Source organism: Grampus griseus, assembly GCF_964374135.1.
Source record: "Grampus griseus genome assembly, chromosome: Y".
Taxonomy (NCBI): domain Eukaryota; kingdom Metazoa; phylum Chordata; class Mammalia; order Artiodactyla; family Delphinidae; genus Grampus; species Grampus griseus.
The window spans coordinates 57,270-200,087 of record NC_139016.1 but is presented as its reverse complement, the minus strand read 5'-3'; the positions used below and the strand labels follow the sequence as shown (position 1 = coordinate 200,087).

Genomic DNA, 142,818 nt, shown 5'->3' with positions numbered 1-142,818 from the left:
GACGCACACACATATATGCACAAACATACACAGATCACACTGATACACAGAGAGACGTGCACGCACACTCATACACACACAGGCACAGAGAAATGCATGTACATTGAGACACGTACACACTCACACACACACATACACACACTCGCATCAGTGGGAGGAACGTGATGTCCTTTCAGCGAACACCTGACATGAAGTTTGTAGGCAAAAGAATGTCAGTGGCATGTGGCGGGGGGTTGGGGGTGGTGGCGGCCGAGCAGAACTGGAGGCTTCACTCCATCCCACGGTTTTCTCAGCCCGCCTGCAGTCACTGCCGTGGAAGGGGCTCCCCACCCAATTTCCACCTCCGGGAAATGAGGGTCACAGTGGGGGGATGCGGCACGGGGATCGGAGCCAGGAGGCAAGGATGCGCTCCGGGGCAGGGGCCTCTCGGGGCAAGTCCCCGAGCACCCACACACCCCGGCCCCGCGCCCCGCCCAAGCCTGTCCGTGCGCGTCCATCGCCAGCATAATGTGTCATAATTTGGCCGCGGATCCTGACAGCCCGGCTGACTCGGGCATTAAATCATCGCCCTGAGGGATTCTCACTGTGCCAATTTCTGCTGGTGGGGCTGTCATCTCCTCCCACACAGTACCTATCATTTTTGACATGATTGGATCAAAATTAGTCAGTACATTTAGATGTAAATTAGAGACATCCAAGAATAATGATGAGCGGAGAGATTCAGCCCCGTGTAATAGACACAGCGACAGCTTCCTTCTGCGCGCGCCTAGCCCGGCCTTATTAACACCCTGATAACAAAAGTAGAGTATCAAAAAGTCAGGAAACTTTTTTGAGGGGCATATTTAACTAAGCCTTAAATCCCAAATAAGTCTATAATGTTAGCTCATCCCGCAGTTAGAACTACCAAACGGCTCCCCGAACACACGGAGATGTGACCGGCCTCTCGCGGAGCCGGCATCAGCCCCGAGCCTGGTACCTTCGTGCACGGCGGGTCTGTCTCTCCCATTTTCCCCAGATGCCAGCATCACATGGAATTCTCCTCCCAGGAAGAGCATGGAAACCCGGGTGCTGTGTCCCCGCCCAGGTGCCAGTGAGGACAGAGCTGAGCGGGTGGCCACCGCTGGGCTCCGGCCCCCTGAGCTGGACGGACACCTCTGTCTGGCCCCAGCCCCTTCTGGAATTACCACACGGCCCCGCCCGGAATGCCACACATCCCTGTGGGTGCTTTCCTCAAACACCCCTTCCCAGGGCTGTGTGCAGCATTCCCTAAAGGTGTCTGCAGAGCATCTCCAGGAGTGGAAGGGGCTTCCCCCGCCCAGGCTAGCCGCCAGACTCCAGATCCTGGTCCCTAGTCTTGGGGCACAAAGGGACCCCAAAGCAGTGCACCCCCATCAAGCCGTACAAGCCTTTGGGGGCCAGGAGCTGGTTAATAATAACTGCATATAAGAATTAAGTGATACTACTTTGCCTGTAACTGGAGATGATACATAGATAGATAGATAGATAGATGTTAGATAAATAGATAATAGACAGATAAATGATAGATAGATAAATAGATAATAGATAAATAGATAGAAGATAATAGATAAACAGATAGATAATAGACAGATGATAGATAGATAAATAGATGATAGAGAGAGATGATAGATAGAGACAGAGGATAGATGCATGTAGATAGATATAGACATACATGAGGGAATTAAGGGGATCCAAACACAGTGGCTTTACATACTTCATCAGAAGCCCTCGATAAAACTGACGTGCACGTCCAGTGGGGAAAGGAGACCCGATTTTCTGCAGACAGTGGGAACCAAGGAATGCTCAGACAGCTCATCTGGGGGGAGCCAGCCCTCCCCAGTGGACACAGCAGGGTAACAAAGGACACACTCATTTGTCCACATTTCAGCTTTACCGTGGGGTCAGCCGGGCTGGAATCAAATGGGGTGATTAGTGCTTATTTAGCCTGTCACCTGTGTTTGGAGCAGCGCCCTGACGTGTGGAATTGTAATCAAACACCGCACGTCTGGGTGGGTGCCCAGGAGTGAGCACCAGGCAAGCCACTCGGGGAAGAGGAAACCGCCCTGAGTGACAGGCTGGACAGGTCTCCATGCTGGGGTCCCCGGGACCAGGTGCAAGCCGGCCCCCGGCGCCCAGGGTGGCGGGGAAAGCGCGTGTGTGTCCTCGCAACCCCTCCCCGGGGGCAAGAACACAAGCAAATAATCAGTGTTTTCGGTGGAGCGATTCCAAGCCTCCTGTACACTAGCAGACAGCCCACGACGCCTGGGTTGTCAAGCACCCAAACGAAGGATTCCTGAAATAAAGCAAACACTGGCGGGGGCGTTTCTAACCTCTGGACCCCGAAGCAACAGCCCCTTTCTTGCTTCTTGCCCCCCCTACTCAAAGCCCCATCGTACTTGGAACGGGGGCGCTTGGCTGTCACCATCTGCCTCAGAAACTGGAGAGCTCGCAGTCCCAGGGGGCATCCAGAAGCATGTTCCCGTGGGCACCACACAGAGACCGCACAGGTTTCCAAAACACAGAGCTACAAATGCGATGGAGTTTACACCCCCCGTGCTGCAATGATGCAGAGTCTTTATAACCTTATAAGTTAAAATCGCCTTTGATATTTTTTCAAAATCCAATGAAATGTCACGGCAACTCTGAGCTTCCCTGTAAGAACGTCAGCGACTAGTTCTAAGCCTCCACCCAGTACAGCATTCATCTCCTTTGCGGATTTTGCTGTAAAGCCAGAAAGAGAGGGAAGGAAGATACCTGGTGTGTCAAAGACCAGGGACATCCATGCGACAAGAAAACTTCTGGCTCTGTGTTTGCAAATCAACCTCACACCATTTTGTCTTCTTAGATTAAAAACATCGAAATCCTCCCAATGCAAGGCTACCTTGGACGGGACACCTGGCAGGTAAAGGAGTCACACTACTCCCTAAGAAACCTCATTTCTTTCTCAAATGCGACGTGACTTTTTCCCCTCCACGCCGTAGGGCCACGTCTGCTGACAAAACAGAGTGGAAACCAAACGCACTTTTCCTTTCCAGGAGGCACTCTGCGTTTCCTGCTACCAGCATCTACCGGTGCAAACACAAACATCAGGATGGGCGTAAGAGAACACGTTGGGGGGGGGGGCGAAGGGTGACGCTGGCCGTCCTGTGTCAGCTCATGACATCACGGGCTATTGACAGGACCCAAAATCCAACGCGATAATTGAGCTCGCTGGGCGGCTGTCACTTGCCCAGCTCTGTCACCGGCACGGAGATGTGACGCCTTCTGGAAAGGGTCCCATAGCACCAAGTCTTCAAGTGCTTTCCGCAGCGGGGTGACAGAGCCCCAGCCCCATCCTGTTCTTCTGATGAAAGGCGCCATGTACGACCAGGACCAATGGGTGTTGACCAGGGGATGACGCCCTCAGATGTTTCAGGAAGACAGACTCAGAAACACCGGGCTTCGGGCTTATTAAGGAAGCTTGTCGCCCAGCCTGGATTCACAGCTCCGTAACTTCTCTAATTACTGTCACGTAATGATTACACATAATTGGGGAGGGGTGCAGAGGGTCCCTCCACATCCGTACCCACCCAAACTCTCAGAATGGGACCTTATTTGGAAATAGGGTCTTTGCAGATGGGATTAGTTGAGACGCGGGCACAGTGGACTGAGGTGGACCCTTAATCCAGTAACTGGTATCCTGGGAGGAAGAGGGAAATTTGGACACTAACATAGAGGATGTTGGGGTGAAAGTTCAGTGTGTACAAGTCAAAGACACCGAGGACCACCGCAGCCCCTGAAGCCAGAAGAGAGACCTGGGACAGAGTCTCCCCTGGCTCCCCCAGAGGGAACCAGCTGTCCCCAGCCCTCCAGCCTGGACCTCTGGGTTCCAAACAGAGAGAGAGAATGAATTGCTGCGGCTCAGCCCGGGGTGGGACTTTGGTGTAGCAGCCGTAGGAAACTAACAATATAATAGATTACTGCATTATATAACGTATTAATTATATTAATACAAAGTATTGATGTTATCTATGTTGATCATTAATTGACTGATACTCATACAAAACTACAACAATGATTTCTCAACGCTGGTTTCCCCAAAGTGTATTTTTTCTCTCTTTTCCTTCGCAATCTCCCTCCTTCGAGTTATCCTCAAGCACAGGATGGGGCTTGCGTCTTTGCCACGTCTGAGCCGTTTTCAGCTCCGAATTCTGGTTCAAGGGAGAACCGCTGGCCTCAGCCATTCCCGTGATGAACAGCGCCATCGGGCACAGATGGGGACATCTAGGTAACCGTGGGGCAGGCGTGACCAAGGAAATAATCTTCGGATGCCTCTCAGTCAAGGAGAACAAAAGGCTGAAGCCAGACTTGGAGACACCCACGCACAGCCTCGTTCCCTCCCACAGTCCTTTCATCCCAAACGCCAGGGCATGGTGAGACCCCCTCAGGACGGCTGAGCCAGACTTGGAGACACCCACGCACAGCCTCGTTCCCTCCCACAGTCCTCTCATCCCAAACGCCAGCGCATGGTGAGACCCCCTCAGGACGGCTGAGCTGAGGGGAGGGTGGCCGGCTGCTTTGGCCAGACCAGACGCCTCATGTTCTGGATCCCTGGTTTCAAATCTGTAAAATGATCCAGGGTGTCTCAGCCTCAACACTACTGGCATCTGGGGCTGGATGACTCTCTGATGCGGGGCGTCCTGGGCCCTGCGGGCTGTGGGGCAGCTTCCCTGGTCTCCACCCACCACATGCCAGGAGCTCCCCTCACCACCGTGGTCACAACCAAACCTGCCCCCAGACATTGTCAGATGTGCCCTGGGGGACAGAGAGGACTTCCCGTTTCCAGTGTTCCGAGAATCTGGAAGGGCTGGTTCTTCACTCCAAGAACATTTGGCTCCCACTCTGTTAATGCATTTGGATTTCTTTTAAATTTATATCTATACCCACAGAGTCCTCTGCTGGCTGAACCCCTGGACTAAATTCTTCAACACAAAAAGAGAACTTTTTTTTTTCCCTCATAGGTCTTTGCACCAAAACCGAGCATGTCTGACGTAGGTTGCAGGATGCCAGGTGCAAATTCTGCTGCCCGCCACATCCCCGCTTGGGACCTGCAGCGGGCACCCCAGAGAACTGCCCTCTTGGGCTCCTGGGGTCAGAAGCAGCAGGAGGCTGGCAGAAAGCGCAGGGAGGAAGAATCATGGGTAAACGCAGAGGCCGACAGGTGGCCTTCCAGCCCAAAGAACAAACCAGAGCAGGATAAAAAAATATTGGCTCAAGCCTTCAAAGCATGAGGGACTCAGGTCAGCTACCCAGAGGAACTTCCCTGTTACCAAACACTGGATAAGAAAGGACTGTCAGGGAAGAGGCAACATCCGTGTGTGCTCAGTTCCGACGGGATTGGATGACACACCCGGCGTGGATACTGTTTCCCCATCTTGCACTCACCAGCTCCATTTCCTCATCTGGAAAATGGAGCTGAAAATAGCATCTCCTTCTGAGTGTCCCACTGAGTTTGAATGTGATGATTTATGGAAGGGACCAAAGGGACTCAATGGACCAGAGGAAGCTTTGCATTATCGCCAAGATGTTCTTGGGTTCATGGGAGTGATTCGAGCTCTGGGCACCTGCACCTGAAAGCACAGGGTTAGTGCTGGTTGCACAGCACATCATGTGCAGCTCCTCGGAGGGCAGATGCCAAGGAGAACACACTCTTGGTTACCGTGCACCTACCCTACTTAGGGTGGCACTCCCAGCGTCGAAATCAGGGCTGTTACCCCAGTCGTTCTGCCAACACATTTGCAGAAGTGATGGGTGGAGTGGATACAGGAGTGCAGGTGTGTTGTTACCTATCGTGCTGGAGACACATTTAAGATAATCTCCCGAGGTCCCGAGGACCCGCGTTCTATGACAGACTTCAAAGGAGCGCGTGGGTGGAGCCAGTTTCCTTCTCACCTTAAGCCCCATCGGAAGCATCCCCCGTTTGAGAAGCTTCCCCCAACCACCCAGAACAAAGATGGCGCCCTCTTCTCTTCCATTGCCTCTTTGTTGTATGTATCAGAATGATCTATTTTCTATTTCTCTCAGGATGCTACCTAAATATCGTGTTAAAATGGAAGGGAAGCTGCCAGGAGGAGCCAGACGACCCAGCAGGACCTCAAAGGAGGTGAGCAAGAATCCATTTGGGAGCCTGAGCCATTAAGGCAGTTTCTCGGAGATCTAGGTGGGGACGGGTCTACTTTGTGCAAACATGAGGCCCAGCTCCTACCACGTGGTCTGGTAGGGAGAGCCCTGTGGCAAATTTCACTGAATTTTAAGGAACGCCCTGCACCTGGTAAGTATTTGGTAGCTTTTCCTTTATGGATAAAGTGACTGACCACCAGTAGAACAGCTCTTGAACTGGGTGCTTTTTAAACATTTTGAGGTGGAGGAACTCTTTGATCAAGTGACATTTACTTGGAAGCAGGAAAACAGAGGAGATTAACGCAGAACTAAGGAGAGGGGCCAGAACGCTACCTGCTGGAACTTCATGGTTCTGAAGGACATCTAGGCTACTTCGGAAAGAGTTTGAAAACCCCCAATACCCATGTGAGGACTTGTTGACTTTAGTAATTTCGTAGAATGATTTCACCCTTCCAAAACAAAAAGTATCAAAATTTAAAAATCATATTCTTTGAGAGCAACCAGCACTGTTGGGGTAGAAAGGATTTTCTCATCAGTCAGAGACATAGTCGCCCTAACGTTTTTAGCCAACGCAAAGTATCCGAGTTGCATAAAATCGGCGCGGTTCTGTCCGCACAATTCAAAGAAAAAAGTGGAATCCCGAGGCTGGCTTTGTTAATCCGTCTAACCAAGCTGGATAGCTCTGAGCCCAGCGTGGCCTCTGTCTGCCATCTTCCTGTGCCTGCAGCCACGCCATGTGGACAAACGCGGCGGATGTCACGAAGGACCAGCTGTACTTGGGGCTTCGTTGACTGGCCATGGGCTCACGTTTTAATTCCCACTAGAGTCCATGGCGATTGAATGAAGCAGACGGTCCATACCGTAACCCCATGGTCTTCAAAGAGCAACAAGAAGACGATGGTCAACCCACTGGAATGAACCGTACGCTCTCCAAACACATTCCCTTCATGTGCACTTTTAATTGACTAATTGGCTTCTCCCTCTGACCCCAGGTGTGCACAAGAGTTCTCCCACCTCACCTCACCCACCCCCTCAATCTCTCGTCACCCTCAAGCGGAGAGGGGTCCCAGCGGTTCCTGCAGCCTGGAAGTTCTTGGACCTGAGCTGAAAGTCTGTGAGAAGGGGCTCAGCCACGCAAGTGTCGTCTGACCTGTCCAGGGGGTCGGCAGGGGTGGGGTCATCGGGCCAGAGACTCACAGTCGTGAAGGACAACAAACCTGAACTTCTGACAGTGTCTGCAAAAGACGCCACACAAAACATGCCAGGGACTCATTGGCAAGACAAACGACGTTCGATTACCACTGTGGGAACAGACCCCCAACTGCACCACAAATGAAGCATCCTGTGAACCCGGAAAACGCTGTGAGAACAGCACACGTGTGCTGCGTTGCACTTTCACGTGAACGGGGCTGATTTTTGTTAACAGTCACCATGCAAGTGTAAACACTTAAAACATGTCACAGTCCTTACAGACTTGGAGTCTGGTACGTTCTGTTCCCTTGACTGTAAAGTGTGACAGTGACGGGCTTAGTGTGAGAGTCGATATGTCAAAACCATGGCAGGCGTGAGGTAAGCACTCGCTGGGTGTTTATTACCAATACCCGTTCATTTAAAATGTCTGCTGTAAACGAGATGAGCTACCGTCACGTTCATGTCTTGTCTACACGTGGTCTTTGACAGTCCTTCAAAGCACATCCACGAACATCATTTATTGTCGCTTGAGTATCAGTCATGGGAGTGATGCTTCATCTTACAGCCTCTGACCGAACGGATTTTGAGTCACCCTCGCTGGTCCAAAGGCAGGCTGAGGTCCACCTGAGCCTCCAGCAGACCGAGAGTCCCTCAGACCTCGGTCTCAGAGCCCTGTGACTCGGCACTGCTTACTCCCCACTAAATGGTCCCATGCCTTTACCCCCAGACTGCCATCGGGTTGGGAGACACATGGTGCTTGGAGGTTTTCTAGACCCCACCACTGGGACATATGACAGGTGCTCACGAAACAAGTGTCAATGAACTGAACGGCTGACACATTGCACCAAGTAGCCACTTATTTCAAAATTGTGTCTTCTGTTATTTTCTCTGTTTCGTTTTCTGACTTTACACCATGCAGAAGCCCCTGAGAGGAGCCTGGCCAAGATTTGACTTTACAGTGCGTCCTATTTGTTTTCTCAGACTCCTAACAAAACGTTGGCAGTGCCCTTGGGGACAATTTGGGTTGAAGGAAGGTGAGTCTAACGAAAATGTCGAAGACAGCAAGGACCTGATTAGTACTGGGCTGGGGTAGACACAACAATGTCCCCAAAGAGGTCCACACCCTGATCCCCATGTGGTGGACAGAATGATGTCCTCATAGACATCCACGCCCTGACCCCCAGAACCTATGACTGTGTTACCTTATAAGGCAAAAGAGACCTTGCGCACGTGATTAAGGAGCCTGGATTGTCCAGATGGGCCCTAGACACCATCCGTCTCCGGTCCTCCTAAGGGGGAAGTAGTGGGGATTTTGAATTGAGAAGGGCCCTGAGGATGGACGCAGAGGTCGGCATCATGGGCTTTGAAGATGGACAAAGGGGCGCCCAACCGAAGAACCTGGGCACCAGGAGACACTGGGAACAGTCGTAGAAAACTTTGTCTCCCTTGGACCCTCCAGAAGTGTCCAGCACTGCGGACAGCTTGATTCTAGTTTCATGGGACGCATGTCAGATTTCTGGCCTCCAGAACCGTCAATGAGTCACTGTGTATTGGTTTAAGCTACCCGGTTTTGATACCGACCCGGGTTCTTGGCTTCCTTAATCGATAGAAATTGACTAGGAGGTCAGACAAGAAATTCAGGCCAGGCTTTATTGGGGCCCCTGCTGCAGCGCGGGGCGGGGGCGGGGGTGGGGGGAGTGAGAACAAATAACAAGTTCCCTTGTTTGCTCGCTCCCTGGCGGGGGCAAGCTTGTTCCTTAAGTCGGCTGAGGGTACGGGTAGGTCCAGGGGTCGGGCTGGAGGGGAGGCTTAGGTGGGCTGCCCACCCCTTAGGTGGTGTTGTGTGCAGGGGGCATGCGCAGGACCCTGCTTTCGCTCCGGGCTCTCCAGAAGTGGCAGGTGCGCTTTTTGGTCTCTTTGTATCTTATTGTTCATCATTTGCCCAACTGCGCATGCACGCGGTTATTTTTAGCCCCTTACAGTTTCTTTGTGTGTTGCTGGTCAAGGAGAGGTGTGTCCATGTGCAAGCCCTGCAGCAAAGGGCCCGGGGTCCCAGCCTGTCTCCGTTTGAGGGGCTTTGTGACAGCAGCCATGAGAATCTTACACGTACAAGCATGTGCAATGGGCAGGTACAAGGCAGGAGCGGGACCTCGATCAAACCTGGGGGTAACCCCCCAACTAGGCTCCCGCGGCATCACGCCTGTGTGTGCTTCAGGAAACGGAGCCACGGGGAAGGTAGACGTCCTGCCTGGGTCCAGCTGTCTGCAACGGGAACCCGGGTCGTTAACCCTGTCTTCCCACCCACTCACCGCTGGTTACCTCTCTGAACGGGAATCCCACTCCAAGTCTCTGCTGAACTAAAAAGATTTAATTTCCCGAATGCAAAAATACTTCCGTCTGGAATTTCCAGGGGCCCTCAGCCAGTCACAGGCCCCCGCGAGAACTGGGGTGCGCCACCTACCTGCACAACAGAGCAAGAAGAGGGGCACTCACAGCCCACCTGCCTGGGCCAAGTCACCTGTGACCACAATTAACTTCACAGCCCACGGGGCTCAGCGCCGCGTTAGTGGGAAACCACGGACGGGAGAAGGCTTCGATCTCTCATGTTCTCCTGTCTTGGGTGAGTCAATACAACACACTCTAAATCTCATCACTTTTGTTATGCTCTATTTCTACTTTGAAGTCACATTCTCTGAAAGTGACTAACTGCCTACGTTTTCCAGGCAAATCATGGGTGTTTCTCGTGAACTGTACTCATGGCAACCAACTTAATGTTCCCCAGATGAAATGAGGACATTGTCGTCTTTGTATTTTCATTATTTTTTATTGAAGGAAAGTTGATTTATAATATTATATAAGTTACAGGTGTGCAACATAGGGATTCACAATTCTTATGGGTTATACTCCCTTTAAACTGATTATGAAAGATTGGCTCTATTCCCTGTGCTGTACAAGGTATCCTTGTAGCTTATTTATTTTATACATAATAGTTTGTACCTCTTAATCCCCTTCCCTTATATTCCCCCTCCCCTTATCTTGCACCTCTCCCTTCCCTCTCCCCACTAGTAACCACGAGTTTCTTCTCTGTATCTGTGAGTCTGCTTCTTGTTTTGTTATATACACTAGTTTCTTGCACTTTTTAGATTGCACATATAAGTGATAACATACAGTATTTGTCTTTCTCTGTCTGACTTATTTCACTAAGTATCACGCCCTCCAAGCCCATTCGTGTTGCTGCAAATGGCATTATTTCCTTCTTTTTTATGGCTGGGTAGTATTCCGCTGTGTATAAATGTACCACATCTTCTTTATCCATCCCTCTGTCCATGGACATTTAGGTTGTTTCCATGTCTTGGCTATTGTGACTAGCGCTGCTATGAACACTGGGGTGCATGTATCTTTTCTAATTAGAGTTTTTTCTGGATATATGCCCAGGAGTGGGATTGCCGGACCATAGGGTTGTACTTTGATTCTTAAAGAGTGTCTTTTCTTCTCCACCACCTCTCCCACCACTTCTAACCCAGACTTTTGTTTCTTCTTTCCTCCTCCTTTCCAAATACAACCTGTGCTTCAAGAAGCAATTCTGTCACGTTGTCACCATTTTAGTGCCAATTCCTTTCCACCTGAGCAGCTTATATTTAGCAAGACACACACATCTGCCCGATGCAACACTGGTATCACTTTTGCCACCGTCTACGATGCGTAATGCACTTCACCCTGACTTCTGGTGGGTCGGAGGTATCATGGGCTGAATGGTGTCCCCTCACCAAAAAATTCATATGTCAAAGTCCTGACCCCTGACCCCCGGTACCTCAGAATGTGGACTTGTTGGGACCTAGTGTCATCACAGGTGTAATCAGTTACGATGAGGTCTTACTGGACCCGGATGGCCCCTAATCCAAGGTGACTGGTGTTCTTACAGAGGCAAGATTTGGAAAAGGACATGGACACACACACAGGGAGACACTACCAGCTCACTATTCCTTCTCCTGAACTCTGGTCTTGATTGGTGACATTGTCAGTGTCACCGTCCCTTCAGCTGCCCTGGCCAGGATTCCAGGATAGGTGAATGGATAGATGGATATAAGGATGGATAATGGATGGGCAGATGAGGGATGCGTGGATGGATGGATGGATGGATGGTTGGATGGATGGAGAGATGAATTAGATGGGTGAGCAGATAGATGATAAATAGATGGGTAGATGGGTGGCTGGGTACGTGGGTGGAGAGGGACCGCCATGACGCTCCCTGGAACTTCGCATGGTGCAGGGTCACCACCTGGTGAGTGTGATACTCCTCACTCCTGCAGGAGATCAGGGGCCATGCTCTCCCCATGAGCTAGTGAGTCCCAGCACGCTGTAAATAACCAACATTTTTTTTTTCGGTACGCGGGCCTCTCACTGTTGTGGCCTCTCCCGTTGCGGAGCACAGGCTCCGGACGCGCAGGTTCGGCGGCCATGGCTCACGGGCCCAGCCGCTCCGCGGCATGTGGGATCCTCCCGGACCGCGGCACAAATCCGTGTCCCCTGCATCGGCAGGTGGACTCTCAACCACTGCGCCACCAGGGAAGCCCAATAATCAACATTTTTGAATGAGCAACTGAATCAATGATTTAATGTTCTCCTCTGATTTAACTGGTTTGAGTCTCAGAAGGATTGTAGGAAGAAGCACAGTTAACTGGTTTCCTATGCATTCTGCAAACCACGAAGAGAAAGTTCTCCTCCACACTGTTACCTCAGGGCAGGGAGCCCAGAGTTCTCACCTGGATTCCAAGGAGAACTTGTGCCCTTAAATCAAATTTGACCCAGGGTGGTCAAGTTATCTAGTCACTCCAGGTGGCAGGTGTGCAGGAAAGGAGTCAGGTGTGCAGGAGAGGGGGGCAGATCCTCACTCCCAGGCCCTGGGACAAATGGGCACCTGCTTTCCGAACCCACTTCTCAAGTGGCTCCACGCACTTGGAGACTTGGAGCCCAGATGAGCTCAAGGTGAGCTCAGGTCAGCAATTGATGGACTTGGGGTGCAGGGGAGGTGGGTGCAGGAGTCAAACATGGCCATGACCAGAGTCACCCAGAGGCCACGCCAAAAACACAGATTCTGGAGTCCTGGGCTAGGGGAGGGGACCCAGAGGTGGCAGGCGTAACAAGCTGGCCAGGTGGGTTTGATGTCACCACCCGTGTGCAGACTGGCCTGTGGGACCCACGGGTCTGGGCATGCTGTCCCCCTTCCCGGGAGGAGAGAAGGTGACCTCAGGGTGGGCACCCCAAACTGATGGGACCCCTCGCCCCAGGCACATATGCCGTCCACTCCAGAAGGAGCTGTGGGCTCCGTAGCAACGGGTAAGGAAACCCAGTGGGTAGGAACCCTTTGCTTGAACATAGAGGGGTAGCCAGAGCCTGGGGAAGCAGGAAGGTTCTGTAATAGAGGGAACGTCACTCAGCCTTAATAAAAAAGGAAAAACTCCTGCCATTTGCTCAACGTGGATGGACCCAGGGGGCACTGAGCTCGGTGAGACAAGTCAGCCAGAGAAGACAGATTCTGCACCATCTCACTTCTGTGTGGAATCTAAAAACAACCAGACTTGATTGGCTGATTAAACAGATGATGGTACCTGGAAAGGTTAAGTGGCAGATTTTCTCTGTTGTCATTTTCTTCCATCACATAGCTAGAAATAAGGTGTCTGTCGCTGACAAGTCGTTTTTATCGCAACGGCGTGCGTTCACGCATCTGACTTGTAAACTTCCATCTGTAAACTGTGTTTAATCGTTTTCAGAAAGTCATGACACATGGCTAGTGGAAGATATAAAGATATTCACAAATTATACTTACTGTTAGTTACTGGGGATATAACTAAATTTAAAATAAACTTGCCAAGTTTTATTATTGTCAAAAATAAAATAAATAAAAAATTTTAAAAAACAATTTTTAATTAAAAAAACAAACTCAAAGAAGCAGAGAATAGAACAGGGATTACCAGGGGCTGAGTAGGGGCACATAGGGAGGTGTTGGTCAGAAGGCAGAAACTTCCATTTATACGATGGTTAAGTTCTGAAGAGAGAACCGTGCAGGACAGTGAATATAGTTAACAGGACGTATTATCTACCTGAAAGTTGCTAAGAGAGTGGATCTGAAATGTTCTCACCACAAAAAAGAAGGCAAGAGAAAGGTAACTCCGTGAGGTGACGGGTGTTAACACCTTGATGGTGGTGATTATTTCACAGCGTATGCGTGTATCACAGCCTCACGTTTACACCTTAAATATATAGTTTCAGGAAAACTGTATAAAGCTCAGGAAAGCTGAAGAAAAGAAAGAGCCAAAACCAACAGAAAGAGGATGAAAGCTGGGCGAGGGAGGTGGCTGCTGATGGAAAGAAAGGAGGGAGGGAGGGAAGAGGGAGAGAAGCACAGCGAAAACAACAAGCCTGCCTTTCCTACCACACTCTGCCCTTAAGACTCCGAAGACACGTTTGCAGTTTTCTAATCGTCCTGATTTCTGCTTTGTCACCGTCACAGGAGACCGTCTGTTACCCGAAATACTTCCGGGAGACGCGCCCTTCGCAGCCGTTTCGCAAAAAGAATTCAGGGTACTCGCAGGGGAGCGACCCTCCGGAGCTGAAAATAGTCCCAGCGACACCAGGGACAGCTCCTACCGGCAGCCCTTCCCACACAGGAGCGAGGGGTCCTTACGAGGACGGGTGCTCGCCGCGGGCCCACGGCTGGGCCAGGCGGGGACCACATCAGCAGCATCTCCATCCCCATCCGCCCCCGGCCAGGACAGCACAGATGTGGCACTGTGTCCAGAGAGGTGGGGAAGGTCACCCCAAGAGCAGCCCCCAGGCCCTGCTTCCCCTGGTGGATGGAGCTCAGAGCCTCACCTGTGATATCACAGCCATGACATGCAATTCTCCCCAACCCCTGCCCCCCAGTAGCTAAAAACAGCCCCCTCTGCTCCCCAGCCCGGCACTGGGCCAGCCCCAGAGTTCCAGCCTCGCCAGAATCCGGCGCGGTCGGCCCTTCCGGGCTCAATCCCGACCCGTTTCATCCAAAGGCTGGTTAGTCCGTTTCTCGTCTGTTTACAGGGAGCCCATCCAAATGTTTCCCGGGAACAATGACATCCTGGAAGCCACGCAGCCTCTTCAAAAGCAATCCCTGCAAACCCAGGAATTTGAATATTCCATCATTAAACGCATGTGGGTTTGCAAAATACAATGTGATTCAGAATCTGAGAACGGGACCTTATTTGGAAATAGAGTCTTTGCAGATGTGATGAAGTGAAGGGTCTGAGATGAGGTCCTCCTGGAGGAGGGTGGCCCTACATCCAGTGACAGGGTCCTTCTAAGACACAGAAGAGGAGAGACACAGACACAGAGGAGAAGCCCCAGGAAGACAGAGGCAGAGACGGGAGGGAGGCGGCCATGAGCCCAGGGACGCCTGGAACCCCCAGAAACTGGAAGAGGAGGGAAGGACCCTCCCCTGGAGCCTCCGGAGGGACCGCAGCCCTGGGACACCTTGACCTCAGATGTCTGGTCTCCAGGATGTGGGAGGATGGATTCCTATTGTTTTCACTCCCCCAGTGTGTGGCCATTTGCTGAAGCCACCCCAGGAAACAAAAACAGGGGCCTAGAGTTAAATATTAAGCCTGTAAGAATAAATGCAGAGGAGAGGCGTCGCTCTGTCCTAGTTGAACAGTGAGCAGACCGCCACCCTGTCTTGGCGGGAGCAGCTCTCCTGTCTAACGGGGCTGACAACCCTTCGCTCTGGGGTCCTCGGGTGGAGGCTGCAGACCCATTTGCAGTTCATGCAAACTGCGGAGGCCCTGCTAAAACAGTGTCCGCACGTCTCAGGCGGCTGAGATTCTGTGTGGACGGCGTTTTCATTCTCGGACATGTAATCACTTGCCACCTTACTAAGGTTGTGACGGGAGGTTTGGTCCAAGCCAGGGGGATCGTTGGCAGCCACGCCCTGACCAGCCTCAAAGGGTCTGTTCTTCGTCTGAGTTGAGATACGGGGCGGCCGTGCTTGGGCTCCTCGCCCTGGGGGGAGGTGGTGAGAAAAAAACGCCCGTTCAGAGTAAGGTGGGGGTCCCTTGCTGCAGTGTCAATGGTGTCAAAAATAAATAAGTCAGGGAGAACAGCTCGCATGGGCGGCGTGCCCAAGGAGCTCAGAGAGAATCGCAGGGGATGATGGCTTTGTTCAGGGCACTAACATTTCTCCAGTTGCCCACCGCCCCGATCACAAAAGCACGGTAATCAGGCCCCAGAGGGACCTCCCCAAGCCAGCATCCTCTTCCCAAAACCGATTCTAAAAACTGCTCATTTTCCCCTACCACCCCAGAACCCCCTTTCCACCTGGAGATGAGATTTTATATGATAAACAAGACATGCTTTGGAAAAGATGGAGAAAGCCCCAGGTATCTGACTCATCCCCCTCTTTCCTCTCCTGCAGGATGCATCAAGGGGAACCGTCTCTCCTTGGACAGCGTCACGGCTGCGTCCTGCATGCTGCACACCCGGCATCGGAGAGAGGGCACCTGCTAATTATAAGTACAGACAACTGCCCGGGGTCCCAGGCCCCAGCTCCTACACCCTCAGTGCCCCCTGCCCTTACCCGACTGCCTTCCAACTCTGACAAGATAGCTTCCTTGGCCGGAAAGTTTTCAGGCTTCAGCTCAGGCTGGGAAGTTTGAAACAAATCGGACGCGCCATTTTTGACTCATGAGCCTCTGAAAAATTAATATGTTTCTGACTTTTGTGAAAAGTGTCCGAAGTTTTCCTGCTCATCACTCAAAAAAGGGCCAACCTTGGAGAGTTCCAGCTTTCCCTAAACTTGGTATAAAGGAGAGTTTGGTTTTGGGGGTGGTTTTTATCGGGGGGAAGGGTCAGTGCACAAAGTGTTATCATCATCTCAGGTAGATTCGGAAGGTGTTCGTGAAGGCTGGGGGGCGGGGACTCTACATATGGGTGTGTGCTCGGGCAATGATGTTAATTTTATCAGGTTTATCAGGTCACCATCACCAGGTGGATGAGATCCTAGTTTATATTCAGCAAAGAATAACTGCAGCCGGGTGAGGGATCTCCAGCTCTGCTTGTCAGCTCACGCCCGTAGGGTGTCAGCTACAGCCTCTGCCCCCTGACCCCCGCCCTGCCTTAACGCACTCAGCCAGTAGCGGGTCCTCTGCTGAGGGGCTGTCCACCTGATGTGCATCCACAAGGACCCCACCTCGAGGTTCTTAGTCATCTCACATTCCTATCCACTCTCCTGCTTTCTTTGGGATGACTTGATTCCACAACCCCCTCAATGGGGTGTTGTAACTTTGTTATAATTTTTAAAAATTTTTTTGGCTGTGCCATGAAGCCCTTGGGATCTTTGTTCCCCGACCAGGGATCAAACCTGCACCCCCTGTATTGGAAGCGCGGAGCCCTAACCACTGGACCGCCAGGGAAGTCCCAGGATGTCGTAATTTTGGAGCAGAGCCATCCTGCCAGAATTTGAACCCTTCTTATCTTGGGATCCTTCAGAGCACCTGGCACGACTTGGAGGCAGCCAGGCTCACCTCCCTCTTTTGGGGGGGGGGCAGACACACTCCCTCCCCGTGTCCAGGCATTCTCCAGGGAACGGGACTCTCTGTCCAGCACTCGGAATCTTGAGAGAATGATGGGAAGTAGGGACAGGTGAGAAATTCCTCATGGTGGCAGCCATGGCTCCAGAGTCTGAAACGGCTTGGAGAGGTCTTCTGGCCACCGCCCCACCTTGGGGTCTGTTCCGTTCTCTGAGACTAGCTCTTCAAGCTTCCCATCGTGTGTCAACTCCTCAACGTTCTTCCCGCAAATTCATTTTCTGTGTGGAAGTCTCAGTCCTCTTGGTTCTTGCGGGTCCTCTGGGTCTTTGGCCAAGAACCGTGACTCTCACCTGGTCCTCTTTGTCCCTCATCTCCCTGCCTGTGATATCCCATCCATGTGCATTCATCGGACCTCTGCGTGTACCTTCTCAACAAGCTCTAGGATCAATATTTTGGTTTCCGGGATAACTCCTCCACTTAGACCCTTGATGATTAATAAATCAAACCACACCCCATCTTAAGGAGCAACTCAAAGACTTGAGAACATTCATATTTGTCTCAACATCCCCCTGCATTTCTGCCTGGAGAATAAACCTGAGGTATCCTCTAACCCGTATATTTAAAATAGAGTCACTTCTGAACGTAGCTTGAGGAATGTCTGGAGAGGAACCAACATCCATTTGAAGGTGAATCCACTGAATGAATACGCAACAGGGACTATCCCCACCCCGGCAGAGGAAAGCTCCCATCTCCATGAGAAACACTCATCAATGAAGCAAATACGTAAACTCCTGGGAGTTCTAGTAGCTAGACTGTTTGTTTTCAAAAGAAAGAGAAATGTGGACCCTTCTCTGTGAGGTGAAGAACTCACACTGTCCTCTTGTGGCGTCTGAGGAGCTAGACGAGAAGAAAAGGGCACACTGTGATGGGGAAGTACACACACACATGTACATACACACACACGTGCACATACAAGTCTTCCCTTGCTCAGAGTAAATTGCTGCCTCTGAGGTAATTGGATGAACATTGAAACTTCTCCATCTTAGCGTTGAGCTCACAGGATATAGAAAATTTCTTGATATGTTTCACCTCACTTGTTTATGCTACATGGAGTGACCCTGCTCTGGTTGTCCTTCTGAAGTTAAATCAGTGAAGTTAAATCAAGGTGGAGTGCTCAGACTGCAGGAAAATGGCACTCATCGTCATCTTAATTAGAATCCCTCCAACTTCCTGCCCAAAATCATCCTAAGATCAACCAAGACCACAAGTAAACCACCCAGGACTCAGACCTTCAGCACTACCAGGAGGTCAAGAGACCATGACCTTCAAATTTATGTGATCAATCTCACTGTAGAACTAAGTTTAAGATAAGGGTGAGACAAAGCGGGGAAATGGATGTAAACACTATAGATTCTGACAAAGCGGAAAGAATGAAACTTTTTTAAACGGGAAGAGACAGAACAAAGAAGAGGAAAATCGAATAAAATGGTTGACAATTATATAGGTAACCAGGAGAAATCAAAGGATCTTGTGGTTGGCAGAATAATGGCCCCCAAAGACATCCCTGTTTTAATCCCAGTGTCATAGACAGAACAATGTCCCCAGAGATGCCCACGTCCTGATACCCACATGGGGGGCAGAATAATGTCTCCAAAGATATCCACATCCTAACCTGGACCTTGTGAACGTGGCAAAAGGGACTTTGCAGCTGTGATTAAGTGAAGGGTCTTGAGTTGGGAAATTACCCTGGATTATCTGGGTGAGCCCAGTGGCATCGCAAGGGTCCTTGTAAGAGGAAGGCAGGAGTTCAGAGAAGATGAAGCCAAGCTCTTGTTCTGACCATGAAGGAAAGGGCCAAGAGCCAAGGAACAGAGGCAACATCTTGAAGCTGCAAAAGGCAAAAGATGAAACAGAGTCTCCCCTAGAGGCTCCAGCAGGAACCAGCCCTGGCGACACATTTTAGACTGCTCACCTCCGTAACAGTAAGACAATAAATTTGTGTTGCTTTCAGCCACAAAGTTTGTTACAGCAACTACAGGACACTCACACAGGTGCCACTTAAATTGAGAAACCAGAGAGTGAGAGGTTAAGATAGAGAATGGGGGCAGGGGGGAGTACAGGGCACTAAAAATATAAGCAGAAAGGTAAGCCCCAGAACATAAACACACCTTCCTAAATGTTAGAGGAAAAATTTTAATGACAAAGAAAACTCATCAAATATAGAAAGAAACAGTAAATACAACATAATACAAACATTAGTTATAACAGGAAATAATGTGACTGAATGGAAAACAAACATAACATCTCAATAAATATGAATGGGCTTCATTTGCCAATTAAAAGGGAAAGGTTTTCAAATAGGCTTATCAAGCAATATCCAGCTGTAGGCTCTACAACAGAGACACACCTAAAAGAGAGAAATTTCAAAAGGTCAAAAAGGAAAGACAAAGAAATGACAGGCAAACAGAAACCATCTGACAGCAGGGGTTAAAGTCCTAGTGAAAGACAAACTAGAATTTAGGCCAAGAAGCATTAAATTAGACAAGGAAGCATTAAATTAGACAAATGCTAAGTTAAATGCATTAAATTAGCATTTCCTAATGCTAAAAGCACAGCACACTATCAAGATGTAACAGTCATGAATATCTATATTCATGACTGCCAAATAACTCAGTACCCACCTAGATATTATCAGAAACAGGAGATGCCAGGAGAAATAGATTAATAATAAGAGAATTTAATACACCACTCGTGGTACAAGGCAGACCAAGTGGACATAGAGTAAGGCTACAGAAGGGCGAGTACTTGAGACGTTTCTGTGCAAATACTTTTGAACATTTAGATGAAAGGCATAGTTTCCTAAGAAAGTATCATTTTCAGAATTAACCTCAGAAGAGATCAAAAGTATAAAAATACTCCAACCAATGAAATAGAGAAAATCGTCCAAATCTACCTCATCATGAACACCAGGATGAAAAGTTTTCATGGGGAAATTGTACCAAGGCTTCAATCAGCAGATACTCTCAGTGCTCCTTACATTGTTACAGAACATTAGAAAGGGAGCAAATATCCCCAAGTCTTTTCAGGAAGCAAGCGTAACAATTGTACCCAAACTTGATATATGTAGCGCAAATAAAAGTAAATCACATCCTCAAATCACTTATGAATATTAATAACTAGCCCTAAATACCGTATTGGCCAACAGACCCCCAATATCACATTGAGAAAATAATACACCTTGACTGAGTGAGGTTTATAACAGGAATGCAACGATGGTTCAATATTAGGGAAACTATTAATATAATTCACTAAAGGTAGATCTAAGGGGAAAACTCATATGAGTAACTGTAGATGCTAGAAAATTCCTTGACACAATTCCTAAAATCACTCAGAAAACTGGAAATAGAAAGCTTTTTATTAACATCATAAAAAATATACAGTGTATCAGAATACAAAAGCCAGCATCCCACCTAACAGAGAAACACTAAAAACATTTCCACTAGGATCGGAAATCATTCATTTAAGGGGACTTCCCTGGCGGTCCAGTGGTTAGGACTCAGTGCTTTCACTGCCGTGGCCCAAGTTCAATCCCTGGTCAGAAAACTAAGATCCCGAAAACGGTGCGGCATGGCCAAAAAGGAGAGAAGAAAAAACCATGCGAGGATGCCTGTTACTCCTACTACAATTTAACCTTGTACTAGAGGAATTAGCTCTAGCAACTAGACAGAAGGAAATAATTAGACATAAAAATTGGAAAATAAAAAGTAAAACTATATTATTTTCAAATGACATGATAGGATACCTACAAAACTCTCAAGAATTAACAATAAAATTAACTGCAACAAGGAAAGTATTCAGCAAGGTAGCAGGATAAATAATTGACAGGTAAACGTGAATAACCTCTATGGACTCCAATAATAACCAGTTAGAACATCTAATATACAAGAAAATACCATTTACAATAGCAATGAAGAAGATAAAATGCTTAGGAATAAACCCTACAAGAATGATGTACAATTCATATGGAATAACACTGCAAAATACTTCTTAAATAAACAAAAGTAAAATTGAACAAATAGAAAGACAGCCCTTGTTCTTCAGGACATCTCAACATTATCAAATGTTAGTTCTCCCTAAGTAAATACAGAAATGCAATGGGATCTCAAGAAATGCACCAACAAGATTTTTTGTCCTAGGGTTAGGCTAGTTGATATTCAAGTTAATACCAAGAATACTAGGAAAACACAGAAAAAGATATGGGAGGGAGGACTTGTCCCACCAGATACTAAAATACACAACGAATATCAGTCATTAGGATGCTGTGCTGCTGGTGCCTGAACCAACAAACAAGTGCATTAGAATAGAATCCAGAAAACAATCCCAACTCCGCCTGGAACTCTGGTATCTCAAATCACTAGGGAAAGATAGATATTCCCCATAAATTGAAAAAGATAAAATTAACTACATTCCTGTTGCCATACACAAATAAATTGATCAGAGACTTACATGTCTTTTTTTAATGGAATTATATAAGTAATAGAAGAAAAACTGGTTGAATTCTCACATAATCTGTGTGTAAGGAAAGGCTTTCTGTGACTCAAAATCTAAATGCTATAAAAGGAAAGAGTGACAAATTTCACAACAAAAGAATATTTTTGGCCTAACTGACACCCCCCCCCAAAAAAAAACTGTAATCCAAGTCAAAAGGAAAAGACAAATTGAGAAACAATATTTGCAGCATGCATCACAGGTAAATGGCTGACATCCCTACTATAATGCATTCTTTTAATAAGGGAAAAGACCAAACATCCTACAGAGAATGGGCAAAAGATACAGAGACAAATCAGGAAAATAAGAACATAAAAATGGTCCTTAATATATGAAAAGACAATAGATAGATAGATGATAGACAGGTAGATAGATGAGGATGATAGATAGGTAACAGATGAAGAGATAGATAATAGATGATAGATAGATGATAGATAAATAGATGATAGACAGAAGGCAGGGGAGGAAGGAAAGGTGATGGTAGATGGGTGGACAGATGGATGGTTGGATGGATGGACAGATGGGCAGATAACAAAACAACAGCACAAAAGAGAACGAGGCTCACCAGGCATGTATTTCTTTGGCCTAGAAGTGCGTGTGTGTGCGTGTGTGTGCGTGTGTGTGTCTGTGTGTTATGTGTTCTCTCTCCAGAGCCATTTACACCAGCCGATCTCACCCTCTTTGGGACCAATGAGGTCTGGATCAGAATCCAGTTGTGCAACTTTGAGAAAGTTACTAACCCTCTCTAAGTTGTCAGACAACCCTGTAATTTTTTTTAAAAGAGGAAGACCACGAGAAAAACCACAGCAAAATGCACAGAAGTATTTGTGCTACAATTCCCTCTCTTTTCAAGGGTCTCCTTTATATATTTTTTATTTTTCATCATGAAAAATTAATTAGTAGGTTTTGCCTCATGGGCTGTTCTACAGCAAGCTATAGAAAAACAACAAGAAATTACAAAAATTCCACACTCATCTACAATGTAAAGCACAGAAATCTAACAGCATCAGAACCTTTTATAACGGAGAAAAATGCCAAAATTAAAATTCCTAGCTAGGGCAGGGAAGACCAACAGGAAAACGCCCTGGAGTATTTATCTCTTCACTCGCAGGAATAATCACTTGTTGCTGGAGACATATGTGTGGCTTGCACGCGTCACATGGGGGCCCACAGATACACGTCAATCACCCACGTCTCCAAGCCTGTTTGAACCTCGAGAGTCCCGTAGTTCACAGGTAGGGCCGTCGAACCGTGGACACGCCACAGACAGGGCTGAATCGTGAATGACCCCGCTCCTCTGCAGTCACACCTCTGGTCAGTGGTGTAGGGCAGGCAGAACTTCCGTGATCCTAGCTGCTGCAGACCCATCTCGGCCGCAGGAAGGGCCAGCTGGAGCTTCATTTCTCTCCATCCCAGGAAGAGGGGGAGTCCTGGGCCAGCAGAGCCATCCCCTTCCTGGTCTCCAGTGTCAGTTCCACCTTGGGCACCCAGGGGACGGGCCAGGGCACTGGGGATTGTGTGTGTGTGGTGTGTGTGTGTATGGGGAAGTGTGGGAGTGTGAGGGATATGGGAGTGTGTGTACATGTGCGGTGTGTGGGGCATGTGTGTGTGTGCTTGTACATGTGTAGGTGTGGGCTGTGGCCGTGCGTGTGTGTGTGTGTGTGTGTAAGTGTGGGGTGTCTATGTGTGTAGAGCCGTGGGAAGCTGAGTGTGTATATGTGTGCAGAGGTGAGCGTGTAGGCACGAGAGCGTGTGTATGTATGGGTGTGCAGGTGTGAGCTGTGTATAGTGTGTGTATGTGCGGGCGAGTTGCATGTATGGACATAGAGGTGGGTGTACATGTGCGTGCAAGTGTGTGTTTATTAGTATAGAGGCAGGTGTGCCTGTGTGTCCATATGTGTGTGAGTCTGTATTGCATGTGTGTGTCTGTGTGTGTGTGCAAGGTTTGGTATGCGTGGGTGAATGTGAGCACAGGCATGTGTGCACGTTTGTGTGACTGTATTTGTATCTGTGTTTCATCCCAAGTGAGTTCACCTTCACACTTCTTTGTCTCTCCATGTACAAGCTACCTGAGCTCATAACAAAGGAAACGGGCTCTTTCCTCTGACCTGCGTCCTGCTGCCCTGGACAGTGTTTTGAGCCCCAAAATATTTAGTGCCGAGGAGAGACCAGGCTTGGAGGTACCGGACAGCCCCGCCTGCTGTGCTGCCTCCCCTTCCGCCTGGCTGTCCGGGGCCGAGGCTCCACCCTCACGTGTAAACACCCCGTGTGCATCTGGCCTAACTCTGGTTCCTGCTGCCCTTCGCGCAGGAAGTGATCTTCCCAGCGGGTGGCCTTGGGCCAGCTCTCCCCAGGGAGCCCTGAGGGTCAAGGTCCAAATTCCCCGCCAGCCTCCCACGAAGCTCTGCTTCGAGCTCTCAAATTTTCGTGGAGCTGAGTATAAACATCAGCCCCCCCCCACAGCGTCGTGTAACCTCTGGACTCAGGGTTCACACTGGAGCGGGCTGGAGGACGGACCCAGCCGGCCAGCGACGCTGAAGCTACAGCACCTCCGCTGGATGCCCTGGGCACAGCGGGGACGCACCGGCCTGGCCGTCCCCATCTTCACACCCTTCACATCAGAACACCCCCCTCCCGGCTCAGGCATCACCTCCGGGTACAGGCACCACCCCCGGGCTCAGACACCACCTGTCCCCTCCTGTCTCTGGGCAGTTACTGACACCCAGGTGTGCTGACTCCCCTGTGACTGTCAATATTTGTTTTCCATGCTCTCCAGGACGCCCGCTTCTCAGTGCAAACAAACAGGTGGTACCAGTGCCCGCTCACTTCTCCAAGCCCGTCGTGCCTTAGGGAATCTAATGGTAATAGACCGCTGCCCCGCACCCCGGCTCCCGGACAGGCTTTTACAGGACAGCCTGTCGTCCTGGCCCACGCACCAGCGGGCCAGGCGGGCATCCCCTCCTCCCCTGCCCGCCACTCTCTGTCTCTCTCCTAACACCCACGTCTCCGCCATCAGGAACAAATATGATTTCTGATTGAACATCACTTTATTTGCCAGTTCTGTGGTCTTTTCTTATCGTGTTCCACATTGCTCAGGCTTTGTGGTTAAATTATGTATTAAGGTCAATGTCAAAACAGAGGAGATCTGTAACCTACAGGGAGCTGGCTTTTCTTCGTGATTAGGGTGAAGTGCGGGCTGCCTGTCAGCCAGCCCGGGCAGCGCAGCATGGGGCCCGCCCCACAGCGGGGCTCTACAAAGGCAGCTCGCGGGCTCCCAGGACGCGCCCGTGATAGATTTGCCTGGCTCGCCCGCCCCTCTTGAAAGCCCGCTTGCCTGGGCTTCCATCTGAGAGCTGTCAGCCGCACCTATGGAGTCGTGTCATAAATCAAACGCAAAGTGTGTTCGCTGGGGAGTGCGGCAGATGTCATGTACCCGCTTGTAGTTTGAGATCTTCTAAAGGAAAACGGTGTCAGAATAAGGAAGACGGGAGGGATGTGGGTTTTCTTTTTTTTTTTTTTTCTTTTTCCTTAAAAAAAAAACAAAAACATGAGACAACGGTTGAAAAGACTGGCTGGAAACCTTCTCTAAAAACTTGCACGGTTCAGCCCCACCAGTAAATTAATCAGTGAGCGTTCAGACGGGGGCACCGCAGGACAGGAGGCGGGTGTGCATTGATTTTCCTCCCCCACGAATTTCTTCTTGACGAGCGTTAGTCAACGAGGGCTGGCGTTAGTCCCCCGGCTCATCGGCCAGAGATGAGTCCTCCTGCGTCCAGATGCGGGATGGAGAGCAGACAAGAGACCGCGTCATGGGTGCCGAGCTCGTGCCCGCAGGGAGGGGGCACTGGCACGGCCACAGGCACCCCGAGACCCCACCGGCCCGGGGCTCCACTCTGCAACTTTGTTTCTGCCCCCTCCTTTGAAAGGATTCCTCTGTGCTGAGGAAATAAAGGCACCCCCGTGCCCTCGCTCACCCTCCAGCGTCTGTTCTTGTGACGGGCTCTTTCGGGAAACTGGAACGTTGGCAGCAGGAATCAGAAGGCTTCCCCCTGACAGAGGACACGGGTGTCAGTGCTGATTGTGTAGACGGAGACTCCCGGGCTTAGTATCTGGCTCTCAGCGGTCTCCGCTCTGGGACCCCGAGGGCCTCCGGTTTAAAGAGGGGGGGCTCCCGGCGCAGTGGTGGGGAGGGGCATGTCTGTCGTGGCGGCTCAGTCTCTTGCCCCGCCCTCACTAAGCAAGTCCACAAAAGGCGGGTTAACTTCCAACCAGTGCTGGACGCAGGCTTCAGCAAAGGAGCGGAGAGTCTTGGTGACGCCAGAGACCACTCTCGTCCGAAAACGTGGGGAGGGCTGGTCTCACCCAATACTCCCCACTCCGCCCTTTCCGGCAAGAGTGTAATAGACGTGAGACCAACATGCACTCTGCGTCCTGTTACACCCATTACATAAGGTAGTAACATGCCGAAATACATGTTCCATTACATACGTGTGGCGTGTGTGTATACATCCACAGATACACGTGCGATGAACATATACAGTGAAAAACGTCTCACAGACTGATAGAAACCAGAGTACCGGTGATGTCTGGCCAGGAGATACGGACCCAGAAGGCGCACACGGGAACCTCCCGGCTGTTGGAAACGGTCCGTTTCCCGACATGAACGACATCACGAGAGGTCCATGTGTAAAAACCACCGAGTTGTGCCTGGGGATTTCTGTGCCCCCAGGAGTGTGCATTTTACATCCGTAGAAATACGTGAGCTCGGGATCAGTACTCAGCCCCCCCTCGCGGGCTACGTCCTCTCTCTTCTCTATTTAACTTTTTCTCATTTTTTCCTGACCCAGCGAATGGATTCCATGACCTACGGGGGCTGTGACCCACCGATAACAAACACGCGTGTCTGGGACGCCCTTGGAAGGACGAGGGTGGAGGCAGGGCTCCTGCCCACCAGCAGCTCCCGCCTGGGGGGAGAAGAGGAATATGGAACACATGGTGCAGGCAGAGCCGGCGAGGAGAGGCCCCCTCCCCGGGCAGCCAGAGGAGGGTGGTGGATGATGGCCCCGTCTCCCCTGACTCCGACTCTTTCCTGGAAGTAACTAAAATCAGTCCTTGCTAGGTTAAAAACGAGAATCCCCCATCCATTAAAGAATAAGAATAATAAAATAAACCCGTCGTTTACAGACACATGTGGGGCTGTTGACAGACTGCGTGACTTGATGTAGTCGCTTCTGTTTAAACGGCCCAAATGGAAAACGGAAGAAAAGAAAGGACAATGGTGCACATGTGCTGGCATAAGTGTCAGAGGAGACTTTAAAAGGTCAGTGAGTTGTGGGTAATGATTGGAACTGGGGGAAGGTATATGAGCTTCCGTGCGCTATCCTCCGGTTTGCTTGTGTTTGAAAGCGTCTGTGCTATTAGCTCAGCTCAGCTGCTGTAACAAACACCGCAGACGGGGAGGCTTAAACGTTAGACGTTTATGTCTCCCAGTCCTGGAGGCTGGAATCTGAGATCCAGGCATGGGCAGGGCTGGTTCCTCCTGAGGCCTCTCTCCTGGGCGTGTAGACGGCCGTCTCTTTCCTGTGTCCTCACGTGGTCATCCCTCTGTGTGTGTCTGTGTCCTGATCTCCTCTTCTTATAAGGACACCAGTCCTATGGGATCAGGACCCACCTTAGTGACCTCATTTTCCCTTCATCACCTCCTTAAAGACCCCATCTCCAAATACAGACACATCCTGACGTCCTGGGGGTCAGGGCGTCGACATACAGTATTCCAGCTGCCAGACAAATGTACCTACTTCCCAGAGGGGAGACCACAGCATCACCTGGCAGCATCACCTCCCGGCAGCATCACCCTGTGCAAGGCAGAGGCTTTGGACTGGTGCCCACAGCAGAGTGGGTGTGATGTGGGAGCTTCCTGGGGCAGCTGTAACAAAGGACCCCAAACCATGAGAGCTGAAACCACATCCATCCTTCCCCATCCTGGAGACCAGAAGTCTGAGATCAGGGTGTCCCAGGGCTGAGCTCCCTCCGGAGGCTCCAGGGGAAAATCCTTCCCATCTCTCCCAGCTTGTGGGGGCTCCAGACGTCCCTGGGCTTGTGGCCGCATCCCTCCCGTCTTTGCCTCTGTCTTCACGTGGCTTCTCCTCTGCGTCTGGGTCTCTCCTCTTCTGTCTCTTAGAAGGACCCTGTCATTGGATGTAGGGCCACCCTCATCCAGGAGGACCTCATCTCAGTCCTGAGACCTCATCTCACTGAGACCTCATCTCACTTTGTCACATCTGCAAAGACCCCATTTCCAAATAAGGTCCATTTCGAAGTACTGAGGTTCAGCACTTGAACATATACTTGGGGCTGAGTCTTCGCTCAGTCTGTTTGTGCTGCTTAACGAAATACCCCAGACTGGGGGGCTTATAAACAACAGACATTTATTTCCCACAGTCCTGGAGGCTGGACGTCCAACATCCCAGCGAGGGCAGATTTAGTGTCTGGTGAGGACCCTCTTCCTGTTTCCTAGATGGGCATCTTCTTGCTGTGTCTTTACCTGATGGAAGGGGATATGGGAGCTCCCTGGGTTCTCTTTTAGAAGGACACTTATCCCATCATGGGTTCTCTTTTAGAAGGACACTCATCCCATCACGGGTTCTCTTTTAGAAGGACACTTATCCCATCATGGGTTCTCTTTAGAAGGACACTTATCCCATCATGGGTTCTCTTTTAGAAGGACACTTATCCCATCATGGGTTCTCTTTTAGAAGGACACTTATCCCATCATGGGTTCTCTTTTAGGACACTTATCCCGTCATGGGTCCTCTTTTAGAATGACACTCATCCCGTCATGGGTCCTCTTTTAGAAGGACACTCATCCCATCATGGGTTCTCTTTTAGAAGGACACTCATCCCATCATGGGTTCTCTTTTAGAAGGACACTTATCCCATCATGGGTTCTCTTTAGAAGGACACTTATCCCATCATGGGTTCTCTTTTAGAAGGACACTTATCCCATCATGGGTTCTCTTTTAGAAGGACACTTATCCCGTCATGGGTTCTCTTTTAGAAGGACACTTATCCCGTCATGGGTTCTCTTTTAGAAGGACACTTATCCCGTCATGGGTCCTCTTTTAGAAGGACACTTATCCCATCATGGGTTCTCTTTTAGAAGGACACTCATCCCATCATGGGTTCTCTTTTAGAAGGACACTTATCCCATCATGGGTTCTCTTTTAGAAGGACACTTATCCCATCATGGGTTCTCTTTTAGAAGGACACTTATCCCATCATGGGTTCTCTTTTAGGACACTTATCCCGTCATGGGTCCTCTTTTAGAAGGACACTCATCCCATCATGGGTTCTCTTTTAGAAGGACACTCATCCCATCATGGGTTCTCTTTTAGAAGGACACTTATCCCATCATGGGTTCTCTTTAGAAGGACACTTATCCCATCATGGGTTCTCTTTTAGAAGGACACTTATCCCATCATGGGTTCTCTTTTAGAAGGACACTTATCCCGTCATGGGTTCTCTTTTAGAAGGACACTTATCCCGTCATGGGTCCTCTTTTAGAAGGACACTCATCCCATCATGGGTTCTCTTTTAGAAGGACACTCATCCCATCATGGGTTCTCTTTTAGAAGGACACTTATCCCATCATGGGTTCTCTTTTAGAAGGACACTTATCCCATCATGGGGGCTCCACCCTCATGACCTCATCACCTCCCCAAAGCCCCACCTCCTGATACCATCACCTTGGGGGTTACCTTTCAGCATAAGCTTTTTGGGGGCACACGGACAGCCTGTCCATACCAGGGAAACACATTTCAACCCACCCACAGTGTCCACTTTCTACAGGCCTGGCTGATGGGGAGGGATCCCTTGTGACTTTTTTTGTTTGTGAATTCCCTTTTAAGTCACTTTGGGGATAATCTGTGGACTCCAGGTACCTGCCTCAGCTCATAGCCATGTGGGATTGGCCCTAATCATCTTCAATGCCTGGGCCAAGCTGCCTCAATGGAGGAAAATGAAATGAAATTTCGAGCAGGTGAGTAACAAACATGGCGTGTGTGCTCCCAAAATCTGTGTGTCGTGCACACGACCCCATCTTTCTCTCGATCACAGATCCTCAGAAGCAACTGTGTAAGCAGGTTTTCCATGGGATGTAGTTGTACCCGATCAATCCATGACCCAAACCTTCTACCAATCAACCCAAATGGGTCCCTGACAATTAGCAATTAGTGCATTTTCCCAACTTTGCTACAGTAATTCTCTCTACATGTTCCAGAAAGACTCATACACGCCTGAGAGAGAAGAAAAATGTTGAAAATGCATTTCTGAATTGGAAATATTAACATTGCCTCATCGTCCGATGGCCTATGTAGCTGGTGGGTTTTCTTTAAAAGGCTCCCCCTCCTGATTTCTCCCTGTTTCCACCTGTTACTGAGAGGAAGGGGAAGATGGACCCTGTTTCCACCCAAGCTGCCCCCTTTGGGTGCCCCAGAGATGAACACTCACCCTTCCTTCCTCCCTTCCTTCCTTCCTTCCTCCCTCCCTCCTCCCTTCCTCCTCCCTTCGTTCCTTCCTTCCCTCATCCCTTCGTTCCTTCCTTCTTCCCTCTTTCCTCCTCCCTCCCCCTAAGCTCCATCTCCTGCTCCACCAGAAGCCCCTCCAGAAACTTCGTTTGAGGTCCTGGAGAAGTAGCTCCATCTCCACCCTTTTTCAGCAAAGTTGCCAACATGATCACCTGTTTCCCCAACTTGATTCCTGTATAAACCCCTTTAAAGGAAGGGGTTTCCTTAACCCTCCGGGACCAGAAAGTAATGTTGACGGTAACATGTAACACGAGTTAGATCTGCACAAACATGAAAACCACCACCTACGTCTGACACTGATAACGGCCCAGGCATGGCAGGTGGACAGAGCATGTCTTCTTATTTTCTGGATCCTGGATGCTCTGGATTCTTCGGACCTTGATGATTCAGGGACTGTTTGCAACTTCCTAGAGCGCACCTTTGACTTGCAAACAACCCACCCAGCGCCCACACCCTGTGACCCCTATGAGGGACCTTCACGCTCCGGGCCTCCATCCACCTGCTCTCATGCCCCCAGGGCCAGGTACAGACAACTGGAGCCAGACCTGCACCCCAGCATCTGCAGAAATATCCCCGCCAGCCAACCCCACCCTTCTCAGCTTCCTCACCCGGCCTCCCCATCCCTCCCATGGATGGACAGCCATGTCCCCACCTGCAATGCCTCCTCCCTGGCACTCCCCCGAGGGGCCCTGCACAGCAGGCCTCCCATTCATGTGTCTCACTGGGTACAATGACAGCGAGCCCCCCGATGCCTGCTCACGGTCACGGCTCCCTTGCAGATGCATGAAGCTGCCCAGATTCTGGACCTGCCCTGGGGGGGTCGCTGGGCACTCAGCGGCCCAGGCCCTGTGTGGTGTGGACAGGACCCTGGGCGCCCCCCATGGGCTGCAGCAGACACCTACTGGACCCCTGGTGGGTGCCGGCCCTGGGCATCTCGGGCATGTCCGCCACCCCTTCAGAGGAGCCAGCTGCGTGCCTATGAAGCCAGCCAGCCCATCGCCTGGAGTCGGTCCTGATGTCCAAGCCTAATTAGTGCTGCTTACTGACCTCCACGTGTCCCCTTACCAGGCGGCCGCAGCCTGGCTGACGCACCCGGAGCCCAGACCAGACAGGCCTAAGCTGGGGAATAATAATCAGTGTTAATTACCAGCACTGAGGCTAATGGGCCCCATGCTGGCGGCCCCCCGGGGCCCCTTGGGCTGCTCAGACTCCAAGGCCCAGAAGCCGACCCCTCACCCTGCCTGCAGACCCTGCCCCATGGCCATCCCACACTGGTCCAGGCAGGAATCGGGCATCCCGTGCACACCTGGTCCCCGCCCTTCTGAACACACAGGTGTGCACACCCAGATGTCCACTCTGCCCAGCCCCAGGAGGGGTCCGGGCCCAGGGCCCTCCCCATGTAACCTGCCCCTCCGTCTCCCCAGGACACCCTGATCACCTTCCCTCCAGACATCATGGTTCATGCAGTGTTGGTGTCACGAGCTCCAGTCTCCCCTGGCACCCACGGTTGCCAAGGCCACGTCCCTGCCGGCCATGCAGATTCCCTGACTCCTGCCATGCACTGGACCAGGGCTGTGGTCACCTTGTACTGAAGTGGGGGCCATGTTCCCCCAGAGGCTGCCAATTTCATTTTTACTCTTTGGTCCTGAGACGGGGTATGAGGACTGTATGTTCCTGTAATGGGCTGAAAAATGTCCCCAAAATTCATATGTAGAATCCCTGACCCCCAAGACCTCAAGATGTGATGTATTTGAAGACACGGTCTTTAAAAGGGGATGAAGGTAAAATGAGGTCATTAGGGTGGGTCCTGATCCCAAAGGTCAGGTTTCCTTATAAGAAGAGGAGATCAGGACACAGACACACACAGAGGGACGACCCTGTGAGGACACAGGGAGGAGAGGGCCGTCTACACACTCAGGAGCGAGACCTCAGGAGGAAACAGCCCTGCCCGTACCTGGATCTCAGATTCTAGCCTCCAGGACTGGAGAAAATCAGCGTCTGCTGTTTGAGCTACCCGTCTGTGGTATTCCAGCATCAGGAAAGTACTACAGCCCCTTGTAACCACTGGCAAATTACTTTACTGTTTCTCAAATGATTACAGACGTAAAAATAATCATATACGCTTCATGCTTAGAGTTCTGAGACGTTGCAAATATGAAAACAAATTTGCAGATTGAACCCCAGCCAAACAAGAAAGGCTTTCAAGTCCACATTCCCCCTCGAGGTCAGAGCCCCTCCTCCCACAAGTGGGGGAGACTCCAGCTTCCCGGGAGGCCATCCCATGATTCTTATTCCTCCAGAGAGCTTTCCATGCCTGCGTCCTGTGTCAAATTTCTGTTGTGTTTTCTGAATTTCCCCAGTCAGAAGCTATGTCCCAAAGCATTCATGGAGCAAAATAAAGGGAATTATTTCTGCATTGCGTATTTTGGGTATACTCACTCTGATGGGGTCAGAGTGACTATCCTGGCAAAGCAAAGGAAATCAGAGTTTGGATTCCCACACAAGACATGCTTGGGCCAAGCCAAGTCCGAGGCAAGATGGTGGACCCGACACACACAGCTGGGGCCAGTTCTTCCAGACCCAACACAAGCTCTGCATGGAGGCCCTGCACGGTCTGAGAATGTCCAGGAGTGGAAAGAAGGATCTTGTGTCTATCACATGGTGTAGGGTGGGGAGTAAGCAATCTACAAATGAGGTGAGGGGGCAAGGGGTGGATCTCCAGGCTGAGGAAGTGAAGCTCCCCTACAAAAGAAAACAGATGCCCAAGATGGCAGCCCAGACCACCGTGGTGCTATTGTCCATCTTAAACATTTTCTTGGTGAAAGTTTCAACATAATCAACTGTTTCTCCAATTGATTGATGGATAAACCCTTTTTTAAGAAAGAGTTTTCGTGACCCCCTGGAGCTAGTAAACTTTTTTGCCTGTCACGTCGCTTAAGCACAAATGTAAAAATAATCCCACGTGGCATTCTGATACATCAGTTATCACCTATGCAAATTGATAAATTGAATCCCAGCAAAGCAATGAACCCTTGACATTCAAGCCTGACACACCCATTTATTGTAACCAGCGACGTTGATTCAATGTCAGGTTGCTGGAGAAATATTCATCTTCAAACTTCCATATTGAATCTACTTTGGTATTTTTATATCAGTGGTCTTCCTACAGAAAATGCCTTTTTGAATAAACATGTAAAATCAGTACCTGACTGTCAAGATTTGGTTTGCCAGCCCAGAAGAGGGAGACCTCACAGGTCAGAAAGACTGAAGTGCTCACGTCAAGGCCGTGGGGACTCAGAGGCCCTGGGAAGGCTTGGCCGAGGAGGGGTTTATCCAGTGGGGACATAGCTCCACCTGTGCGGTGACCTGTCACGGGAAATGCCGTTCACTTTGTCCCAACTGTGTGGAAATAAATGTGTGGTGTAAAGGACAAGCTGGCCATCAATGCCGTATTTTCTTCCAATGTTTATATTTGTGAAAAGCAATGAGCAGTAGGCAAATGCATACACATGCACGTCTAGGAATGTGTGTAGTGACATCGGAACATGTAGGAACCCGCCGTGCCCCGTCTGCATGTATTTATTTGACAGGAACTGTGTTCAATGTATGGGTTTCCTGGGGCAGCTGTAACAAATGACCCCAAACCAGGTGGCTTAAACAACACGAATCCATCCCCTCCCAGCCTGAAGACAAGACGTCTGAGATCAAGGTGTCCCAGGGCTAAGCTCCCTCCAGAGGCTCCAGAGGAGGGTCCTTCCTCCCTCTTCCAGCTCCTGGGGGCTCCAGGCGTCCCTGGGCTTGTGGCTGCAACCCTCCCGTCTCTGCCTCTGTCTTCATGTGGCTTCTCCTCTGTGTCTGTGTCTCTCCTCTTCTGTCTCGTAGAAGGACCCTGGCATTGGGCCAGGGCCACCGTCCTCCAGGGGGACCTCATCCATCTGCTCGACTTCTGGCCTCTGAAACAGTGATAAAATAAATTTCTGTTGCTTGAAGACACTGGGTGGGGTGACTTGTTACAGCAGCCCCCAGACACTCAGACGCACTGTTATGGGGTCTACCTGGGGGTTGCCACTTGCAATTTCCTGAAGCCCCTGTTCTCCCGTGGAAGGTATTTTTTATTTTCTGGGCCCCCCATGGCCCCCATCCCTGCAGTTTTGACCCCATGCTCCCCCATAAATTTTGCCCCTCGCTTGGGGCTCACCAGAACCATAGCCCAAGCCCATGGCCCCGTCCACTCCCTCCCCGCAGCACCCATTTTGCAGACCGCAGCCTGGTTTCTACCGCTGGCAGACTAGACAGTGCAGGGTGGACCCTTGTGCCCACACACGCACACCCAGGGCAGTGGGTATCTCGGAGCAGCCTGGATTCTCACTCATCTTAGACAGCCCCCAGACGCCCAGTCATCCAGCAGAGCCCCATCCGGCATTCTGGGGGGGGGAGGTGTCTGGAAGCATTTCCTCCACCAAGAAGGTCTCAGGAAATCACTTCTTTCATTAGATATTTGATCCGCAAATCCCCTTCCCCATTCACGGTTGGATGGAGAGGTTTTTTCCCCTCATCCAGCCCTAATTTATTTATCTTAAGGCCGGCGATGCACTGTAATTCCATCATGAAGGGCTCCCAATCAAAGTTTACCTTATCCAGAGGTAATTAATACAAAGATTGTTGAATTAAAGATGTGAGTCTTGACACTTTGGCAGGGGGTTAGGGACATGGTCTCCAGGGCCCACATTATGCCTGAGACAGACCAATTAACACCATGCATCTTCTTTTATGTTAACTCCAATTAAGGTTTCTTAAAATTTTTAAAGTTATTTTCTTCCTCACCGTCTCCAAGTGTCAGACAGTACATCAAAGGCCGTTGGTGGAACACTGCAGGTAATGCTGATTGGCAGGCAGATCTGGAGGGGACCGGCTCTCAGCGCCCGGGCGTGAGGCACGGCAGGCTGTGTCTGGGCATCAAGGGGCTTGGGGAAGAGCCCTTCCCGTGAGGGCCTGGGGTCAGGTTACTCTCACAGCCCAGATTCCAACCAGCAAGGGCTCTGGGGGTACCTGCAGCTCAGGCTTGTTCTGCCCTCGAGGTCGGCAGGAATAGCAACCTTCTTTCCCTGCGTGGTTGTCTCCTATCCGAGAACTAAGGCTGTCCATCCAGGGAGCAGTTGAGGGCCTAGGAGGACCTGGGGCTGGTTGCAGCCTGTGTGAGTCTCCTGAGGCTGAAGTAACAAAGAACCACAGCCTGGGGACTTAAAACTCCAGAAATGCATCCTCCCCCGTCCTGGAGACCAGACCCCTAAGGCCAAGGTGACCCAGGGCTGAGCTCCCTCCAGAGGTTCCAGGGGAGGGTCCTTCCTGCCTCTTCCAGCTTCTGGGGGCTCCAGGCATCCCTGGGCTCGTGGCCGCCTCCCTCCCATCTCTCCCTCTTGTCTTCACCGGGCTTCTCCTCTGTGTCTGTGTTTCTCCTCTTCTATGTCTTAGAAGGACCCTGTCATTGAACGTAGGGCCACCCTCATCCAGGAGAACCTCATCTCAGACCCTTCACTTCATCACATCTGCAAAGGCCCTGTTTCCAAATAAGGTCCCGTTCCCAGATTCCTGGTGGACGTGAATTTGGGGGGATACCAGTCACCCCCTAGGTGGGCTTTTTGCTCCCATGGTAGTCTCTTGTCCTGCAAGATCAGGAAAAGACTTGTCCCTTCCCTTCTCACAGGGAGGGGCAGGGGTTCCCACGAAAGTGCAAAAGAGGGGACACCCTGGGTGTCTCGGCCTCAGGAACAGAAACACTGGAAAGAACTGTTCTCCACGTCAAGGCCGAGGTAGGAGACTGGGGTCCGTGGGGGTCTCGGTGGAGACATGGCACCAGGATTGACTGCAGGGTCTGTTCTGTTTTCCACCAGGATCTGCACAGACAAACAGACTCCTCTGAGGAGAGCTGAGTGGGGCAGACCACCCGTCAGCCAGTCTGTGGGTGACCAGACTCGGAGTCAGCTGGACAGGCTATCCCTGTTGACACTGCAGCCTGGGGTCCTGGGGCCACAGGTCACTCGAGGGGCCTTGGTGAGATGTGACAGCAGGCGCACCTCCGTGCACAGCGACCGGGCACAAGACTGCTCTCCGGGGGTCCTCTTCCCACTGTTCCTTCACCCTCCACGACTAACTGGGGTGGGCCGTTCGCTGTGAGCTGTGGGGCAGGAGCAAGATGGAGAGAGAGAGAGAGGGGACAGGTAACGTGTACACGGATAGACGCGATAGGGAGATGATTGATAGATGGATTGATAGATTGATCGATAGATGAATTGATCAATAGATGATTAGACAGACATAGGTGAGAGATACATGTTGATAAAAATGGATGACTTATAGATACATAAATAGATATGTCAACGGATTGATAGATGATTAGATAGATATAGATAATAGATATGATTGGTAGATTGATGATAGAGGAATACATAGATATAAATAGATGATAGATCAAAAGTGAACAGATGTGATATAGGTAGATTCTAGATAGATAGATAAATAGATTCTAGATAGAAAGAAATACATGACAGATATGTAGGTAGATACATAAATGGATAGAGGCATAGACTGACTGATAGATAATCAACGATCAGATATGGATGTTAGGTTAATAGGTATGATAGATAGATTAATGATAGATGGATACATAGATATAGATAGATGATAAAGATAGTTTGATATTAGCTAGATACGCTAGATGGATGAATATATTTTTTGGTTCATGACAGACAGATAGACAGAGATTTCCACACTCTGTCGGATGACGACCGACAGCAGCTCTGATCTGGAAGAGAATGATCTGTGTAGGGTTTGTCATCCTCGCACTGTGGGCACCTGGGGCTGGACAACTCTCGGATTCCACAGAGCGTGCCCCGTGTCCGTCTTTGAGCAGACAGCCCGGAGGGACACGGCGCCGCGAGTCTGGGCTGGGATCTGATGACACACCCTGTGGAGAACTTGTCTCTCCAACCACCGCTGGCCACGTGGCCCGATGTCTGCAGGTTTACCCCCCTTCACACAGGTAACTCTAGGTTTCCACAAAATGCGCATTAGGGGACAAAAATTCTCTTTGCACAACGCATGCAGCATGTAACACGTCTGGAATCAGCAAACTGTGTCTTGAGTACAATTGAATCTCGAATTATGTGGCTCCCGTGGGGATCTCGACACAGCAGACAGACCAACAGAAAGGGTTGAAGGTGGCATTGGTGGGTCTGATGAGCTTCACAACCTACCTGCGGCCTGTTTGGAGAACCTTCCAGGTGTACGTACAATAGGTCTCCATCCCTGACTCAAAACTGGATGCCAAACTGTTGCCTACAGAGTAGCCATGTGACCCAGCAATTCCACTCCTAAGTATGTGCCCAGAAGAGGTGACAACAGGGTCTCAAACACACGCGTTCACAGCAGCGCTACTCAAAACAGCCAAAGGTGGGAATACCCAAGTGACCGTGGATGGACAGATGGATGGACGGGTGGATGGATGGATACACAGCATGGGGTCCGTCCACACAGTGGAATATGACTCAGCCAGGACAAGGAGTGCAGCTCTGACACAGGCTACCACGTGGATGGACCTTGAACACAGGATGCTCAGTGAGAGAAGCAGACACAGAAGGACACACAGTGTGTGATTCCATTGACAGCAAACGTCCAGAACAGGCAAATCCACAGAGACAGAGGCAGATTTGTGGGGCATTGGCCACCTTGACTTTGAGGGTCCTTGGAGACATTCAGGTGACCCTCTTAGGGAGGATTTGGGGAATGTGAGCTCTGGGCGAGGATGAGTCTCAGGTTCAGGAATGCAGGGCGCACGATGCACAGGTCCTAACGGAGCCAAGGGCATGCAGGGGAGTGTGTGGGGGAGGGACCAGGCGGACCTCCACGGCCAGAGAGAGGAGGACGTGCCAGCCCTGGAGAGGGAGGCACTCCTGGATGGTGCAGGTGAGACCCTGGGGGAGGGCGCAGCACAGAAGACGGGGGGAGTCCACCCCGAGCAGAAACACTGAGGAGATCCATGAAGTGTTGGTTTTATGTTTAAAAACAGCTCACGTAAGTAATAATTTCCCAAGATAAATAAGAGCACAGGGAAACAGAAGTCACGTGAACACCGGCAGAAGCATCATCTTTAAAACAATCCTGAATGAAGGCTGGGCAGGCGGTGACCCTGACAGGCAGGCGTGAATAGACCAGCCTTTTGCCCTTTATTGCCTCCTATTCAGTTGTTTTCCAGCGTGCCATAGGTGAGTAGACTTTCTCCCAGAAGGTGTCCCTGACCCCGAGAAGGCTGGTGTGCCCGAGGTGGAAGGGACAGTGGTGCTTGTGGTGGAGGCCACGGTGGAGGCAGTGGTGGTGGACATGATGCTGGCGGGGTTGTCAGGTGAGTTGAGCTGGTTCCTGTCTGTGTTCCTTACTCCGGGGGGTCTGGCTCCTCGATCCCAATAGAAGCTACACTGGGATGTCATCTTTCCAAGCAGCCTCGACAGCTGGACTTTTAAATTTCACGAAGAGTTACCGGGGCCAAGATGACGACCTTGAACCTCTCCGTTCACGGCTTTCTAGGGTCCGTTGAAAGACTGGAGAGAGTCCCCTTTGCTTGCTGCTTTCCCTGCCACCTGCTGCCACACCAGGCCCCCGCTCCTGCCCCAAATGCCTCGTCCCTCCCCTCACCCATCCCGGGCTGGGAGCTGGGCGCAGAAGTGGTCTCTTTGCAGCCCAGCCTTCCTCGCCCACCAGCACATCAGAGCGTCTCAACGTCCCCGCAGAACCACTCCCCCTCCGAAGCCCTGGTTACACGGGGCCACTTTGCAGAAGTTGCTCCAATGCTTCATCATCACCTCCCCGACGTGTGTCAAAACCCAGGAGCTGCTGCGTGCGGAATTGTTGCAGGGCCTGCAGAAAAGGGAGTGCCCAGCCAGCAGGACAAGAGCAGGTAATAACGGACCAGACCTCTGAGGTCATGGTCTCCATGGCAGCAGGAGACCCTTCCCCAACCATGTGACAGGCAGCTTCGGGCTGGCCCATCAGTGGGCCCCTGAACTCCTAGAACCACCGGTGGGCAGCCATCAGCGGCCCTCACGGCTGTTTAAACGGGGGGTCTGCACACCTCACGTCAGTTCTGGACAAGCCTCTCCGTGCATCTGATCCTAGTGCAAACGAACCACAAAGGACGCCCCACTTCCAGAAACTTCCATTCATTCTTCTTAGAAATTAGAAGAGCAGGATCTGTCTAAACACCAAGAAATCCCGGTTGTGACCCTAAATAATTCACACGGGCGTCAAGAGATCCTTACGCACCCACAGGACGTGAGTCTCCACGGAGGATGACAGTGGGGCATTTCATGCACTTTTGTTGGCTCTTAAAAGATTTCTGCCAAAAGAAAAATTTCTCAGGGAAACTCCAAAAGGCTGACAGACAGTTCCCGGCGAAGCTGCTGGGAAAGCAGTGTTTCCAGGGCAAGGCTGGGTAAGACCGTCTCCAGCAGGGAGGCCAGGGGACACCCGCACACTCAGCCGTGCCCGTGGCCATCAGCTGCCCGCGTGTGAACAGGATGACGTGAGAACAGCGCCGGACGCCCTGCACATGTCTGGAAGCAGCGAGAACTCTGCTCAGCGTGTTCTGGACAATTTCACGCCACCCGGGTTTTTGACGTTTTCTTCTCTGGGACCACTGGCTGGCCGGCGCAGACACGGGGCCTTAAGGGAACCTGTCTTCCCCGTCAGTTTTCATCAGATCTGCGCCATGACCCTTAAATGCAGAGAAGCCGGAAGAAGTCAGAAAGGTGGCCGAGGGGATGGGTTTGTTAGCAGCAGCCTGCAGGCATGCCAACGTCAGTTCTGAATTAGTCGGTTTGCAGTGTAACCTGGACCAAGTTAGGAACCCCCGTCGGGATGGAGGAGGGTTAATGCTGGTTTATAATGAACTTCAAAAACAACCCGGAAACACCAGCCTCGTTAAACACAGAAACGTGGGGAAGGCTCCCGCTGGTCAGCAGAGAAAAATTTTAAAGCCTTTGGTAAAGGAAATAAGTATTTCAAAACTCTGCAGAAGCCAGGAAGTCTCTGCATTTCCGTGGGTGACAGCGCCATCGTGTGGCTTCACGGGGAACGGGCACCCAGATTCTGGGTTCTGACCCAGAGTCAGTGGCAGCTGCCTTCCTACCTGCCCAGGGAGCGCCCTTCAGGACAGGTAGCCTCGCAGGCCTCCACATGAACCTGGGTGGGGGGAAAAGCTAACGCGCCGTGCATCTGGCGGGGAGAACTGTAGGTACTGGAATACGAGCTGGTGTCCTGCGTTTAGGGGATGGATAATTATCTTAGAGGTCGTGGGGACTTGTTTTTGGGAGATGCATCCTGGAACATTCCAAGCCACGTTGTGTGTTTTGCCATCCAGCTCCACAGACAGACAGAAGGCCCCGGCCCCAAGATCCCAGGACTTGCGTGCCCCGGCTGCAGGCTCCTTGACCCCCCTCTGTTCTCTCCCCACTCCTGCAGGCTTGTGAGTCTGTGTCCTACATTTCCACGGGTTGAAAACAGCATCAGCAAACGATACCTGAGTGATGGCTCTTCTGCCCTGTATGGGTCGCATAATTGCCCCATTTTACAGATGAGGAAACTGGGGCACAGAGAGAGCAAGACACCTGCCCTTGGTCACACAGCTGACAAGTGGCCGGGCTCCGGGTTTTGTGCTCCAGACACCTTGTTATGAAACAAAAGCCTTTGAATGGCCCTAGGAAGCCAGGAGCAGTACGGCCCTGTCCCCACCACGCTGGCACAGACCTTTGCCCCCCTCGCACTGCCCAGGTGGTCCCCACGAGTCCAGGGCTCCCCAGCCGCCAAGCTATTGCCTGAGCTGCTCCCGCCCCCCCAGGCCCTTCCTCATCTCTTCTTTGCAGACATCGGCCCCAGCCCCCCCCCCACCTACCCTGCTCGCTCCCGTCAGCGGCCCCTGCCTCTTACAGTCGGTCTGATGTCCTGGGTCACCTTGTCCACCAAGGAGCACGGTCCCCGGGGGCAGGCTGCCTGCAATCAGTGCTGCTAGGAGAGAGAGCCCGGGGTTGTGAGCCTCCCAGGGTGCCTGGGGCTGTCTCCTGAGAGAGATGAAGAGGTGAGGAAAGAGGGAGGGAAGGAAGGAGGGAGGGAGGGAGGGAGGGAGGGAGGGAGACCCTTGCCTTCTGTCTATGCCCTTCAGGCTGACTCCATTGTAGGCGGAGTCCAGGAAATCACCGTGTATGATCCCTCCATGCACACAGACACCCCCAGCCCTGCCAGCCTCCTCGGGAGCCCCCATCTCCCCTTCCCTGTGGTCCCCAGAGCCTCAGGAAGCAGAGGGTCCCAGGTCTCCATCTACACCAGCCGACCGTGTGTGGCCATCAGCCGTTCAAATGCTTGCTAATTCTGCTGGAAGGGGGCTGAGGCCACCCCCACTTGTCCGAATCCCACCACGAGCATCCCCTTTCAGATGGCTGACTGGCCTCCGTCCCCAGTACTGCCGTGCAGGTAAACTGAGTCACAGCAGAGGAAACTCAGGAGCCATGCACAACCTGTTGTCCTCTAGGGTATCCCAATAGTGCCTGGTGCCCAGAAAGCCATCCAGCCCCTGGGACCCCAGTAGCACAAAGTTCTGCAGGAAAGCATCTGTAGGGCTCCCCTGGGGTGGACACCGGGGCACCTGGAGGGACTATGCTGTCTGGGTGCTGGGGGACCATGTGCTGATGCCTGGGCTCCTCTCTGGGAGGGGGGATGAGGCCACTGGCAGACCTCAGCCCCAGGGTTTCATCCACAGTGGAGCAAAAGGACCAGTGTAGGTGCCATGCAGGTGAGAGTCACCCACACACCTGGGCACACAGGTGAGTCCACAGCAGAGAAGGGAAAATGGTTTGGTGGTTTGTCAATCAGTGAAACAGAATTACTATACAACCCAGCAATTCTGCTTCCAGGTATGTCCCCAAAATAACTGGAAACAAGTGTTCAAACAAATACTTGTACCTGAACGCTCACGGTAGCACTATTCACAGCAGCCAAGTGTCCACAGATGGATGGATAAATGAATGGTTGGATGGATGGTTGGAATGAGTGGATGGATGGATGGATCCTTGGATGGATGGGTGGAATGAGTAGATGGATGGATGGATGGAAGGACGGACAGACAGATGGATGATGGATAAACAGAATGTGGTCCATGCACACAGTGGAATATGACTCAACCATGAAAAGGTGTGAAACTCTGACACAGGCTACAGCGTGGATGGACTTTGAATACATGATGCTCAGTGAGAGAAGCAGGTATAGAAGGCCGCTGATTGTATGATTCTATTTATAGGAAACGTGCAGAGCAGACAAATCCACAGACGCAGGACGTAGACTAGTGATTGTGGGGCTGCAGGGAGGAAGGCCTGGACGGATTGAGATTCACCTCTGAGGATAGGGGTTACTCCCATTCTCTCACGACCTTCCACACGGTGGGCTGCACAGCCCCAAGAGAACCCTGTGTGGGCGTGAGAAGCTGGACTCTGGGTCTGAGAGCCTTGAGTGGGTCAGAGCGACGGGACACAGCTGGACACCAACACCTTCTTCTGCTTCCCTTTGTCCTTTGAGTGGACTCTGGGCCCCTCACCAGGCCTGCAAGACCTCCATGACAGGGTCTCTGACTGCCTGTAAACACCCCCAACCCCCAGGAATTCTCCCCGTGGCCCTTAGACCACCCTGACGGCCTTGAGATCTCAGGACACGCCAAGCTCCTTCCCAGTTCATAGTCTTTGCACACGCGGATGCCTCTGCCTGCTTGCTGTTCCCTGCACATGGCTGGCTTCTCCTGGCCCTTTAGGTGTTGGTTTACATGTTGTTCCCTCTTCCTGGGCAACTCTATCACCAGCCTGAGTTGACATCTTCATTCTTCCCTTCTGCACACCCTGCGAGGTCACTTCCCCCCAGGGAACTCCCCACAAGCAGCAGTTATATATTATTTTGTTTGTCTATGCACTTTCAGTGTTCATAGCGGATGCTCAGCCAGCATCTACTAAGGTGAATTCACGGGCAGCCCTGGGTTGTCTGCTTGGTGGGTGTTCGCGGCCCTTCTGTGTTGGCTCCTGTGTTGGCCTCCCTGCCCACACATAGGCTGCTCAGATGTAGGGGGCAGTGGGTTTGAGTTCAGTCTTGGTGGTACTCACAGCTTTCCTCCTAAAACCACCCCCTGGGCGCTGGCGTCCACACTGACGAAGATGTTCGGGAAGGAGGGTCTCTTCGGACCTCACTGAACCCACTCTATGCTGGGGAGCGGCTTCTCCTCTGTGTCAGGCACAGTGCTTTATTCGGTGGACATTTGATACCAGATGGATGGGCAGTTGGTCAGGTAAAGCAGAGCGTTCAAGATAAGCTAGGGGCTGGGGACAGAGGTCGAGAGCAGCAGGACAGAATCAGACGTCGGCACAAGTGCGCGTGGTCTACAAACCTAAGTCCCAGCGTCTGGGTCTGTGGGTAAATGCCGGCTCTTCCCCAGCCGGATGCTTCCTTTTGCCTCAAGAAAAGGCAACCCCCCAATGAGACATCACCTCACACCCAGCAGGACGGCGATGATCATGAAGCAGAACTTCGGGGCTGGTGAGGATGCGGACAGAGGGGAGCCCAGGGATGCCGAAGGTGGGAATGCGCAATGGGGCAGCCACGCTGGAAAACAGTGCGGCAGTTCCTCAAAATACTAAACATTGAATTCGCATATTATCCAGAAATCCTCCTCTGAAATTCCCCCCAAATCATGGAAAGCAGGGACTCAAAGAGACAGTTGTACACCCAGGTTCACAGCAGCATTATTCACAAACGGCTAAGAGGTCAACATACCCGAAGTCCATGCATGGATAGATGGATGGACAGATGGATACATGAAATGGGGTCCATGCACACAGTGGAAAATGACTCAGCCATTAGAAAGGAGTGAAGCTCTGACACAGGCTGCCACGTGGATGGACCTTGAGGCCATTACACTAAGTGACATAAGCCAGACCCAGGACAAATACTGTGATTCCACCAGTAGGAGGTGCCTAGAGGAGTGAAATCCACAGAGGCAGAGAGCAAGAGGGTGGGGCCAGGGGCTGGGTTGTGGGGGAGTGAGTGTTTCAAGGAGACAGAGTCTCAGTTTGGGAAGATGAGAAAGTTCTGGAGACGGACGGTGGGGATGGCTGTACAACGTGAATGTACTGGAGCTGTGCATTTAAATAGTTAAAAACCAGGGAATTCCGTGCCGGTCCAGTGGTTAGGACTCAGCTCTTTCACTGCCATGGGCCCAGGTTCAACCCCTGCTCGGGGAACTAAGATCCCACAACACGTGCAGCATGGCCCCCCCAAAATAGTTACAATAGAAAATGTTATGTAATGTATATTTTACCACAATCAACAAAGGATAAACAGCGTTAGTTAACCAGCCGCACGTGCAGACCTGGCCCACCTCATGGACCTCGATTCCTTTGTATAATTACTTTCAGCCAGATGCTTCCGACGCCCAAAAACTAGGTACTTGGTGTGAGATGTGCATGAATTTGTGCTACCGGGGGCGCCCAGATCCTGAGCTGCAAAAATAATTAGAGACAATTGCTGACTCCTCTTTATCTGTGTCTGATCCTAACGAAAGGTCTGCAGCACCCAGGGTCAAAGTTAACATGCATGGGCTCTGGGTCATATTCTAATGATGCTCGCTAGCACGCGCCAAGGTTCAATAAATAAAGCAGGTGGAATGTTTTGTAACGCTGGGATTTTTTTTAATTCAATAAGGGAAGTTTCATTTCTTTCAATTAAATGCTTTTAAAAAGTCCATCCCTTTCATTGCTGGGCAAGGTATAGTAAAAAAGGTACCAATGTTATTTCTACTTGTAATAAACTCAAAAAAGTAAAGAAAACCTCAAAACTGGTGAAATGCTCTGGCAGGCTTGTACAAAATTAAGTTTCTATGTAAACGTCAATCATGTGCTATTACATCTCAAAACACAGAGCATAAGACTGTAGAAAAAAATCATTTGCTATTTGAATGATGTGTAAATGGATATCCTTTTCCAGCTACGGTTAATTATATAACATCTGCTAATGTAACGTTTAAGAAACTGTGGGAAACCCCAAAGCAAATGATCACTGTCAAGAAAGTTAACCCTTCACGGAAAGCAGTTTTTTTTATTGTTCACGATCTTGTTGCTTTTCAAACCTGTGCCATAAAGATCTCCGGTCCAAACACATAAATTGGTAAACTTGGGGTGATTCTCTTAAAAAGTAAAACGAAGGGTATTACACGCCACCCTGGCATGAAGGCAGAGACCCGTGTAATCCACAAACCTACACTCAAAACCACCCACATGTCCGGAGGTGCCCCCCACGGCTCTTAACTCCCTTGACGTTTATTTTTTACGGAAAAAAAACCCCAAAACTGTCACAGGTGGGTTGTGTCCCCCAAACGAGGTATGTTGAAGCCCTTACCCCCAGGACCCCATCATGAGACTGTATTTGGAAATAGCGTCTTTACAGAGGTGGGTAGGATGAGGTGCTTGGGGGTGGCGGTGACGCCCGTGTACTTACAGGACAGGGTCGTGACACGGGACCGTCTCTCCACTGGCTGCGCAGGGAGGCCTCATCTTCATTTTTCACCCTGAAGCGTAGGAGCGCCATTTCCTTTCTGGATAACATTTCTGATTATAATGCAGACGTTCACGGGTGAAACACTTGAGCTGAGCTGGAAACTGGGTGGCGCTGTGACCCCAGTAAGTTAGGACCTCAGCTTAGTAAAGAGACTCCCTTCCTGACCCCAGATGATTGAAAACTTACCCTTCTTACCTGCAGTCCCGGAGCAACTAGAGGACTGGACCCCATCTGTACAGCAAAGCAGAGGAGCCAGCAAGGGAACAGGGCCCCTGCCCCCTCCTGGGCCTCCCTCAAGCCCTGGGCGACGGGCGAGTCAGCCATACATACGGGGACACGGCCTCTGTTTGCAAATGATCGCGCTTCCATCGCTGTGCTGTGTCTACTCTCTCGAAGGCCCACCGTACTGTTATTGGGGAGAACACATTTGAGCGCCAGCTCCTGGATCAGACAGGAGACCCAGCCCTGGGTAGGATCTGAATCTCAAAGGCACGTCTCATTGCCCAGGGTCTAGAGGAGGACCTCTTTGCCCGGATCACCGAGGTTCTCCATCCTGAAGCAGAGCGCTCCGAGGACCTCACCCTCAGCCGTCGTGGGACAGAGGAGACCGGCCCGGGTGGCCCCGGACGTCCGCCCCGCCTCCAGCAGGTGGTGATGAATGTCCGCCTGTCTTCATCCAATGCGCCCCGGCCCTGGGCAGCTGCAGACCTGAGCTGACGGGCCCGCGGCCTGGACCACATCCTCAGCGGAGACTCCTCCGCGGTCAGACGTGCAAACCCCCCGCCCCCGCAGGCCCCCAGCTCTGCCCCTGCGGCGGTCCTTCTGCGACCACCTCATGTTCCGGGAGCCGGGGGCCGTCCAGAGCCCCCCACACTGTCCTCTTATGCATACGTTTACACCCGATAGACAAACAACACTTTCCCAGGGCCTCTGTGGCTCGCGGACGCAGGGGGACGGGCCTTCACCAGCACGGAGAAGAATGAGGACCCCCAGCCGGTGCGTAGAGCCGTCCGGGCTTATAAGCGCGGCAGACCTGGATGTCTGGTCCGCATGGTCATATTTCACTGTAAGGCTTATAGATGGTCCGACCTCCGACGAGGCAGCTTGCGCTCAGCCCCAGGACAGCGTTCCGGGGGGGGGAGCGGAGAAGAGGGGGACAGTACAGCCCCGTGAGCTGCCGGCGGTCTTGGGTCCCCAGGGCAGCAGAGTCAGCCCTTCCAGTCCCGTTTCACAGGAAAGGAAAGGGAGGGAGCGGGTATTACAGGCTGATGTCTGTGAGGGAGATGGTGCCTCTGGGACGTCATGAGGTCATGAGTGTGGTCGTAAGGGTTAGTGTCCTTATGAAAGAGACCCCAGCTTCCTGGCCACCTGGGAAAGGGACCTTATGTGGAAACAGGGTCCTTGCAGATGAGATGAAGTGAAGGTCTGAGATGAGGTCCCCCTGGATGAGGGTGGCCCTACATCCAATGCCAGGGTCCTTCTAAGACACAGAAGAGGAGAGACACAGACACAGAGGAGAAGCCCCGTGAAGACAGAAGCAGAGACGGGAGGGATGCGGCCACGAGCCCAGGGGCGCCTGGAGCCCCCAGAAGCTGGAAGGGGCGGGAAGGACCCTCCCCTGGAGCATCTGAGGGAAGCGTGGCCCTGGAACACCTTGACCTCAGACGTCTGGTCTCCAGGATGCAGGAGGATGGATTCCTGTGCTTTTAAATTCCCGGTTGGTGTCATTTGTTACGAAAAACCCCAGGAAACTCATCACCCGAATTTAGTCCTGACCAAGCCGAGGAGGCTTGGTTGCCATGACCCTTTGCAGGAAAAGCCGTAAATTGTGGCCGGTTAGGGCCACGCGTTCCACCACCCACTGCACCTCCATACCCCCATCCCCTCTCATTTTGGAAACGTGAAGGAGCAATTCTGGACTGTTTTGTGGCGCGTCTGGCCGTCGCCACCACCGCTGCGTGAAGTTCCGTGGCCGGTGGACTCCCGATGAGCAGGGACCCTCAGGTCCAGCCTGGAGTCCCCCGGCCCCGGGGAGCACTCCAGGCCCTGGCAAGTGGTGGTGGGGTTCCTTCTGGGCTCCTTATACAGCGTCCCAATTCCCATCCCAGCTTTGCCTAACCCTGACACGGGGCGTCTCCACCCTCCGTGGCCCCAACAGCGCCACACGCCGGTGGTCCCGCGTCCTCCTTCCCGAAATGAGGGCACCATCACCCGAGCCGGGGCGAGCGCGCTCCTGGAGGTGAGGATGCCGACGGCTGATCCGCACCCGACGGGTCAGCATCCTGCAGCAGACGTGCCAGCTTTGCGCGAAGGAGGACAAGACCACATGCCCTGGGTGGGGGGCAGCGTCCCCTCCGGAGCGCTCACCCAGCCCTGCTGGACGGGTCCCTGGGGACAGCACAGCTGCATTCTTTCTCCTGGGACCTTAGTTACTCCAGGGCCACGTCCCATTCTGCAGGACAGGGGCCTGGTCGTTGCAACCTCAGCACCAGGGAGACTCAGAGGGGTTGGGGTCCCCCCGGGATCCCTGGGGTGATGGGCAGGGATGGCAGCTCCTCCCCTTTGCACAAAGCCCCCAGTGCCTCCCAGGTGACGTTTCAGGGTTGATTTTCCCCCCCTTTCCACAGCCACGTCCACTGCTCTCGAACAAACGCCCCGATGACCGGACTCTCGAGAGGTCCCTCTTACCGTCTTCAGGTTTTCTCTGAACTCCTCCACTTTCCTACCCGACACCCTCCAGCTCATAAGCATCCGTATCTCCTAGAATTCAGACTTTGGGAAATCCTGTGTGCTTTTCAAAGGACACTGAAGCTGCTTCATTCACGCAGGCAACACTGCAGAAAAAGACAGAGATCCTCTCTGAAGCCACGGTGCACGCCCGGGGGTCGGTCGGCCTGTGAGCTGCTCCTGCAGCAGAGGTGGGCGCCTGACCCCTCCGGGCTGGTGCCGTATCTTGGGCAAAGTGACTCAAAACTGTGTGTCCTAAAAGCAGCATAGACCTCGCCAGCCAGACCCCTGCCCGTGTTTCTGAAAACGGAGATCAGACAAGGAAGCGTTTGGCCCTCACACCCTGGGGTCCGCAGAGCTGCTGTCACTGTGTGCGCGCGGCATCACGAAGCCCCGGCGCAATCTGTGAAGGCGCCGTGTCCCCCGTGACCCACCGCATCGAGAGGCCAGGCCCAGCTGTCCCTGTTTACAGCAGCCTGTCCTGGCGGCCCACGCCTGGCTCTGACCCTGGCTGACCCCCTATTTATAACCCTGCACGTCCCAGCAACCACACAGACACAGCCCCCGTGACAGCTGAGGGGCAAAGGCGCGGCCCCGAGGCCTTAGGTGCACAGATCCTGTTACGCGGGCCCAGAAAAGACCTGAGCCCCAAGGCGTCCGGGGTCCCCACCCCTGAGCCGACCCTCCAGCTCGGGGGGCGGCTGGATTCTCTGCGTGAGCCCAGCTGCCAGCCAGGACCCGGAGGGGGAGAGGCTGTGACATCTCCCCAATGTGTGGGTTCAGGTCTTCTCTCACTCGGAGGGAGGGGGCCACGGTCCCCGAGGCTGAGGGCAGTGCTGGCCGGGCTCGGGCCGGAGGGTGTGGCATGGATGGGGCCACAGCCAGGGAAGGCATTCATGGAGATTTGCGAGCCCAGGTGCCTCTAGGTCTGAGCCGCTCTGGGTGCCTTTAAAGGAGAGTGACCACGTGGATGGACCCAGAGGGCATAATGCCAGGTGAAATGAGTCAGAGAAAGACAAATACTGTGTGATCTCACTTACATGTGGAATAGAAAAGACGAACGCACAAATACAACAAAACAGAGGCAGACTCACAGATATAGAGGACAAACTCGTGGTGACCAGTGGGGAGAGGGAAGGGGGGAGGGGCAAGATAGGGGGAGGGGAGTAACAGATACAAACTACTAGGCATAAACTAAAGAAGCTACTAAATTCCCTGGGTACAGCACAGGGAATACGGCGAAAATTTTATAACCACTGTAAATGGAATACAGTCTTTAAAAATAGTGAAGACTATTCATGTTTTTAAAGACTATTTACCTATGTTGTACACCTGAAACTAATATAATATTGTAAATCAACTATACTTTAATTTAAAAAGAGGAATCAGGGGCTTCCCTCGTGGCGTAGTGGTTGAGAGTCCACCTGCCGATGCAGGGGACTCAGGTTCGTGCCCCGGTCCAGGAAGATCCCACGTGCCGCGGAGCGGCTGGGCCCGTGAGCCATGGCCACTGAGCCTGCGCGTCCGGAGCCTGTGCTCCGCAACGGGAGAGGCCACAACAGTGAGAGGTCCGCGTACCGAAAAAAAAAAAGAAAAAAAAAAGAAAAGAAAAATCACCAAAAAGGTACATTATTTTATAAGTGTGCTTTATTGTACAGTCTTCATAGTTTTAGAATCGCATTATTTTTATACAGTTTACCCTTTTAAGGAAAAGAAAAAGATGTTGCTTACTGAACATAATGGTCATATTTGGTCATATCATTTAAAACCATGATTTATTGTTAGGCTATTTAACTTGAGTGCAATGCTTCCTTCCCACAGACAGATAGGTAGGTGTCTGGACCCAACAGCCCACAGCCTGGGAGAATGAGCTCGGTATCTCCGAACCCCAGCCCCCCACTTCCAAACATTTCACCCCCGAGCTCCCTGACCAAGCCCCTCAACCTCCCTCCCATCCCCTGGCATCCCTTTCCTCCAGCAGGTCCAGAGTGGGGAGGTCTTCTGGGAGAGCGAGGGCGTCCAGTCATCCCTGCAGGATAGAAAGCCCACTCCCCTGGGGGACAAGGCAGGAAATGTCACACTGGGCGGCCATAGCGACGCACACGGAGACGGAGACGGGTAAACAGACCCGCCAGCCCTGCCAAGCGGAAGGAGGCCACCTCGCCAGGCAGGAGGCCATGCCCAGCTGTCCCCCTCCCCCAGCGGCAGCTGCTCAACCCCGCCCCCGAGGCCGCGACCAGGCGAAGGATGGCCGTGTGACATGGAACAGACACACCAGAGAGGGGGCCACGTCCCAGCTTACGGTTCTGGATAAACTGACATGCGGGGCAGGGTTTGCAGAGACCAGCATTTCCGTGCTGTCAGGCAAGGTTTGGGCTCCTGTGTGCGGCGAGGCTTCCGTGTTCAAGCCGAGAACCCTTGAAGACCTTGTTGCGAGAAGAGGTTGGAAGGGCTCGGCCGCGATAGTCATTTCCCTCTGGCCCACGAGGTGGCGCGAATCGCCACCAGCCTCCGCTTTAGAACGCATTGATTCCCAGCACAGATATAGGTTGGGGTCATATTTTCACCCCTAGCAGATCCCACGTCCCCAGAGCTCCCAGGAAATCAAGTGAGATAATGTATAAGTCACACACCGCGTGAAATACCCACAAATACACTTGATACAAAAAAAGCAGCCTGCAGTCCCGCAATTGTTAACAGAACTTTTCACAGGGAAGGTTTATCCGTGTTGGTGGGAATGTAAATTGGTGCAGCTGCTGCGGAAAAAATTAACATAGATCTACCATGTGACCCAGCAATCCCACTTCTGGGGGTTTGCCCCAAAGAACTGAAAGCAGGGTCTCAAAGACATATTTGCACAGCCATGCTCACAGGGGCACTGGGTGTAAACCCAAGTGTCCACGGATGGATGGATGGATAAACAACAGTAGAATATTATTCAGCCTTAAAAAGGAAAGGAATTCGGACACATGGTGCAACCTAGACAGACCTTGAGGACATGATGCTGAGTGAAAAAAGCCAGACACAAAAGGACAAATAGTGCGTGAGTCCCCCCATATGAGGTCCCTGGAGGAGTCCGATTCCTAGAGCCAGAAGGTAGAAGGGTGGTTTCCAGGGACTGGGCAGGGGGATGGGGAGTTGGTGTTTAACCACAGCAGAGTCTCAGTGTGGGAAGATGGAGTGGCTCTGGGGATGCTGCTGCAGATGTTTGCATGACCCCATGAGTGTGCTTAATGCCCCTAAAGCGTGTCCTTAAACATGGTTAAGATGGTCATTTTCACGTGATGTGTATTTTACCACAATTTTTAAAAGTCTTACTACATGTTTTCTTTCTACAATAAAGTTCATAGAACTATACGAAACTGTAAAGACTTCAGAAACCACAGCAAAAGAAAAGTCGAGTGCGGGTCTCTACCCAGGAGCCCTGCGCCAGCTCCACCGGGCACATGCCTCCCGGAGAGGCGGATCGCCCCTTCTCCTGACCTTCGGCAGAAGCTGAGCTTCAGGCCCCAAATCCCAAAGACAACCCCATCTTCCTCTGCAGAATGCCCCGGTGTCACCCACCCAACCCACAAACCTGCGGGTGTGTGAGGGAGGGTCTCAAAGATGGTCTGCCCTGCAACTTCCCACCCTCTCTGTAAGCCTCCCCGAAGCGAGCCTTTGGAGAAGATTCTCTAAAATCCAAAAGGTGATTCACCTCCGAGGGTCATCTCTGTAGGACATTTACACTCAATATAGCTGCACAGCTGCCCACCGGTGTGAGGCCGGGTCCAGGACAGTCTTAGGAGGAATGACCACGGACCACGGTTTGGGTATCTTTGTTTTTTTGGCTGTACCACGAGGCATGCGGGACCTTAGTTCCCCAACCAGGGATGGGACCCGTGCCCCCTGCAGCGGAAGTCTTAAGCACTGGGCCAGCAAGGAGTTCCCTGGGGAAGCTTTTAAAAATCCCAAGAGGTACATCTGAGTTCCATAGTTTTGCCAAGTAGGTGGACCCCAGCAGCGGCTCTGATCCCATTTTTTCAGGGATTAACTAACCAGCACACGGTCCCCTGGTTACGCAGATGGCAGCTATGCCAACCTCAGCCCCAGATTCCAACTCAGGGCCGGTTCTGGCCTGAACAAGTACAAGACAAGCATCGGTTAATAAGGTGGGACCAGGAAATACAGGACAGAGGAAGAGGGACCCCTCCGTCCTGGCCGGGGTGGGTTACGTATGCCGAGGATGAGAGGTCTGCTCTCTGTGAGAGGGAGCTTTCCAGGCAGATACTCCTCCACCGTGCAGCCCGTGGGCTGGACTCTGAACCACCGCCCACCCAGACCCCACAGTTGTGGCCTGTCTGAGGGGTGCGTCATTCATTAGAATGCAAATGAGACGAGACGGCTTTTTCTGAAGACACCCTTTTCCATAATTTTCACAAGCATTTGGTACCAAGGCAATGTCCCCCCAAAGGACTAAATCACAGCACCGCCAGTTCCTTTATCTCCTTTCTGTCTTATTTCTGCCCACCGTCACTGAGCAAAGGTCCTTCTGGAATCTTCTGGAATCAGCAGGGAGACAGCTGTGTGCTCTTCAGCCAGCTCACCGGTGTCTCTTTGTTCTGCGTGGGGCTTTCCTCTTCCTCGGCGTCTCGTGTTCATTTCTACGAGCTGCTCCCGGGACTCGGCCACACCAGGACCCTCATCAGCTGGAGCTAGAGCTGCAAGAGTCCTTCCGTTTGTGTTGAGATGATGGTGCTGACTCGGGGACCCCAGAGGAGCAAAGAGGTGGGTTTGCCGTATCCAAGGGTCATGATTACGCTCTTCACACCAAGACTGCCTACTTTTCACACCTCGCCAAACGCGGCTCCATGACAAGCCTTAGTACAACTGCCTTAGTGTCCTTACATCACATTTATGCGTCTGGATAGAAGGCACCTTGGCCAACTGAGTCAGCAGATTTCCAGACAAAAAATTCGGGCCCAGAGCTCTCTTCCAGAGATCAACATGGAGCCAGTTCTGATGCCTGCAACCCCCCGCCTGCCAGATACTCACACCCACAACCAAGACGGCACCCTGGGTCTGAGGGCTGTGGATTCTCCAGGTGTGCCAATCATCTGTCCCATGGTGGTTCTTCCCAGCAAACCCTCGGGGATCCTCTCCCATCAGTCCAGCTGCTGTGGTACAGAGGGCAGGATGTGTCCCTGAGGCCACTGCAGCGACAGCAAAGCCAATTCTTGGATAAAGGACACCTAGGTGCCTTGTTCTCAACAGTCTGGAGACCCCTACTCAGAGCCCTGCATACAAGTTAGCTGGTACCCAAAAGAATCGAAACCAGGTTTGCAAAAATTTGTACACGCATGTTCATAGCAGCACAAGTCACAATCAGCAAAAGGTGGAAACAACCCAAGTGTCCACAGATGGATGGATGGATGGATGGATGGAAACAGCATGGGGTCCAGCCACACAGCAGAATATGACTCAGCCATGAAAAGGAGTGAAGCCCTGACACAGGCTACCACGTGGACGGACCTTGAACACAGGATGCTCAGTGAGAGAAGCCAGACCCAGAAGGACACACAGTGTGGGATTCCATTGATAGGAAACGTCCAGAACAGGCAAATCCACAGACACAGAAAGTGGGTTATGGTGCCGTTACAGAGTCCAGGCTCACTTTGCTTGCCGCACGACAGGTCAATAAATCAGAGATGAGGTGTTGAGGCAGGGAATATGACTTTATTTGGAAAGCCCGCAGGCCGAGAAGATGGCAGACTAATGCCTCAAAATAACCATCTTGTCAGGGTTTGGATGCCAGCTTCTTTTACAGCACAGAGAGGGGCAGGAGATGATGAAGTAAAGTAAAAAGGCCGTAAGCTTTGCAAATATCCCCTAGAATGGCCAGCCTCGGGGAGGGGATGTGTTAATTTCTTCTTTCTTGCAGCCATCCACAGGTGGACAGGGTCTGGATGCTTCCCTGAACAAAGACACTTTGGTTTAACATTCAGGCAGAGCGGCAGGGTTTCCTGAGGCAGACCACTGTGTATAGACAGTATCCTTTTCGTGAGAAAAGCAGCGGGAAGCAAAGGTTACGGTGAAAGAAACAGATCCAATGTGGAGTCAGAATTGGCTCTTCCCTCTTACAGTGCCAAGGGCTGGGGTATTGGGGGAGGGTTTGGGGTTCATAGCAAAGGGATGTGGAGTTTTTTTCTAAGGTGATGAAAATGGTCTAAAATTGACTGGGGTGATGACTGTCCACTCTGAACACATTAAAACAGCCCTGAATAGAACAGTTTAAATGGGTCAATTGTGTTATGTGAACTATATCTCAATAAAGCCCCTTTTTTACAAAATCAATCCATGTCATCCGCTATACGAATAGGATAAAGGACGAAAAAAACACACGATCATCGCAATGGATGCAGAAAAAGCATTTAAAAAAAAAATCCAACACCTTTCATGATAAAAACTCAATACACGAGGAACAGAAAGATCTCCCTTAACCTGATTAAGGACGGAAAAACGTTTCTGTGAGTTTTACCTCAATTTGAAAACAAAAGCTTGATTGGGAAAAAAAACTCTCAAGGCCAAAGGAAACACAGACCTTCAATGTCTGAGTTTACCAAACACCAGGGAAAGAGCAGGGACGGGACGGGAGGGGTCGCAGTGGACCCCCAATCTGGCGCCCTACCCAGCCTGGCGTGGCCCAGAAAGACGAGGAGACTTTGGCAGGTACCCAGCCTCAGGAGCATCCTTCACTCCCCCTCCCAGGAAGAGCGGAGACAGCCCACAAAGGAGGTGGCACAGGCAGTGACACAAAACTACGGTTTATTTAAAAATAGGTAACAAAGCAAATGTCCCAACAGACTATTTACAACCAAGCACTCTTTTGTTCCTTTGAAAAAGAGATTACCCGGCCGCATCGTTTGAGATCAAAGGTGCACATACATGCATAAATGTCGGTGAACGGTTTGGGGTTTTCTTCTTATTTTTTGGTAGAACTTTTTTGCATTAAAACGGTGACGTTTTGTCCAGAATTATTACCTGCTTGAACAAAAAGCCCATTTTTTTTTGTCTTGGGAAGAAAAAACAATTATGCTATTCAATTTGTGGCTCCAACAATGTACTGTCATATGAAGTAATAAAAGAAAAAAAAATACAAAGTACGAGTTTAGATTAAATTACCCCACAGAAACCTGAGGGAAGGAAGGAAGTCTAATCCTACGAGCATGTAATCAATAATGGAGTTTATGCATCCCGTCTTATGACTTGATTAAAAAATTCTTCCATTTATAAAATAAGTCCACATCCTTTTGAGAAGTCATGAAACAGCTGCCGCGGATCTAGGGCTGTTTTCTTCAGAGAACGGTCAGCGCTCCGCGCGACCCTCCTGCTTTTCTCTTTAGACTCTGATGACTCAGGTTGTCTCAGAGATGACTTAAGTCCAGCAGCATTTACTGTGTATGAAGGATGGGGTCATGGAGGAGGGGTTTCTGCCGTAAGTCGGAGTCCTGCGTCCTCCAAAACGTGTCGTTTCTGGAATGAAATCGCGTGGCTATGATTGAGGGCAGTTTCTGTCTCCAAACTGGAGGAAAATAACAAAGAGCTTTAATAACAGGGAGTCGATATCTGAGCTGGGAGCCTCTGGGACAGGAGGTCCGAACTGAGCCCTGATCTCCCAACTGGAATATGCTCATCTTGCCTTTTTTTTTTTTTTTGAAGTGGCCAAGGGCCTGTTCGTGTGACAGCACCAGGATGGCTTCAGGTGGTTCCTGCCCTGCCGTGCACATGGGGCTTTCAGAGTGAACGGCGGGTGCAAGTTGGGAGGTACAAGAGGGGGAGTGTCCATCTGCCCGCGAGTCGTCTCGGCTCCGCCACACGTACCCCAACTCCGTGGTGCCCCAGGTCCCTCTGCTTTAAATGGAGAAGGATGGCACCCCCCCCCAAAGAAGTGCATCGTCCATTCAAGTGTCAGATGTCCACCAGGTGGAGAAAACCCTGCTGCTACCTCCTGCCTGACCCCCTCGCGTCCTGCCCCTCACGCCCCCTCCTGAGCATGGAGGCAGAGAAGAAGGGGCAGGAAGGAAGTTTACTCCCCCCACCCCCGTGTCATGGCCCGTTCCTGCCAGCCTCAGCAACCACACACACACACACACACACACACCCATCTCTCCACAGATATTTTATTCCTAGATCGCGGTTGCAGACACACAGCAGTGCTGAGCAATGAGATTCTGGGGTGATATTTCCCCAACTAGGAAAATACTGACGCCCAAAACATCAGGCCCACGACTCACCCCCTCCCTTTCCTGCCCAAGGGGGCAGGGCTCTGTTCTGACAGCTCCACCTAGCATCGGAATGTTCCACAATGCTCAGAACTACGTCCTGTAATAGAAGCTCCTTAATATCCACGGGCGAGGACACGGCGAAAAACATACTGCGTTAACTTGTGAACAAACCTCCCTTTTTCTCCAACTCACCTCTACTCCAAACTGATGTAGCGTAAAGGAATAGTAAGGGGTGGGATCCACAGTGTTGGTTTTCAGCACTGAAAAGCATGCCTGTTCCCTGTGCAAACAGCTTCGATGGGGCATGGTGTCCGTGCTCTTCTGAGACAGGGAGGCGGGCTGCTAGAGAAACCCCACCTAAGCTCATCTTTTCTCATTCTCAGCAGAACATGCTGTCTCACCAGCCCATCCACTCGTGTACTGATCACACAAACCTTATGTAGACACCGACCCAGTGCCAGGCAAGATCTAGGAGCTGGGGGTCCCCGCGGTGGGTGAAACAGACTTGTTCCCTGTCCTCAGGGGTATATGTTCTAATGGGGCCTGGGGGCTGCTCCAATGGGGACATGACATCCAGACAGTCCAAAAGCACCTTATTTTATGTCACAGCATCAACATCCTTCCCTATAAAATCTTCCCCCGGGACTTGAAACATGAAGGCCAAAACCAAAGATGTTTCAGGGGCAGGACCACGGAAAGAATTTATCTCTAGCTCATCCACATTCCAGAAACATTAAAGGACTTCCTTCAGGCAGAAGGAAAATGGCATCGGGGGAAATAAGGATCTAGTTGAAGGAATTCAGAGTTTCAGAAATGTCAGTGATTTTGGTGATTACATATCATACATTCTTATTATTTAAATCTCTTTATAACTTTCACTAGCATAGCTGTAATGGACTGAGTGTATCCCCCCAAAATTCATATGTTGAAGCATCGACCCCCAATGGGATGGTGTTAGGAGGCAGGGCCTTTGGGGGGTGATTAAGGTTAGATGAGGTCATGGAGGGTGGGACCCCCAAGATGGGATTAGTGTCCTTTTAGGAAGAGGAATAGACCAGAGCTCTCTCTCTATCATGTGAGGACACAGCAAGAAGGTGGTTGTCTGCAAACCAGGAAGAGAGCCTCACCAGGACCTACATCTGCCCACAGCGTGATCTCAGACTCCCAGTCTCCAGGACTGCGAGAAACAAATGTCTGTTGTTTAAGCCCCCAGCCTGGAGTATTTTGTTACAGCAGTCCCAGCAGACTAAGACAATGGCTTTAAAACAAATCTGGGAAAAAAATAAGTGATGAAAAGAAGAACTTTTCTCAGCACCTCTCTTTTCTCTGAAGTTGTTAGCGTGCAGTAAGACGGCCGCCAAATCTGTCCGAACGTGAGAATCAAATGTCAGGCGTAAATAAAAGAGCCAGGGCTGACTCATTCCTGGTCTGGAGTATGACATTCATGGTGGATTTGCCAGGAGCGGGACGTGTTCCCTGGAGCGCTCCCAGCAAGGGGCTGTCACTGGCCATTTCTGGGTTTGCCTGATCCTTTCATGGTGTCCCCACAGATGCTTCATTCAGCGCCCCTGCCCCGTGCAGCTCTGTATGAGTGTCCTGGGGCTGGTCTAACAAAGTGCTGCTAACTGAGGGGCTTAAAGAGCAGGAGTCTATCCTCTCTCAGTTCTGGAGACCAGAGGTCTGAGGTCAGGGCTGGCTCCTCCTAGGGGCTCTGAGCGAGAAGCTGCCCAGGGTCTTTTCATACAGGCCCCAGGCGTAGCGGATCCTGCCCCATCTGAACAACCTCATTTTAACTGATTATCTCTATAAAGACCCCCATCTCCAAACACAGTCAGGCTTTGAGGGCCTGGGGGTCACGGATGAGTTTGGGGGACACAATTCAGCTCATCACAGGTGTCAGCCACACCGGCCTCCCACCTCCGTCTCTTCTGTCTGGGAGGCCCTCACTTTGCTCCCCACTCCCCCAGCCTCCCCCACCCACCTTCTCCAGCCTCCCACCCTGAAGGCACATCTCACCCACTTCCGCAACCTCAGGACTCAGCACACAGCACCCGAGCCATGGGAGTGTCCAGATGCCTTGAGACCGCAGCCAGCTACGGGGTCATCTTATTCCTTTATGACAAGGAAGAAGGTTGACGCACGCTTCCCTTAAGCAAGCCAGCCCCTGAGAACCCAGGAGGCTAGCTCCTGGGGGTGTTGGGGGGATGGATTCAATACACAAGGAAGGAGGGCAGGGAGCAGTGGGATCCTTGAGGTTTCATATTTAAAAATCATACACTTGGGACTTCCCTGAAAGTCCAGTGGTCAAGACTCCGCGCTTCCAGTGCGGGGGGCACGGGTTTGATCCCCAGCTGGAGAACTAAGATTCCGCATGCTGCATGGCACGGCCAAAAAAAATAATATAAGAAAAAAATTTTAATTAAAAAACTAAAAATCATACACTGCTTCAGGAAAAGAAGACTATGTACAACAGTCCCTCCACTGCCCTGCTTGTCCCAGGGAAGCTGCTCCCTGCTCTTGCTTGGATTTGCTTTCCTGGGGCTTCAGCCAAAATGTAAGTGCGTCTCTGAAATCCCGTTGGGGCCACCACAGAGCTGCAGGGAGACCAGGAGGAGAATCTAGACCCAAAGAGGGAAGCTCGTGTGGGGAACTGCTGGCCATCAGAAGCACCAGCTGTGCTATCAACCTGGAGAACCCGGACCACGAGTTCCTGCAGAGCCAAAGGCTTGCAGACGGGACTGGGGGAATTAACTACGAACATAGGGTCAGGCTCCACGAGACGCACTGAATGACAAAAAGGGTGCCCCCCAAAAGCGAGCTGGCATGGCAGGAAAAGCGTGAGAACCCGCCACCGCAAGGCACAGCCTTTGCAACCAAGAGAGCAAACCTCTAATCTCTGCCATGAGACAGAGCACCCCATCGCAGACACCCTGTTGAGGCTGTCACTCCCTGCTGGGGCTGTCGTTCCCTGCTGAGGCTGTCATTCCCTCCTGGCCCCCAAGCCCTTCATTCGGATGTTTCAACCCCTCTTTCATAAGCTGAGTGGAGGAAGCCCAAAGAATAAAAATGTTAGCCAGGCTAGGAATCCCTCGGTCGTCCCCCGCTCCACACGGTTTCATCCTTCCTGCAGCTGCCCTCCAAAAATAGAGCTGCCCAGGACGCCCGGTATCAGGTGTCGGGTGGAGAGGTATGCGGACAGATGGCCCCTGCAAGCTCGCAGGGATGTTTTTAGAGTGTCGGAATCTAGTCCACTTGTGCTGTGGCCAGAAATAAACTCTCTCACTCCGGCAGGTCAGGCGTCCGGGAGACGCGGGCCTGGCGACATCTGGTCTACTTCTCTGCTCTGCAGAGATGGCCCAGGCGGAGCCCGGAGAGACCATCCTGGTCCCGCGGGCTCCCGTCCACGCCTTGACGTTCGCTGGCTCACCCCGAGGATTCACGCTGGCGCTGTCCTTGCTTAGAACACACAGTGTTCCCTCTCCAGGTCCTCACTCTGGTTGTGTACCTGTGTTCCCACCACACTCTTATTCACAAGCTAAAGTACCAGCCCAGGCGTCCTCCTGGCTCTTGGCGTCTGTCTGGGGGTCCCTCCTCCGAGCTGTAAGTCAGCTTGGATCGCGCCTTCAGTGGCTCCATAACTGTGCGTTATCGACCTACAGCCGCTGCCAGGCGAGCAGCTCTGAGCTGCAGGGGGCATTTGGCTGACACCTCCACTGGGGCGTTTATCCCATCCAAGGGGACACGGCTATGCCTCCCCAAGGGATGGGTGGGGGGGACACACAGTCTTCCCTGTGCATGCAGACTCTACAGGTCGGGGTCCATCAAGGACTTGTGGGTGCAGCCTTCTAAAAGCGTGAGCGGATGATGGACCCTGCCTACAAGGGATGGATTCCAGCTTTTAATGAGAAAACCTAACTGCTAATAAAAGAGGTGAACACACAAACCTATTAATAGAGGAGCCTGGCTCCCAGCCTTGCACAGCCCCCGGGTGTGGGGTGGAAGATCCCAGGCACATAGGGTGAGAGGTCGTGGGGACCTTCCCCAGGTGCATGGGGTGGCAGTTCCCAGGGACCCTCCCTGAGGTCATGGGGTGACAGGTCGTGCGGACCCTCCCTGGGCACATGGGGTGACAGGTTGTTACCTGAGCCCGTAGCCTCTGAAGTGGGTACTCCCCCCCCACCCCCGCCAGCTGAGGCCTGTGATCCCTCCCATCAGCTGCTGTAAGGTCAGGTCCGCTCTCCCACACCTAGAGACGGGGCACAGCCAGCACTTTAAGTCTACAGGCTCAAGGGGGAAAGAGAAAGATGGGAAACCTGCCCACAGGTGAGTTCTGTGGACCTCAGTGCTCGTGACGCACCAGTGTGGGTAAGCTGCTATGGCATCCAGGCGGAGGGACCTGGGCCGCGCCTGACAGCAGGTGAGAAGCGCAGCTGGGGACCCGCAGCCTCTGGGACCCAGGCCATCCAGGCAGGGGCTGTCCTGAATCCCTGTCTGGCCAGACACAGGTCTGACCCCAGTGGGAAGGCAGCACCTGTCCACAAACCCCCACCGCACGGCCGCCCTGGGGAGGTTCCAGGTAGGAAGACTCCAGAGAATTCACTCCGTGGGGTGGGCACAAGGTTAGAATCCATGTGTAAAACTTCAAAGCCATCTTAATAATTTGTTGGATTGTAAAAATGATGCAAAAAGAAGTCAAATTATATATAATATAGCATACTACTGTATTGTATAATAAGATATGCACGCCCCATGTGCATATGAAACATATAGTGTATAGTGTTATTATACTGCACTATGTTAATTATATAACATATATACTATGTAATAATATAAAGCATCTAATACTATATTGTCATATGATATGTACACATATTAAAGTTATGTTACATAAGATGTATACATATATATTATATGTATGTAATAGATCACTACGTATTGTACAATTTTACACGATACACATTGTATGCATATTATAGAATACTATAGACTATAATATATAATTTTATAATTTTAATACACATTATATATATATTCACGTATCTCATAAACTCTTTGTTTATTTCCAGGTGGCATATGTGTATGTATCTTAAAGGAAATACATATCACCCATCTATCTATCATCTATATATCATCGCCTGTCCATCACCTATCCATCCATCCATCTATCTATCTGGCATCTATCTAAAGATCTAACCTAATCTAATCTAGCTATCATTTATCTACTTACCTATTTATCATCTGTCTGTCTATCTAACCTGTACATCCATCTAATTGGATCGAATCTATCTATCTATCTATCTACTGTCTATTTCCCTTTCAACGCATGTCTAGAAGGAAACTGAAGCCTAATACGTGAGTTACTCTTCAAAGCGTCAAGTGTCCACCCTCTCAGTGCATTTGCACAGAAAGAATTTAATTGGTTTGGGCAACACGATGAGGTTTGGGTTTCAAGTGGGTCAGAAACAAATCCCCAGTGAATAACCCACTTCCTCCCTGAAACCCAGTTCTGACTCTGCCACGCTCCCTGTGGCCAGAACACGGCAATTCAGCAGAGAAGTTCAGACACCGCAGAAGCAAGAGCTGTCTGACCCTTCGCATTCCTGACCATGGTGGGGGACTTTCTTCAGGTCCCACTGACGGTGTTTGCTCTGTTTGAACATCAGAACTGCCACCAGCCTGGGACTTTCCTGGTGGTCCAGTGGTAGAGACTCCGCCTTCCAATGCAGGGGACGTGCGTTCGATCCCTGGTCAGGGAACTAAGATCCCACATACCGCGGGGCCACTAAGCGTGCACGCTACAACTACTGAGCTCGCGCGCCTCAACTAGAGAGCCCACGTGCCGCAAACTACAGAGTGCCCTGGAGCCCGCAGGCCACAACTAGAGAAGAGAAAACCCGCACGCCACAACTAGAGCGAAGCCCGCGTGCCGCAACAAAGGATCCCACATGCCTCAACGAAGAGCCTGCACGCCGCAACTAAGACCCGACGCAGCCAGAAAAAATAAGGAAAATAAATAAAATAAATATATATTTTAAAAAAATTTAAAAAAACCAAAGAACTGCCACCAGCCCTGTGAGAGCGTGCCTGTGACGTCACCAGAAAAGCCCATCAGAAGGTGGACGAAGGCTCTTCTTGTTGCTATGGAACAATCCTGTCCCATCCCCACACCCAGTCGCGTGCACGCAGCACCAACTACCACGCCCGCCGAACCCGCACGGGTTCTGCATCCCCTCCATCCAGCGAAAGCCCACCGCTCAGTGTGTCTCTGTCCTTGAAGAGCCCGACCGAGGTCACCGCTGAGGTTTAGAAGCTAATGACATTCTTCAGATTCCAGGGCCGGACAGTAATGCAGCCTTAATGCCATGCGTGGCTGTGATTTCCTGAGATTTGCTGAACGTAACCCCTGGGGCATGAACGAGAGCCCTTAAAATAACCCGAGTTATGTGCTGCCAACACAAGCCTGTGCTCAGCTGTTGCCACGAGGAAATGCCTTTCCCGAGGCTCCTGGGGGGATGTGGCGCACGGCCAGAGCAGCTGAGCGTGTGGCCTCTTCAACCTTGGGGGCAGTGGCCAGAGACAAAGCATGGTGTCGGGGCAGCCTCGTTTGAATGGTTTGTCACGAGATGCCACCCTGTGCTGTTTAAGATGGTCATCGGGACTTCTGCCCACACCCAGGCACCAGGCTGACAGGCTGTGCTCAGTTTCCGATGTCTCCCACTCTGTGGGTTCCTCAAGGTGGCAGATGACTGCAAAGTGGGGGGTTTAAAAGCACAGAAATTCATCCTCCCCCAGTCCTGGGGACCAGACGTCTGAGGTCAGGGTGTCCCAGGGCTGCGCTCCCTCCACAGGCTCCAGGGGAGGGTGCTTCCCGCCTCTTCCAGCTTCTGGGGGCTCCAGGCGTCCCTGGGCTTGTGGCCGCGTCCCTCTCGTCTCTGCCTCTGTCTTCTCGGAGCTTCTCCTCTGTGTCTGTGTCTCTCCTATTCCGTGTCTTAGAAGGACCCTGTCACTGGATGTAGGGCCACCTTCCTCCAGCAGGACCTCATCTCAGACCCTTCACTGCATCACATCTGCAGCGATCCCATTTCCAAATAACGTCCCGTTCGCAAGTCCCACGGGCGAGGGTGCAGATGCATCTCCTAGAGATGCAGTTCAGCCCACTATACCCACCTGACCTTCAGTAACATTCATTAATTAGGTCTTGACCAGGTGAAGATGCATAGACACACACACAGACACACACACAGAGCTAAGTGACCCCCCCCCCACCGGGGACTCAAGCACTGACCTCACATCAGTCGTTCCGTCCGTCCACGGCCTTGAGTGACTCATACACACTCACTCGTGCTGTATTCATGGAACCCTACACCCTGGCTCAAATCACAAGGTTGGGGTGATCCAAGATCCCTTTGTTCCTCTTTCAGTGACCCTGAGCCCAGCATGCACTGTCACCTGGTCCCCTCCCCGTGACAACTCCGTGTGCCAGGCCACCGTCCCCTTCCCAGGACCCCTTCAGCCGCCTCCTTGCCCCCTACCCATCCCCATTTCTCCGCCCAGCAGCTCTCGTCCCCTCGTTTTCTGGTGTCTTTCTTTAGTGGCTTTACTGAGATGTAATTCACATCCTATACAATTTATCTACTTAAAGTGTATAATTAGGTGGCTCTTAGTGTTTTCACAGAGTTGTGCAATCACCGCTGAGTTTGTTTTAAAGCATTTCATCCCCAAAAAAGAAACCCCGCACCCATCAGCTATCATGTCCGTGTAAACCCCTGAGAAATCACGAACCCACATTCTGTCTGTGGATTTGTCTGTTCTGGACGTTTCCTGTCAATGGAATCACACACTGGTTGTCCTTCTGGGTCTGCTTCTCTCACTGAGCATCGTGTGTTCAAGGTCCATCCACGTTGTATCCTGTGTCAGGGCTTCACTCCTTTTCATGGCTGAGTCATATTCTACTGTATGGATGGACCCCGTGCTGTTTATCCAACATCCATCCACCCACCCACCCATCCACCCACCCATCCACCCATCCACCCATCCATCCATCCATCCATCCACCCATCCATCCAAGGATCCATCCATCCATCCACCACCCACCCATCCATCCATCCACCCATCCATCCAAGGATCCGTCCATCCATCCATCCATCCATCCATCCACCCACCCACCACCCATGCATCCATCCATGGACCCTTGGGTTATTTCCACCTTTTGTCTGTTGTGAATCCTGCTGCTGTGAGCACTGTGTGTGAGGTTTTCTGTGGACGGCTGTTTTCTTCTCTCTCGGGTACACACCCAGGAGTGGAATCGCAGGGTCACATGGTCACCCCGTGTTTAACCCTTGGAGGAATGGCCGGACCGTTTCTCGACCCCTCTGTACGCAGCAGACAGTGCCCCCTTGTGTAAAACCTCCCGCCCGGTGGCTGGCTGTGACTCCAGGACCTGCTGGCTGGCCCTGGTCACCTGCTGACATCAGCTCAGCTCAGCACCCATGGCCCATGGGCTCCAGCTGGGCCTTGGTCCCCCTGGACACACGCAGCTTCTTCCTGCCCTGGGAACCTCACCCTGGATGTTTTCTCTGCCCAGGACCCTTCCCCACATTTGCAGGGCTGACTCCAGTGCCTGTGTCTCCCAACCATGAAGCTGAGAGGGGACACCAGGACCCTCTCAAACACACAACACGGATCCCCGTTCTCTGCAGAACCCTTCTGACCACCCACGTGTGCATCGGCCTTCTCCCCAAGAAAGGGGAGCCCCATTACCACCTTCACGAGGGTACAGTTACCTGTCCTCCTGAGCATGGCCATCCACACCTGGACCCAGAGGCACGTGCACACACTGGGTCCACTCTGGGTGGGATGATGACCCTCAAGTTCTGTGTTCTTTATATTTTCCTTAGATTTCCCCATGTTCTCCCATCGCTACCTATCACTTTTACGGTCATAAATATAACCAGATGTCTGGAATATGGTGATCTAAATCACTAACCTTGGCCCTCAGAAATACAGCCCCATATCATTTAGAAAAGTGTGCACTCTACACTCCGAGTCAAATGTACATCTTGAACAGGAAAAAAACTAGTTTCTATCACCAGCATCCTTAACATTGTGCTCACTGAAAGAAAAGACTATCACATCTGAGTTTCCACCTGCTTTAAGTTCAGGGGAAAGTGTATGTCATAGCAGAAGAGCCACAGCTAAGGCTTTCGTTAACCAAAGAAGCATCCAGAAAACACCCTCTTTCTCTCCTTAAAGAAGAATTTGTGAGTGATTTTCTAGAGCCACACATTCCTGGGAACAGTACAACTGTTCTCTCTTCCATTATCACCTAAGCCTTTTTATAGCCTAGCGCTTCCCAGAAATAATTCCAACACGCATGTAATTTTAACGCATGTGGGTCTCACTATTTGAAATTTGGAAGATAGAGGAAATATTTTTAAGTCACATATTATCCACATCTGTTTAACAAGCATGAGTTTCCTTTTGTGTATTCCTTCCCCGTCCTCTTCAAGCTCCTTTTACAGAGAGTGAGTCCTGCTTCACGTGTAGCTCTTTCTGCTGACGTGACAGGCGCACTCACTGCGGTCCTCGTTCGTCGCGGCCTTCTGTTGACCATGCGCAGTGCTGCCCAGTATCTTGAGGAAATGAGCCGTGACTTACGGGTCCCTCCTGCTGTTCTTGGGCATGGAGACAGCTTTCATGTTTCCGTTTTTGTGGGTCTTGCAGGGATGAAGATCTGTGCTTGCTTTGGGAGACTGTTTTCTTTTTCTTTTTTAAATTGAGGTATAACTCATTTACAATATTATATTAGTTGAAGGTGTACAACATAGCGATTCACAATTTTTACAGTTTATACTCCATTGTAGGTTATTACAAGATAATGGCTATATTCCCTGTGTTGCACAACATATCCTTGTAGATTACTTATCTTATACATAGTAACTTGTACCTCTTAATCCCCTACCCCTATCTTGCCCCTCTCCCCACTGGTAACCACTAGTTTGTTCTCTTTATCTGTGAGCCTGCTTCTGTTTTGTTATATTCACCAGCTTGTTGCATTTTTTAGATTCCACAGATAAGTGATAAAGAACTGTATTTGTCTTTCTCTGTCCGACTTATTTCACTTAGCATCATGCCCTCCAAGCCCATCCATGTTGCTGCAAATGGCATTATTTCCTTCTTTTTCATGGCTGAGTAGTATTCCATTGTACATATGTACCACATCTTAATCCATTCATTTGTTGATGGACATTTATGTTGCTTGCATGTCTTCAGTATTGTAAATAGTGCTGCTGTGAACACTGGGGTCTACATACCTTTCAAATTAATGTTTTCATTTTCTTTGACTTAAGGGATCTATCAAAAGAGTCCCAGGGGTCACAGAGAAGTGTCTCTTGTCTTCTAAGGGGGATGAAGGGCCGCAGGTGATGGTCAGTGAGGGCTTGTGGATCTGCAGGCCCCGTGGCCCCAGCGGAGGTGGTGATGTGTCAGTGTCCTGGGGTGGCCACACAGATGACCACCAACCAGGTGCTTCAAACATCTCAAACCCATCCTCTCCCAGTCCTGGAGACCAGACGTGTGAGATCAAGGTGTCCCAGGGCCGCGCTCCCTCCAAAGGCTCCAGGGGAGGGTCCTTCTTGCCTCTTCCAGCTTCTGGGGGCTCCAGGAGTCCCTGGGCTTGTGGCTGCGTCCCTCCCATCTCTGCCTCTGTCTTCCCGGGGCTTCTCCTCTGTGTCTGTGTCTCTCCTCTTCTGTCTCTTAGAAGGACCCTGTCATTGGATGTAGGGCTACCCTCCTCCAGGAGGACCTCATCTCAGACCCTTCACTTCATCACATCTGCAGAGACCCTGTTTCTAAATAAGGCCTCATTCCCATATTTTGGGGGTCAGGGCATGCACATATCTTTTTGGGGCCACTGTTCAGCCCATAACCATGGTCTGTGCCCGGTGGGGGCAGGGCAGGGTCTGTGTGGGTGTTTGAAAGTGAGCAGGGCTCACGTGACCCCAGCGAGGGGCCCACACCGCATCCCCAGCCCTCGTTGCGAGGTTCCAGAATGGTTCTGAGTGCCTTTCCCATGTCAGCTCATCTAATGTGTGTCAGAATCTGCCAGATGAGGGCTGTGATGGAGGCAACACTGCCAAGGAGGCAACTGAGGGTCAGAGTGGTTGAGTCAATGCTCTGGTCCCCGAGTAAACCTCAGTGACACAGTGAATGGTAAACATTTTCCCTTACAACATGAAGGCTTTCATAGCATTACGACAGATAGCAGGTACGAAGCAGAAACCACCCAAGTGTCCATGGATGGATGGATGATGGATGGGTGGATGGATTGATGGATGGATGGATGGACAGATGGATACACAGAATGGGGTCCATCCACACAGCAGAATATGACTCAGCCATGAAAAGGAGTGAAGCTCTGACACAGGCTATAATGCAGTTGGACCTTGAACACAGGATGCTCAGTGAGAGAAGCCAGACGCGGAAGGACACACAGTGTGATTCCATTGATAGGAAACGTCCAGAACAGGCAAATCCACAGACAGAAAGTGGGTTCATGGTTGTCAGGGGCTGGGGGAAGGGGATGGGCAGTGACAGCTGATGGGGACGGGGTCTCCTTGGGGGGATGAGAAGAAGATAGAGGTGGTGGTTGTGCAACACGGTGAGTGTGCTAAATGCCACCGACTTGCCCACTTTCCAATGGTTAATTTTATGTTATTTCACCTGAATAAATTAAAAACTAAATTTTATAAAATGGGACAGTTGTGTGCAGGCATGTGACATTCTGGATCATAGACCAAAGGAAGGGGTTCCGGTAGCTCTGGGAACCACCAGAGCGACAGAGCGGCTCTGCCAGGTGACCATCGGAGACCACCTGGTTCCCCCAGCAGTGGGGCTGGGGGCGCGGCCAGGGGCTGGACAGAGCCTCCTACAGCAGGGCCCTCTGCTCAGCCCCACTCCCTGCTCTACTGCCCATGAGTCAAGCCCAGGAGATCAGTGTGATGGGCAGGGCAGGGCCACCTGGATTCCCACCTGTGCCCAGGTGAGGAGGGGCTGGCGAAGTGGTGACCTGAGAGAAAAAAAGTGGGTGTAGCTGGGGTCACTGGGGTCATCCAAGGACAGGGCCCACATCCAGGTCATGCCTGAGAGCAGACCAGGGGATGGCTCAGTCACAGAGATTACCTGGGGGATGGCGACGTCAAGGTCACCCAGAGGATAGTGAGGTCACAGGGGTCACCTAGGATGACGTCTATGTCCAGGGCACTGTGAGGTCGTGTCTGTGACAGATCAGGGATGGTGGGGTCTCAGAGGTCTCCCAGGGGATGGTTTTGGGGTCATGGATGTCACTTTGACATGTCAGTCCCCTATGCCCTGCTGGTCCAGCCCCGTGTCTAGGCATCTAACGATCGGCTTCACCGTCCAGTCCACACAAGGATGGTGCTGAGCCCCTTCTTGTATCTGGGGCCCTGTGGAAATCGCACGTGTCTCAAGGGGACTTTGACGGGAAGGCAGAGTCTTCCTCCCCTAAATACTTTCCAGGAAGACATGTCCCCACCCTAAGGCCCCCGAGTCTCCCTCCACAACGTCCCAGCCTTGGTGACCAAGGAAGAAACAAAGTAAACACTTAGCGTTCGCAGCATAAATAGAAGACAGAAAACACATTCCCCATGCGCTCCTCATGGGCACGTCTCATTGGACCACGGTGACTATGACCACACTCCCCACCAAAGCAGGCTGAGTGACAGGGGCGCCTGGGGCAGCAAGGAACATTCCTGTACGTGCTTTTCCAGAACATTAAAGCACAGGGCCCAGCAGCCTAGGACCTGGGCTGCTCCTTCCAGGCTCCAAATCTCTTCATTTTCAGCCTGATTTCTCACCCCGAAGCACCTCTATGCCCGAGAACCCCAGTCCTGCCTCTGGTGTTGGGATGGGCCAGGGCTCGACCTTCCAGGCTGTCCATCCTGTGAATTCCCATGCTCGTCTCTAACGAGGTGCTTCCAATTCTCTGCAGCCCCCGCAGATTCATCTTCTTCTTTGAATCCTTCGGAAACGCGTCAAGGTCTGGCGAGACCCACAGCTTCTGTTCATTTCCCGTGAGGACACCTGTCCTTCCCCACGAACGCGGTGGCAGGCGGCTGCCGCCTTGCCCAGCCCAGCGGATGCATTTCCATGTGCTCTCGTACACTAAGTCCTAATTTGTGACCTACCATTTTTTCCCCTGTGACAGAGCTGTTATTGGTACAGTAATAGGAGGACGCGGGGTCTCGCAGTGTAATGTGCATTTTTGCACTTTGCGGGGATATTCAATCGACTTCATTATTTCCAGCACTCCCGCCGTGCATTCTCCCATTTGATTACCTGCCCCAGAAGCATTTCCATATGCCATCCATCACCCTGACCCGTGCAGAGTGCTGCATATTCAGATTAAATTGGAGCTTTTTCCCCATGAATAAGGAATTTGATTCTATTCTATCATACACATCGTCTCCAGGGACGGGAAATTGAGTTGAAGGTGGCGGAAGGCAAGTCAGAAAATTTTATTATCCAAATACGAGATTCTTTCCCTTATCATCAAAACCTTGAAATGGCGCCGTGGGGAACTGGGGGGTCAGGGAGAGAATTCAATTAGACGTGAAAGTGGAAAAGGAGCCTTTTTCAACGGACCTTTTATGTTGCCAAACAAGTGGCAGTGAGAGGGCCCAGGACAAAGAGGTGTTTGTCAGAGTCTCCTTGCGATGGATCAGGACACAGGCCTGAGAAGTTATAGGGGAGGGAGAAGCCACCTCTGTGCTCTCTTGTGAGACGCGGTGCCGGCCATTCTTGGCTTCTTCTGCTTCTTCTTTTTCCTCTCCTCTGACTTGAGACACGCAAAATTGACACAGTGTACTTATTAGAGTTTCACAGAGCATCTCGGAAAAAGGGGCTGGATTAAAGCTCAGATTTCTGGACTTTCCCTCCAGGACCACCCCATTTTCACAAGGACCCAGAGTGTGAATGTCCCGGGGCTGCCGTAACACATCACCCAAAACTGGGGGCCTTAAAACCACGGGAATTCATCCTCCCCCAGTCCTGGAGACCAGACGTCTGAGGTCAGGGTGTGGACAGGGCTGTGCTCCCTCCAGAGGCTCCAGGGGAGGGTCCTTCCCGCCTCTTCCAGCTTCTGGGGGCTCCAGGAGGCCCTGGGCTTGTGGCCGCCTCCCTCCCGTCTCTGCCTCTGTCTTCCTGGGGCTTCTCCTCTGTGTCTGTGTCTCTTCTCTTCTGTGTCTTAGAAGGACCCTGTCATTGGATGTAGGGCCACCCTCATCCAGGAGGACCTCATCTCAGACCCTTCACTTCATCACACATGCAAAGACCCTGTTTCCTAATGAGGTCCCATTCATAGCTTCTGGGGTCAAGATGAGGGCATAACTTTTGGGGGCCCCCTTTGAATCACTTACACCGGGGTGATGAGGGAATAGTCATCTCCATCAGAACAGGGTTTCCCTTTTCAGAGGCCACACGAAGCTTGGGATGACTTTGCCGGGTTTTCGTTCTCCAAACTTCTCCGGCCACTGGTCAACTTGCTTCAAATGCCTCCGTCAGTTACACACGGCTGGCTAATCAGACCTACATCACCAAGCGGTTTTAAGGCAAAACGAGAAGCAGCGCTCGCCTTAGTGCTGAGTCTGCTCGGAAGCCTCAAGTATTCAGGGGACGGCAGAGGTAGCACTCCACCACGTCTAGTCTTCCGGCTCCTGACCTGGGATCCCTCTCTGGGCTGTTTCTCGGTTTTTCTCTACCTGTGTGCTTTCTTTTCTTTTCTCTTTTTAAAATTAAGGTGAAATTCACATGATATAAAAATGAGCATTTAAACTGGACAACTCAGTGACATTAAGCCCATTCACAATATTGTGCAACCACCACTTCTGTCTGGTTCCAGAACATTCTATCATGCCAAAAGGAGACCCCGTCCCCATGAGCTGTCACTCTCCGTCCCCCTCCACCAGCCCCTGGCAACCACTGATCTGCCTTCTGTCTCCATGGATTTGCCCGTTCTGGACATCTCACGTAAAAGGAATCACACAGTATGTGCCCAGACATTGCACTCACTCAACAGACTTTATTTTGTTGTTGTTTTGTTTGCCTGCTTGTTGTTGGCCATGGCACATGGCTTGTTGGATCTTAGGTCCCCGACCAGGGATTGAACCCGAACCCCCTGCAGTGGAAGCACGGAGTCCTAACCACTGGACCACCAGGGAAATCCCCAACAGACTTTAAATGGATGCTTAAAATAAGCTCAAAGAGCTAAAGGAGACCAAGAGAATTTCAATAAAGAGACAGAAATTATAAAGAGGAAGCGAGAAGAAGCAGTCTTTTCTCTGCTTCTGAGTTCTTTGCTGCTTTTTGGACAGGTGAGGTTCCCAGGCAATAGTCATGGCTACCGTTCACGATGTCTCATGTTCCCAAGGCCCCTCCCCAGCCCACCCTTTCACCTGTTACGGGCTGAACCGTGTCATCGAAATTCCTATGTTGAAGTCTTGACCCCCAGGACCTCAGAATGGGGCTGTATTTGGAGATGCTGTCTTTAAAGACGTGATTAAGGTAAAATGAAGTCTCTAGGGTGGGTCCTGATCCCATAGGACTTCTGTCCTTATAAGAAGAGGAGATCAGGACCCAGACACACACACAGGGATGACCCCGTGAAGACACAGGGAGGAGATGGCCATCTACACGCCCAGGAGAGAGGCCTCAGTAGGGACCAGCCCTGCCCACACCTGGATCTCAGATTCCAGCCTCTAGGACTGGGAAATACATGTCTGTTGTTTAAGCCTCCAGCTGTGCTACTTCCTTATGGCAGCCCCAGGAAATTAACACCAGTGGTAAAAGTGACTTCGCAGATGTCATAAAATCAACGGTGTTGAGATGGGAGGTGATTCTGGATTATCTGGGTGGTCCCAATGCCACCACAAGTGTCCGTTTTGGAGGAGGCAGCAGGAAATTTGAAGGCAGAAGAGGTGAAGGCTGTGCGACTACAGCAACAGAGATTGGAGTGATGAGATTTGAGGCTGGAGCTAGGGGCCACGGGCCCAGGAAGCCAGCTGTCTCCAGAAGCTGGAAAAGACACGGCGCAGATTCTCCCCTGGAGACCCCAGAAGGAACCAGCCCTTGACTGCAGCCAGTGAAACTGATTTTGGACTTCTGACCTCCACAACCATGAGAGAGGACATTTGGGTTGTTTTTAGCCACTGAGTTTGTGCCTTTTGTTACAGCCGACCTAGGCAACTAATGCACCCACTAAAATCCCTTACAGCCTTGGAATCGTTGTCTAGATTCCCATGCCTGTAACTCATCTTCCTCCTCACTGTCAGAGTTAAAGGCCTCAGACATACTGGATCATTTCAATCCCTGCCTTTTGCGTTTCAAGGGTCTGCCTTTTGTGTATCAGGCAGTTAGTTGTGTGTAATGACCATCCCCAAACTCTGTGGTTACAATAACATCATTTCTTCTCCCTTGTGCATCTGTATCCATGGCTGGGAGTTGGCTGACATGGGCTGGCCCTTCTCTCTAAACTCAGTGACAAGGATTCTGGGCTCTTTCTCAGAGTCCCCCATCCCCAATTTGCTCGCTCTAGTTCTTTCAAGTCTTCATAAAGGGAATCAAACCTGCATTAGGTCTTTTCTCCAAGGTTGTGTTATAGTGGACACACTTCTGATTGGATGAAAGAAAATGGGTTCAATTTCTAACCCGGCAATTTGGGGGCTTGCCCTTATTCTCTGTAAAATTCTGGTGGCAAATTGGCCCATTCTTTTCTTTTCTTTCATGTAGAAATTGATGGAATATAGTTGGTCACAACCAGCCTGCAGTCTTGTTTTCAGATGGTTTCCCAGAGCTGCCGGTGTACAAGGCACATGTTTTGCCTCCCAGGTTAATGCAAGTCATGGTTTTACCAACTATCCCACCATAACTTAACATGATCACTATTTTCCCAGCCTCCTAATTTAAGGTATTTGTGCATGAGAACGTCCAAAGTCTCTGCCTGGCACAGAAGCCCCTCATGACAGACCCTCAAACAATGGTTCTAGCTTCAATTCTTGTGTGTTCTTTCCACGCAGCCTGCTTTCCACTATTAATTATCCTTAACAACTCTGCTTAAATAGCACTCCCCTCGACCCCCTGCAAGCCTGTCCTGTCTCCCCACGTTCACTTTTCTATCATCCTTCTGCATCATACTGTATAATTGAATGTTGAATTATCTAATTAAGTAATTCCCCTCTCCCACCCCATTCCGCTTCCGGATCTCTGAGATCATGAGTTGTATTTATCTATGTCCTCAGGCGTATCGCACACACTCAGATGACCCAATACTAACCCGTTTAATTATGCTGCGTCCCAGCATAACAAATAAATTGTTAGTAAATTAAAAGACAAGGGATTGATAGAGGCGGGCGAGCTGATGTCATGAAGTTACAGCGGATCACAACAATTACAGCTGACAGCCGGACAAATACAACAAAAAATGGGGCAGAGTCAAAGGTCATTTAGAGGATGGGGTCCTGAGCCAGCATTTAGAACTGGGATGTTGAATCAAGACCATCAGTGGATGTCTGGAAAGTTTCGTTATAAACAGTGCAAAACCATATGCACATACACAACTTCTGTAAAACTCTTTCTTGTGGATAAAAGGGCATATTATATGCATACTCCCCACTTTTTTTCTTTTTACTTTTTATTGGAGTATAGTTGATTTACAATGTTGTGTTAGTTTCAGGTGTACAGCAAAGTGAATCAGTTTTATATATACACTTTTTTTTTCATATTCTTTTCCCATATAGGCCATGACAGAGTATTGAGTAGAGTTCCCTGTGCTATACAGTAGGTTCTTATTAGTTATCTGTTTGATGTATAGTACTGTGTGTATGTCAATCCCAATCTCCCAATTTATCCCTCCCCCCTCCAATCTTTAAAATTTTTTTTTTTAGCATTTGAGATTTTTCAGTTCTCTTTAGTTTGCTTAGAACTGCTATGAATTCGTTTCATTTTCCCTCTTTTGTTCAACATTCTTATTCTTTGAAAGCTTATCAAAATGGGTGCTAACAAAAAAAAATTTTTTTTTAACTATCAGGTCCATATCGCATTTTACCTAAAATGCTACTACTTATATAGGAAACGTTCAATGGATTTCCCCCTCCTTTTTGTCCTGGCTGCAGGAAAACCTTAGCACATAAGGAATGCTGAAAAAATGTTCAAAGGCCATTTGACCCCTGGTTCTGTGTCTGGAAACCTTTCCCCGAAACCACTTTGCTTTCAATGGAGGGAAACTCGGGGGCACTGGGTCCGGGGTTTGTCTGAGTCCCACAAGTTAGAGGGTGCAGGGGTGAGCGAGGTTCACAGGAAGAAAATGGTTCCTCGACAATCAGGGAATGTGCAGTATTCCCGTAACGGGATGTGTCTGCCGGGGCTGCCCCACAGTGATGGGATGCACCAGCCACTTCCTCCACTTTCACATGGTCTGAAAGGAAGTCTTATCCAGCAAGAAACCAAGGCTGAAAAGGAAATCAGCCGGGAATAAAGCAAAGCAAATAAAGACAAGGAAGGGAAAAGACAGAGATGGAAAAGACACGCCAGTCAGAAAAGAGCCCCCACTGTACTTGATGGAACTCCCCATTAAGTACTTTGAGAGGAAGTCACTTGAAATCAAACACATGTACCCTCATGGCTGTTCAGGAGTCCTTTCTCACGAGAAAGACAAAGACCAAAAAAAAAAAAAAAAAAAAAAGAAAGAGAGAGAGAGAGGGAGGGAGGGAGGAAGAGAGGAAGATGGAAGGAGAGAAAGAAAGGAAGAAAGGAAGGAGGGAAGAAAGAAGAAACTCAGGTGGAACAGCCGTGGCAGATATCAACTTGATCACTCCAACCTCTAGCTGCACAGAACACGTATATTTGGAGCTCAGGGTCAGCCCAGGACCAGTGAGACTGACCACATAGGACACTCTGTCCAGGGCATCTTCATGCCTCACGCCTGAGTATGCAATCAACCACCCGACCTGGGCTTTGGTGATAGGCAGGTGTGACTCAGAGCCACAGGGTGTTCTGAGCGCCTGCCTTTCCGAGCAGCTCTACCTGGGGCTGAAGCTGGTGTGTCCCACCGGCTTTGAGTTGATGGCCACAGAAGGGCCCTGGGCTCCTGTGGACGAAGGAAGGACTGCCCTCCCTCCCACTCCCCTGGATAAGCTCCGCCCTCTCACATGGGGAGCATGCGCAGTGCATGCCCTCCCACAGGGGGCCCTCTGGGATCTTCCTCTCCACTTGCACGCTGTCCACACACACCCCCACACCCCGCCCCACCGCCCTGAGACCTCCGCCACCCCTGGAAGGCGGATGCAGCCAGCAGTGCTTCCATTCCTGCCATCAGCAGAGTCCTGCCTCTGTTCAGGGGTGGGCGGTGCACATCCCAGGCCCCTCCGGCCTCTGCCCCGCCGTCCTCGGGCCACACAGCACCTCTCTGTCCTCTGCGGCAGGATCCACCGCACAGACTGAAGGAGGTTCTGTTTCATTCCCGGAGTTTGTTGCTGTCCCGTTGGCAGACGCACAGACCTTTCTTTAGGCCCCGCCGAGCCCCGGCGTATAAAGCCGTCTTGTGCAGGGACTCAAAAAGACCATTCCCCCCCACCCCCCACCCAAAACCACGTGGATGAATGGCAGCTCGTTTACAGACCCCGAGTGAAAAGCACATTTGTTCTTGGACAAGATGTCTGTATGTGATAAACTCAGAGACGTGTATTAATATTTACTTCTCTCCAGAAGTCACAGCCTGTGCACACAAGCATTAGCTTCCCAATGAATAGAAATAACCGCACAGACTTCCTGCATTATGGCCCTGTCCTGACACAGGATACTCGGATTTTTATCTTCAAGCCATATCGGTAAACAAAGGATATTGCATCCATCAAGCTCTCAGCCACTGCAGGCACCCTGGACTGTGCACCCTGGGGGGACTCAGGATGGAGAAAAGCAGGATACTGGTCCCAGATAGCTACGGTGCATATCAAAAGAGTGATTTCCTATCTTTAGCATCTTCCCATCCATAGAAAAGTGCTAAATTCATTAACTTGAGATGTCTGTTTTTCTTTCATTAACAGTAACCTTCCAACTATCTTATTTTTTGTTGCAAAAAAGGCCTCTGTACTCTGGCTCCTCCCTGACCTCTTGGAAGAAGTCCCTCAGAGCCATCTGAGAGGCTACCTCCCTGGCTTAAGTCCTCAGCAAGTCCACGGAATAAAACATAATTCTCAACTCTCAGGCTGTGCATTTTCCTTCAGTCAACAAACACAAATGAAGTTTGAAATCATTGTAGGCACAAAATAAAACCATAGTTTAAGAGTTATTTAGTGAGTCTAGCTATATTTATACTCCTGAGAAATAGGAGAGCCCAGCTCATAAGACCTCGAAATTACCTCCTAAAAGAGAGCAAACCCAAGTGAAACCTCATAATGTTAAGAGAAAAAAAAACTTAGAAAAGAAAAAAGAAATCAAGGCATTAAAAAAAAAGAGGTGCACGTGTGCTGTGTGGATGATTTATCGACACTATTAAAAGGATAAACTGAAATAAGCTAGTCATGGGGCCTAAGTCATTTAAGTAATTACTTCCACTTCCATCAAAATAAACATTATTTTTGCAATTACAAAAGCAATTCATTCTCAGCCAGAAAGGCCAGCTTTAAAGCAGCTGCACGCCTCCAACCCGTCACTATCATTTAACAAATTTAAGGCAACCGCGACCATTGCGGTCTGAAGGGGCCCCGTTTTATCTAAATTCTGCATTTCCCCGCAACCGCCGCCACGCCCGCCTCCCGCTCGCTCCCGCGGTCGGCGGGCACGCACTGCGCATACTCCTCCCCTGTACCGCGCCCTCTCCGCGCACAATGTCCGGCCTCCGACTAGCTCCCGGCGGGCACGCACTGCTCATGCTCCACCGACGGGCCTCCCGAGCGTCGCCACTACAGGCATGCACTGCGAATGCCCAACAGACCGGCCAACTAACCCCGCCCATCCCGGCGAGATGGCATCGCGCATGCTTGCACTTCCGCGGACAAAAGGGCACGTCGCTGGTGCGGGCCGCACCCCAAGAAAGCCTAAAAGCTGAAAGACATGGGGTGGGGTGCCCGCCATCCCCCGCCCCCGTCCCCACTCCAGCTCCTGAGCGCTGTCCAGCCCACTGAAACGCCCCGGCACAGCCACGGCTGGAGTCGTGGGCGCCGACGGGCGGCGCCGTGATGACGCCACGTGTCACGGTGACGCACGACATAGGCGACCTTCTTTGGGAGCGCAGCCGGCGCGCCCGTTTTGAAGCTGCCCTGAGCTGGGCGGGCCCCGCCGTGGTCCGGCCTTCCGCCTCCGCCGAGCCCCCGAGTCCGCGCAGCCCCTGGGCGGGGCGCCGCCCTACCCCTGACCCATGACCCCGGGCCAGCGACGCCCGCCGGGCAGTTGACTCCACACCGGACCCCGGGCCCGCGACGCCCGCCGGGCCGGCCGCCTTCACCCGGGACCACGGGTCCGGGACCCCCGTGGGGCTCGTCCCCTCTGGCGGCCGTCGCCTACTACGCGGAGGTCCTTTCAGGCCGGACTTCGGTCCCGGCTCCAGGCACCTGTGCAGGAGGAAGGAGTCCCCCTGGAAGGTGGGTCCGAGCCCCGGAGATGCCGCCCGGCAAAGTCCTGCAGCCCGTCCTGAAGATGAAGGTGGACGAACTCTTCCTGTGCTGGCTCAGCGAGTCCAGCACGCAGGCAATGCTCCAAGACTGCTTGCAGAGGATCAAGATGCCCGGGGGGCCCGAGGGGGTCGGGGGAGACGCAGGGCAGCCCGGGCCCCCGTTCGCAGCCCCGGCCCTTGCCTGCAGGCCGCGCGGGTTGGATAGCCCAGGGGCGCCCAGCCCGTCCCCCGCGTCCACCGCTCTCCCCCTGGGAGCCGCCTCTAGTGCCCGGAGTGGACCACCTGTTCGAGGGCCTCGTCGATCCGCAGGGACGAGAGTAGTAAGTTACTCTTCCTTCTAACGCCTGCGGAGGTAACTCGGGTCGCCTACCGACGTGTAGCTGAGGGTGGCTGAAGATGCTGGAGGAGGGTCAGGCATGAAAGCGCTTGCATGGCTAGTCTCTTCCCTCTGCAAAGTCTCGCACACAGAAAAATGTTGTCTTTGACACATTCCCAAGTTGGGCGTCATTCTGGGACAGCAGTATATTTAATTTTTACAAAAGGTGCTTTTTGATTTTTAATACTGTGTTGGTTAAAAGTAATAAAGCGTCTCCAGGTGTTACGGGAAAACGTATGGTTGGTGCATATCGTACCCCTAGCATACGCCTAAGCCTGAAGGAGTGTGACTGTTCCGTTGGGACTTGATGATAACATTGGAGTGTTTTCGGTTGAGCCCGCATCCATCCCATCAACAGCACTGAGCATATCAGGAGGAGGGACTTCCCCCATCACTTAGTCTGCTGGTTCCCAGCCACGAAGGGGAGGGTGAGAGGTGGATGTCAGTCCGGAAGGAACTTGTCTGGTTCCAAGTGATTGGAGGGTGTCTGACATGTTCTCACAGATCAAGGATATTTTCCAGAAAGTGAGCCTCCAAGGAGGATGGGAGGTAGACCCAGAGGCAGCTTGGGAGACCCTGTAGAAACACCCCGAAGGAGGCTTATTTGGATCTGCAGGAACGTGTGTCCTGGGACCCATCCCTGAGTCTGACCGTCTGCAGTGCCCTCACTGACCTGCAGAACCACAGTGTTCCAGAAGGCCTGCCTGAGCCCCCATTGAACTGAGGAGGTGGGTACATGAGGAGGGCCAGGGCTCAGCAAGATCTCTCTAGCAGTGACAGCCCCCTGCCCGTCCACCCTCAGGCACTCTTCCTCCCTGGGATCCCTCAGGCCTTCTGTGGGGAGCTCCCCACTTTGTCACTAAGTGTGCTCCGGTGACACAGCCTGGCGGACACCGCTGGAAGATGAATTCTTGTGTTTCGTGACCCCATGACTTGGTGTGAGTCCCCTTAGGTCTGGAGATGTCTACGAAAGGTCAGCTCGTGCAAGGAGGGTGACTTGGATGCATGTGAAGAGAATGTGTTTCTGCGCAGCAAGTAGGAAGTCACAGACCTGTGGAAGTCAAGTTCTGTAGGCGTTCACAGCAGGGAGAGGCCATTCCTCTCCGTCTGGAGGGATGGGGCGTGGAGGAAGTGAGCTGTGGGACTAGGGGGTGCCCTGAATTGGGGGAGGGCGCCTGGGGGGGGAGGGGACGTGGGGGGTGGCTATGTTCCAAGTGTGAGAACCAGATGTTTATGCTCAGAGCCGCCGCACGGCAGGCTGCTGCATCTGGGCCGCGCCAGCCGGATTGGAATTGAGCCAGAAGCAGAGCTCAGGGCTGGGTAATCTCTCTGCCTCTGTGGCCGGCTGCTGGGCTTCCCGAGGGCAGCGACATGGCGGGAGTGGTGTTTCCCCAACACCACGTTATCGCATTGCGCTGCACTGTATGGGGCCCGCAGAGAGATGAGCTTCTGCCTGGAGGGGTGGGGCGTGGCCTGGGGGGCGTGGCCAGGATGGAAAGGGGGTGAATGAAAGGAAGTGCTGACGGAGGTGGGGTGAGACTGAAGACCCCTCCTCTGGCCTGTGGTTTTCATGACCAGATACAGCAAGTCAGCACGAGAAACCGGTTTTGAGGGAAAACAGAATGACTTTCTCTTAGTCGTCCCAAGAGTGTTCAAAAAGTGATGATGGACCTTGCCTGGTACTTGAAGGTGACTTTAAGCACATCTCAGTGTATTTGGAATTTATGGCGCGCTTCACTTGGATTTCGAGAAGCGAGTAACCCAAAAGGATGTTTCTCATTCGGACAAAATGATAAGAGCTCTTTTGCCCCAAGAAGTGGATAATTAATTTCAGAAAAACGTTCATACCTAAAGTGCTGTGAGGAAAGCTGTGAACCTTTTTTTCTTTAACAACTAATAGGAAGCAAGTAAGACTCACGTGAGGCCCTCACCCATGGGAGCGGTGGGGAGGAGGCTGGGTCCTGACGCTCCTCGCAGAACCCAGGACACCTCAGAGTCCTGGGAGTGACAGGCAACAATCCACCCTCCCCCATCCTGGAGACCAGATGTCTGAGGTCAAGGTGTCCTAGGACCGCGCTCCCTCCAGAGGCTCCAGGGGAGGGTCACTCCTGCCTCTTCCGGCTTCTGGGGGCTCCAGGCGTCCCTGGGCTTGTGGCCGCGTCCCTCCCGTCTCTGCCTCTGTCCTCACGGGGCTTCTCCTCTGTGTCTGGGTCTCTCGCCTTCTGTGTCTTAGAAGGACTCTGTCATTGGATGTAGGGCCACCCTCCTCCAGGAGGACCTCAGCTCAGATCTTTGACTTTATCCCATCTGCAAAGACCCTGGGCACTGTCCCTCCCCCTTCACTGCTGTGCCTCCTCTCCCCACTTCCCATCGCCATCGGAAGCGAAGGGCTCTGTTTTATCTCTCTGCCGCCTGCTGCGTCCCGGGTGCCTGGACACACTCAGACTTCCACGGTGGGTTTGCTGAGGGGTGCGCGTGTCGGCTGACCCCCCAGCCCAGCAGCAGCTGAGCCCCTCCCTGAGTGTGGAAGTAGAGGTGTCAGGGAAAGGGAGGGGCTTGTTCTTAACCCTTGATTTTTGAAAAGTCCAGTTTGTGGGGGGTTAGTTTACATACAGCGAATGGTGCCTATAGGTGTGCAGGACGGTCGTCACACTCACTCACGTGTGAGCACGCCGAGGAGCAGAGAGCTTCCTGCCCCCAGGCCCCGTGCCCCTCGCCCCAGGCAGCCACTTCCGCTCCCAGGATCTGTCTGAGGTGCTGCGCAGCCTGCGCTTCCCTCTCCCTGCCGAGTAGGATCCCTTTGCGTGGATGGACCGCAGCCTGATTGTCACTTCAGCACTGGGGGCCACTCGAGCTGTTTCTGTGTGTGCTTCTCATGAATGAAGCTGCTGAGAACCTCGTGTGGACAGGTGTTTGCGTCTCTCTCGGATGAATGACCTTGGAGTGGAATTGCTGGGCTGTGCGCTGTGTGTGTGTTTAACTTAAAAAACAGAACAAACCTGAAAAGCCTCCAAAGCCCCTACACTGTTCTGAGGCAGGTGTCATGTCCCGTTTCCCCAGCCGTGCGTGCGGGTCCTCGTCCACGCCTCCCCGGCACTGGCTGTCCTTAGACTTCTACTTCAGCCGTCCCGGCGGGCGTGTTGTGTGTCATGGTTTTACCTGCATTTCCCTGTTTTCTGGTGACAGCGAGTACCTTTTCATGACTTACCCGCCATTGTGCGCCGCCTGTCCAAATCTTCTGCCCATTTTGAAAACTGGGTATTTCTCTGTCGTTGAGTCGTAAGGGCTCTTTATGTGGAATCTGGATGCAGCTCCTTTATGAGACACGTTTCCACATATTTCTCTTCAGTCTGTGGCCTGTTCTGTCATTTGTTTAACATGTGTTTTGAAAGCAAAAGCTGTTACTTTTTTGATTCTTTAAATTTTATTCTTTTATGTTTCTTATTTATTACATCCAATCTACGAAATATGTGCCTATCCCAAGCTCTCAGGGTTATCTGCTCTTTTCCTTCTAAAAGCTTCCTGGTTTTCACTTTTGCATTTAAACTTCTGATCCATTTCATAAGTTTCTGCATGTGGTGTAAGATATCCAGGTACACAGCAGTTTTGAAATCTCTCCTTTTCCCATTGAGTTGCATTGTCTGAAATCAATTGGCCGTATGCGTCTGGGTCTATTTTCTCATCCCTAACCCACTGATCTGTGTTTGTGTTCTCACTCTGGGGCGCTTTGTAGACTAACATGTGGAAAGTGGGTGGTGTACGGCCAACTCTGTTCTTTTAAAACAGCTCTAGCTATGCTGACATTCGCATTTCCACCTAACATTGAGAATCAGCTTATGAACTTGTACAGAAAGGGCCTATTGGCATTTTGATCGGGATTGCATTGAATCTGTAGATCAGCTGGGTGTAACTGATGCCCCCGAACAGCTGAGTTTTCCAGCCCGTGAACTCTGGGTGTTTCTCCGTTTACTTACGTGCCCCATAGTTTCTCTCAGCAATGTTGTGTGCACACAGGTGTCACACCTCCTTGGTTAAATTTATTATCCATCTATTTAGATCTTTCTCTGCAGCTATTTTGTAGTTTTGGGGGTATCCAGTTAACCGTTGATTCCCTCAGGACATGTGACCATGTTCTAGGTTAGAAGTGTGTTCCTTGGAGACACGCTCGTGTGTATGTGCAGATGCGTGTACACACAGCAGTCACGTGTGTTTACTTTGACGCATCCTTAGATTTTCCTGCAGATGTGTTGGAGACAGAAAGGGCCTGGAAGTCCTCGGAGCAGAAGGTCAGGATCCTGAGAGCGTTTCTGACGGGAGCCTTGAGTTTGCCCAGTGACCGTGACTTCACAGAAGGGCTGAGCTTGGCCATGTTCCATTCTGTGGATCTCTTAGTGAAGAACGATTTCTGGTTTTCGTAGTTGGCATCAACGAGAATCTTTGTGCAGGAAGGAGGGGAAATACTGAGAACTTTTTATCACTGGTCAGGAGTTTGCCACATTGAAGTGGCACGAAGCTAGACGCCCTCCGTTCTCTTCCTGATGAGTGGAACCAGGAGGTTTCTCAGGATCGTGGTGGGGTGTGTGTGAGTGCTCTTGTCCTGTCCCCTCGGGCCTCCCAAACAGGGCCCCGCGCCCGCAGCCTGCATGCGCCACCAACGGCGCCTCACTCTGGTACCCGGCGTCCACCGGGCGCTGCCTGGGCCGCCACAGACAGGGCTGCGTGAGGAGCCTGAGGGCCCTGAGATGCAGATTGGCCACAGCCCACCCCCAGCAATGGTGGGTATCGCCTCGCCCCCAAGTCCTCAGCTTCCCCAAAGCTGCCTGTGGGCCCCCCGTGGACCAGCTTCCCCAGGCCTTGTCCAGGCTGCTGGGTCGAAAGGGGCTGACTTGAGGCTCGGCCACTGGATGGCCACTGTGGCCCGGGGGGGACACTACATGGCCGAACCCAGTCCAGGGCAGCACCGGTTCAGTCCTGGCTTAGTCCTGGTTCAGGAGCCGTGTTTGATTCCTTGCTCTGGGGTCCTGGTTCAACCTGGTCCATTCCTGGTTCAGAGCCCTTGTCTGGTCGGGTTCAGGAGGCCTGGTTCAGTCCTGGTTCAGAGGCTCTGGCTTAGTCTTGGTTCAGGGGCCCTGGTTCAGTGCTGGTTCAGGGGCCCTGGTTCAGTCCTGGTTCAGTTGCTTGTTCGGTCCTGGTCAGGAGACCTGGTTTAGACCTGGTTCAGGAGGCCTGGTTCAGTCCTGGTTCAGAGGCTCTGGCTGAGTCTTGGTTCAGGGGCCCTGGTTCAGTGCTGGTTCAGGGGCCCTGGTTCAGTGCTGGTTCAGGGGCCCTGGTTCAGTGCTGGTTCAGGGTTCCTGGTTCAGCCCTGGTTCAGGGTTCCTGGTTCAGTTGCTTGTCCAGTCCTGGTCAGGAGTCCTGGATCAGTTTTGGTTTAGGAGCCCTGGTTCAAGTTCTGGTTCAGGAGATCTGGTTCAGGGCTCTGGTTCAGCCCTGGTTTTGGGCCCTGCTTCAGTGGTCCTGGCTGAGTCTTGTTTCAGTCCTGGTTCAGGAGGGTGCTGGAGCTAAAGCCAGGGAGTATCTCCATGGGTTCCCCATATAGCAGACCTTCAGCCTGGGTCTTTATTATCCCCAGGGCCCCACAAAGGCAGAACACGTCCATCACGTTGCCCCATGTTGGATGGGACCTTTGAATGGGGCTTGTAGGGGGGCAGAATCAGGGCCCTCCCCACCCCAGAGGACTCACCCGCAGAGTCGCCGGTGGTGTGTGCCTGCAGGGGGAGTCCTCGTGGCGGCGCCTCAGAGCCCAGGGCCTCAGGAGCTGGGTTAGTGACTGTCTAGAGCAGAGCTGTGTACCACCCCTCACCCCTGTTTGTGACAGCATTGCCTAGGATTTGCACTTGTTTCTTTGTTTATTTTTGTTTTTACTTTACACTTGTTTCTTTGGAGCATTCATTTTCTCAGCACTCTAGGCAGTACTGTGCGGGTCTCAGGTCAGACTCAGCGGGTCTTTCAGAGCCTTGAAGGGCAGTTTGGGAACAGGTCCACAGCAGAGAGTGCTGTGGGAGCCTCTGTGAGTGTTGTGACCTGGTGACCTGCTTGGCGGAGCTGATGACATCCTTCAGGAGGGCCCTGGGGACGGATGGATGAAGAGACAGATGAGACGGTCTTTGGGACAGGTGGACCGTGGATGGGAGAGTCCTGAGGCTGGATGGATGTGTGGGTGTCCTGGGGACAGGTGGACAGGTGGAAGGGAGGCCCGTGAAAACAGTTGCTGAGCCCTTTTCCAGAATTCCAGTTTCGGGGGCAGCGGTGGTGGTGGAATTTGTGTCTCTACCCCGTTCCAGGGTCTGCTGCTGGGAACCCCTGGGAGGACCCGTGCTCGGAGCAGTGGAGGCAGGCAGTCAGTGCAGGGGATGGGGGTGCTCTGAGGAGGCACTTCGGACCCCGCAGCAGGGGCCCTGCCGTCTACACAGTCTTCACCTTGGCCCGGAAGCGGTGTCGCCGCGGGAAGCGCGGCTGGAGGGGCCGGCGCGTGTGACTGCGGCGGGAGCTGGGCCCACGTGTGCGCGTGTGCACCGCCTCCGGTCCGCGTGGTTAGGACAGGACCGGGGGTGCCAGACCGCGTCGCATCGGCTCCCTGCGGGGAAGCTGCGGAGCAGGGGCTCTGGGCGCTCGGAGCCGCTGTACTCACACCACGGGCAGGCCTGCAGGGGGGCCACGGCGGAGGCGTCCGTGCTTTCGGAAATACGTCCGTGGTGTTCCCACGTGGGAACGTTTCTGTCCGAGTGACCCTGTGCCGTTTCTGGAGTCTGTGCTTTTCAGGATTAGGTGGAAGTTGAGCTGCCGGTGCCCCGAGACCAGCTGTCAGCACAGAGCCTGGGGGGGCCAGTGAGTGTGTCGGTCTGCGGCCACAGCACCACTGCTCACCCGACGGCCGCGTGCGCCACGTTTCTGGTTGTTGCAGTTGGGGGAGGGGCCCTGGCATCTGGGGTGGAGACCAGGGCTGCCCCCGCCACCCCCTGCCCCGCAGACAGTCGTCCACCCCGCCGTGCGCACAGCACCGAGGCCGAGGTCTGCTCGGGAGGCCCGCTGGCCGGTCCCTTCACGATGTCACCTCCTTGCCCTGGGCTGCAGTGTCCTGACAGCACAGAGCCAGCAGACCCTGTGGTGGGTCAGAGGTCAGACCCCACTGTCATGGCTCCCTGTTTGCCTGCTCTTAACAGCGTGGTTAGGCTCGGGTGTCCAGGAAGGCGCAGTCCTACAGGAAGCCTGTCCACGCAAACGTGTTCCAGGGGTACGTTTGTGTGCTGAAGAACACTTCGTATCCCCACACGGGCTGTTGGTACGAACGTGTGTGTAATTAGACCGGGATGAAAGGAGGAGGTTTCGGGAGCGGCGTGGATCAGTCTTCTGGGCAGAGTTCGCGTTTCAGGGGCCGGGTGCGACCGTTCTGGGTCCCCACCAGGGGAAGGCGGCAGGGTCCCCGTGGATGCTCCCCCACACCTGCCGGGGCCAGAGTGGTGGTTGTCTCGCATGGCGGGGGTCGGGGACAGCATTTGGGCCTGGGAACTGCTCCCGGGCTGTGCTGCGTGTCCTGCCAGCCTGACCACCCACCGTGCACCTCTTCATCCCCTGGAGCCACCTGCTTCCCGCTTCCCGACTGTCTGCGCTGCAGCCCCGGGGAGGTGATGCGGGGTCTTCCCTGCTCCTTGCCTCTTGCAGGTGCCCCATCAGTGGTCCTGGAAGAAGGAAGCACCTTTGCAAGGCCGTGCTGGAAGGGAGAGTGAGGACGCGTGGTGCACGGGTCCCTGAGGATCCCCGGGGCCCCAGGAGAAGGGACGCAGGGGGGCCCTGGAGGACGCTTGCTGGGGAGGATGGCGGAGCTCTGGGGGTGGCACCAGCACTCAGCTGGGCACCCGGGCGGGGGTCAGGGGCAACGGAACGGGGCTCCTCAGGATACAGAGGACAGGGGCTGAGGGGAGGGTCCGGGGGCTCACGAGGAGGTGGGTGCGGGGTCTCCAGGAGGACGTGGGTGCAGCGTCTCCATGAGGAGGTGGGGGGCAGCTGCTGGTCCTTGGACTTGCGGGGCTGCCTGTGCCAGACAGGGGTCCTCTCAGGCCTGCAGCTGCAGGGCTCTGTTGGCGCCCTGGGTGGAGGTCCTGGACCTCCACCTCTATCTGCGTCTCCCTGGCGGTGACATGGGCTTCTCCGGCTGCCACAGAGCGGCTGGGAAGTGCCATTCCCCATGTGTCATCCGCGTCTCCGCTGTGAAGCGGGGTGGCCTGGCGTCGGTAGCGTCCTGTGCTGAAGGGTGCTGCGGCTCACCGGGCTGTGCAGAGGTGCGACAGACTGTGCAGGGCGGTGCTGTAGTGTCCCTCTGGCTGGCCGAGAGTGGATGGCTTAGTCTTGGAGATGCGGTGCCTTCCCATTTGGGTTCCAAGGACGTTAATAGTTGTGCACAAACCCTCCCCCGCCTTAGCCGCCCCCTGAGGCAGCCAGGGCTCTCGGCAACGTCCATGCAGTCCGAGGTCTCCTCTGCAACCGCAGGCAGACTTTCACCAGCTGCGTTCTCGTGTCCTTCATCCCATAAAGCTCACCGCGTTCAAGCGCGTGCTTCTGCACCTCGTCTCCTTGCTGAGCCCTGCTCCCTGAGCGGGGTGCCTCGTGTTGTGTCTGCTGGACCCTGGGCCTGTCCCGGGCTTTGAGCTCACGGGTACTCGTGCTGAGCACATTCGCCTGGGAGTCCTCGTGAGGACCGTGGCTCCACTCACCTTAGGGACAGGCCTAAGGAGGGATCGCTGGTTTTATGGCACCTGTGCATTTTGCTGTTTAAGAGCCCGTCAAATTGCCTTCCAAAGGGGCTGCGCGGTGGCTGTTCCTGCCCCATCCTGACCAGCCCTGGCTATCGCCAGGCCCCTGACCTGCCCCGCTCTGGAATGTGGGCCTCTGGGGGCACCTCTGTGGCTTTATCTGCGTTTCCCTGGTGACGGTGATGTTGGGCTTTTTTGCTGAAGTGTCCATTCAGAGCCTCTACCATTTTCCCCACTGGGTCGTTGGTTTTCTCATTCAGTTGGTAAGTCCTGTGTGTATGCTGGATGCAACTCCTTTATCATGTACAGGATCTGCAAATTGTCTTCCTAGTGAATGACTTCTCTTATGTTCCATTTCTTCTACCTCTTTTATCAAGATATAATTGACATGCAGCACTTCATAAGTTTGTGTACAGCGTAATATTTAGACTCATGTAATCCTGAGATGCTGACCACGATAAGGATAGTTCGTTATCTCGTATAGATACAACATTAAAGATATATTAAAAAAAGATACCTTTTCTTTTGTTGTGCTGAGAACTCCTAGGAGTTACTCTTAACACCTCCCATACGTAGCAGTGCTAATTATTTTTACCATGTTGTGCATTGCATCCCTAGTACACATGTGTCCCCTAACTGGAAGTTTGTATCTTTTGACCTCCTCATTCAATTCCCTCCTCACACCCGCACTTCCTCTAGTAAGGAACCTGATGTCTTTTGCTATGAGTGTTTGTTTTGAAGTATGATTGACCTATAAAACTATGTTCTTGTCCTACAAGATAGTGATTTGGTATTTCTGTACATTTCAATGAATCTAGTAATGATATGTCGCCGTACAAAGATGTTACATAGGGGCTTCCCTGGTGGCGCAGTGGTTGAGAGTCCGCCTGCCGATGCAGGGGACACGGGTTCGTGCCCTGGTCCGGGAAGATCCCACATGCCGCGGAGCGGCTGGGCCCGTGAGCCATGGCCGCTGAGCCTGCGCGTCCGGAGCCTGTGCTCCGCAACGGGAGAGGCCACAACAGTGAGAGGCCCGCGTACCGCAAAAAAAAAAAAAGCTGTTACATAATTACTGTTTCCCACACTGTACATTTATACCCCTGACTCGTTTATTTTGCAGCTGGAAGTCTGTGTCTCAGTCTCCTGCACCTTCTCTTATATTCTTATTAGTGTTTTCTGAAGCAGAAAAGTTTTAAATTTTGACGAGGTCCAATTGATTACTTATTTGATGTTCCCAGAAGTATAGTCCATAATCTAAACAATCTTTGTCATACCCTGGGGCAGATAGGTGTTCTCCTGTGTCTTCTCTAGAACTTTTCCCAATTTCGCTTCTATGCTTGGACTTACGGTCTTGTTCAGGTTAATTTCTATGTGTGGTCTGAGGTAAGTTTCGAAGCGTGCTTTTTTGTACGTGATTACTCAATTGCTGCGGCGTCGCTTTCTGAAATGATTTCCCATTGAATTGTGCCGGCGCCTTTGCCGGAAGTCCCGTGTCCGCAGGTGTCTGGGTTGGTTCCTGGACCTTCTGTCCCGCGCCTGTGAGCACCTGTGTGCGCACTGCAGGTTGCCCGTGTTCTGGTGAGCTGAAACCAGCACCCTGCCCGCCCCGGTGCACGACTGTTGGGATGGCTTTTCTGGGTGCTTTTTGCTTCCGCAGACTTTTAGAATCATGGTGCCAAGTTCTACACAAAAAGGCCACGTGGTCTGCAGACCCTGTGCGGCAGTGGCCGCCTGGCAGTGCGGGTCACCCGCCATGGAGGCTCTCGTCCTTGTCCGCAGGGTTTCTGGCTGGGAGGGCGGGTCTTACGGTGCCTCCCCTAGACGAGTCGCTGGGGCGTTTGTTCCTTGTGGTGCTGCTGGGAGTGGAACTGTCTTCCCGTCACCTCCGCATGCCGACTTCCGACAGCTGTGCACTTGAGTCCCCACCCTGTGATGTCGCTGACCCGCTGATCAGTTCTGCGGTCAGTAGATGCTCGAGGACTCTGCACCAGGGTCGTGCTGGCGTGAGGGACAGCTGTCCCGCGTCACCCCTCCCGGCCGGCGTGCCTGGGACTTTCCTTCCTGCCCGACACTTCAGCTGGGGTCTCGGGGCCTGGTCAGGGGTCAGCGCTGAGAGCGGAGGTGCTCGATTTGTCCCAGCTCAGCCAGAAAGCATCCCGTCTTCCTCAGGATGACATAGATACAGGTGTTTTCATAACGCCCTTCGCAGGTTGAGGAAGGTACCCTGTATGTTTAGTTGGTTGGGAACTGTTAACGTGAATGGGTGTTGAATCTTGTCCAATTCTTTATGATCACGTGATGTTTTCTCACTTGATCTGTGGGTGTTAACCAGCCTTGCTTCCTTGGATGAATCCACTGATCCCAGCTGATGATCTCGCACGTTGCTGGGCTCTGAGGGCTCCCATGTTGTGAGGTCAGTGTGTCTGTGGTCGGGGGACACCCGTCTCCCGTCTTCTGTGTGATGTCCTTGGCGGTGGTGTCAGGGGGATGCCGGCCTCCCAAGAGGAGCTGGCAGTGGTTACCCCTTGCTCTGTTTTCTGTAAGGGTGTTCAATATCGGTATCATTTCTTCCTAAAAATGCTCTGTAGGATCTAGGCAGGGGGTGAATCTGGTCTCCGTTCCTCTTTTGTCTGGAAGCATACCTCCCTGGGTGTCGAGTCCCAGACCACAGCCCATTTGAACAAACGTCAGCTCCTTTCCGTCCTACAGACTACACGCTGTCGTCACAGAGCAGCGTAGAGATCAGCGTTGTCAGACAAGTCCAGAAACTTAAGAGCAGACTTCCAGAAAACTCCTTTGCCAGAGGGGAAGCACCATGAGCTGTCTGAGATCGCTCAGACCGCACGAGGAGGCTGGCACTAACTCGTCTCTAGCCGCCGCCGTCTGGGGGCCTCGTGTGCACGTGGCCTGGCCGCCTCTGGGCCTTTCAGGAGCCGGGGCAGGAGATGGGCCAGTGCTGAGGTGACTCTGTAGCCGGGTTGCAGAGCTGATTGTCGGGAATCGTTATTTTATCTGCATCGATGCTAAATTGTGGACAGTACATCACGTCTTAGTTTTCCTGGCCAGCTTTTGGCTCCGAGCTCAGAGAATCATGGGATGAGCAACATGGGGAGGGGGTGCTGGTGGCAGGGATCAGCTGTTCTCTGCTGTCTCGGGGACTTCAGGCCTCCGCGGAGACCCGGGGCCTCAGGGGTGCCCGTGGCCTGCTGCCAGCCCCAGGGTCTGCACCGCCGGCGTTGGGCGCCGTCCATACCGGGCGTGGCTGAGAGGAGTTTTCACAGGTGTTTTGCCAGCGAGGGGCCGCCCCCGGCCCCCATGGCTCTTTCTGTTCCTCGTGACAGTGTCTCCAGCCTGGCTGGTGGCTCAGGTTCCGGAGCACCAGGGCCTGGGCTGAAGGAGGGGAAAGAGAGCCGGTGATGCTGTGTCTGCACGTGCCGAGCGCCCGCGTGGTTCTAGACGCTGCCTCGGTGGGTGTGCTGCTCTCAGAGCAGTGGCCGTGGGGGGGCAGATGTTCCCCGTCTGTGGAGCGGCCCGGAGCCGCCAGTCCTGCACAGGGTCAGCTGCCTACCTGAGCCAGGCCCACTCCACCCCGTGGCCTGCGGCCTGTTTCCTCACCTGCTCCCTCTGTCCGGGGCTGTCCTGCAGGTGAGCCCTTGCTCTGGGGCAGAAACGTTACTGAAGGTTGCTGGGGGCCTCAGTCTCCCTCTCTCCTGAGCTACATTTGAGCGTTGGAGGAGCTATGGATTTTTCCCCAGTTTACCTAGAAGTGAAGAAATGAGTAAAATATTCCTTTTTTCTACTTGGATTAAATTTCTGGTTTGTAGCCAAATTGTAACCTACACATGAGGGGTCTTGGGGACTCTCTCGGTGTCGGTTTCATGCCCCCTCAGCACTGCAGTTGACGCACGTGTACCAGCATCGCTACAGAAACTTAAACAGAAAAGTTGAGAGCTGACTTGGAAAGGTAGAGTCTGTATAGTCGGGAGGCCCTGCGGGCAGGGCCTGCCCAGGTGTGTAGTTCCTGTGCTGCCCCACCTGCCCTTGTGCTCATCTCTCACGCTCAGTGCAGCAGCGCCGAGCTTTGCTGTGAAAACTCACCCCTGGGCTTAGCAGCCCCTGTGTTCTCGGCAGTCTGTGTTCCCCAGTCTGTGCCGGCACGGGACCTGCGGCCATCCCGTGGGCTGGTTGGCCAGGGCCAGGCACAGGGACAAGCCCAGGTCTGGGGCAGGACACATGCTCTGCCTTCCCCTGGGAGGAGCAGCATAGAAGGGGCCCCCAGTGGAGGACCTGGACAGTTTTTCAAGCTACAGGAGGAGCACCTCTTCCCTGGGGTTTGCAGGGGAGGGGGAACGAGAGTGAGCCTGCAGGTGTGGCTGTTCGTGGCAGAGACGTAGCGCGGAGTGACAGGGCTGCGCCTGGGTCCGGAAGTCCCCCTGAGCCACTGATGACCCGCTGCCGACACCGTGAAATCAGAAGTTTGTCCTGAACCTGGTCCCTGCCCGGGGCGTGGTATTGGGGGCCTTCCTGCGTGTTGTGTCCAGGTCTGGACAGGGCAGAACTTAGGCCCTGTGGCCCTACACCAGCTAGGCTGGTTCTGTGGCCACGTTGCGGGGCATACACTGCCCCGTCTGCGTGTCTGGAGAACCAGAGGGGTCGCCAGCCAACCTCTGAATCTTTGAGGATGTTCTGGGAATGGGAAGAAGGACAAAATAGGGTAAAGAGATGGGAAAGAGGCAGAGGGGAAGGACAGGAGAGAGGGCAGCCCCCTGAACAGGAGTTTGAAGAGGAATTTGGGGCGGGGTGTTGGTGCAAATGAAAGAGGAAGCGGGTCTGAGAGGCTGCAGCCCTGTGATCCCAGCTAGGGGACACGCCGGGAAGGGCAGATCCCAGCTAGGGTTAGGACAGAATATGGACACAGTAAGAAGTCAATGTTGGGGAGGGACATGAACAGGCCGGGCCCAGGGGACTCCAGGGCAGGGACCCCGCGCTGCATGATGCTGTAATGGCAGGCTGGGCCCAGGGGGCTCCAGGGCAGCGACCCTGCGCTGTGTGATGCTGTAATGGTGGACACACGTCACTGTGCGTTTGTCCAGACCCACAGAATGTGCACCACCACGATGTGCCCTAGGGGGAACCGTGGACTTCTGTTCATAGCAGCATATCAGTATGGGGTCATCCTGTGTGCTCATCGCTGTAACAGATGCAGCACCCAGTGCGGGGTGTTTGTGACAGGGAACCTGGGCTCCGCAGGGGAAGCACACGGGAGCTCTGTACTTTCTGCCCAGCGTCTCTGTAAAACAAAAGCTACCCTCCCCCCAAAAAAAGTCCATTAGAAAGACAAGGAGGAAGGTGGATGGGTGAAGTGCCTTTCGACCCCAGAGGTCATCTCCCCAACATCTTTGTCTGGGGCAGAGGGAAGGGGACAGGGAAGGTCAGCTTTAGCCAGAGCAGGCGTTCCTGGGGTCCTGGGATTTCAGGGGTGGGACATGCAGGCCTGATCTAGACGGTATGTGGGGGAAAAGACCACCCAGAGGGGGGGCCTGGCTCTGCTGCTGGTTCATCCTCGTGTCAGGGGCTGAGTCGCGTGCTCTCATCGCTCACATGACACGACAGTATGCATCGTCTGTGTCGTATTCCACACCACTCACACCATCTATGTCATCTGCGTTCCACTACACCCTACACAGCCGTGTACGACAGGGCGAGAGCAGTAAGACCCTGAATTCCACCCCAACCCCGAGTTTAAACAAAGGCCGTCAGAGCATCCTCTGCCGGTTAGGTGTATCTTCTCAACTCCTGAAGGGCTGGTGGGTGCCCCCTTCGTTTGGGGCCGTTTTCCCGACGTACCAGCTCTTGGGCCGCACGTGGGCTGTTGGGCGGGCGCGGCCGGGACGCCGGCCGCGGGCTCTGTAGCAGGGTCCGCTTAGTCCTGGACAGGCTGCCCTTGTCCGGAGAGAAGGCCCACCCTCCCAGGAGCCGGCAGGCGGCGTCTCCAGGTCCGCTGCCCTTGCCGGCCTGCCTACAGGCTGAGCTGAGGGAGGCTCTCGGCGGGAGAGCAGCTCCGCGCGCAGCAGGCCAGCTCGGGGCGGGCGTCCAGCGCTCCGTCCAGCACCACGGAGCACAGCCCGGGCCACGGGAGGGGCCGCGCGTCCGCCACGCCTCCCCTGCCCCCGCCGCGTGCGCCCGCCCGGCCCCGACTGAGGAATGCGCGCGCCCGAGGCCCGGCCCCCAGAGCGCCGGCCAGCGACGCATGGAGCGCGCTGAGCCCGGCCGCCCGGACCACCCCGACCCCGCCGGCCCCGGCCAGCCGCAGCTCCAGTCCCGCGAACGCGCCCGGCCCGGGCCCCGGCGGCCCATGCGAGCCGACATGCGGCTCCGGGACCTGTCCCTGCGCCAGGACCCCGACCTGCGGCAGGAGCTGGCCTCGCTGGCCCGCGGCTGCGACTTCGTGCTGCCCTCCCGCTTCAAGAAGAGGCTCAAGGCCTTCCAGCAGGTGCGGCGGGCGGGTCCGCTGCGTCCGCGGGCCCCTCGCCCCTCTGGCGAGGTCGGGGTGGGGGGCTGCCTGGGCTCGGGGGGCTCCACCTGCGCCCATTCGCGGCTCCCCTGGAACAGCGCCCGTGCGCGCAGAGAGCAGGTGTGCCCGTGCAGTTTGTCAGGGAAAGCGCTGTGAAGGGAGCCGCCGGCATCTCTTTTCCTGGAGTTCTAGCAGCGGATACCACGGGCGCGGCGCGGGGCAACGTCGTGGTGCGTCTTGCGCGAGGCGGGGAGGTGTCGACCTCGGGCAGTAGGAGGCTTCGGGACTCGACCCTCCGCAGGTGCGCAGCGAGCCTCCCCGTGTCGTTGGAGCGTGTGGCGCCCTGGGTAATGACAGCGCAGCGCTGTTGGAAAGGAGAGCGCGGTTTGCCGCGAGCGCCTGTGTTGTTTTAAGGGCTTTATCGCAGGCACGTACCAGCCGGAGCGCCCTTCTCCGCGGCTTCAGTGACGACTCGGCTTGTAAACATCACGGTGCTTCTCCTCAGCGCGCACAGAAGCAAACCCCGTGTCTGTGCCTCGTGTGTGCTTTGTAAATTCGTGTAAGGGGACCATGGAGTTGAAAAGCCATGGCCACCTGGGACCTTCCGGCAAGTGGAGGTTCTGCTGCCTCACGGATATTCGGCACATTAATCACTTGTATTTTCGCCCAGGCGAGGAGTGAAAGGTCATCTCGTGGCCAAAAAAAAATCACATCGAATCAAGCCAGGCTGTTTGGGGTGGGAAAAAAGACCTGCTTTTTGCTGGTAGTGTAACTGGATTTTTTTCCTGGGATCATGTCTCAACTTTTACAGGGCTTCTGGTACTTTTCTGTCTGACCTCTATCCTTCAACTTGTGAAATTCTGTCTGCAAGTGGCTGATGCATGTGTGTGTGTTGCTTGTGGAGAAGGAAAGTCTGTTTAGAATCTGAACGTGGAGACCTTAAAGTGGACTCAGCTAAGGGTGATCTTCTTCAGAGAGGAGGTCTGAGGTTTGCTGGTTACCGTTTGTGTGCGTGGCGCACACATGGTGCACACAGGCTGCGCCGGGGTGTTCCCTGGATTGGGGAGCCCTTCCCTCTCCCCCCATGGCGGCTGTGACTTGATCTTGGTTGGGGGGGGGGTCCTGGCTCCACGCAGAACTGTTCATGAAAGCCTGGTTGTTCCAGGATGGCTGTTGGTCTTACAGAATCACTTTTTGAGATACGCGATTCACGGTTGCCTTTAAGAGGTAGAAGTTTCACCTTACAGCAGATGTGTTCCCGTGACGTTTCCCACAAACGTCCGCACGCACTGCGTGGAGTGAGTGCTTCTTGGGGTGGGCATCGGGGGAGTGTCCGGGAGGAGAGTTTTCCTGGCTCCCTTCGCCCCTTGGTGTTTGAATGTGGACTCGGTGCAGAGCCGTGGGTGGTCGGCAGACCTCAGGGCATGGGGAGATCGGGGGAGGGTGGAAGGAGATGGTGGGGGGCGTGGGGAGATGATGGGGCGGAGGGCAGCTGGGGAAGGTGTGGGGAGGAGGGCATGTGGAGATGGGGGTGTGGCCGGAGAGGATGGCCTGAGGGAGGTGGGGTTGGCCTTGTGGGCAGACGGGGACTGTGGAGGGATGGGGGGGTGCTTCGTACATGCCGGCCCTGCTGCCAGCTTGGGGCGTCCGCGCTGGTTTCGGGGCCAAGGGAAGGTGTGCAGCGAGGCTGTGTCATGCGTGGGAGGCTGTCCTGCCCCTGCGGCCTGTGTCCGCCTGCCTGCCCTGCCTGTGGCGCCCGCGCCTTGCGCGCTCTGAGCAGCCCCAAGGCCCCCAGGTCATCCACTGCGACGTCCCTCAGACCTCGTCACAAGCCCTCAAGGGCCCGCTATGGCCGTGCTGCCCACCCTGTCCAAGCCGGGTCCTGACGCTCCGTCCCCCGGCGCTTGACTCTCGGGCTCTGCACACGCTCTCCTCCGCTGTCACCGTGCTCTGGTCCCGCTCACGCCCGTCCAGCTGCCCCGTGGGGTCCTTCAGGTGGATGCACGGGGCACCAAGAACCCAGCGCAGCCACCCCCGGGGGACAGTGCTGGGTGTTGACCTGATCTCTCCTCCACACGGCGACAGCCTGGCCTGGGGACTCTGACCGCTCAGACACCGCGCGGGGTCACGGCCCCGCGCAGGGTGGGCCCTGAGTACCCCCTTGACCCATGCTCCCAGGACCCAGGGGTTGGACGTGGGCTCCCGGGTCCCTGAGCCCACGGATGTGACCCCTCACGCCGCCCCCCCGTCCCGTCCATGCCCCCAGCCCTGCCTTCCGGCCCTGTGGGGCCCCAGCGTCCTCTGGCCGGGGGTGCAGACCCAGCCGACGTCTCAGGACCCTGCCTCGTGGACGTGGAGCCCCGGCCTGTCCCCTCACGGCAGCCGCCCTGCTCAGCCCAGCTCCTCGTGGGTCTGAGACTTGGCTCTCCAGCCACCTTTTCTCCCCTGGAAACCTCCGTGGCTCATGTGGCCTCTCGACGCCGGTCCCTCTCCTGTGGTGGCTAGAGGACTTATGAACAAACCCACGCGCAGGGCCAGCCGTTCTCATCTTTGTTTTGGCGCCTCTGCTTTAAACTTTCACATTTGGACTCTTGCTGTCCGTCCAGCGGGCCCTTGGCAGGTCTAGCCGGGGAGCCTGCCGCCAGCCGGTGGGGAGGGGCCCTGGGGTCGGAGGAGAAGCAGCTCCGGCCTGCAGGGCCTCCCAGCCCAGCGGTGGACTCTGGTGGGCGCCATGCCCGCCTGTGTCCCTGCGCCGCCCGCCGGGCTTGGCCGCTGCCCCTGGGTCTCGGCTCGGATGGGGCCGGCCCGCTGGATGCTGCCCCCGGGCTGTGCCGCACTTGCCCTGCATCCTGCCCTGGCAGAGTCGGAGCCACGGTCGTTTCCGCCACCCCAGCTAGTGCGTCTGCCCGACGGGGCGCTGGCCGTGCGAGACTGCGTTTAGAGAAGGCTGGCCTGGGCGCTTGCTTGTGCGGGCCCACCTCCCGGGGCCCCTGCCGCTGCGCAGGGATGGCCGTGCTTTCCCATGAGGCCGAGTTTTCAGCCCGCCTGTGTTCTGGGGGCCCCGGGCGTCTCCGTGATGTCTGGAATCGTGATGAGTCAGGCAGCGCTGGTGTCCGTGCGGGCGACAGAAATAGCTCTTTGCGAGCAGGTGTCATCTTGACCAGTGCCCGGGTGACAGCCGGGAGGCGGGCGTCAGGCGTGTCGCTGGGAGGGAAGCTGCCCTGCTCTGGGAGCCGAGTGCCCCACCTGCTGTGTTGGCTTCTGAGAGGCTTCAGCCCTGCTTGAGAATCCTCCCTGTGTGTCTGTCTGTCTCACACACACACACACACACACAAACACACATACACACACACACGTATTTGTGCCACGTCCGCTTTCATTGTGGACGTCCAGCCTGGACGCAGGTAGCTCAGGAAACAGCCCCCGTGGTCCCCTCCGGCTCTGCTAAGGCCTGTTTGGGGCCTGGAGGTGGCCGGCTCCCAACAGCGCCCTGTGTGCTGGAAAAGAACGTGTGTCCCGCAGCTGTGCCGGCCGCGCTCTATTTATGTCCCAGAGATTACACTGTAAATCTCTCGTGTCCGTGCCCAGCTGTTTGTTTTTCCGTCATCCGGTGGTCCGTCAGGGGTGGCGGGGGAGCGGGCCTGGCCTGCCTCTGTGCCGCGTCCCTGCATTTCCCCAGCACCTTGGCTTGGTGGGCGCCGAGGCTGTGCGGGGGCAGCGGTCAGCTCCGGGTCGGCAGAGCTTCCCGTGATGGACGCCCAGTGTGGTGTCCTGACCATGTCTGTCACATCCAGAGTTTCTACCCTATCTGGGCATGAATCTGACGATGCCAGCCTTCTTTTTGTCACTGTTGGCTGCTATATCTTTTTCCACTTGTTCAAAGTTTTCCACTTCTGTGTCCTTATATCTTACACGTGTTTCCTGTAAGTCAGTCTTACTTTCTTTTTTCCGTCTGATCTTTGTTTTTTAATTGGAACATTTCATCCATTTACATTTATAAGGACTATTAATCCATTCTGATTTATTTTCACGGTCTTATTTATGTTTCTTTTTATGCTCTCCTTTCCCTCTTTTTTATCTTTCCCTCGCCGGAGCACTTAATACTAGCTTACTGCTCATCTTACAAGGTCAGTGACTTCGTTTCTTTAGGTACAGAGTGAGTATCTTTACCCTCCAGCTCAAAACCTTCAAACCCTTCACTGCCGGCAGCCTCTCATTTCATGTTGTTGTCCTGAGAGAGTCTTTAAAGAGAGGTAGAGCAATATTCTCATTACCGATGTACGTGGAGGGCGTGTGCGTGGATTTACCCATGTAGGCACCATGTTCCTTGCCCTTCGTCCCATCCTGCAATTCAGACCTTCCATTTGGGAGCGCGTTGCTTCCTGCCTGAGCCCAGTTCTCCTGGGAGGGGCCTACGAGGTGACCGTGGGGCAGGCGCCACGGAGCTGGTGACGTGGGGAGAGCTCCCTGCTCTCAGGAGGCGAGGCTCCACTCCGCCGTGTCCTTGGCGGCTTCATTTCCCTTCGCTTTCCAGTGGCTGGTGAGGGCGGCGTCCCCATCCTGACAGCGGAGAAAATAGCGCGTGTTGTTGAGCGGCACCTTGTCTGTATGTGTCTGCGGCCGTGGCTTGGCAGGTGGGGTGCCTGCCCTGGGACCAGCCGGCCCAGCTGCTTCGGCGGTGGGCGATGGTGGCACCCGGCGCTGAGTGCCGCCGCGCCGCGGAGGATGCCAGAGGCGTCAGTGCAAGCCAGCAGCCCTTTCCACACGCGTGAGCCATGAGCTGCTACAGGTGACAGCCCAGGACATGGGGCCTGCGCTCCATCCTGCCCTCCAAACACAGGCGAGGAAAACTGAACCCACCCAGAGGAGGGAAACCGGAGGAAACATTCCCCAGGTGAAGCCTGGGCGTCCCCAGGTGACGCGTGAACCCTCGAATCTCTCCGTCCTCGGGACCGGCGCTGGGTCTTGCTTCCCTTGCGGCTGTTCTTTGCCGCCGTAGGTGGGCATCACAGCCCAGCAGCTCTGCCCCGAAACCAAATCCCAGAGCCAGGACGTCCTAGGGCTGGGAGGAGGGGGTCAGCCTCTGTCCCTGGGTGCCGACAGGGCCGAGTCTGAATGGAACGTTAGGCGTCCCGCGGCCCCTCCCGGGGCAGGGGCTCCTCCGGGGCCTGTCCTCCCACCTCCTGCCATCTCCCCACCCCATCCCCGTGCTGTCGCTGCCCCAGCCCGTGGCCATGCCGGTCCTCAGGGCGGCCTGCTGCGCCTCTCCTTCCCCTCCGGGCGCCTCCCATCTCCCGCTCGCCTCTCAGGACTGAGCCAAGTCTGAACGCAGCCCCTCAGGATTGTGTTGGCCCCGTGGTGATCACAGAGCTCGTCGCCCAGTGTCCCCAGGCTGCCACACGGACCTGGTACAGCCGACTCATGACGGCTCCACCTCCTCTTGGTACGGTCACTGTCCCGTGCAAGGTCGCCAAGCACTGAACAGCTGCCTCCTCAGCTGGGGCCTCAGGAAACACAGGAGACGTGGGGCATCCGCGACGTGACAGAAGGGGACGCGGGACATCCCCTATGTGGCTGACGGGACAGGGGACGTCCCGAGGTGTGACCGAGGGGACGCGGGGTGTCCCTGGTGTGACCGAGGGGTCGCGGGACGTCCCGAGGTGTGACCCAGGGGACGCGGGAGGTCCCTTATGTGACTGAGGGGACGCGGGATGTCCCTGATGTGACCGAGGGGTCGCGGGAGGTCCCGAGGTGTGACTGAGGGGACACAGGAGGTCCCTGATGTGACCGAGGGGTCGTGGGACATCCCGAGGTGTGACCGAGGGGACGCGGGAGGTCCCTGATGTGACCGAGGGGTCGCGGGAAGTCCCGAGGTGTGACTGAGGGGGATGCCTGCTGTCTCCTGCTGTGTTGCGGGTGGAGAAGCGGCCTGAGTTACAGGCTGTAGGAGTGACGTCCGCTCACAACGTTAGAATCAGTGCACAGCGTGACTCCTGAGGGCCGTGTGCTGTGTCTCGGCTGCAGGTTGGTGGCGGGGCCCCTGGTGCTTGTGGGCGTGGAGCTGTGCTGTGTGAGCCTGGTTGGGGCAGCTGGGACGGGGGCACCCCGCCGTGAGCACACCGCCACCGCGCCCCGTCCTTGGCTGTGCGGGCCTGGCTGCCCGGCCCAACTCCCTGGACGTAACCACCCCTGGAGGGGCGGTGCTACCTGTGAGCCTCTCTCCTGCGTTTGCCTTCCATCTGCTTTTCCACGTGTGTCTCTGGATGCCCAGGGGCCGTGGGCTCCGTGTGTCCCTAGTGCCCTGGGTGCGCTGAGTTTCCCAGACCTCGTTGGCGGGCGTACCCCTCGCCATCCCCTCTCTGGAACACCTGGTCACTCCCCGTCCCCCGCCGGTCCCATGGCCTGAGGCCTTGGGTGCTCATCCCTCGCTCCAGCGCTTCCCACCAGGACCCTGGGCTCTTTCTGCTGCGTCACGGTGTGTCCTCGTGTCCCCAACCACAGGGAATCTGGGGTGTGTCCAGGAGGTGGGCCGTGGGCTGGACTGTGCTTCCCTGTCCCTGCCCATCAGGGATGCCCGGATGCGTGAGTCTCCATGGGCATTACAGGCCGTGACTCGGGGCAGCTGTTTCTGGCACCTAGGAGGCCTTCCCGGGTCAGCGCAGAGGCACACTGCACATCCTGCAGGGGGACAGTGCCCCACAGTCCAGGGACAGCAAGCCTCACCGCGTGCAGCCACCCTCCCGGCCTCCCCAGACCTGCCCAGTCCCAGCGCGTCCACTCCCAGCAGGTGCTTCCTGAGTGGTTCCACTGACTGGTCCCGTCTACTCAGGGGCATTGGCGAACGCAACCCTCCTTTGCATGCGTGGTGCACGCTTCTGACCTGTGACTGCACCGAGCTCACGGGTCACCCCGTCGGCCACCGGGCAGACATCCTGACACTGCCGTTTGGAAGGCGCGGTGTGGCTCCAGGATGGCTTCCGGGCGCTCCCTGTGCCAGGATGCTGAGCCCTCGGGGCTGTGGTGCTTTCTGAGGGCCGTGCCCAGCCACGGCGCTGGCCTCACATCCCGTCCACAGGGAAGGGCGGTGTGGGGACAGGCGGTTCCAGGCGCGAGACGCAAACGAGGGGACAGCCCGCCTGTGCCGACCTTGGCCTCCCGGGAGGGCAGGAGGGCAGGTTCTCTCAGCAGCCGTCCTTGTCCTGAGGGGTCACACCCGAGGCAGGATCGGGGAAGCAGGGCCGTGTGTGTGGCGCTCCGCCACGGGCCCATCACCTCCCGTGTCTGCAGTCAGCCCGGTGATGGTCTGGGCGTTCTGTCCACAGTCGGGTTCGCTGGGCTCGGGGCAGCCGCTCTGGTCCAGCCCGCCTCTGCTCAGTACGCACCGGCGGGAAGCAGGTGCTCACCGTGCTGGGTCCTCACTGCTCTCTCTCTCAGGTCCAGACGAGGAAGGAACAGCCCCTGCCGCCCGCTGCCAGCCTGAGCATCCCCACGTTCTACTTCCCCCGAGGCCGCCCGCAGGACGCGGTGAACGTAGACGCCATCATCGCCAAGATCGAGAGGACTTTCGCCCAGTTCCCGCACGAGAGGGCCACCATGGGGGACATGGGCAGAGTGGCCAAGGTGGGTGTATGCGCGTGGGAACGTGGCCCGCGGTCCCCCTGCGGTCGTGGCCTCACACTGCCTGACATTCCCTGGGGCCTGAGGTTCTCTGTTAGTCCAGAGGTTTGGACTTGGTGCTCCTACCACAGGAGCTGAGGCCCGACCCCCGGCCTCGGAATCGGGATCCCACAAGCCACACGGCACTGAAAAAAAAAAAAAGGCAAAGCAGGGCAATAAGAAAGAATAAAAACTAAAATAAAATTCGAAAAATAAAAATATTGTAAAATTAAAAATAAAACAACAACAACAAGGCAAAACAGAACCACGACAGCAGAAAAAAGAAAAAAGGGGCTGGAAGAGGCCTGAGGGGCGGGGCTTAGGCCCAGCACAGCGGGAGGGGCCCTGGAGGGCTGAGGGGTAGGCCCAGGACCCCGGCAGGCTCGCCAGGGCGGGGGAGACGCCGGCCACGCTCCCCTCTGACCCCCTGATCCCCCTCCCATGTGGGAACCCCTCCCCTCCCCGCCCCGAGGGTGCTGGTCCCATCCCACCTCCACTTTTCCTCTCCTCCTCCTTCCCCTCCACGTCCTGCCCAGTTGCTTGGGGATCCCTCCCTTCCCTTTAGATGTCTGAGGCCCCACCGGCACCTGGCCGGCGCCCCGTTGTGAGGAGACGCGAACTCCGCCTCTTCCTGTGCGCCGTCTGGACCCCTCCTCCTCCAGGGTGTTTACTGCCCCCTCTTTAACTCGTGTCTGTTAGAATGAAGCGGTCTGTTCCGTTGTCTGTCCCTTCAGGGGAATTCTCTTGGTCTGTTAACTGCGAGTGGTTTCTCTGCTTCTTGTACTTAACGTTTCTCTTACTCTGTGAGTTTAGGAGAAACAATTACGTGTTGTAGTCTTGGGAGGCTATTTTATGTGGGACTCTGCCCCTTAATATTTTGGGCACAAGGGCAGCTTTTAGTTTGCATGCTTGCCACCTCTTTCCTCAGCGTGTGCTTGCTGTTACCCCCGTAATAGGGGTGGGCAGGGGCCGGCAGCCCGTGCGCACTCCCGGGGCCCCTACCATCAGGGGCAGTGATTGACGCTTGCTGACAGGTCTCTCCGCAGGGGCGGTGGCCCGCGCGCGCTCCCAAGGCCCTCGCCGGGCAGGGACAGTGATTAGCACCTGCTCGCCGGTCTCCTAGGCACAGTGGCAGCCGGCCTGCTCCCAGGATGGCAGGGGCAGTGATTGTTGCCTGCTCCCTCATCTCTCGCAGCAGCGGTGGCTCACGCCCACCCCGGGGCTCGTGTAGGCGGTGTGCTGTTGCCTGAGAGCGTGCGCGCTTGGGGAGAGAAGCTTCTTCAGTGGTCCCGCCGTTCCCCTTGCACATCCCCCAACAATCGTGCCTTGCCTCTCTGGGGGGACCCAGGCTTTTTCCACGTACACCCTCCATGGCCACACTCCAGCCCCTTCAGGATGTCTCCACGCAGCCAACCCCCGTCCTCTCCCCGGGTCTGACCTCTGAAGCCCAAGCTTCAGCACCCAGCCCCCACCCGCCCCAGTGGACGGGTGTCTCAGTCTGGGGAGCACAGGGCAGCAGTGACCACCGTATGTGCAGGTCACTGTCTGCGTTGCCTTTCTCAGACCTGTTGTTGTGCTCTCTCTGAGGCCCTGAAGCTCCCCCTTGGTCCACGCTGATCTCCCTGCCGGCGAGGGCACTCTCCAGGGTGCAGGAACCTTTCCTCTTCCACAGCTCCCTCCCTGGGGCCCAGGTCCTGTCCCCATTCCTTTCTCTCTCTCTCTTTTTCTCTTCTTTGTTTTGCCCTGCCTGGTTCCGTGGAGATTTTCTTGCCCTTTCTGAAGTCTGAGGTCTCCTGCCAGCGTGCAGTAGGCGTCCGGTGAGAGCTGTTCCGCACGCAGGTGGGTTGTTCTTGTATTTGTGGGAGGATGTGAGTTCCATGTCCTCCTCCTCCTCCGCCGTGATCGCTTTCCTCCACATTTTCCTCTTTGAGTTTTAATTTCCTTTAATGTTACTGCTTTATTAAGGGTTTTAATTTCTGGGATCACTTTTGGTCATTTATGCTTTTTTCTAAAACAATCGTTGGCATGATTATAAATGTATTATCTAAAGCTTTTCCTTATCTTCTCGTATGATTCTTTTAAAATTTTTGTTTTCTTTTGGAGTATAGTTGATATACAATGTTGTGTTAGTTTCAGGTGTACAGCAAAGTGATTCACTTATACATATATCTATTTCTATTTCAGAATTTTTTTCCCACTTAGGTTATTACACGATATTGAGTAGAGTACCCTGTGCTATACAGTAGGTCCTTGTTGATTATCTGTCTTGTATGTAGTAGGGTATATATGTTAACTCCAGACCCCTATTTTATCCCTCCCCGTTGCCTTTCCCCTTTGGTGCCATAAGTTTGCTTTCTAAGTTTGTGAGTCTGTTTCTGTTTTGTTAATAAGTTCATTTGTATCATTTTTTTAGATTCCACATATAAGTGATATCATATGATATTTGTCTTTCTCTGTCTGACTTAGTTCACTTAGTATGATCGTCTCTAGGTCCATCCATGTTGCTGCAAATGGCATGATTTCATTCTCTTTGATGGCTGAGTCATATTCCATTGTATGTATGTACCACATCTTTATCCGTTCACCTGTTGATGGACATTTAGGTTGCTTCCATGTCTTGGCTATTGTAAATAGTGCTGTAACGAACATTGGGGTGCGTTTATCTTTTCAAATTATGGTTTTCTTTGGATATATGCCCTGGAGTGGGTTAGCTGGATCACTTGGCAACTCTGTTTTTAGGTTTCTGAGGAACCTCCACACTCTTCTCCACGGTGGCTGCACCAACTTACATTCCCACCGGCAGTGTAGGAGGGTTCCCTTTTCTCCACACCCTCCCCAGCATTTATTGCTTGTACATTTTTTAACAGTTGCCATTCTGACCAGTGTGAGGTGATACCTCATTGTAGTTTTGATTTACATTTCTCTGATAGTTAGCAGTGTTGAGCATCTTTTCATGTGCTTTTTGGCCATTTGTATGTCTTCTATGGAGAAGTGTCTATTTAGATCTTCTGCCCAGTTTTCAGTTGGCTTGTTTTCTTTCATACTGAGCTGCATGAGCTGTTTGTATATTTTGGAGATAAATCCTTTGTCAGTTGCTTCGTTTGCAAATGTTTTCTCCCACTCTGTGTGTTGTCTTTTTGTTTTGATGATTTCCTTTGCTATGCAAAAGCTTGTAAGTTTAATTAGGTCCCATTTGTTTATTTTTGTTTTTATTTTCATTACACTGGGAGCTAGGTTCAAAAAGATACTGCTGTGATTTATGTCAGAGTGTCTGTCTTTGTTTTCCTGTAAGAGTTTTATAATATCCAGTCTTACATTTAGGTCTTTAATCCATTTTGAGGTTTTTTTGTGTATGGTATTACACAGTGTTCTAATTTCTTTCTTTTACATGTAGCTGTCCAACTTTCCCAGCACCACTTATTGAAGAGACTGTCTTTTCTCCATTGTATATTCTTGCCTCCTTTGTCGTAGGTTAATTGACCATAGGTGCATGGGTTTATCTCTGGGCTTTCTATCCTGTTCCGTTGAATGTTTTTATGCCAGAACCATACTGTTATGATTACTGTAGCTTTGTAGTGTAGTCCAAAGCCAGGGAGCCTGATTACTCCAGCTCTGTTTTTCTTCTCAAGATTGCTTTGGTTATTTGGGGGTCTTTGCGTTTCCATATAAATTAAAATTTTTTTTCTTCTAGTTCTATGAAAAATGCCATTGGTAAATTGATAGGGTTTGCATTGAATCTGAGATTGCCTTGGGTAGTATATTCATTTTGGCAGTATTGATTCTTTCAATCCAAGAACATCAAGTCTGCACATTTGACCCTTTGTCTTCGTAGGGTTATTTATCTCAGATTCCTTTTGACTAGTCATGCTAGAGGTTAACTTATATTTTTTCAGATAAGATCTATCAACTTCATTGAGTACTTTAATTTTTTGTTCATCTCCTTCATGAACCTCTGCTTTCATTTTTGTTACTTTCTTACATTTTTTCTGTTTTCACTTCTTTCCAGCTTCTTGAATTGAACAATTATTTTTCAGTCAGCTTTATTGAGATATAATGGACACAGAGTAACACTCCCCAGTTCTAAGTATACAGTTTGACAGAATTTGATAAAAGTTCACCCCTGTGGATCCACATCACTGGCAAGGTAGGGAACGCTAATCCCCCAGGGACGTCCCTTGGCCTCCTTGATCAGTGGGTTGGGCCAGAGGGCGTGGCTTGGGCATCTGCCCACCCCCGTGGTGGTGCCGTGTACAGGGATCATGGGTGCAGGACCCTGCTTTGCTCCTGGCACCACAGAAGTGACAGTTAGGTTCTGACTTTTTTGTGTCTTGTTCATAATTTGCCCAGCTGCACGTGTGTGCAGTTATTTTTAGTCCCTTGTAGTTTCTTTGTATCTGTTGCTGGAGGAGATGTTTGTCCATGTGCAAGCCCTGCAGCAAAGCGTCCCAGGTCCTGGCCTACCTCACCGTCACTCCCTGGCCCTATGGTGCTGTTGTTTTGCCTTTTCTAGAATTTCACGTGAATGGGATCATGTGGTGGTTGTCTTGGGTTTTTCTGGCTCTTCCACCCAGCCTAATCGTCAATGTTCGTCCTTAGCATTTACTGCTAAGTAGCATTCTGTGCACACGTCCCTCGGTGTATCTGTTTACTGGTGGATGAAAGGTTGTTCCCAGTTTTGTCTCATGAATAAAACTGTTGTCTGTACACGGGATTTGTGCGACACCTTTGCAAGTTCTCTGAGGTGAGACATGCTGCAGAGTTGAATTGCTTGGTCATCTGGTGACTCTATCTTTAATTTTATAAGAAGCTGTAAAACCGTCTTCCAGCGTGACTGTCCGCTATGTGTGTCCAGCCAGCAGTGTGTGAGACGCCAGTTGCTCCGTAAGCTGCCAGCACTTGGTGTTGATGCTTCTTAGCTGTAGCCGAGCTGGTGCCTGTGCAGAGGTCGCTTACTGTGGCTTCGTGTCTCATTTCCCTAATGATGATGTTCAATCCCTGGTTATGTATTTGTTTCTCATCAGCATCTTTTTCTTTTTTTGGCAGCTCTCTTGAGGTATAACTGATGTGAGGTAAACAGTAGATGTTTACTGTGTACATTTAGTGAGCTTTGATGTGTGTGAATCCCTGTGAAACTATGCAGACAGTCGAGATGAGAAGCATTTCCAGCGTCCCCCAAAATTGGCTTCTTTCCAGTCCATCCTGGCCCAGCCCCAGGCCCCCACTGGTCTACTTTCTGTCACTGTGGATTAGAGTTTCCTAGAACTTCATGTAAATAGAAGTAGGTACTTATTTTTTTTAATTGTGGTAAAATTCACATAAAAGTCTGTCAGCACGTTAGCCATTCTAAAATCTAAAATTTAGGGGCCCTTATTACATACACAGTGTTGCACGACCCTTACCGCTGTCTAGTTACAGAGCACTCTCATCACCCCAAAAGACGCTCTGGGCCCCTTGGCATCACTGCGTTCCCCCTCCCCCAGCCCCTGACACCGCTCCTCTGCTTCTTGTCTCTGTGGATTTGCCTGTTCTAAAGCTTTCATATTAATGGAACCAATACACGAATTGTCCTGTGTCTGGCTTCTTTCCTTTACTTGGCGTCATGTCCTCAAGGTCCATCCACGTGGTCCACGTGTCAGAGCTTCACTCCTTCTCATGGCTGGGTCATATTCCATTAGGTGCTTGGACCCCGTTCTGCTTATTCACTCACCCATAGATGGGCGTTTGGGTGGTTTCCACCTTTTGGCTGTTGTGAGCAGTGCTACTGTGAACATTTGACTATGAGTGTTTGCGTGAGGCCCCGTTTTCAGTTCTTTTGGCTGGGGGGCGGCGGTGGTGTGTGTGTGTGTACACGTACCTAGGAGTGGAATTGCTGGGTCATGTGGTAATTCTGTGTTTGACTGACGGAGGGGCCACCCAGCTGACTTCCACGGCAGCTGCACCATCTTGCGTCCCCACCCGCACGTGTGGGTTCCCGTCTCTCCACGTCCTCTGCACGCTTGCTTTTCTCTCTCTCACTGTAGCCATTTGTCTTGGTTCAGGCTGATGTACCAAATGCTGCAGACTGGGTGGCTTATAAACAACAGAAGTTTGCTTCTCCTAGTTCTGGAGGCTGGATGTCCCAGATCAAGGTGTCAGCAGGGCTGGTTCTGGTGCGGGCTGTCCTCTGGGGTACAGAAGTTTCTTGCTGTGTCCTCACCCGCAAGAAGCGGTGAGGGAGCTCTCTGGAGTCCCTTTTCTAAGGACACTAATCCCGTTCATAGGGCACCACCTTCATGACCTCATCGCCTCCCAAAGGCTCCACCTCCTAATGCCATCACCTCGGGCGGGGGCGGGGGGGGGGACACAAACATTCAGACCACAGCTCTATCCTATTGGGTATATGGAGATAACTTGTTTTAATTTGCACATTTCTAATGACGGACAGTACTGAGTGAGCATCTTTTAAATGTGCCCATTTGTCATTGTATGTCTTCTTTGATGACGCGCCTGTTCAGATCATTTGCCCGTTTAGAAATCTGGTGTTTTCTTACTAGTGAGTCATGTGTGCTTTGCATGCATTCTGGATCCCAGTCCTTTGTCAGAGGTACGTGCAGCAGACGCTGTCTCCCCGTCCTCGCTCGTCTTTCTGCTCTCGTAACAGTCTTTGGAATTGCAAACGTTTTTCATTTTGATTGTGTCCAGCTTTCAGATTTTTCCCCTACTTGGTTTATGCATTTGTATCCTTGATGAGAAGTGCTGGAAAATCCAAGCCAGTAGGATTTTTCTCCTGTGTTTTCTTCTAAAGGCCGATTCGGGTAACTCTTCCCTTCAGGTCTGTGCTCCACTCTGAGTTGGGTCCTGGCACATGTGGGGTAGGAGGGAAGGTGCATCTCTGCACACGGTGTCCAGTGGCCCCAGACCCACTCGTTGGGCACCTCGTCCTCCCGCTGACTTGCCTCGGCACCTTCTTCCGACGGGAATTGCCGTACGTGAGTCTGTCCCTGGACGCTCTTGGGTGTCGGTGACGGGTTGTCTGTCACAGCGGGACAGCACGGCCCCGCTGCTGTAGCTTCACTGCTGTGTTCGTTTCAGGCAGTGCCGATTTTCCTGCTTCTCTCTGCTTCTCAAGTGCTGAGACTGTTCTGGTGTCTCTGCATTCCCACGTGAACTTCAGAATCACCTTCGCACGTCTGCGCAAGAAGCCTGCTGGGATCCGGCTTGTGCTCGTCTGCGTGCGCAGGTGGCCTGCTGGGATCCGGCTTGTGCTCGTCTGCGTGCGCAGGTGGATTTGGGGACAGCCCACGCCTTTCCAACGTCGAGTCTGCTGGCTTATGACCCCGGCATTTCTCAGACTTCAAGTCATCGCTAATTTCTCTCAGTACCGTTTTGTCATGTTCATCTTTCATCAAACGTATGAATACTTGGGCATAACCCAGTGTTTCCTATCTTTGATGATACCGTCAGTAGCGTTATTTTACTGCAGTTTACGGCTGTTCCTTGAAGTGTACAGAAGTACTGTTGATTTTTGTGTGTTGACTTTGGACGAAACATACTCATCAGATCACTTTTTCAGGTTCCTTAGGAGTTTCTAATAGACGATCACGTCCTCCAGAGATAAAGAGGGTGTCCCCGTTTCCTCTGTAATCTGTGTGTCTTGTATCCTCTTTCCTGCCCTGTTCACTGTGCTGGCCAGGCCTCCCTGAGGACGTTGTCTCAGGGTGTGGGAGCGGCACAGCCCTCCTCCCCGGCCTTAGGGCGCGTCGCTCCCCGCAGACGCAGTGTGGGGGCTGCAGCTGCTCCTGTGTCCTTTACCAGGTTGAGGAGCCTAGTTTGCTGAGAGCCCTTGTACTGTGTGAAATCTCGAAGGCGTGTTGAAATTTGCCCAGTGCTTTTCTGCACGTACTGAGGGCTCCTGTGGTTTTTCTTCTTCCCTCGAGCCGTCTTGCGTCTTTGGATGAATCCCATTTCATCATAAATCCTGTCTCTTCCTGCTTACGTGCTTTTGGATCCTGTTTGCTTGTGTTTTGTTAGGGTTTAAATCCAGGCTCCGGAAAGACGCCCATCTAGAGATGCCTTGTCTAGTGAGTTCTCTGGTTCGGTAGCAGGGTGGCCTGGCCTCACAGAATTGGTTGGGCTATTGCCCTCTTTTCCGGAGCCACGTGTTTAGAACTGGGCTGGTGTTCTACGTTAAACGTTGGCAGAATTCACGGTGAAGCATTGGGGTTGGACATTCTCTCCCTGGGAAGGTTGTGGACATTGCGTTTGATGGGGTAGTTCCCGTCTTTCAAGTGTGTGCCCAGCTCCCGTGACTTGGTGAATTTATTGACACACGTTGTTGATAAGATTCCACACGTTTAGGGTCTGTACTGACTGACGTCCCTCTGCCACTTCTGATGTTGGCATTTGTGTCTTCTGTCCTTGTCCTCAGTCAGCTTGGCCAGAAGTTTTTTTATTTTCCTGATCTTTTCTGAGAACTAGCTTTTAGTTTTGCTAACTTTTTTGTAATGATTTCCTATCGCATCGATTTCCCGTCTTTATTGTTTCCTCTCTTCTGCTCCCTTTAGGGCTAACTGTTCTCCTTGCAGTTTCTTAACGAGGCAGCTTTGTGCACTCAGCCTTTCTGCTTTGCTCACGGAAGCACGTAATGCTGTGAACTTCCTTCCAGGCGCTGCTTGACGGGCATCCCAAACATTGTTGATGTGTTGGTTTTTGGGTTTTTTTGTGGTTTTCTTTTTTCCCTTCTCATTCAGTGCAAACTACATTTGTGTTTGTCTTGTAACTTCTCCTTTGGCTGATGTGTTATTTAGAATTTCGTTGTTTTGATTTTCAGCTCCTGCACCTTGTTTAGACATGTTTTGGTTACTGATTTCCAGTTTAGTTCTGTCGTGGGCAGGGGTGCTCTGTCTGGTCTCAGTGCTTCCAGATGTACTGAGACTTGTTTTCTGGGCTGAGGGTGGTCGTCTTGGTAAACGCGCACTTGAAGGCCGTCCAGCCCTTGAGTGTCAGCTTGCTCCCTGGGTTCCGAGCGTGTCCAGGTCCCGGCGTTCCGGCAGCTTCTGCCTGTTCCGTCGGTGAGGGTGCAGCTCCCGATGCTGAGTGACTGCGGGGTTTCCCTGGGGAGCTGTGGGCCGGGGGCCGTGGCCTTTGTGCCTCTGTGGGCGGCTGTGTCGTGTGAGGACCTCCTGTCCCCAGATCAGCTCCGCCCTCACACCCCTTCTTCTCTCTCGTCATTGCGACACGGCCCTTGTTCTTGCCGGAGACATGCTTCTCGGGAGCCTGCGCGCCCGAGATCAGTGGACCCGCTTCTCTGAACACAGAAAGGGGCAAACGGCTGATCCGTGAAAAGGACAGTCTCTGCTTCCTTTCCCAGCGCACGGAGGCCTCTTTCGGCACCCGTGTGGGCTTTGATCTGGGCGTCCTGCAATTCATCCAGTTCTGAGCCCTTCTGCCTGGAGTCAGCACGGGGGGGGTGCTGAACCCACAGGGCCGCCCTCATTTCACACGCCAGGCCCGAGTCCGAGGCTGTCACCTGTGTGTCCGTCTGACCAACTCTGGATTCTGGGGGTTCCCACGACCCCCTCTCGAGTTCTGCAGTTTGCTCAGCAGCCCACGGGACTCAGGGAAACACCAGTTCATTATAAAGTGTTCCTTATGAAGGGTATGATGAGGGGTACAGGTGAGCAGCCTGGTGAAGAGGCATCAGGGTGAGGCGTCGGGGGCTCCCTAGTGCAGCAGTCTGTCCCCATGGAGTTGGGGTGCATCTCTGTCCTGGTACGGCGGATTTGTTCCCTAACTTGGAAGGCCCCTGAACCTGCTCCCTTAGGGGATGTTTCAGAGGTTTCATCCCATGGGCATGATCGAGGCTTCCCTCCACCTCTGCCCTCGCCCTCTGCAGAGAATGCTGGGGGGCTGAAAGTTCTAGCTCAGTAACCATGGCGTGGGCTCTTTAAGGACAGCCCCATCCACGACCAAACAGTCTCCCGTCCCCCCAGGAGATTCCAAGGGACTTGGGGGCTCCGTGTCAGGAGCCGGGGGCAGAGGCCAAATATCAGAGCAGAAGACGCTCCTGGCACCAGGTGTTCGTGGTGGGAGCACAGCTGCTCTGGGGCTCCCTCCCTTAGGGGACCCCACGGGGCGCCTGACCGGGAACCGGGCAAAGGCCAGCGCGCACCTGCGCACGGCCTGCACACAGAGTCCTGCACGGGGGACGTCAGATGCCCTGTGCCCCGTGAGCACAGCCAGACCCCAGGCCCCGGCCAGATGCTGCCGTGCTCGGGACAGGCTGTGTGGACGGACGGGGAGCTCTGTGTGTGCGCGGGCGTCGGGGGGTGCCGTAAGGGGCGTGAGGGTGGGGATCAGGGTCACCGCAGGGCTGCTCCTGACGGGGTGACACGGGCCTCGGCGTGTGCCCGGGTCTCCCGTCACGTACACTAGATAGACGTTACAGACCTGTAAAACCTGACCCTGTCGTGTGTTTTTCCCTTCAGGGTGGCATTTTACCATACTTTTAAACGCATTTCTTCGTACCTCTGGATTTCAGAGTTGGTGCTTCCCGTTCCCTTAGAATGTTTGCAGACGGTCCTGAGAGGTGGCGGACGGAGGTCACAGTGAAAGCGTTAGGATGGGCTCTCCAGCTGCCTGGGGGGTGGGTGGGCTTGGAAGTGCAGGCACCGCTCATTCTGGGGACGTGAATGCAGGCGTCACCCCACGGGCAAGGGCACAGCTCCTGCTGTGCGGTGGACGGACGCACGGCCGTGGGACAGGATGGTGCCATCGCCCGAGTCCGCCCAACGAGCTCTCACGTGCCCGCACGAGCACCCCAGGCAAGGTGCCCGAGGCCCCTGGCTCCCCTGTCCCTGCCGCCTGCGCCCTCCCACCCCGGGGAGCGGCCAGTGTCCTCCATGCCCTGACTCACACAGCCCCCTCGGGGCCCTGGCGCCAGCATCCCTGGCAGGAGGCCTCTGCTGCCCGTCGCCCAGGACGCACGCCCGCCTGCGTGGAGTAGAGGCCTTTCAGCCCGCACTGTGCCCGAGCCTCGCCCCGTGGTCCCCGCCCCAGCGTGTGCGAGAAGCCACAGAGCGTCCAGACGCATGGCTCCCGTGCAGCTGGGCAGCTCCCTCCTGGGCGCCAAGGATAAGGCGCCGGCATGTTCTGGGCCTGGCGCGATGGGCAGGAGTGGACTCCGGTGGTGTCCCCCAGGGCGGCCCCTGGCCACGGGCATGCGTGGCCAGTGCTCGGGTCAGGGGGCGCGTCCTGCCAAACCATCTGCCGGCAGCTCCCCGACCCGCGGGCGATGCCCGTGAGCCAGGTCCTGTGAGCGCCATCGCCCATGTGGGCTTCTGTGGGGATCCGGTTTGCGCCTTTCCTCTGCCTCTCCCTCCGGAGTCCTGGCCGTGTTCACACCCTTTTCCCTGCAGGGCCTGTCGCTCTCTTGGGCCCTTTGCCTTTTTTCCTGTACCTCTGCCTTCGTTTACAGTCTGGGTGTGGCCCCTTTGTCAGGATAACGCCCTGCGAACGTTTTCCTGGTCTGCGGCTTGTTTCTGTGCCCTCGGCGACGTCTGCCCCGGAGTTCTGGTGGGGAAGCGGTTCAGTTTACCCACCTTCTCTTTCAGAGTTTTGGTGATTGAGTCACGTTTAGGGAACCTTTGCTTCTCCAGCATCGGGACGATCTCCTGCATTTCCTTCTGGAGTTTCACCGTCCACGCTTGGGGCCGGGCTCCCTCCCTCATGGTTTTGTAGAGTTGCCCCGCTGACCAGCTGGGCTCTCAGTATAGACGATTGTTCCCTCGGAGCTGCCGCCAGCCTTGTCTGTGCTGAGTTGGTGGGTGGACGTGGGCGTCTGACCCTAAACTGGTCCCTTCCTCTTTGCCCTGATGCACAGCCTCACTGCTGTGACTGCACGGAAGCCTTGACAGTCGTGTGCGTTTGCCCGTGGGCTTTGAATGAGCTGGTTGATTTCTGCAAAACACACCTTGCTGGGTGTGCATTGGCTTTGCGTTGAATCTGTGGGCGTCTGGGGAAGAGTTGACATTTTAACACATTATTGACCGGGGGATTTTTGCAGAAACTAACGCCTGTGACTGTAATGTCTCCAGTCAAAAATGTGTCAACAGCATTAAGTGTCCAGTCCAGGAATCTGTATGGTCTGTCCCTCCATTGGGGGGTCTTTGATTTCTCCCAGCCACGCTTTCTCGTTCCCTTTGTAGAGATCTCGCACTTTCAGTTACGTTTACCTGTAGGTTCATGTTTTTTATGCTGTTCATAGACGGCACTGTTACATTTTTTATTTTCTAATTGCTTGTTGCCAGTGTGTGGAAATATAATTGATTTTTGTACATTGTCCTGGGATCCCGCAGCTTTGCTGGTTTTCTGTTACAAGTAAGTCCCCTACGTACGCACCTTCAAGTTGCGAACTTTTAGAGATACGAACGTGCTTACTGTCAGCGTCAGGCACGAGTGAGAGTGACGTTGCAGCTCGCCCTCCACCTCGTACTACTGACGACCCTTCAGCTCTACCATCTCCCACCTCCTCTCCCTCCTCCAGGCAGTAACTCTTCTTGCCTGTTCCCTCGATGCCAGCCCCTGTGTGCCAGCTGTTGTACTGGACTGCTGTGCTTTTCAAGGGACTGTAAAAATGTTTTCTTCATCTTTTGTGTTTATTTTTTATGTATCATTTGCATGGGAAGTATTAGAAACCTGTTATAGTACAGTACTATGCAGCCGATTGTGTTAGTTGGGTACCTAGGCTGACTTTGTTGGACTTACCGACAAACTGGACTTCGGAACGTGCTCTCGGAATGGAACTCGTTCGTGTGTAGGGGACTTAGTGTAATTCTGGTATTTCGTAACCCTTTCGGAATTCTCCCCACCGTCGCGTATTTTTGCATTACCAGAGTTTCCCCTTTGTCTCTGCCCGGAGCGTCCCCTCCTCCATCTCTGCTGGTGGAGCCTGTCCCATTCCAGCTCAGGGCAGAGCCGGCCTGCGCGCGTCCCCACGTGCAGATGTGAGCCGTGGGCTCCTGTGTACGCCCCTGATTACAGTGCTGTGTTCCCTCCTCTTCTTAAGTTTCCTGGCCTGTTGTTTGTTTCACTGTGATTTTTCTTGTTTTTTCACTGCTGGATTCAATTTGCCAGCCTGGCTTTGTGTGGGATGTTGGCATCTCTGTTCCTGGGAGCTGAGGGCGCCTGATCTCCCTTTACAGGTGTCAGGGTCCAGGACGTGCAGCCTCGTAACAGGAGTTGGGAGACGTCCCTTGTTTCCATTCTCTGGAAGAGTGTGGGTACCATCCACGTGATTTCTTCCCTAAAGCTGGGCCCGGGATTTTCTTAGTGGGAAGGTTTTAAGCCACGGGTTCGGTCTCTTGAAATGTAGAACCGTCTGGATGTCCGTTGTCAGTTCTGGTTAGACACGTTCATTAGTCAAGGAGTCCGCCCTGCAGTCGTCACGTTTCCTGGCCTCCAGTTACTGGGAGTGTCCACTGCCTGTCTGTCAAGCGCTGGTGGGCTCTGCAGTGACCGCTGATGTGCGGAGCACGCGTTTCCTTTTTCTGCTTGTCCAGGAGTGTTGCTGAGGGGTGATTACTTGCTTAAAAGCTTTCCAAAGAGCTGACTCGGCCTTGTTGACTTTCTCTGTCGCGTATCTGCTCTCTTTTTCTCTTCTCTCAGCCTTTGTTGTTTCCGCCCTTCTTCTTCTGTGTTTTCGGGAGGGAAGCTCAGAGCGGGGGTTTTCCGCCTGCTTCCCGGTCAGCACCTGCGCTGACAGCTGTGGACGCCAGCCCTGCGGTCGCCTCGACCCCTGAGATGTGCCCGGGTCACAGCCTCGTCCTTGTTGCACCCCGAGTGTCTCCTGACATTCTCTGTCGTTTACGCCGTCCCGACGCGTCATCGGAGGTGCTGCACATCCAGGGCTGGAGACGTGCTCGTCGCCTCTGTACAGCTGCCGATGTGACACCTCCAGTTGGGGCGGGTGGTCTGTGCCCCAGGCTCGGGAGCGCCATTTCCGTCAGCGTCTCCGGAGTGACAGCTGGGAGAGGCTGCCCCTTCCCCTGGAGGCCCCTGGGGCTGGCGCAGGCGCTGGGCTGCGCGGTCGGGCTGTGTGCACGCGGTGCGCTCCCAGCGCCTCGGGGGCTCGGGCAGCCGGGGTGCCAGGGCGCGCTAACCCTGTGTCGTCCCCCACCCTTCCCCCCGCAGGCCTGCGGCTGCCCGCTCTACTGGAAGGCGCCGCTCTTCTGCGGCGCCGGTGGAGAGCGCACGGGCTCCGTCTCCGTGCACAAGTTCGTCGCCATGTGGAGAAAGTGAGTCCCGGGGCGGGAGTGGTGGTCCGGCCTTGCCTCTGCCTCCACTGGCCGGCGCTCCTGCGGCCGGGACAGTAAGGGACTGAGACGGATGTCCGGGGGTGCCCGGCACGTCCGTCGTGTCCCTTGCGGGGCCCCATCCGTCTGTGCCCGTCCTCACGGAGCACCCGACCCCGGAGTCTGGGGAGGGGCCTGTGGCCGCGCGTGGGGTGCAGCTGGAGTGCCCTCTGTCGCCCAGGATGCTCCAGAGCTGTCATGATGACGCGGCCAAGTTCGTCCACCTGCTCGTGAGCCCCGGCGGCAGCTCCCTGGCGCAGGAGGACTTCATCCCCTTCTTGCAGGTGCGTCGCCCCCTCCTCGCAGGCGCGCCCGTGTCTACACCCCGGAGGCGGGCGGGCTCCCCGAAGCTGGCTCCACGCAGCCCTCCAAACCCGCGTGAGAGACAGGGCGGTGCGGACAGCTCCACACCTGAGCCTGCGGAGCGTGGAGCCGGACAGGGGTTAGCACCCTCGGGGCTGGGCCGCCCACGAGAAGCCGGCCGCGGTTTGCAGAATGCTCGTTTCCAAACGCCGTTCCAGTTCATGTAAACACGGTTTTATTTAGCGCTCTATGTTCCATCTTGTAGAGGGGAATCGAAGGTGGTCCCCGGTTACCCGCGTGTTCCCCGTGAACACGGAGGAACCGAAGTTACCAAAACCATTTGAATAGAAGTGACTTAAAGGGCTCCTGGGACTGCAGTGCTCTGTTAAGTGAGGATATCGCAAATTTTCTTTCTCAGAATCTGGGATGGACTTGCACGGTGGTCTTTTATACATTTACATGTGTCAGGTTATTACCCTCGGCCGCGAGAGGTGGCCTGCTTCCTTAGCTCGTGGCCCAGATGATTCTGTGTGATCCTTTAATTTGATGTGATTTCTTGTAACCGTGTGTTTGGGGTGATGCTGTGTGAGTGGCTCTGTGGCTGGATGTGTGAACCTGGATGTTGCTGGTGGACACGTGCGTTCTTATCCCTGGGCCTGGCGGCACATCCCAGGGCCGTGTCCCATCCCCTGTGTGCAGGACGTGGTGAACACCCACCCGGGCTTGGCATTCCTGAAGGAAGCGTCAGAGTTCCACTCCCGCTACATCACCACGGTGAGTACGAGCACGTCCGCTGCCCCTGTGGCTTCCGTGGGCGCCTGAGGCCCGGGCTCCAGGCCCGCCGTGAGGGAACGGACACCCAGCCCCGGACCTGTGGCCCTTCACGGCCCGCTTTCTCACCAGGAGGCGGGCGTGGGGCTCGGGCACGGGGAGGGCTGTGTGTCCCACCTGGGTCCCCAGCTGGGCGCGCTCAGCGAGAGCCTGGGTGGTCCTGGCCGCGTGCCCCGGGGTCGGACAGGGCGGGGCAGGCGAGGGGACGTCCAGAGACCCAGCGGTCTCCCTCTCTGGGCAGGAGGGGCCTCAGAGGACACCCGGGCCCCTCCTCCTGAGGGCCGGGTCTCCTCGGGTCCAGGCGAGCATGCCCAGCGAGTTGGAGCACGGTGCTCTGAGCGCTGCAGGTGGGATGCCGGCCTGGCCTGGGGACACGAGGACCCCATGGCCCATGCCCCGCCCCCGCCCTGGTCAGAGGGCACCCGGGGAGGACGGCCCTCCGGCTCTAGGTGGAGGTGGGCGGCGCGGCAGCCCCGTGGCACGCCGGCCGGGGGCACGCTTGTCGTGCGTCGCAGAGCGCATGCTCATGGCAGTCCGCGTGCCCGTGGTTCCCCAGGCCTCCCTCCACCCCCTCACCGCTCTGCATCGCCCTGAGGGCCCGTCTCCGAAGAGCGGTGCCTGGAGCCGTTCCTCATTCCAGCGGCAGCAGGGAGTGCTGCGTGTGAACGGGGCTGTGCGCCAGGTGCTCCATTCCCATGCCCCGACCTCCCTGCGCAGACAGGACAAGGCAGGGCACGTCCGGGGGGTGGGAGGACAGCCTCCAGCAGGGACGGGGGAAGGGGATGTCTCAGACGAGGACAGGTTGGCAGGGATGCCCTGGGAGGACAGGTGAGGGGACAGCCCGTGACAGGGACAGGCGAGGGGACGTCTCAGATGAGGACAGGTGAGCAGATGCCCTGGGACAGGTGAGGGGTATCACAGTTGGGGACATGCCCACCTGGGAGCGGAGCTGAGCCCCGTGGCCAAGGTGGGCCTCACTGTGCAGGGGGCAGGGGCCACTCTCTGGCTTTAAGTTAACGTTTTTCATTCAGTGGTCAGTTGAGTGTCCGCGGAAGCATTCGGGGCAGTCTCTCAAACCACCCGCAGTGTAATAAGGGCTCCTAGCCACGCAGGAACTGCGTGCCTGTGCTGTCCCAGCTCAGGTGCGGCCGTCTCACCCGGACATCCCCCCACATGTGGCAGCAGGTCCACTTCTCCTGCCACCTGTGTCCTCCCTGCAGCTGGAGGCGGGGCTGCTTCCCCCCCCCCCCCCCCCGCCCCGGTCTGGTGACTTGTGGGGCGGTCGCCCTCTGCTGGCGACATGGGGCCCTGCAGCCCAGGGTGCGGAGCTCCTGGTGAGGCCAGGCAGGAGCTCGTAGGCGAGGTCCCAGGCTGGGTTCCTGCAGCACCACACGTGGGGTTGCTGCACAGTCACGTGCAGGGCCCCCAGCCCCCCACGTCCCGGTGCTCAGCCGACGGGCCTCCTCCTACAGGTCATACAGAGGATCTTCTACACGGTCAACAGGTCCTGGTCCGGGAGGATCACGTGCGCAGAGCTCCGGAGGAGCACGTTCCTGCAGGTGGGTGGTGGCTGGCCGAGGGGACACAGGGCCTTCTGCATGCCCCCGCCCACTCATCCGTCCTCCCCAGGCTCCACCGCGACCCATCCACCCATCCCTGCACCTGGCTCGCATCGATCCCCCATCCCTCCACCAGCCTGTCAGCGGTCAGCGCACGCGTCTACCCAGCCGTCCTCGTTACCCCACCCCGCCTCCCTCCCTCCCTTCCCCGGCGTCATCCATTTCTCGACCCACACGCCAGCAGTGCATCTTTACCCACGTACACGTCATCCGTCGGTCCACCCACCCCTCCGCCCACCCGTCGTCTCTCCCTGCACCCACCAGCCTGTCACCCGTCCCTCCATCGACTGACGCATCACCTGTTTCTCCCAGCCAGTCCGCCCACCCGTCGTCCACCTTCTTGTCCATCTCCCGGCCGTTACCGTTCCGGCAGCAGCCTGTCACCTGTGCCTGCACCCATCCCCCCCCATCATCCACTTCTTCGCCTACCCACACTCTCGTTCATCCCTCCAGCCCCCACCAGTAACCCATCGCTACACCAACTCCTAGGTCATCCATCTGTCCACCATCCCACCCTCCATCCCTCACCACCACCCCTCCCTCCCCCCCCCCTCCCTCCATCCCTCCCTCCAGCACCCACCTTCTCAGCGGCCACCCCGTTCATCTGCCCACCTGTCACCATCACCCCACCCACCTGTCATCCATCCTTCATTCCCCGACTCGTCCATCATCCATTCATTTTCCTGCCTTTCATTTATCCACCCGCCCACCGTTTTTCTTCTTCCGTTCGTCTTGTACCCTTCCTTTCCCCTCATCCATCCCGGAGGCATGGCCCCACCCCCGTGCACCCGGGTTCTGTGGACGTGTGTGTGTCAACAAGCGCGGGGCTGACCCGCTCGCGTCAGGAGCCCCCGGCCACGAGAGCGTACGTGCTTGGGCTGCTCCGTGCTGCAGTCTCGCAGACCTGACCGGGCGCACCCCGACCTGGGTGCTGGGCTCCCAGCCCTCAAGCAGGTCTCCACCAGCTCTGACCCTCCGCCCTCACGACGTGAGACTCCTGGGGGGTGTCCCTCCTGCGGGAGGCCCGTCTCCACGCTGCAGCCGGAGGTTCCTGGCAGCGGTTTTCTGGGTGTGTCCTGGCAGAACGTGGCGCTCCTGGAAGACGAGGTGGACATCAACCAGCTGACGGAGTTCTTCTCCTACGAGCACTTCTACGTCATCTACTGCAAGTTCTGGGAGCTGGACACGGACCACGACCTGCTCATTGACGCGCAGGACCTGGCCCGGCACAATGACCACGGTGAGGACGCGGCCTGCGGGCGGAGGGGACACAGCACTGGGGCGGGCGCTGCCCTGCCGGGCTCCTGCGTCTCCAGGGAGGCCAGCGTGGCTGCCTCCCCTGACCCTCGAGACCTGAACCTTGTCCTGCCTCTGGTCTCCTCCTACAGGACACACGGGAGACAGGGACATAGCACAGGACCCTGGGGACCAGGGCGGACACGGGACACGGCACAGGACGCATGGGGACCGGGGCGGACATGGGACACAGTACAGGATGCGTGGGGAATGGGGCAGACATGGGACACGGCACAGGACGCGTGGGGAAAGGGGCAGATACAGGACACGGCACAGGACGCATGGGGACCAGGGTGGACGTGGGATACGGCACAGGACGCGTAGGGAACGGGGCAGACACGGGACACGGCACAGGACGCGTGGGGACCGGGACAGACACAGGACACAGTACAGGATGCGTGGGGAACGGGGCAGACATGGGACATGGCACAGGACACATGGGGACGGGGGCGGACACGGAACACGGCACAGGACCCTGGGGACCGGGGCGGACACGGGACATGACACAGGACCCTGGGGACTGGGGCGGACACGGGACACGGCACAGGACGCATGGGGACTGGGGTGGACACGGGACACAGTATAGGACCCTGGGGACCGGGGCGGACACGGGACATGGTTCAGGACGCGTGGGGACTGGGGCAGACACGGGACACAGCACAGGACGCATGGGGAACGGGGCGGACACGGGACACGGCACGGGACCTGCGGGGACTGGGACAGACACGGGACACAGCACAGGACGCATGGGGAACGGCGCGGACACGGGACACGGCACGGGACGTATGGGGAACGGGGCGGACACAGGACACGGCACGGGACGCATGGGGAACGGGGCGGGCACGGGACGCATGGGGAACGGGGTGGGCACGGGACACGGCACGAGACCTGTGGGGACCGGGACAGACACGGGACACAGCACAGGACGCATGGGGAACGGGGCGGGCACGGGACACGGCACGGGACGCACGGGGACCAGGGCGTACGCAGGTCACAGCACGGGACGCACGGGGACCGGGGCGTACGCAGGTCACAGCACGGGACGCATGGGGACCGGGGCGTACGCAGGTCACAGCACGGGACACAGCACGGGACGCACGGGGACCGGGGCGTACGCAGGTCACAGCACGGGACGCACGGGGACCGGGGCGGACGCAGGTCACAGCACGGGACACACGGGGACCGGGGCGTACGCAGGTCACAGCACGGGAGGCACGGGGACCGGGATGCACAGGCCCTGCCATTGGTGGAGGCGCTCTCTGGGGGCGTGGAGCCCCATCCTGAGTAGAGGTAGTGGCTGCCACACACAGGCCGCATCCGTCCATCCCCCCGCTCTCCCCGCCCCACCTCCCCTCCATTTGTCCTCAGGTATTTGGGGGCCACCCCACCCATCATTTCATGCCCGGTCTCCTGATGAGCCCCAGTGTGGGCCAGTCTGGGTGCCGCCCTGAGCTCCCAGCACCTGTTCCCGTAGCTGAGCAAACACCTGTTCTGCAGGTGGGGCAGCGTTCCCCTCCCTCCCTCCTCCCGCGGCTTCCTGCTCTGTGTCGGGGCCTCGAGCGCCCGTCCGTGGGGTGGACGGTGCTCTGTCTGCGTGGGCGGCTCGGGGCACCGTCCCAAGGCCAAATTCCAGCTCGGGGCCTCTTGGGCCGTGGTGGGTCGGACAGCGGTGGCCCCCCAGTAGTCGTCCTGAGGGGAGGGAGCGGCGGAGCAGAGACGCAGTTCCCTGAGAGATTTCACTTCTGGCTTCTGGGTTTGTCTGAGCTTCCCTGCGTTCTCATCGCAGAGGGGCCTGAAAAGGGGAACTCTGGCCTCCGCACAGCTCAGGAGCAGCGGGGGATCCAGTGTAAATGCTTCTGGGATAAGAGAAAATTATCATCTCCCACCTCCCGTGACAAGAAATCACATGTTCAGGGTGCAGAGTGGACCAGAATTTAAGTGCGCCACGGGTTCTTAGTTTTAGAAACAGTTTTCTTAAGACTGCACGTTTTCACATAACGGATTTTTCATGTACCCACACGCACGACCGAATTTCTCAATCCTCCGGGCATATGTTTTGTCTTTGGTCGACGGGACCCGGACGGTCCCCTGACGTGAGCTCCCCAGCGCACCGTCTGCTTGCTGTATCTCTCTGACTGGCCTCGCGAGGGTGCCGTGAACGCTGGCGTGTGGACGCCTGAGCGGACGTGGGTCTCTCTCAACTCCGTCCCTAAATTCGACGCCTGGTCTCAACTCCAACTGCCTCTGTGATCTCGGGAATAGCTCCAGGCGCAGACCCGTGGTGGCTGGCACGTGGCTCCCCAGATCGGGGGTCACCTGTCCCCGCCCGTCCCCACGACTCTCTCCTGGTGCCCACATCCCTGTGTCCACCCCGTCGAGGTCTCACGTCAGGGCATCTCGTGGGGCTGGTGTTAGGGCTTTGTCACCAGGAAAGGCTGGTGGCGTTGTGGCCTCGAGACACGACTGACTGTGGGGACCGTGGTCTTGCGGCCAGCACAGGACACTGGGTGGCTTCGGGCACAGCCCCCCCGCTGTGGACGTGAGCGCCGTGATGCGTCCCTCCCCGTCCCTCTGCCGCTTCCTAACCTACCAGGTCCTGCACGAGAAGCGGCAGGGGTCCTCCTTACGTCATGGGAAGGAACGGGCAGAGGGGCAGAGCTGACCTTTCCCGTGTCCCACGGACGAGCAGGTTCTGTTCTCAGATTGCCGGTCGTGGCAGTGAGTCTGAGTCAGCTGTCCAGTTCCCTGGGGCTCCCGTCGTGGCAGGCGGGGGGTGGCGCGGACCCTCAAAGAACAGGAAATTATCCTCCCAGTTCTGAGGCCAGAGGTCCAGAATCAACACATTTATGAAGGACTGTCATCCAGGAGGGGCTTCCTGAGGCGGCTGTATCGGATGACTGCAAATCAGGGGCTTAAAATCCGTCCTCCCCCAGCCCTGGGGACCAGACGTCTGAGGTCAAGGTGTCCCAGGGCCGCGCTCCCTCCAGAGGCTCCAGGGGAGGGTCCTTCCCGCCTCTTCCAGCTTCTGGGGGCTCCAGGCGTCCCTGGGTTTGTGGCCGCATCCCTCCCGTCTCTTCCTCCATCTTCCCGGGGCTTCTCCTCTGTGTCTGTGTCTCTCCTCTTCTGTCTCTTAGAAGGACCTTGCCATTGGATTTAGGGCCACCCTCATCCAGGAGGACCTCATCTCAGACCCTTCACTGCATCACATCTGCAGAGACCCTGTTTCCATATAAGGTCCCGTTCACAGCCCAGGAGTGAGGACGTGGACATGTCTTTCTGAGAAACACTGTTCAGCCTCTGACACCATCCAGTCATTTCCCATTAGAGGTGACTTTCATTGAGGCAGGATGACTTGGGGGAAAAGACACTTTGTCTTTATTTCTCCATTTTTGTGGTTATAGGTCTCGGGTATGGGCTGAAAAGTGTCCCCAAAATTAACACGATGAAGCCCTGACCCCCCGGTACCTCAGGATGTGACTGGATTTGGACATGGGGTCTTTAAAGAGGGGACGAAGGTACAATGAGGTCACTAGGGTGGGTCCTGATCCCATAGCACTGGTGTCCTTATAAGAAGAGGAGGTCAAGACACACGCAGAGGGACGACCCTGTGAGGACCCAGGGAGGAGACGGCCGTCTACACGCCCAGGGGAGAGGCCTCGGGAGGGACCAGCCCTGCTGACCCTTGGATCTCAGACTCCAGCGTCCGGGACTGGGGGAGAAATAACGTGTGCTGTTGAAGCCGCCCGTCATTATGGCAGCCCCAGCCCACTAATTTGGTGTCTTTCACTCTTTTATCCTCTTAGTTGCCTGGGGGTTGGATGCATTTGTGTGCTGATCACAGCAGACTGAGTGTTTGGAGGCAGAGCCTCTGCAAGGGCGGACGTGTGTGTCCTGCCTTTACCGCCCGCTCTGTCTTGGGGCCCCTGGGCCAGCTCTTCACTCTCGCTTTGCTCTGGGCTCAGGTCCTGGACTGGAACGTGCCGGGCAGCGCCCGAGGGAGGCCGGGAGCAGGAGATTGGGTCCTGAGGGTTCCGCCTGACTGGGCTTGGGTCTCGGCATTCAGACCTGAGCCCGCCCAGCCGCCTGCGAGGCTGCGACGTGGGGCCGGGAGCGGCGTGCGGGGCTCACGGCCTGCTTCCTCTTTCGCAGCCATATCTACCAAGATGATCGAGAGGATCTTCTCGGGAGCCGTGACGCGGTGAGGCCCGCCGCTCAGCTAGCTGGTCCTGTCAGCGTGTGGGCTGACGTTCCGCACGCGCGTCCGCACCTGACTCGTTCGCTCCTGATGTGAGGTGGCCGTGCTCTGGGAGTGCGTGCCATCGTCACGTGAGGTCGTGGGTTAGGGACACGCGTACACACCTTTGTCACACGAGGTCACGAGTCAGGGACACGTGCCACCCACATGAGGTCACATGTAAGGGGCACGCCATTGTCACACGGGGTCGTAGCTTGGGACACATACACGCCTTTGCCACGAGGTCGTGAGTCGGGGGACACAGGCCCCTGCACCTGAGGCTGTGACCGTGGCGGCTGCTTCTGCCAGAGCTGGGCCCCAGGGACCCTCCTCCGGGTCACATGGTCTGTCTCAGGCCTTGTCCCGAGTAGGAACCAAGGGTACAGGACTGGGCCAGACGCAGGGTTCCCCACGCCCCGGGGGAGGTGGGCGGGGACCCGTCCTCAGGCTGCTTTGTCTCTCGATTCGGCCCTGAATCCAGAGGGAAAAAAGTGCAGAAAGAAGGAAAAATAAGCTACGCTGACTTTGTCTGGTTCTTGATCTCCGAGGAAGACAAGAAAACCCCGACCAGGTGAGTGTCTGGCAGCTGTCCTCTGCTCCACTTGCTAGAACACTTAGAAGCAGGGACTACTGGTCACCCCTGAGCGAGGGCGCCCCCGCTCCGTGATCCACCTGAGCAAGGTCAGACACAGGCGGGGCTCGCACTGGGGGAGGGGTCCCCAGGGGGTGGCGTCTGTCCCAGGTGGGGCTCACACTGGGGGAGGGGTCCCCGGGTTGTGGCGCCTGTCCCAGGCGGGGCTCGCACTGGGGGAGGGGTCCCCGGGTGGTGGCGTCTGTCCCAGGCGGGGCTCACACTGGGGGAGGGGTCCCCGGGTGGTGGCGTCTGTCCCAGGCGGGGCTCACACTGGGGGAGGGGTCCCCAGGGGGTGGCGTCTGTCCCAGGCGGGGCTCACACTGGGGGAGGGGTCCCCAGGGGGTGGCGCCTGTCTCAGGCGGGGCTCACACCAGGGGAGGGGTCCCCGGGTGGTGAGGTCCGTCCCAGGCGGGGCTCACACTGGGGGAGGGGTCCCCGGGTGGTGGGGTCCGTCCTGGGCGGCCATGCTGACCGTGGCCCGGTGTCACAGCATTGAGTACTGGTTCCGCTGCATGGACCTGGATGGGGACGGGGTGCTGTCCATGTTCGAGCTGGAGTACTTCTATGAGGAGCAGTGCCGCCGGCTGGACAGCATGGCCATTGAGGCCCTGCCCTTTGAGGACTGCCTGTGCCAGATGCTGGACCTGGTGAAGCCCCAAAGCGAAGGTGATGCCGGGGGGCGGGTCCCCCAGTGGCACAGGGACACCCCGGGGGAGTGGGTCCTCGGGGGCTGGGAAGGTGGTCCCCAGCCCCGTGGTCCTGTGCCTGAGCTCCTTCAGGGCCCACGTGGGGAGACCAAGCCCGGGACCCCTGGTGTGGGCACTTCAGAGGGCCTGTGCTGGGGCCCCCGGGCTGTGTTTGGTGGGCGTGGGAGCCGGGAGCCCACCAGGTGCGTCTGTCCGGGGGCGCTCAGGACACCTTCCAGGGTCAAAGGGAGGGTCTGCCCGAACCCACCCGCCTTAGTCGGTGTCGTGCGTCCGTGTCCTGGACCCTGGTCTCAGGTGTCGTCACCGAGGGCCATGGTGGCCTGGGCCTTCCTGCCCTGGCTGCGGGTTCCTGCCCCATGTCCGCGGGTCCAGGGCAGCTTGGGTCCCGCCCTCAGGTGACTGGCGGGCGGCCCTCGCTGTGTTGGGCCCTGTCTCCCGACCCCTTCCACCCCACGGGCTTCTCCCGTGGCCTGGTTCGCGGCAGGGGGTGCCGCGTCCCGAGGCGTGTCGTTACGCACGCACGCACGGAGGTGACGTGGCTCCCGGGCGTGCGTGGGAGCCGCGTGCTCACGTGCCGCCCTCGCCCGCAGGGAGGATCACGCTTCACGACCTGAAGAGGTGCAAGCTGGCCCGTGTCTTCTTCGACACCTTCTTCAACATCGAGAAGTACCTGGACCACGAGCAGAGAGAGCAGATCTCCCTGTTCAGGGTGAGCAGGGGGGCGTGGAGGGGGCGCAGGGGGGCACCTCTGGGTCCCCCCCCGCCCTGTGTGACACGACGCGCATGCTTCCCGCAGGAGAGCGAGAGCGAGGGTCCCGAGCTGTCTGACTGGGAGAGGTACGCCGCTGAGGAGTACGACATCCTGGTGGCTGAGGAGGCCATGGGGGAGCCCTGGGAGGACGGGTAAGGGTGCGGCGGGCATGGGGCCCGGGACGCGGGGACGGCCCGCTGGGGGGCGCGGGGACACTCGCCCCATGTCACGGCCTGAGGCCGCAGGCAAGAGACACCTGCCCCGCTCCACGTGCCGCTGTCCCCCCGGAGGGCAGGGACCCACGGAGGCTGGGCCCTCAGCGCCCCGCCCCACTCCCCACCGCCCGGCCTCACGCCGCCCTGACCCCGGAAGGGCTTGCTGCTGAGGTAGTTTCTTCCCCGGCTCCCACGGGCTCTCCCAGGGTTCCGTCTCCTGAGCTCCCTCTGCCCTCTGCGGGTGGGACCGACAGGCGGCTGGAGGGGTGCAGACCCCACCCCTGCGGAGGGGCGGCCGGGGGAGCCGGCACGGCAGCCCCTCGTGGAGTCTCCCATCGGGGAGCATGGCTATAGCTCAGTGGGCACGTCTGCCGACGATGTCCCTCCTCCCCCGTGGCTGACGGGTGTGGACAGCTGAGGGGAGCGGGGCTGGGGACTGGGCGTCTCCCCCAGGGCCTTGGTCCTCAGGCTTGAAAGCAGCCTTGCAGTAGAGGAGTGTTGGGGTCCAGTGTTCATGCCTGCGTCCCTGGCGGGCTCGGACCCCCGCCCACAGCCTCCCGACCTGCCTCTTCCCCTGACGGGGCTACTCGGCACCGGGGCTGGGGTTGGCACGGCTGCTCGTGTGGTGCATGGGGTGGCGGTGGAGCCCAGGGCCTGAGGGTCACCCTCTGCCTCTGAGGGGGGGGGGCTTCAGTTTGCTGATAGCAGCTCTGCCTGCCCAGGGAACCATCCTGAGGGGGTTCCGAGTGGGCAGGAGGGTGAGCACGCCCGTCACCCCAGATCCCGCCCACCCTTAGGCCTTGTCTTTGGTCCAGGTGGTCCTTCTCCAGAAGGTCACAGAGGTGGAACCCCACAGCCCCTGCATGCCTGCCTTTGCTCTCAGCACGAGGCCTCCGAGAGCTCTGCGGGTCCCTGGGCGCCTCAGGAGCTGGGCCCCTTCACACCTGGCCGCGTCCTCAGCAGCGACGGACGTTGGCTTGCTGGTGTCCGTTGCTTCGGGCCTGGGCACGTGTGGCCGGCCCTGGTGTCGAGCTGTGCGAGCTGGATTTGTGGGGCTGTAAGCGCTCGTCTCCTGGCTTAGAACCTGGGCGGGGGGTTCCGGGTCACCTGGTAGACAGACGCACCTTTACCTCCACGAGCCGCCCACCCATCTTCCCACGTGGCTGCGCCACTTTGCGTCCCCGCCAGCGTTGGGCGTGCGTTCCCACGGCTGCACAGCCTCGCCGGCTCTGCCGTGGTTACGGTTGGCTTGTTTTTTAAATTGTAGCCACTCGGACGTGTGCAGCAGGATTGCACCCTGGCTTTAGCTGTTCGTGTCCTTGTTGCCCTTTTCTGGTGAATGGCTGTGTCTTCTGTCTGTTTCCCATCGTGGGTGACTTGTTTCCTTCTGATCGAGTCTCAGGGGTCCTTTACCTCTGGATACAAGTCCTTCCGGAGGGAGGGGACTTGTATTTCCCAGCGGTTTGTGGTGTATCTCTTCCTTCTCCTAACCTTGTGTATCACGGAGGAGACGCTGTGAACTTTGATGAACTGCCATTTGTCACTTTGTCTTTACGGGCTGGGCTTTGGTGTCGCGTGTAAGAAAGGATTGCCTAATCCAAAGCCACAGAGACCCTTCTGGAAGTTTCAGCGTTTTCCACTTTACGCTGGGTCTGTGGTCTGCTCTGAGTGACCTCCCCTGCGGGGCATGGGGTCTGGTCCGGGTTATTTCTTTATGCACGTGGATGTCCAGTTTAACGCAAGACCCCCAGGTCAGCATCTCTGTGGAGAATCAGTTGACCGTGTCTGTGGGGTCTGTCTGTGAGCTCCTTCGGTTCTGCTGACGCTCATCTGTCCAGCCAGCAGTGCAACGCCGTCTCGCCTGCCGTGGCCTCGGGGTGGGGGCAGTGGACTCACGTAGCGAGGCCTCCGACTCTGGTCTTGCCCAGAATCGTCTGGGTCACTCCAGTTGCTCTGGCTTCTGTGTGAATCATATAGAGTCGGCCTGACTGTCCGGGAAGAGCCTGGGGAACGTTTACTGGGCTGAGCCGGGTCTCTACATGGTGAGACTTGGCACCGTGACCGGGTGACCACCTGTGAGCTGGTCTCGGGACCGTCTGTCCCGTGACTGGTGTGGCTGGCCTCTTGCCGCCCCACCCCCGGCTGTGCTTCCTGCAGCTCCGAGGTAACCCGGCCTCTGCGTGGTGAGACCCTGCACCCTTCAGCGTGGTGCTGGCTGCTCTGGTTCCTTTGTTTTGATGTGGACGCTTAGGAACAAGCTTGTCTCTACACAATATTAAGCTGAGACTCTGAGGAAGGAACGAGCGCTCTGGGTACAGCGACACCTTAGTGACATCGAGTTTCCTGATCCACAGAGCACTCTTTCCGTTTATTTAGGTCTCTGATTTCTCCTGCCAGTGTCTTGTGATTTCCAGTGTATGGATCTTACGCGTAGTTTGTGAGATTTGTACTTGAGTGCGTCATCGTTTTCGGCGTTGGAAAGGTCCTGCTAAAGTCTCCATCCCCGCAGTTCGCTGGTGATGTAGAGAAATACGGCTTATTCCCCTCGTTGCGGTTCCCCCACCACCCAGCACGATGCTGAAGGAAAGTGGTGAAGGGAGACGGCCTGGCCTTGATCCACGTCAGGTGTGGAGTCCCCCGCTGCCCGGGAAGCGTGACGCTGCTGTGGGATGTTTCCGCCCACGTGCTTCCCCAGCCTGCGGACACCCCGCTTCACCGCCGTCCGCAGAGACTCTGAATCCTGCCCTTTGTCAGGTGCCTTGGCCAGATGGCTCCTCGCCTGTCGTCTGCCGATACAGATACGGCGAGGTTCTTGTAGTTGAGCCGGCCTTGCCTTCCCGTGACAAACCTGGTCACGGTTCGTGGGCCTTCTCGTTTGTCCTTGGACTGTGCTGCAGAGATTACTTGCACTTTCTTGTGACACTGTGCCCTGCTTTGGCACCGGGGTCACGCTGGCCTCCTGGCAACCATCCTGGAATCAGGGTCACGGCCTCCTGCAACAGTGAGGGTGCCTCCACCCACCCTCTGGAGGAGTTTGGGTGGAGGACGTGCCTGTTTTCCCCGCGGGCAGGACTCAGCAAGGAGGTCGTCGGCGTGGCAGTCCTGCGCTCACGCGTCGGGGGGCTGCCAGCAGCACCCCTGTCCGTAGGGGAGCACAGGTGGGGTGCGCGCCCGCCCGCATCCTCACCAAGCCCCTCCCTGCAGGTATGAGGCGGAGCTCAGCCCCGTGGACCAGAAGCTGAGCGCGCTGCGGTCTCCGCTGGCCCAGAGGCCCTTCTTCGAGGTGCCAACCGGCCTGGGCGCCGTCGAGCTATATGAGTACGAGCACGGGGGTGACGACCTGCCGCCCTCGTGACCTGTGGCCTCCGTGGGGCATGAACGCGGCCTCTGCCTCAGGAGCAGAACTGTGTGCTTGTTGAGCCCTTTTACAGAAAGTGAAGTGCGTTTGTATGGAGAGACCTTATTTATTCAGCACAGAAGCTGGCCAGAGGTGGTCACGGTCACTGAGGTGGGTCCCCACCCGCCCTGGAGGAGCTGACGCGCGTGCGAGAGCCCCAGACCCAGCCTGGCGGTGAGGACGCACGCGCCCCAGCGTCCCCAGCGGTCAGGGTGACCTTGGCCCCACTGTCCAGCTTCCAAGTGTAGGTGTTTGCAGGCTCGCGTCGTCTGGCTGAGCGGCAACCAGGCGCCGCCCCAGAAGATCTGCCTGCGGTCGTGGATGTGCGCTGACTTCGGGGAGGGGTGTGGTCGTCAGGAACATTCCAGGAGCCCGTGGGCGCCCCCGCAGGGGCCACTGTCCCGGCCGCAGCTGCTCCCCCAGAGGGAGCGCCCACATCAGCATATCTTTTATTGTTTTTGTGTACAGCATGTGTAAAGTTGAGTTTTATTTGCCGTGCAGAGCAGTTTAAAAACGTTTCATGAGATCACGTTTGTATTTTCAAATAAAGAATTTAAAGATTTTCAGCCCCAGGCTCACCTTGGGGCAAAAACGGACACAGCGGCTGGGGATTCCGAACTCGGGTCACAGAGGGACGTGGGGACAGACGGTGGTGTCACTGTGGGGAGACCGCAGGGTGTGGAGGCCCTCAGGGCAAGGAGCCGGGGGCGCAGGTCCCAGGCCCTGGGCCGCGGGGCTCTCACAGCCTGACCCTCTGGCCACGGTGGTGGGGCTGACACTACCCGATGGCCACTCTCGCCCACGGTCACTTCTGAACTGTGCGTGAGGGGGTGCGAGCCTTCCCTGCAGACACCACGGGGAGGCCCCGACACCCACCCTCCACGCCGCTCGGGCCACCCCCGGGTCCGCCCGGCTGAGTCGGCACCAACCTGAGACTTACAGGGAGGGCGCGGCCTGCGTGTCCAGGGGGAGGTGGCCAACGAGCCCCCTGCCCAGGCCAGGAACAGGTCGTCTAAGGTCTGGGCGCTGAGCAGACCTCAGGGAATGAGTCTGTCCACTCTGCAGCTGGGCCCGCGGCGCTGGACAGAAGACGCGCCCACGGCAGGGCCGGCGGTGAGAGGAGCCGGCCCCCGCATAGCCAGACCACGTGGGGCCACGTGACCGAGACCACATGGCCGCCCACAGGGTGGTTCCCAGTCAGTTCAAGGACAGTTTGGCAAGTCCCCAGAAAGCGGACGGGGGACCCTCACCTGCCATGGCTGTTGGGGCCGTGAAGACGGCCGGGGGCAAGGCCAGCCGCACTCCCGCCCGGAGCCCCCTCCCGGGCTGGTGCACTGACCACGCGGGGTCTGCACAAGGTGCCCCGGAGAGGGGCACCTCTGCTCCTAAAGGGCCGTCCCAGGCCCATACTCACCGGGGCTCTGGCAGCACTGCCCCAGTCCGGAGTCAGGAGGGACGCCAGACCCCAGGGCACCCCCGACCCTGTGGTCTGAGCCGCGTGAACCTGGGTGCACGCCTGAGGCTCCCGAGCGAGCCCCAGTCCACACCTGGAGTATCAGAGCACCTGGGGTGGCTCAGCGGGGCCTGGGCCACCTGACAACCAGCCAGCCACTGGTGATGGTGCATGCAGTGGCCCCGGGTCACTGGGACCAGCGCCTGGATCCCTGGTGCTGACTGCACAGGGGCCCCTCCCATCCCCACGCTGGGCTCAGGTCTCAGCTGGGAGACCCCAGCGGCTGCAGAGTCCCACCTGCTCCCTCGCTGCCCCCCAAGTACCCACAACGCAGGGGACGCCTCACCTGCTGGACTGGGGACCCTGCAGACGGTTCTGGGTTCCCCGCCGACCACGGAGGTGCCGGCCAGGGGGTCCAGGTGGAGCTCGTCCCTGCGGGCAGCTCTGCAGTGGCAGGAGTGGTCAGCCACGGTGGCACAGCAGGGCTGCTGCTCCCCCCAACCGAGGACGCTCCCTGTTCTGAGGACGCCCGCCTCTCACGCCCCGCCCCCCTCGCCTCCCCACAGACCCCTTGGGGGCGGCAACGGGTTGTCGACAGGCTGCGTCCCCTCTCCAAAGGCTTGCACACCCGCGGGGATGGAGTCCCACAGGTGGGCGAGCCTGCAGCAACAGGGTACCTGGATGGGGACAGGTGAGGGGACCCCCCAGGAACCCACCTGTGCCCCCTCCCCACGCTCACAGCGGCGAGGACGCCGTGCGGGGACACGGAGGCTCGGGGACGGGGGAGCGCCCTGCCCCCCAGGAATCCCCTCCGCCCTCCTCACTACGGCGCCGGCTGGGCACTCACGCTCTGCCAGGATCTTGCAGAACTGGCCGAGCAGGAGTAGGACGCCGAGGTTGGGGACGCGCTGGTGGCTGTGGTCCTCCTCCGTCCTTCCCCTGGGGCTCCGGGGCCTCGGGCCTCCGGGAAGGCGAAGGCCTACCCATCCCTGGGGGCGGGGCTCAGGGAGAGGGTGGGGCTTATACAGGGATGGACCCAGAGGAGGGGCGGGGCCAGTGTGGGTGGGGCCAGGTGTGGGCGGGGTTCGGGACTTAGAACTCAGAGAAGTGGGCGGGGCTCAGGTGGAGGGGTGAGGCTTAGAGCCAGGGTGGGTCCAGAGGAGGGGCGGGGCTTCTAGGGCGGGGCCAGAGGTGGGCGGGGCTCAGGACTTGGCAGAGCTCTGATGGGAGGAAACTGGCGCTCAGAGAAGTGGGCGGGGCTCAGGCAGAGGGGCGGGACCTAAGCAAACCTGTGCACCCGGTGGGTGGTGTGAGCACCAGGCTGTGAGCCAGCAACCCCGTGGAGTAGCAGGGGATGCAAATGAACTCAGTGGGGTCGCTGCCCAGACTGTATGTGTCCACGGACGTGCGGGGGTGTCGGGGCCCTCCCATGTGCAGACGTGGGCGGTGTGGGGGCACCCAATATGCCAGGGTCCGGGTGAACCTGCAGGGGTGGGAGGAGGCAGTGTCCCGGGTCTGGGGATCCGTATCTGCATGTTTTACCAAGAGAAGCCATCGCGGCCTTGACGCCTCCTTTCCTTCCAGGGGAAGGGAGTGGGTCTGCTCACCCCGAACAGAGGCTGGAAAACCTCTGTGCACCCTGGCCACACCCACAGGCCTGTGACCCAGGTCTGAGCCGGGTCACAGGGGTTCGGACCCCAGACCTGCCTGGGGCCTCCCCTGGCCCCCATACTTCAGGGGAGTGGGCCGTTGTCTGGATCAGGTTGTCAACCAAGACAGCAGGGCAGAGCCCACTCCCCAGGTGACCCAGGTTCAAGACAATCCAGAGAAGAATCCGGAGGAGCCTCCCCACCTCTGCCTCCCCCAGAGGCGAAGTAATGACAGGGTCCCGGGACAGGCGTGTGGTCAAGGGAAGGGTGACCCACAGGCTGATGCTGTGCAGGTGAACGGGGACCCCTGAGGCTGGGGACACGGGGCCGGGGTGGGGGCACAGAACCACAGCAACACACACACACGGAGGCCACTGATCCACGACTGAGATGCTGGGGGCAGGATCTGCCCACATCCAGCTACACCCGCACCGGCCACGTCACCTCCGATCCACGACGCCCTCACAGCCTTTCAACACGACGACCCGGATGGAAACCCACTGACCAGGGGAGACGCTCACGACTTATTACCAAGAGAGGAGAGCCCGCATGGGGCCCGATGTGGCCACCAACGCCGGACGCTCGGTTCTTGGAATTTGGGGATCGTCTGGACGTTTCGGGCTACTCCACAACGAGAAAGGAACCAGGCTGTTCCCGCCCAGGAGCAAAATGCAGGAAACCTAACGTGAAACCTGAGTGTGAAGATCTCAGAATCTGCAGAAATGGGGAGGCGGGTCGCCACATCGCTGCAGGACGGGGAGGGTAAAGGGCGTCCGACGGCTGTCCAGGGAAAGCTGGGCACCTGGCCCGGGCACAGCCCTGGATCCTGAAGGACCCGTGCTGGCCGGGAACGCCTGCCCAGTGCTCACGGTCAAGAGAGGGGCTCCGTCCCGGCCCTTCCCGAGAAACCGCCGCAGCGTGCGAGGGACAGGGGTCAACCCCCGAGAGGGGAGAATCTGCAGCAGCAGCAAGAAAGCCTGGGGCCCGCGGGCTGAGACACGGTGCCGAACCCAGACGAGTGGACAAGGTGAGAACAGCACCATCTCCTCCAAGACGCTTTCGGGACCGAGACCAGGTTGGCCCCCGATTCAAGGCGGGCTCATCAGAGAATCTGCCGACACCTGTGAGTAATCCCCGATGTGAAGGCAGGGGTGTTGGTGTGGGAAACACACGAGGAAACACAACCCAGCGTGAGACAGCCACTCGCCACACCCCAGACTCCACGATTCTGGGGTCAACTCTTCCACGAAGACGAAGAATCAGAAAACCAACCTTGCTCGCACGTCGTCATGACAACATGACAGCTCAGATGAGACAGAGGACAGACAGATGCCCACCCCGAGGGACGGGGAGACCCCTCCCCGCATCACTGTCAGCGGCACAAGTCCCCAGACTCAACACGAAGCTCTCGCACGGGGCCCTCCCAGGTACCCTGTGTAAGGAGGGGCCAAGGTCGGGTGTGTGGGGATGCCCAAGTGGGCGGGTCTGCAGAGGGGACAGTCTGCAGCCTGACCAGAGAGCAGGCGGGTGCAAGAACTGCCCAGATGCCCCGGGGTGAGGGACCCCTGTCCCGGGAAGATGCAGAAGCACCTGTAGGCAAGTGGTGCTCTCACCTGGCCCCTGAGATGCCCTGCGGTTCCTGCAGACGGCAGGAAGGTCCCAGGCTCAGCTGGGAAAGCCGCCCCCCACCCCGGCGACAGTCCAGCCAAACACAGAACCACAGGTTACTCCCCAGCCTGGGCAACAGGGCGAGACCCCCACACACCATGTGCCACACCCGACCTGTCACATATCCCAGTGACACACCGGGGCCGTTTCCTCCCATTCCCTCCTCCTGTCCTCAGGGACAGGACACAAAGGCCAACGCCCCTAAGGTGGGGCTGACTTCATAAACCACATGGGATGGACTCAGTGTGCGTGTCCCCCCAAATCCACATGTGGAGGCCCTAACCCCCCAGTGGGACAGGATTAGAAGGTGAGGCCTTGGGAGGTGTTCGGGGTTAATGACGTCACACGCGTGTGGCCCCACGATGGGGTCAGAGTCCTCGTAAGACTCAGGACGGAGCTTGCCCTCCGCCCTGTGCCCTGTGAGGACACAGAAGGGGCCGCCTATGACCCAGCCCAGAAGAGGCCTCTCCAGAACCTGACCCGCTGGCACCCTGGTCTCAGAGTCCAGCCTCCAGGAGAAGAGACAAATTGATGTTACAGCCACCATCTGCTGTAACCACTGCCCGACAGGACAGGACACCAGGATTCCCCGTGCCCACGCGCAGCTGAGGACACACTGCAGACCAGGGCGGGTGATTTCTATGAAGGCAGCAGGTGACCCCAGTGTGTCCCCGCCGTCCTCAGGCCCCGGCGACTCACCGTGACTGCACGCCCCGGCTGGGTGGCCGTGGGGCACCGTCAGCCCTTCCGGGCTTCCTGCTGCAGCAGAAGAGCAGGGATGGGGCGTTTCACAGCCCGTGGTTATGCTCGTCCTGGTCACCGTCTCCTCAAAGGTGTCACCAAAGTGGTGGCAATGCTGGGAGTTGCAGGAAGGGACGGTTACCACGGCAACACTAAGCACACACTGGTTGCCACTGTGTTCCAAAACTGAAAGGCACAGAGTGGAGACAGCCACCCGTGGCCCAGCCACACTGCCTGGGACCCCAGACTAACTGTGACTGCGGTGCCCTCAGCATCCCCCACCCCATCGGGCCTGGCCTTGGCCCAGCGAGGAGGTGCGTCCAACACCCACCGGGGAGGCTGGACCCCGAGCCTCGTCCTCAGGGCGAGATGCACCCTCAGCAGAGGGTCCAAGCTATGGGCGCCGTGCCGGGCCCTCAACCGGGGACGCTCCTTCCATGGGGAGGGTGGGGCCCCCGGGGCAGCGAGGGGGCCACGGTGAAGCTATACGGCCACGCTGACCAGAGCTGAGCTGAGCCACGTGCAGACGCGGCCTCCAGGGGGCACGGAAAACCCAGCAAAGGAAGGTGGAGAAAAACCCGGTAAGACTGTGCAAATCAAAACTACAATGAGGTATCACCCACGCCAGTTAGAATGGCCATTATCAAAAAAATCTAGGAACAATAAATGCTGGAGAGGGTGTGGAGAGAAGGGAACCCTCTTGCACTGTTGGTGAGAATGTAAATTGGTAGAGCCACTATGGAGAACAGTATGGAGGTTCCTTAAAAAACAAAAAATAGAATTACCATATGACCCAGCAATCCCACTACTGGGCATATACCCAAAGAAAACCATAATTCAAAAAGACACATGAATCCCAATGTTCATTGCTGCGCTATTTACAATAGCCAGGTCATGGAAGCGACCTAAATGCCCATCGACAGACGAATGGATAAAGAAGATGTGGCACATGTATACAATGGAATATACTCAGCCATAAAAGGAACGAGATTGTGTTATTTGTAGTGAGCTGGATGGACCTAGAGTCTGTCACACAGAATGAAGTCAGAAAGAGAAAAATACTGTATGCTAACACATATATATGGAATCTAAAAAAAAGAAAATGGTTCTGAAGAACCTAGGGGCAGGACAGGAATAAAGATGCAGACGTAGAGAATGGACTTGAGGACATGGGGAAGGGGAAGGGTAAGCTGTGACAAAGTGAGAGAGTGGCATGGACATATATACACTACCAAATGTGAAATAGATAGCTAGTGGGAAGCAGCTGCATAGCACAGGGAGATCAGCTCGGTGCTCTGTGACCACCTAGAGGGGTGGCATAGGGACGGTGGGAGGGAGACACAAGAGGGAGGAGATATGAGGATATATGTATATGTATAGCTGATTCACTTTGTTATAAAACGGAAAGTAACCCACCATTGTAAAGCAATTATACTCCAATAAAGATGTTTAAAAAAAAAAAAGCACAGGGTCTCACAGGAAGGAGACCCAATGAGGGGTGTCAAAACCCCTCCTGATGCCGAGTCTGGCGAGAATGAACCCCCTTGACCGGGCGTCAGGACCCCGTGAGGAAAGAGGAGGTGGCCCATCCGAGTCAGGGCTGCACTGAGCGAGTTACTCCCTGAATATTATGAGACATGAGGAATTACTGTACATACTACCTGTGTCCATTGATGGGTGAACAAAACACCAAAACATGGTCCATCCACACAAAGGAATGTCGTTCAGCCTGAAAAGGAAGGGAATTCTCGCACAGGCTACAGCGTGGATGACCCTGAGGGCATGATGCTCAGCGACATGAGCCAGACACAGAAGGACAAACACTGTGTGATTCCACTCACACGAGGCCCCTGGGGCAGCAGATCCACAGAGACAGATGAGAACTTCCCCTTCCGTCGTTCTTGGGGTGTAACCTGCACTTTTTAGCAACACCCAGGGGTCCTGTGCAGAGGCTGAACGCCCAGCCCCACACGGTGCCCAGTCCCCCGTGAGACCAGAGCCCAGAAGGAAAGGTGAGACGGGCCTGCCTGTTTACAGGACCAGTGTCCTACGGTCTCATGTGAAAACACCTCGCTGGGCCACGTCCTGTGAGAGCCACTCCCCAGGGCGCCACGCGGGCAAGACCAAATGGTCAGGGCCACGGTGCTGCCTTCAGTTCAGGCCCACTCATGGTAGCCGTCTAGCTGGAAAGTGCGGAGGCTCCAGGGGAGGGTCCTTCCCGCCTCTTCCAGCTCCTGGGGGCTCCAGGCATCCCTGGGCTCGTGGCCGCCTCCCTCCCGTCTCTGTCTTCACCTTCACGTGGCTTCCCCTCTGTGTCTGTGTCTCCGCTCATCTTATAAGCACGCAGTTACACAGGGCTGGGGCCACCCTAAGGCCCCTGTCTTACCTACTTACACGACCAGGCCGTACTTCCAAATGAGGTCACGTCCTGAGGCTCTGGGGTCAGGACATGGATGTCTCTTTCCCTGGGTGGACACAGTCCCCCTTCCCTCTGAGATAACAGATAACGTTGCCCAGAAAACAAGCCAGCCCCTCCAAGGGGTCCGAGCCTGCCTGGTCTCTTGGAAGCTCACTGGGCAGGAGAGTGCGCCTCATGACCCGAGTGTGAAGGACACCAAGAAGCCCCCGTGCGAGGCTCCCCTTCGCAGCTGCAGCCCTGGACTGGCTGATGAAGTCCAGCAGGGAGACTCCGACCTCGTCATAGGACTCCACCCACGTGGCCTGGGGGCGACAGGCAGCGGTGAGCTCACCTGTGAATGTGAACGATTAGGTACCCGTGACGAGACACTGGGTCTGAGGACAGGGGACAGAACACCCCATCTAGGGTCGGGGGAGAGGACACGGTCTGCAGGCAGGGCCTTAGCCGGGGTTTCTGGTCCTCCCTGGGCCCTGAGCGGAGCATCACACCCTCCGGCCTCCATGGGGGCTTCCCCGCCCTTGTCCCTGCCACAGCCTGACAGCCGGGGTCCTTGACCTGCCACCGTGGCCATGAACCACCAGCGTCCGGGGAGGCCCGTGTGCTTGCCTGGAGGGTTGGAGACCTGTCCCCGAACCCTGTCTGCAGGGTTACAGGGCACCCATCACCCCACCCGTCAGGACCCAGGATGGAGACAGGGAACTCAGGCCAGCGACCAGGGACAGAAGTCCTGTGGGATGAGTGAGAGCACGAAACATAGGCAGGGAACCACTCTCCCTGCGCTTCCAGGGAGGGTGCAGCCTAGTGGCCTGGCAGGAGGGGTCAAGACCACCGCAGCCTCGCGGGGCCACAGAGCCTGCAATCATGGCGGAACCCGGGGTCATGGTGGGACCTGGGGGTCACAGCAGAGCCTGGAATCATGACGGAACCCTGGGGTCATGGTGGGACCCGGGGGTCATGCCTGGAGATGGCACAACCTGGGGGTACGGTCGCGACAGCAGAAACCAGGGGTCACATGTGGACACAGTGCCCGACAGGACTGTGGCCTTCCCCGCAGACTGTGGCCAATGTCCACGGGCTTCAGCGCTGAGCCCAGGTGGCTCCCTGCCACCAACAGCCTCACTGCGACAGGCCCCTGATCTTGCCTTAAGGAAGCGCCGCTGACTCAGTACACGGAAGGGACCTCACCTCAGCGGCATGCTCCCAAGTGTCTTCAGGAAAATAAAACAAGTGTACACACACACACACACACACACACACACACACACACACACACACACACACACACATACACACACACACACACACATACACACACACACACACACACACACACACACATACACACACACACACACACACACACATACACACACACACACACACACACACACACACACACACACACACACACACACATACACACACACACACACACATACACACACACACACACACACACACACACATACACACACACACACACACACACACATACACACACACACACACACACACACACACACAGGTTTAAAACATTTGGAAGTTCTTCAACACCTTGTCTGCTGCTACCTGTGCCCCCCAGCCCTGGATGTAACGTAACTCAGTTAACCACCACTCCTCCTTGGGACATTTATTGCTGTTATACATAATACTGCAGAAAATACCTTTTGTATCTCTCATTTTTTAACCCACTCCTCAGAAGTTAACAGGACAAGTCGAGACCAAAGGCAAAAGTTGCTCCGTGTGGCTGGCAGGGCTGCCCTCGAGCACCGGCGAGCACTGCAGGCACCAGTCTCCTTCCTACGCAGGAGGGGATGCAGGTCCACAACTGCATGTGCACTGGGCTGAGAACAGGGCAGGGACGGCTGTTCCTACTGTGTCCCAGAGTCCTAGTCAGTGGAAGGGAGAGAAGGGAATGAAAGGCCCAATAAGACTGGGAAAGAACAAATAAAGCCACCTCTATTTGCTGATGACATGATGGGCTATGCAGAACATCCCAAAGAATGTAACCAAAAGGTCCTCAAACTCAAAACTGAATTTATTAGCAAGGCCGCAGGATACAAGGTTGGTCAGTATAAAGAAATCAGTCATATTTCTGTAAACAAGCAATGAAAAACTGGAAACTGAAACTTAAAAAACAGTGCCATTTAGAAGAGCACCCTAAAAAGTAAATTCTTAGGTATCAATCTAACAAAATAGGTATAGGATCTGTGGGCTGGAAACTACAAGACTTTGATGAAAAAAATCAAGTAATATCTTAAGAAACAATGAGATATACCACGTTAATGGAATTGAAAGGAGAAATAGACAGTGCTCTACAGAAATAGTTCGTGGCTTCAATACCCTATTCTCGGGAATGGGACGACCAGACAGAATATAAGTGACGAAAAGGTAAATGAACACAACAAACCAACTAGGTTACCAGGCAAATACTGAACACACTACCCCAAAGCAACAGCACACACCTTCCACTTATGTGCACAAGGGACATTTTCCAGGATATACCATATGTTAGGCCACAAATTAAGTCTCCATAGATTTAAAAAGATAGCTATCATACAAAGTTATCTTCGCTGACAACAATGGGATAAAGTGAGAAATCAGTAACAGAAGGAAAACCAGAAAATTCACAAAACTGTGGAAATTAAACAACACACATTTAAACAATCAATGGATCAAAGAAGAAATCGCAAGGGAAATTAGAAAATATTTAGAGGTGAATTAAAATGAAAACATAAGATACCGACACTTATGAGATGCAGGGAAAGTAGTGCTAAGGGGAAATTTATAGCTGTATAATGTTTTCACTAAAAAACAAGAAAGATCTCAAGCCAACAACATAATTTTATAAGTTAAGGAATTACCAAGAAAAAATAAAATCCAGAGCTAGCAAAAAGAAGGAAATAATAAAGATTAGAGCAGAGATTAATAAAACAGACAAGAGAAAAACAACAGAAAAACAATCAATGAAACCAAAAGTTGGTTCTTCAAATAGATCAACGAAGTTGACAAACCTAAAGCTGGTGGACTAAGGAGAACAGCGTGAAGACTCAAATCACTGAAATCAGAATCATGAAAGTGGGAACATTACTACCAACTCAAAAGAAAAAAGCATTCTAAGACAGTACTAAGGATAATTGTACACCAACAAATGGAATAACCAGATGAAATGGAAAAATCCTAGAAACACAAAACCTACCAAGACTAAGTCACAAAGAAGTAGAAAATCTGAATAGCACTATAACTAATAGGAGATGAATCAGTAATCAAAAATCTCCCCAAAGGAAAGCGCTGGATCTGATGGCTTCACTGGTGAATTCTACCCAATATTTAAAGAACTAGTACCAATCCTTCTCAAACTTCTTCAAACGTATAAGAAGAAGGAACACTTCCTAACTCATTCTATGAAGGCAGCATTACCATGATTCCAAACCCAAAGACACTACAAGAAAAGGAAACTACAGACGAATATCTCTTATGAACACCGATGCAAAAATACTAGTACATCAAATTCAGCAACATCTTAAAAGAATTATACACCATGACCAAGTGAGATTTATTCCTGGATTACAAATATGGTTCAACACGCAAAATCAAAATAAGACACCACAACAACAGAATTAAGGGACAAAACCACATGATCATCTCAATCAATGCAGAAAAAGCATTCAACAAAATTCAACACCTTTTCATGATTAGAAAAAAAAAAAACTAGGAATAGAAGGAAACTACCTCAACAAAATAAAAGTCAAATATGAAAAACCACAGTAGATTAAACTCAGTGGTGAAAGACTGAAAACTTCTCCTTTAAGATCAGGAATACGACAAGGATATCCACTTTTGCCACCTCTATTCAACAGAGTACTGGACTTCACTGGTTGTGCAGTGGTTAAGAATCCGCCTGCCAATGCAGGGGACATGCGTTTGAGCCCTGGTCCGGGAAGATCCCACATGCCGCAGAGCAACTACGCCCATGAGCCACAACTACTGAGCCCTGCACTGTAGAGACTGCGAGCCACAACTACTGAGCCCGTGTGCCACAATTACTGAAGCCCATGCGCCTAGAGCCTGTGCTCTGCAACAAGAGAAGCCACCGCAATGAGACGCCCGCACGCCGCCATGAAGAGTAGCCCCCACTTGTTGCAACTAGAGAAAGCCCTCATGCAGCAATGAAGACCCAATGCAGCCAAAAATAAATAAATAATTTTTTTTTTTTTTAAAAAGGAAACCTAAACAGAGTACTGGAAGTCCTAGCCAGAGCAAGGAGGCAAGAAAAAGGCATCCAAATTGGAAAGAAATAAGTAAAATTATCTGTTTGTAGATGATAGGATTTTATATGTAGAAAACCCTAAAGATTCCACAAAGAAACTGTTGGAACTAATAAATTCAACAAAGAAGAAGGATACAAAGTCAATACAAAAATCAGTTGCATTTCTATACACAAACAATAGCAATCTGATAAGGAAATTACAAAAAAAATTCTATTTACAATAACATCAAAAAAGAATAAAATACTTAGGAACTAATCAAGGAGGAGAAAGACCATTACAAAGAAAACAACAAAACATTGCTGAAAGAAATTAAAGAAGACAAATAAATGAAACACAATCTATGTTCATGGACTGAAAGACTTAATGTCATTAAAATGTCAATATTGCCCAAAGTGACCTATAGATTCAATGAAATCCCTATCAAAATCCCAATGATGTTTTCTGCACAAATAAAGAAACTCATCCTAAACTTCACATGGAATTTCAAGGGACCCCAAATAGCTAAAACTATCTTGAAAAAGAAAAACAAAGCTGGAGGACTCACACTTCCTGATTTTGAAACTTACCACAAAGCTACAGTAAT

The 142,818-nt window shown here is 54.5% G+C and overlaps 1 protein-coding gene across 1 annotated transcript; it reads left to right on the top strand.

The window, feature by feature from the left end:
- Positions 1 to 78,056: 78,056 nt before the first annotated feature.
- On the top strand, positions 78,057 to 130,600 carry LOC309817739 (serine/threonine-protein phosphatase 2A regulatory subunit B'' subunit beta-like). Its single transcript, XM_082647014.1, has 13 exons — positions 78,057 to 78,684; positions 101,496 to 101,681; positions 115,887 to 115,990; positions 116,229 to 116,331; positions 117,050 to 117,124; positions 118,654 to 118,740; positions 119,884 to 120,040; positions 124,246 to 124,294; positions 124,812 to 124,901; positions 125,455 to 125,630; positions 126,262 to 126,380; positions 126,468 to 126,574; positions 129,842 to 130,600. The coding sequence occupies exons 1-13, from the start codon at positions 78,352 to 78,354 to the stop codon at positions 129,990 to 129,992; spliced, it is 1,737 nt and encodes a 578-aa protein (XP_082503140.1). The 5' UTR covers positions 78,057 to 78,351; the 3' UTR covers positions 129,993 to 130,600.
- The last annotated feature ends 12,218 nt before the right edge of the window (positions 130,601 to 142,818 follow it).

Coding starts and splice junctions, on each gene's coding strand:
- LOC309817739 (XM_082647014.1), top strand. CDS start 78,352: ATGCCGCCCGGCAAAGTCCTGCAGCCCGTCCTGAAGATGAAGGTGGAC. Junction 118,741..119,883: donor GGAGGAGCACGTTCCTGCAG/GTGGGTGGTGGC, acceptor GTGTCCTGGCAG/AACGTGGCGCTCCTGGAAGA. Junction 120,041..124,245: donor GGCCCGGCACAATGACCACG/GTGAGGACGCGG, acceptor CCTCTTTCGCAG/CCATATCTACCAAGATGATC.